At 39.3% G+C, this 121,896-nt stretch overlaps 2 protein-coding genes and 1 pseudogene across 2 annotated transcripts; all 3 read left to right on the top strand.

The window, feature by feature from the left end:
* Positions 1–612: 612 nt before the first annotated feature.
* On the top strand, positions 613–65,734 carry MOB1B (MOB kinase activator 1B). Its single transcript, XM_036763117.1, has 6 exons — positions 613–871; positions 43,752–43,918; positions 45,838–45,931; positions 54,709–54,842; positions 58,498–58,661; positions 60,027–65,734. The coding sequence occupies exons 1-6, from the start codon at positions 858–860 to the stop codon at positions 60,102–60,104; spliced, it is 651 nt and encodes a 216-aa protein (XP_036619012.1). The 5' UTR covers positions 613–857; the 3' UTR covers positions 60,105–65,734.
* Positions 65,735–69,943: 4,209 nt separating this feature from the next.
* LOC118855430 lies at positions 69,944–70,420 on the top strand (annotated as a pseudogene).
* A 6,859-nt stretch (positions 70,421–77,279) lies between these two features.
* Positions 77,280–111,235, top strand: DCK (deoxycytidine kinase). The gene is made up of 7 exons (XM_036763937.1): positions 77,280–77,370; positions 90,708–90,823; positions 96,810–97,003; positions 97,578–97,725; positions 100,082–100,197; positions 103,903–103,993; positions 107,998–111,235. Exons 1-7 carry the CDS (start codon positions 77,280–77,282, stop codon positions 108,022–108,024), a joined length of 783 nt encoding a protein of 260 aa, XP_036619832.1. The 3' UTR covers positions 108,025–111,235.
* The last annotated feature ends 10,661 nt before the right edge of the window (positions 111,236–121,896 follow it).

The following is a 121,896-nucleotide window of genomic DNA, read 5'->3' as shown; positions in this document are numbered from 1 at the left end:
TGAAATATCTAGGATTTTGAAATGCTCCTGAAAAGGTAGGGACTTTTTACAGAATGAAATCACAAGGAATAGAATGATTAGTAACATTTATATAACACTTTAAGGTTAGTGAAGCACTTTACATCCATCCATCCATAAACATTAACTCCTTTAATTCTCACACCCTGTGAGTAAGGTGTTATTATTTTCATTTTCCAGATTTGGAAACTGAGGCTCAAAAAAAGTCAGTGACTTACTTGCCCCCACCACACAGCTAGTGCTTAAAGCAGGATATTTAAAGGTAGGGATTTCTGAGTCCCAGGCCAATGTTCTGTCCTACCTACTTTCTCCTCTCTAGGTTTTCATGATATTGCCTCCCACCTAGCCTGCATGCATAGGCTAGTTATTTACACGTAGTCTTCTTCAATCTAATTCAGTCAATAAGGAATCACGGGGCGGGTCCTTCCTTTGCCTCTAACCACGCCCTCCTTACCACGGGCCTCTGAGCCTGCGCACTCGGCCGACCTCCAGGCCAAACCCTCTTCTCACCCCGCCCTCCGGGAAGAAGGGGGCGGAACCTCCGGCAGTTCAGGGTGATAGGCGCGCGCGGCCGCTCGCGGGTCTCGCGAGAGCTCCCAAGAAGTAGGGACCCGCTGGCCGGGAAGGAAGCCGGGAAGGACAGAAGGAGGTGGTGGCAGCGGCAATTGGAGCCAACGGCCCCTCCTCCTCCCCGTCCTCGGCCTCCGCCTCCGCCCCCTCCCCTGACGGACCCGGGCCGCGCTCTCCCCGCTCCCCGCCCCGGGAACGAGCCGAGCCCGAGCCCCGGCACGAGCTGCCGCCCCCGCCACTGGTGCCGCCGCGCCCCCTCCACGTCCGACATGAGCTTCTTGTTGTGAGTAGCAGCAGCCGCCTCGCCCGCGCCGCTCCGGACCCTTTGTCCTGAGGCCCCTCAGTCCTGGGCTCCAGCCACCCCTCCTCCCTCCTCCGTTACTGCCCCGCCACCCCTGTGACCCCGCCCCCAGCCCCTCCCGCCTGGGAAAGCCGGGAGAGCGGGAGGGGTCTGTGCTGGGGGGGAGCTGGGAGGGCCCCAGGACCTCGGACGTCATCGCCTAATACACACACACGTGTGTGTGTGTATGTACATGCACACGCGCATCAGTCACTGTGAGCGCTGGGTCATCGTCGGCCGTGTCTATGTGTGTGTAGATGTACATGTTTACATACGTGTACACACAGGTCTGGGTCTGTTTATAGATGTAGGAATGTATGTGTGTATGTGCGCGTGCCTGTGTACAGATATAGACACACATGTGTATGTGTGCATGTACGTGTAGAGACTTAGGAGTAGCTGTATGTATGAGCCACGGGTGCAAAGAAAGGCAAAGACCGTCCCCTGCCCCGGGGACCTCACAACATGCAAACAACGACCTACAAACGAGAATAAACTGGAGGAAATAAATACACCGGCGTGGGGGGTGGGGGTGAGAAAAGCTGCTTGTAAAAGGAGGGATTTTTTTTTTAACATGGTTCATTAATAGAATTAGAGATCTAAGACAGGTCTCTGGACTCAAGAAGCTCGAGTCCAACGGGGGAGACAAGGTGCAGACAGCCATGTACATACACTGAAAGGGACTGGAGAGCATCTGGTAGGGCCCCTCATGAAACGAATGAGTTGTCTGAGGAGCAGAGTGCTGACTTGTCCAAGGTCACTCAGCTAGGACTGGAAGCCATTTCTGTTTTCATTTGGAAACACCCAGAGAATTTGCTCAGCCCACCAAACTTTTGTATGCTATTTGCACGGGTCTGTATCATTAAGGCCGCCTTCATATTTTGGTTGTTGCTGCTGATTACTTCTTGCTTATTTTTTTTCTTTTACTAGAATTGGTTAAAAGTATTTATACTGTAAGTATAGGGAAGGGAATATGCTTTTTGTTTAGAGTGCAGAGTGGGCAGTTGTTACTCAGTTGTGTCCAGCTCTTTGTGACCCCATGGACTGTAGCATGCCAGTTCTGTCCTACTCACTCTCAAAAAAAAAAAAAGAAAAACCAAACAAAAACTGTTCTGGGATTGAGGCAAGGACCATTAGAAAATTTTTCAGAGTCCCAGTTTCAAAACCTTTGCTTTGATGAATAAATTCCAGTTTGCCCGTGGTTAGTTTGTGGTTTCGAAGTGCTCATAAAAAATAAAAGGTTGAAACCCATCCTCTTCTCCCCAAGTGCTCAGAGGAGGACTTGTTGGGAGAGTAGCTGAGAAGAGTGGTTTCTGTTACAGTCTCTTCCTTTTCCCAGTTTTCAGTAAATTGGCATCATATAATCCAAAGATAGTTTCACTTCTCTTTTAGCCTACAGTGTTCATATCTAGGGTATAATTTGGGGGGGCATCCAGATAAAATTTTAAGTAAGTGTGAACCCTTGCTACTACCTAGTATTGTGAATCAGATATAAAAGTGATAAACATTTCTGGTGAGTGCAACTTCACTAGCCTCTCTGGGTTTCCCTCAGTTTTTTTCAGCTGTCGAATGAGTGTTGTTGGACCCAGTGACCTCTGAGGTCATATAATCATCTGAGCATGGCTCTGCTTCCTTAATTATAAGAAGATGTGTTTGGTATCCTCGAGCTTATAAAACCTTTCTCTAAGTGTATTTGCTATTCAGCCTTCTTAAGTACAAACTGTGCTCTATCACAGAACAGCACCTCGATTTTAACTGTCTTTCTAAAAAAGTTTTCCAACTCCAGAGGTAATCAATGCAGCAGTGCCTCTTAGCTTAGGGGCTGCTTGCTAAAGTACAAATTTGGAGTGCTGATTGCTTTAGGAACTAGAAGGCTGTAAAGCTGGGCCCCTGATGTGACAGTGGCCATTATAGATTGTAAAAGCTTAGTAGGCTGAAGCAGTAAACAGTCTTTTGGCAGAAAGTAACAGTGAAAATGATCTTGTTGCCATTTTCCAAATGCAGATAGTCAAGTAAGCAAGCATTGATTATGTGCTGGGGATACAAAGATAGGCCGTGCTCTCAGGGGGCTCACATTCTAAAGGGGGAGACAAAGTTCAAAGAAGCTTATAAAGAAGCTCCAGACATGGTGAATTGGTGATCCCCTGAGGGGGAAGGTACAAACGTTGAGGGGGATTGGGAAAGGCTGCTTACAGAAGGTCGGATTTTAGCTGGGATCTAAAGGAAAGAGGGAAGCCAGTACAATCTCATTTTTAATGTGCCTCATTTATTCATAGGACTATGGAGCTAGGAGAGACTTGGGGGGAAAATTTCCTAGTCTTAATTTAACAAAAGCCCCTCAAAATGATCACTTCCACATATAAAGTAGAACACAAACAGAAGATTGCATGAGAAACATTTCTGTGAAAGAACACACCAGATTCCACCCATGACTTTTCAAACTTCCCTACTAGTCTCTACTTCCTTCTGATTTGCCTCTTCAGATATTTCAGTGACCTTCCTCTAGTTTTTCTTTTCTTTTTTTAGTATTACTATTGCCATAGAAAGAAAACACTTTATGAACAAATAATCATAGTCAAGTAAAACATCCACAAAGTAACCATGTCCAAAAATGTGTATCTCCAGAGGGTAACATGCCGGGATGTGGTTGGCCTTTGCTTTGGTCTTAAATCTTTCAAAGTGGTTTTTCTTTACAGTGTTGTCATTGTGTAAATTATTCTCTGGGATTTGTTCCTTTCACTCTGTATTAGTTCTTGCTTTCCAGGATTTTCCGAAATCATCCCTTTCTTCATTTCTCACAGTATTATTTAATTACATGTGCATACTGCAGTTTATTTGGTTAATACCCAATTGAGTGGACACCCCTTTAGTAGAAAAGAATTTAGAGATCTCCGTCTTTCTCACTTATAGATGAAGAAACAGAGGACTTGGGAAAGGTCATGACTCTCCCAAGGTCACACGGTTAGTGCCTGAGCCGGGAATAGAATTCTCTTGACTCCTAGTCCAGTGGTCCTTCTACTCCGCTTTAGTCCTTAAAATGCCAGGTATCCAATCCGGGCCTCAGAACCCCTCCCAACTACCCCAATAAATAGCATTATAGGACATATTTGGTTTCTAACATAGTATTAGTCCTGGATCCTATGCCAGCATTGTAGTCAGTCAGCTACAGTTTTGCTTGGCTCTTCGTATTTATAGCTGGGTAAAAGGAAATATATGAAAGCAAATCCCCAATAATTGCTTTTGTTTGTTCTTAGCTTCCTAATGCTTTATAAGACAACACAGAGACCCCTTAAGTGTGTTAGCACCTTTGAAATCCTGTAGGTAAAAACTCTATTCATGGCACTATTCTTTCTACTCTCAGTGACTTGCCTATAGGTCACACAGCTAATGAATGGCTGAGGAGTACCAGACCTGGGGTCTTGCCTCTTGGGTCTGTGCTCATTCCATTCTTCTTGATACTTGATAGAGGTGATCTCAGTTTGGAGTGGTGGGGGTGGGGGTGGGGGTAGGGGTGGTGGTTGGAAGAGGAAAGGTTTTACAGATTTTTGTTGGCCGGAGTTTTCTAAGTACCATTTCTTACATATTACTACTTTTGGCCTAAGAACTGGGCAGAAAGGAAGCGTTTTCATTGAGGTTTTTGACTGTTTAGTACTAAGCAAGATGTTCTTCAGTCTTTTAAGTATTCTACAACAAAAATGAAAAATTTCTTCATTCACCACCAAAGCTTCTAACTATGTCACTCCTCTGCTTATAAATTCTAGTGGCTCCTTCTTTATTGCCTTTAAAATCTAATATAAACTCCTCTTTTGGGCTTTTCAAACCCTTCGCAGCCTGGCCCCAACCTACCTTTCCAGCCTTATTGCATATTTCTCCTCTTTCTTCACTAGGTGATTGTCAGATTGTCTTGATGATCCTCAGATGTCTCCTACCACCCTTTGCACTGGCTGTTTCCCATGGTGGATTGTCCTCATCCCTGCTTCTGAGAATCTCTTATTTTGGTCAAAATCAGGAAGCCTTTCCTGGTCCCTTCCCCTAAACTGCTAGTCCTTTCTCACAGCCCCCATTACCTTGTATTTATTGTGTAAATGTTTTGTATACATTTCTATATATTCACATTGTGTTGTATTCCCTCTACCCCTAGTAGCTCTCCACGAGTGCTGAAGTTGTTTCATTTTAGTCTTTCATTTTGTCTTGTGCCTAGAACAGGGCCTGGAACATAGTAGGTGCTCAATAAATGCTTGCTAATTGAATAAGAGCACATTCTGACCCCTGGGAGTGTGTAATAACAGGCTGTCCTGAAAGTTTTAGTGCAATTTAAAGCTTTAACAGCTTTAAAATTTGTTCACTAATTCATGTAGAGATGTGAACTCATGTGAAAATGGCTGAGAGGGTCTAAGAGTGCTCCGGGGAGTCACAGAGGGAGGGCTCTTCACTAATAAATCTCCCTTTTTTAGTTCTTAAAAGTGTGCCCTGTTGCCTGAGGAGGATTCCTGCAAGTTGGTTGACTAGAGGAGTATGAGGGCCACGAGGAGGAAGGAAGGAGTTTCTGAAGCAGCTGATTCCTCACTAGTTGAGAGGCTTCCAGGCCCAGGGCAGTACTTAGGTCTTGAGTCAGAATCCTGTGGAGATCGGGCATTAGGAGCTAGGGGAGATAAGATTTAAGTGATTTGGGGGAAGGCGGGGTGGGGGTGGGGGGGACACGGGGACCCAATCTCACAGGGCTGGGTCTGCATCATTTCTCATATCATTGGGAGGAAACAAGCAGAAGAAATAAGTGCTGAATGTTCAGGTAGCAGGTGCAAGGATTTTAGGAAAATTTTATTTTTTGAGCCTGTGCCAGGTAGGTCTTGTGCTTTTTATATGTCTCTGCAGAGACTTTGTAAGGGTCTAAAATGTTTTGTAAAGAATTGGTGGTGGCAGAAAAACTTGACTTCAAAAAGATTTGTTGTTTATGCCACAAGAAGGAAATATCTGGTGCCATCTAAGACCAAACAGAAACTGATCTGGTGACCCTCCTGTTTGCCAAGATAGAATAGGGATGAGCTTAAAACTCAGGTACTTCTTTCACCTATAACTGGCAGAATGGGGCATTATATCAGGAAACCAAGGTTTCATAAGAATTACATTTAGAAGTGACCTAGACCAACCTCCCCTTTTATAGTTATTTAGTAATTTATTAGTTAAAATGATTCATCCAAAGTTACATAGGTACATATGTAGCAGTTGAGATTTTAACTCAAAGCCTCTCAAGCCAAATTCAGTGTTTTTTTCCATAGCACCGTGTGTGAGTGTGTGTGTGTGTCTGTGTGTCTGTCTGTGTGTGTCTGTCTGTCCACGTGTCCTGGCTTGGAGGGTGAGTGTGGGAGTGGCTAGGGTATGAAAGTTTGAGAAGGCTGATGAAAGATAAAGCTATGAGTCTGATATGTTCTTACTGGGCAGTGTGGGTTAGTGGAATAAGCTTGAGGATACAAGGTGGGGTGGCAGGAGGGCAGCGTTTTCCTTTTCTGCAGTTTCTGAACTGGGCCTGTGCCTTTGGGCAAGTGACAGCTCTGGCTGTAGGTCTGTAAAGGTGAGGTGGGAAATCTGTTGTGAGAACAGAAGAAAATGGCAACCATCTGAGGCACTCAGAGCCAAGGGCGCCCTCCGAGATCCAGCCTCCTGGGGCTGTAGAACCACAATGTGCCTTCTAGGCCGTCTTCATCTGAGATGTTTGGGCAGCCTTGGCATTGGCTTGGGCCTTCAAGGTGGCTTTTTGACATTGTCTCCTAAACAGAGACTGCCTGGGATGTTGGTAATTGTGAATAAAGGCTCATACTAAAAGGTTGTGAGTTTCCTGGAATTTGTGTGACTTTTTCCCTCTCTTTACCATCTCAGCAGTGGTAGGGGGGGTCTTCCTTGCAAGTTCCTTGTTGTGACTTAAGCATTTATTGAGTGCCTGCTATGTGCCAGGTGCTGTGCCATTTGTTGGGGATATAAAGACAGGAGTAAAATTAGCACCTGCCTTCAGGGAGCTCACATTCTTTTTTTTTTTTTTTTAATTTTTTTGGGAGCTCACATGCTACTGGCAGAAACAACAAGCCTGCAGGTAATTATATCTGAGGCACATGCTTTGTGAGTGGGGAAGAGGAATAATGTGTAATAGGGTGGGAAAGAACAGTAGGACCTGGTTATGAAGAGACTTTAAAAGCTAAATAGGGTTTATATTTGATCCTAGAAGCAACAGAGAGCCACTGGAGTTTTTGAGGAGGGGAGTGACATGGTCACTTCTCTTTGCTTTGGCAGCCCTGTGGAGGTTGGATTGGAGTGGGGAGAGACTTGAAGCAGGGAGACCATTTAGGAAACTATTATAATAAGCCAGGCAAGAGGTGGTAAGAGCCCCAAAGCGGGCGCCATCTGTGTGGGTGCAGAGGAGGGGGCCCAAAGAGAGGAGGTGACAGTGAATTGAATGTATGAAATGAATGAGGAGCCAAGGATGAGACCAAGGTTTCCAACTTGGGTGACTGGAAAGATGGAGAAAGATAGTAAGTTCTCTTTTGGCTGTGTCAGGCTGAGATGTGTTTGGGACGTGAACTTCAGAACAGGTGGAGCAGGAGAGGTCAGGGCTGGCTGTAGAGATCTGGGAGTCATCTTCCAGGAGATGAGAATCAGACTCGTGGCAATTGATGAGATCACCAAGTAAGACACTTGTCTGGGGTTTCATAGGCCCTTAATAAATAACTACTTGTTGAGTGGACCATATTGATAACTGTTTTAACAGTTGACAATCTCTTGAGTTTGAACCCAGTTGTCCTTGATAGACACATGGGTCTATCTGTAACAGGCTTAATAGGAAGCCATACTTCCCCCCTCTTCCACATGTGGCAGCTGGGAATCTGACCCCGATCTGTAACAGGTTGTGGGGGCCTAGAGTCTGACCACGCTCACTTGTAGGGTGTCACTCAACCTCAGCCTGGGGTTTGACTTGTTGCTATGTATTTAATTTATGAATCCCCACCTTTAGAACAAACTAGGGCTATGTTTGGATAATTTATTTCATAGGTAATTAATTAGCTTGAACTTTTACCCCATTCATTAAATACTATTTAATGAAATGGAGAGCCCTCCTTTCCCAATAATAATTGCTTTGTCTATTATTAAATATTAAAATTATTGAATATATAATTTTATTTGACAGAATCAATAAATATAAAGACATGCAAATACCATGTGTATGCACAGTCACTTCAAACAATTAAAATATCAATGGTTGCATTCACTTGTCTAGTCACTATTATCCCATTTAGTGTATCTTAAGATATTAAATGAAATCTCTTCCACATCCTCTTTGAGAGATAAAATTGAAAAATCTTCCCCAGCAAAGATCCTCCATCCCCTTCCTCTTTGTCCCACCTTCAGCTACTTTGTATAATCTCTCTCCACAATTCATTAACGAAATCTGAGATAAAAAGTCAAAAAAGCAGGCCCGAGCACCAGAGGGAGAGATGGTCCCCATCAGGCCACTGATCACTGGGTACCTTGACACTGTTGGCTTCTGGGACACTGTTGTTACCACTCCCAGCATTCCATCTCTGTTTTTAAAGCTATGAGAAAATCTTTCATATGTGACACTTGAAGAGAGAGTAGTAATCTCTTAGTCTCTGTAACTTAGATTGGAGGGAGGTCTCTGTCTCTCTCTGTCTCTCTCTCTCTCTTTGTCTCTCATACAAGAGAGGGCCAAAGTGCTAGGAGAGATTCAAGGAAAGATCACTTTTATCCTGGAGGATCAGAAAAGGTTTCATGGAATGGATAACATCTGAATTAGACCTTGTGTTTATTTTGTATATATTTGTCTATATACATGTTCTCTCCTCCAATAAAAGGTGGTAAGCTCCTTGAGGTCAGAAACTTTCACTTATGTTTTTGTCTCCCTAGTATTGAATGAGGGGTTTGGGGTTGGGATGATTAGTGATTTGGTTACACTTGTGTCTTAAATCTTTTTGTCAGCTGCAATTACTTTTGACACTAAACACAGACTCTGCTTGAGTGGATCTGCCTGAATGGGCCTCTTTGGAGTGACACTTGGCCTTCTCATTGAAAAAACGTACCTTAACCTCTCCTCCAATCCTAATCATGGAATCCTATAACATCAGAGGTGGTGTGTTTTAACTTGTACCTGAGGAGGATTGTCCTCCATAGCATCTCTAAGTGTTCTTCTAGTCTCTGTTTGAAGACCTTCAGTGATGGAGAACTCATTATTATTTGAGGTAGTACATTTCTGTTTTAGTGGAAAGAGCATCACTGGAGTCAGAGAACCCCTTTACTTGCTGGCTTGGTGGGTGGCCTTGGGCTTTATGAGGTGTTGGACTGGGTCTGTCCCTTATGTGAAAAATCAATTATCTTATTACGTATTAGGAAATATTTTCTTCTGTGGAGCTCTGACTTTTGTTCATTGTTCTACTTCTGTGTTCCACTTTTTATGTTAAAGAATTCATTGTAGGTAACTTGAAATAGTGAGTGTGTCTGGAATACCTTAATACATCTTAGTTGTGACCCTTGTAGAGGAGATAGCCTTCTGGAGAGTTAGCTTTTTGGCTCAAACCCTGGCCTAGAAATATCTAGATTGTACTAGATCCGTCCCCCCCCTTCCTGCTAGCAAACTTTCCAAAGAAGTCATTAAGGAAACTGAGGCAGAAGGAATTAGTAAACGAAGACATTTGAACTCAGAGTATGGCATCTCAAAAGGTACCAACTATGAGAAATAATATATACTAGTCTGTTTTTTTATTTGATTTTAGAATTTACTCTTTTTTTTCTTCTAAATTTAAATTAGAAAGCTAAGCTTAGCTTTTTTTCATAACTCCCATTTTAACTTCTGGGAGTCATTAGTAGCTGCTTGGTTTCTCCAGTGTTGATTTATAGGCCAGTCCCTTCTTAGAACCTTATGTAATTGTGTGGAGAATGTTCGACATGTGATTAGTCTTCTACTGACCAGCACAAAAGTTTGCAAGTATGGTCGAAAAGTTTTTCTGTCTTCAGGGTCTTAGCAACCTCTTGTTTAAGTGCTGTTCCTGGCTTTATTGTTCTGCCTCCAGATCGATGTTGGGGAGAAATGCTCTTTTGTTATGTCACAGGAAACTTAGTGCCTTCCAGATGTCCCACTGGGCTGTAGTGAGTGCCTCCCACCTGTCACGCAGGAGTGGGGATCCCGATGTAGTCCAGTGCCTGGCCTGACTCACAGCTCTGGAGTCCAGATGCTCATACCACTGGCCTCTTCTGCCACAGCTGCCCTCCAGGAAGCTCCTCTGGCCCGTGCTTTGCAGGGCCTCACTGTTTTCCAACTGGACAGATCCTTTTCTGTTCCTTAACTAAAGAAGCATTTCAAAGCTCTTTCAATTTGGAATCACCCTGAAAACACATTGTAAATTCAACATTATTTAATTATCATAAAATAGTTATATGCAAATTAGCTGAGGGACCATAATGCCTTGCAGCTCCAGCCCGTAAAATGGTCCTCCAGCACATTCTGTGTTCTTGAAAACTGTTGTTTTTAACAGTTTTTAATAAGTAAAAAGTTCTTTCTCTACCTCCTTTAAATCATCAAACTGTTCACGTATGGTTGAAGCATCTCCCTCAATCTTTTACAAACTAACCATGTTTAGACATTTTTCTGACGCAAATGGTTTTGGTCAAACCAAAGTTCTCTTCTACTCTTCTCATGAATTGAAATGTTCATCTCTTAAAGATACAGTATTTGTATCCTTTACCAGTTAATGGAATTTTTTCCTTTTTCTCAAAAGTGTTTTTTCTGCCCTTTTTAGCACGAAATTGTTCCCTGTGAAAATGAAGTACATGAGAGAGACAGCACCTACTTACACAGAAATATCAAAATACCTTGATGGTTCTCCTTTTTTCCTTTTTTGGGGGGAGGGGTTAGTAATTGTACCTGTGTGCCTTCCACAGTTTTCCTCTATTTCCTGATGTTTTACATAGCCCTCTTTCAAGAACAGATTTAATTAAGAGTACTAAAATTTCTTTGGTACGGCACATGGCAGTGAGTGTTCAGATGCCTGTCTCCGAAGAGAGAACTTGATTATGTCTTGGGTAATTTAACAGTAATCTGACATATTATCAAACACAGAGTCAAGGAAGTGGCAGTTTTAGGTTGGGGCTATATTGATGAAGAGGTATATCTGAACAAAGGCAGCTGTGTATATATAACTCTCAGATTTGAGTATCAAAGGGGAAATTACCCTCTCTGATAATGAGAATAGCTGATAATTATATAATGCTTTAAAGTTGAAAAAGCCCTTAACACGACATTATCTTATTTGGGCCTCATGACACTGTTAGGCTGATTTTTCTCACATGATACTGTGAATCATAATATTTCTATTTTATAGATGAAGGAACTGAAGCTTCACAGGATTAGGTGGCATAGTCACCCTCACAGGGCTAGTAAACATTGGGAGCCACAGCTGGTTTATGTAGATAATAACGGGAAGCCTCCTGTCAATGCCCTGTTAATTTGCTAAGGCCAGAAGCAAAACTTGTGATGGCCTTGAAAGTAACTAGAAGTGTCTGAGAATCAGCGTGATGATCCCTGGGTTTTAGCCAGATCTCAGCTGCTTGAGAAGTGTAACGATACAGTCAGCTGACTGACTTACACAAATGCTGAAAGATCAGCTGGGCAACGTTTTTAGGGGTCATAAAGTGAAATAGTTGAATTTTCTTTCCATCTGACCCTTTGTAATGCTCTCCATGGAATTTGATGAAAGGTAAGCAGGTAGGTCTTTCGCAGATAAGTGGAGACTTGGGATTGAAAGAAGTTGGGGGTGGAGGGGAACAGGAACAAGCATCTTACTTTCCTATTTCTTCTTAAGCATTTGTTTCTTTCTAGAGTAGCTATTCTCAAACTTTTTGGTCTCAGGCCCCCTTTACACTCTTAAAAGTGATTGAGAACCACATATCCCTTCATGCCCCAAAGAGCTTTTGTTTATATTGGTTACATGTATTTGTATTTAATGTATTAGAAATTAAAACATTTTAGTATTATGAAAATCATTTTGACCTTGGGGACCCTGGCTTTGAGAAGCAAACAAGGAGTATCATGGACCCCTTTGGCCATTGTCTGGTGAAGATTATGGACCCTATCTCAGAAGAATGTTTTTAAGTACATAAAATAGCTAGAAACCATTCATAGTGAAATGCAGTTATCAAAAATTTTTTTTAAAAAAGTTCACGTACTCAGGGTTACCCCTAGGTACCCCTAAGAATCTCTGTTCCTAGAAGGTGTTTAAAATAGAGCCCAGTAATAGAAGTTCAGAGGAAAAAGGTTTCATGGCAGTGAGTTGAGTCTCTTCCTATATTCCAGACAAATGAACTTTATAGTCACACTCCTCTTCTTCTAAGGAGTCTTTGATTAGTCCTCTGTAGTATTGTCTTTAACTTTCGCGGTAGCTGAAAAGATGCACCTTATGGCTATAATTTTTATGTATACTGCCTTCCTTGCTATTCCCCAATCCCTTCTTTTTTTTCTTGGCAAATTTGACTAGCTCTCTCTTTATCTCTTGGATATCACACTTTTGCTTATGGATCACAGCAAAGTAATTGGTCAAAGCTGATTTGTGTAGTCTAAGCATCGTGTTGTGTTGAGATAATTCTGCGTGTCAAGGAGTCCTCAGTCAGACTTGAAGTCTAGGAGAGACTGTTTTCAGAGCTGAATTTTAGATTGGGAAAAGGCAAGCTTTCAGGGCTAGAAGCTGCAAAGCAAGGTACTTGTGGGTGGGATAAGACCCCAAACTGACAGGAAGTAGTCTGTGTGACCCAAGGAGTGCTTTTTGAATCTGATCCCTGCCTTAGTTGAAGTCAATTTAGTAGATGATCCCTGGCCTTGTACTCTTCCAGCTGTGAGGTGGTGTGGAAGTTTGTGTTGAAGTATACTTCTGGCCTGTCACCAATTAGCTGGTATATTTCTTCAGACAACAGGAAGTAAATGAATAGCCTTTTCACTTGAATTCCATTTTTTTTTAAATAAAGGAAAAGGAAGAGTGAGCTTTATCACACTTTTTTTACATACTTGTTTACATCGTCTCCTTCATTAGATTATGAACTTCTTGAGGTCTCTTTTTGTGTCCTTAGTACAGCACTTGGCACATAGTAGGTGCTTAATAAATGCTTTTTGACTGATGGATTGGACTATTTTCTGTACTTCATTATTTTGTATCAGATTTCTCAAATAAGGGTTTGGTATTCAAGATATATAGACCACACACACACACAGGCTGCTAGACTGTGATGATGCAGTTCACCAATTATTCTGAAGAAAGCTGCCCGTTCTGTGATTTAAAAAAAATGGTGTCTGATATTAACCATTGCAGATAGTATTCCTAAGCTCATTCTTGACAAAGTCAGATGTCAGTGAGATGTGTTTTGTGAATTGTTTTTGAGCACATTCCGCATTCCCACTGGTACATTGTACATCTGTACATCTGTATCCATATTGATATCTATAGATATGTCTCTTCTGGTTCTGAGCTTCCATCTCCACCCACACTGCCATTCTCATGGTACAGGAAAGTCACCAAAGTCGAACTTGTTATGCTAGACCTATGAATAATTGTTGATGAAGCCATGCTGCTTTGGGGGTCTGGGATGATCTCCATCTCTGAATCTGTTTCCTTTTTTCTTCTGGATCCTTTGGGATTTTAGCTTCTTCCATGAGGAGTACTCCTCTCGGGAGACCCTTAGAACTGCCATGTCCTTCTGCACCACAGCTGTCACAGAATGTAATCCTGCTTCCTTACCTGTACTGGGCCAGAGGTGTTCTTGTATCTTGATGTAACATAGTGGGGATCATTCTAGACAGCTCATTTGCCTCGCAGGCTGCCTTCCCTGGTTGACCCTGGCCAAGTCTCAGCCTTAGTTTCCACACTTTAAAATGGTAATGAGAAGAGCACGCACTGCCCATGGTGGTCATGAGGATCCTATCCAATAAGGTATGGGAAGCACTCAGCTGAGCTTAAAGCCACCTATAAATGCCACCTGATTGTTCCGACCTTGGCTTTTTGTTAGCCTTCATCCTCATAAACTGGACTGTTCTGTCTGTCTTTCCATCTCCAGATACTCCGTGGTCTTTGGGCCTCAGATCTGTGCCCACATGTATAGGCAGGGCTTCCCAGTAAGAATCCTTAGCAGTTTTATGGTTGTTTTCATTTACTTGTAAGAATTCTGCTAACTCTAAAACCTGCTAGCTTTTGAAGGAGCTCTCAGTTGCCCCACTGAAAACATAGACCAGCCTGCCAGTGTTCTCTTCGTCAGGTCTTACTGGACCTTCTCTCAGGCTTTAAGATATGAACTTCACACATATTATAAAGGTAGAAGATTTTCCCCTTTATTTTTTATCTAATTTTGATTTAAGGAATAAAACAAGCATTTCCATAACATAGTATGATAAAAAAGATAATTGTACATAAAACCGCAAATCTATTATGTACAACTTGCAATTCTTTTTAAATAAATTATAAAGTTGTGTAAATTTCTTTTTTTCTTTTTCTTTTCCTCTTTCTTCTCCCCCCACTCTCTAGAGATGGCTTCCGTTATACACAAATATAAATTATTGTATGTAAAATTATTCTATATAAACTACTCTTTACCAGTTCTTTCTCTGGATGCAGATAGCATCTTTCTTAATATGTCCTTTTTAGTTAATTTGGGTATTTGTAATAGTCAAAATGACTTATTTGCTCAAAGTTGTTCTGAAAACAACATTGCTGTTACTGTATACAGTGTTCTTTTGGTTCTACTCATTTCACTCTTCATTATTTTGTGCAGGAAAAACATGGAATTTTCCCCTTTATGCTGTGATGTAGATTCAGTGCACATAGCACATGCTTGGTGTGCTGTTTCCTCACTGCCATTTGCTGTTCAAGGTTTTGCAATGTTTGTGATGCCAGGCTTGGCAGACCTCAGACTCCCTGCAAGCCCCTAAGCTGATTCTGTGAGGCTATCTATGAATATATAGGTTACACGTATGTCATTCTAGAATGCTGACACATTCATCTAAGTTACCTTTTTTGTTTTGCTACTACAAAACACGTTGTTGTGACTATTTTGGTTTATATGGAACCTTTTTGTTACTGACCTTCTTAGGATAATATGCCAGATAGTAGGATCATATACCCTGGAATCAAAGGATATGAACTGTTTAAAGATTTTTCTCACATAATTCCAAATTATTTTCTGAAATAGTTGGGCAACTTCATAGCCCTAATAAAAATTTACAAGGTCCCTGTCTTCCCATAGCCTCTCCAACACTATTTTCATGCTTTTATCATTTTTGCCATTTTGATGGGTGTGTGGTGAAACCTCAGAATTGTTGTAATTTTCTCCTTTTAATATTATGGAGCATAAAATTATTATATTATGGAGAAAAAATTCTTATGGTCTATTTAGCACTTTTAAAAAAAACTTTTCCTATCCTTTGACCTCTTATCTTTTGGTAAATAAATATTTATTTATATCTTATATATTTTGGTAAATTACAGCTGTCTATCAGATATATCTGATGCCCTGTTTCTTCTCCCTAACCCCCACCCCCACCCTTGACAGTTTCCCTTATACTAAGTTACATTAATTTTGTTTGTGCAGAACGTTTTAAATTTTATGTAATTGAAATTGTTTTATCTTTTATGATAATCTTTGTTCCTTTACTTAGTTAAGAATTATCCCCCGACCATAGTTTTGTAAAGGAATACTTCCCTTCTTTTTTTTCCTTAATGAGTCCATATTTAAATCATGTCCATTTGAAGCTTATTGTGGTATGTGTTGTAAATTGCTCATTTAAACCTAGTTTCTGCCACACTGCTTTCTAGTTTTTCTAGTAATTCTGATTAATAAGTCTAAGGTAGCTTGTGTTCTTGACGTTATTGAACACTAAGCTTTTCTATTCAATTTCAGCTGCTTAAGTTTAAAACATGTCAGTTTTTTCCAGTGAGAGTCAGATGCAAGTTTGACTGTGCTGATACAGTTTTTGCAGCTCTTATTTGTTTTATAATTTATTTTTATATTTATTTTAAATAAATAAATTCAATGATTATTTATTTATAACTTGTGGTAAAAATTGTTTTAGAAATTATAAAACTATTTGATGTGTTATAAATTTGGTTTTTCTGGGGGCCCTCATGTACCCTCTTCCCTTTTCCTCTTTAGATCGATGCTCTCTGTTTGATAGGTCTGGTACGGTATAGGGTAAGTCCAGGGATAGCAAATTGATGAAAAGATTTCAAGAAGAGCAAAATTTCGAAAATCTGGGTCCTCTAGAGAATGCTGCTAATTTTGAAATTCCGTTAAATTTGGCTGAGCCCTGTTCACTTTATGTACTCGTGTGTAAACGATGTAGACGTGACTATGGCCCAATTACTTCAAACCCTTAAATATTCTGTTTTTGAAGACAGTTAATTTAATGTCTCATATGTAAATCTTGGACCCTATTCTTCATTCTCCATTTCCTTTTGGGAAAAAAAAAACAACACTTTTTTTTTTGTCCAGAAAACAAAGATGTGGTTATTAGATGATGGGGAAAAGTGTGTCATATTGGTTGGTGAAATATGGCCTTTGTTGTAGTTTCAGGGGTTGGGGTGGAGGAAATGGACAGTAGATGACTATGCTAAATAGTGAGAAGGTCAGAATGCCTCTGCCCACATCCATATTAACACCTATCACTTTTTTAGACAAAAATGTTGATAGGGTGTATATAATTTAGCAGCAGTGATGCCAAATTAAGAAACTAGAGATGTAGAGATTTAAATCCAAATGGAACCATATAGTCAGTGCTTATGAGGCTGTATGGTATATTGGTTTGAGGGTTGGATTTGGTGTCATTCTGACCTGGGTTCAAATCCTATCTTGGACACTTTCATGACCAAATCACTGAACCTCTCAGGGACTCAGTTTCCTTATCTGGAAGATGGGAATAGCAATAATGCCCTTAGTGCTCGTCTGTGATATGTCTTCCTGGCCATCTTCATTTCCACTGCTTTGCCTGCCCCAAGGACCAGCGCTAACCCTCCTTGGGGCTCCAGCTGTCCTGACTGGTGAGCACCTCACATGGCCCACTTTCTCAGCTGGCTCCAGCCATGCTTCACTAGACTCTCTGGCCATCTTTTCCTGAATCAGGGCGCTAGGGCCCCCTCCGCCCGGCTTCTGGTCTGGATCGTCCACGCCGCTCAGGCTGGGCTCTGCTCCACTCCATTCCCAGCTCCCAGCTCCGTGTGGAATAGACCTCACCCAGAGACCATCCAGGCTGTCCTGGGCTGGAGCCCTGCTTCCCTCTGCTGTTCTGTGGGTTCTGCCGTTCTAGAATTGGTTCAGAGCCATTTTTATAGGTTTTTGGAGGGACTCGGTACGGAGCTCACTCTAGTCCGTGCTTACCAGCCGCCATCTTGGCTCCGCCCCCCCTCTGGCCATCTTTTCCACTGAGTGCACACACTGCCTTCCCTTCCCTCTCTCTCTGGTTCTGGAAGCTTCAATTTTGTGGCTCCTCTCACCATCCTTATAACTTTCAAACCAAGTTTACCCTCCTCTGGCTACCATTCCCTGGTTTGTATCACCGCTCTCCCTCTTAGAATGTAAGCTCCTTGACAGCAAGGACTTTCTTCAGCTTTTTGAAATGATGTGACCTTTTAGATTTAGGTTGTGTTATTCATTTGTGATTGTTGTGAATGCAGGGTATTAGATGTTGAACTAAATCTAGTTTTTTGTCAAGCTGCTTTCCAGTTTTCTCAGGAATTCTTGTATGACAGAACTTCTCATATCCTAAGAGGGAATGCTGCTCCTGAAATTGCTTCTGGAACTTAAAAAAAGTTCTGATAGAAGATTTGAAAAAAAATCGAGTGTTAATGACTTATTCAAAAAAGTCTGCCCCAAGCTAAACATCCCCAATTCCATTCTATCAGTTTTTGTATGATGTGGTCTTGAATCTCCGTGGCTATTCTGGTTACCCTCCAGGACCTGCTCCAGGTGGTCAATGTCTATTCTAAAATGTAGTTCTCAGAATGTACTTAATGCTTCAAGTGTGGTCTGAACAAAGTAGAATAGAGCAGGGTTGCTGGCCCCTTGCTGTGGACACTGTAATTATATGAGGGAAGCCAAAGATTGTCTTGGGTTTTCTGGCTGCCACATCATGCTCCCACCTCCCATTGGGTTCACTGTAACCCCTCAGGGCCTTTTCACTTGACTGCTTTCTTGACACATCTCATTCTCTTCCCTTTTCCCTGCCCTCATCCTGTACTAATGCAGGTGATATTTGAAAAATCCAGATGTAGGATTTTACATTTAGTCCTATTACGTTTCACCTTGTTAGCTTCATCCTTTACTCTGTCAGGATCTTTTTACATTTTGATTCACTCTCCCTACCAGGTTAAAAATCTGTGCAGATAAATGAGATGACCTATGTGAGTATGTTATTAGCTTTTTAGAGGTAAAGTAATATAACTATAAATCCACAGAATAAGTATTTCATACCTTGTGTCCTGGTACCTCTCTTACTTTGGGCTTTGCAAATCCTGTCCCTTGGAGAAATGGCTGTACTTCGCTTCCTGCAAACAGAGCGTTTATCATTTATCTTACTGTAATTCCCAGACCACTCTGCACATGCAGAAGTCCTGTTTCAAGCCACGTCATAATATTTATTATTGTTTTCACATGAGGGTCTGGAAGAACAAAAAAAACCCAAAGAAAATCATTGCATGACCTGCCATTTTGATGATGAAATGACATTTAAGACCCTGGGCAACTCAACAGGACTTTATACCTTTTTCTTATTTGCCATCCAGTATTGATTAGATTGTAGTATAACAAAATATCTATCTGTATTGAAGGATCTGTGATTTTCTGAGTGTGGAAAGTCCCATCACCAGTGCAGATCATGGCTGTTCCTAACTTAGCAGGCACACCTCTCCTTTATTTAACAGAATCCTAGGGAACTGCTTGAGTTTCAGAGAGGTTCCATGACATGTGGTAACAGGCATCAGAGGCAGGCTTTGAATCCAGTGTCCTCACTCCAGGTCCTGCTGGCTGGCCTCCTATGCCAGACTGCCTCTCTTAAATGAGATTGTTTTCAACTGGTATATCACTTTTCATTCTGAGTCCCTAAGTTCTCTCCTCATTGGGAATTGACTCAGGTTAGCCTCAAAGAGCATTATGGTTACACCCTTTAGCAAAAATATATAAAAAGCGTTACCTTTTCTGCCCACGTTGAATTTATATGCCAATCTCTTAGGGTAATGAATTTCTGTTGCAAATGTTGCCCAAAGAGCCAAAAAGAATGAAATGCTGTGTTTATGAGCTACCTATGAATGAAATTCACAACCTCAATAAAGAGTATAGGTAGCTAGAGGAGTTTGATTCTGATTTTCTTAAAAATTTCTTTCAGGCTCAGCTGACTTCCCTCTAAACTATTGAAGTCATAGAATGGCTGTGTGCTTGATTGCAGTATGTGCTTACTCTGTGTCTCTGCATGTTTACCAGCCACACAAGCAGGCTAGAGGATGTGTGGGCAGTTCTTTTTCGTAGTGTTTGGAAATTTGAGATTTGTAGCTGATTGCAGAGTGCTCATCATTGTGCAGGTCTGGTAAAGAAGAGAACACCGATTTATCTCGGGCTGTGCTGTTCCTAATGGGCTCTGGGTTGGGATTGAATGCCAATCATGAGCCTGTTCTCTTGGCTTTTTAAAGACATAAGTAATCAGTGCATTTTTAACTGCAAGGAAGTATGGTTAAATTACTTTAATTTGTGAGAGGAAATTGAGTCTTAGTTATGAAGGAAAAACAGCCGCCTCTCATTTTCAGTAGGACAGAATATAAGCATGTATTAGAATTGAGCTTTTGACTTGTAGCTTGTAGCTGATTGGTTTGCTCTCAGTTGAGAAACATAACAGTTCCTATCTCCAAACAGTCAAAAATTTAAAATTGTATGATGTATTTAGGGAGAAAAAGTTAGGGAAATACCGTTGCTGATCTACTACTTAATCTCTTGGCTTCCTTTTCCTCCTTCCCCTGCCTAATAACCCCAACTCCCTCAAGTGCCGTTAAACCATGTAACATCAAACTGTAGCTCTGGAGCTAGAGGGGACCAAAGAGGGACATCTAATACAACCACTTATTTTTACAGATGAGAACAGTAAGGCCCAAGGTGGTAAGAGCTCTGTCTCTGAATTTGAGTAACTTCCATGTGGGATCAGGTAGCCTCAGCATCCTTTAAGAATAGGACTAATATCAAATTATTTCTATTTTATGGAGGAAGAAGTCAATGAAAAATTCCAGTCCTCTGAAAGGCCTAGTCAGGTTGTGTTTATCATCAAAGCCTTTAAAAAATAAGTAGACGATCACTAAAATGCTAAATTATAGTAGAGAAGGGCCCTCTCACCCCTGAGATCCCAGGGTTTCCAAGCTTTGACAAAGGAAAAGATTTCTAGTCTCTTCCTATGATCTTGTATTGGTTTTCAGTTTTTCATGTAGTAACAAAGCTCTAAGTTTCTTGAGGGCAGGGATCCTATTTCCTGCTTCTCCAAGCATTCAGTAGTGCTGGGCAAACAGTAACTCTATAAATAATTGTTGTCTTGATTTTATGGCCCTCTGCATCTCTATGTCCATGGTCTTGTTTTACTTGCATTTAATAGAATGCTTTGGGTGGGAAGTTAGGGATGTCATTTTCCTGTAGCATTTGTTATTAGATGATAAGACTTTTTGTGTCAGTGACTCTATTTCCTACGGGTAACTCTTGGGAAGTTTCTCCCTACTGGTTTTTCCTTCTCACCCAAACAGGTTAATGAAACTATCCTCATATACTAGAGCTGCTTGAGGTTGTCCTTTGCTCCCCGATCTCTTTCGTCCCCCAGCCTATCCCCCTCTTATCTATGGGCTCTTTATCTCCCAGAGGAAGCTCCCTGGTGGCAGAGACTGCTTCATTTTTGTCTATGTCGCTCTAGCATAGTAGTTACTGCTTAAGCTTTGTGGTTGAATTTTTGAATTTTCTTGGCACAGCCTGCTTATAGAAGTGGTGATGAGTTTGAAAGTTAACATTGAAATGCATAGGTCAGGTGGTAGCATGACTGGCTTAGTATCAACATTTAAATGGTTCCAGACACCAACATGAAGATGTCCAGGATTCTTTCAGGGTTTTCAACTTGATGTAGGGAATATTGGAAACTAGGATTTGGACTTGTTGTCTTAGTGAAAGTAACACTGATTATGTGGTGGCTACTCTGCAGCGTTAGAACTGTTGTCTCTGTTGGAAGTGGTAGTGAATAATTTCCAGCCCACCAGACTATATTGGTACTATACCTTTTACTAATGTTGGTTATATATTTCATTCAGAGTTAATAAATAGCTCGCAGATACTTGACTTGTTGGGCATCATGGCCAGAAGAGATCCGTAGGGGCTTAAGAGTTAATATTAGGCCCACTATTAATGATCTGTCCTTAAGGAAGTCTATCTGTCCGTTGTGCCCTTCTTGTCTGTACACATTCGCCAGGGCAGTTCTGGGTTATTCTCCTATTTCAGAATAGCAGTTTTCTGTGCTTTAGACGTTCCCTAGTATTTAAGTAGCTTCTACATGAAGACAGGCAACCCTAGCCCAAATGGGACTCCATTCCTGAGGTGGTGCAGACATTTAACCTCCTATCTCACCACATTTTGTTAATGTACATATACGGATATTATAGTTATCTATTGATGTCTTATCCTTCTACCAGACTATAAGCTCCATGAGGGAAGGGATTAACTTTCACCTAAATTAAACAACTGTCTCAGTTCCTAACAGTGCTGGGTGTTTAGGCATTGATATTTGTTGGTTGAATGAATGAATGAATTCAACGGCTGCTCACTAGATAATTATCTCTCTCTCTCAAAAAAAGAAAAAGCCAGGAGGGAGTTTAGAGCAAATTAATTAGTTTCTGTATTTGTAGGAATTTATGAGGCGATATTAGACCATATCACTTGATACCTTTGAATACATTGTGACAGAATTAATGATACAATGAATCAAGTAGTGGACTGAAGGGTGGAGGTTTGATGTGTTTGCCCGTAGAACATCTGGGTGGTATTCCCTTGTGCCCCGTATTTCATTCCTGCACAGAGATTACTGCAAGTTGGTTAGCAAAGGCTCTGTTATTTATAGAGTGTGGTATGGAGCTTGCTATATACATTTGTATCAAGTGCCTATGTATCTTGGATATCAGACTTTTATCAGATGAATTTGTTGCAAGTATTTTCCCCTAGTCAGCTCTTTCCTTTTTAATTATAATTTGACTTTTCTTGTACAAAAGCTTTTCAGTTTTATGTATTTGAAGTTGTCCATTTTATTTTTTATGATTGTCTCTATTTCATGTTTAGTTAAAATTTCTTACCCTATTAAGGCAGCTAGGTGGCTCAATGGATAGAGTGTTGTACTTGGAGTCAGGAGGCCCTGAGTTCAAATAATACCTCAGATATTTCCTAGCTTTGTGACTCTGAGCAAGTCATAACCTCTGCCTCAGTCTCCTCATCTGTAAAATGGGCATAATAATAGCGTACCTCTTGCTGTTAGAATAAAATGAGACGATGCTTGTAAAGCACTTTGCAAAGCTTAAAGGGCTGTATAAGTGTTTTTATTGTTATTCTTAGTGGTGAAAGGTATCACTTTCCTATGCTATCTGTAGGACCTTTTATAATGAGTTTACATGTCCATTTGGACCTTATTGTGGCATATGTAAGATGTAAGTCTAAGCCTAATTTCTTCTAAATGACTGATTCTTAATTTTTCCATCAGTTTTTGTCAGATACGGTTTCCTTAACCCAATAGTTGGTGACCTTGGGCGTATCAGACGCCGTTACTATGGACACTGCTATGGGGCTTATTTAATCTGTTCCACTTGCTTAACTAGTCTGCTTTTCACCACTACTAAACTGAAGCACAGTTCCCATTGCTCACAAACTTGGTCCCTGGGGGCAGCTGTGGAGTGTACCTACCTGGCTGGTTGCTTCTCAAAGCAGGTATACATGAAGTTGCTCAAAGCTGGACATTAGTTAGGGCATTTGAGGTTGGCGGTGCTGAAATGTGCTAAGAGACATAGAGGCCTGAAAGTTACTTGTGAAACTGGATGGGAATTCTGCTTCTTACTATTAAGGTTAGAGTCAGAGCTTACAGCCTTGTGAGGTCTTGCTTTGTCTCATTGTTGTTATTGTGGCTGAGTATTGATAAAGATAGTAACCTTTGTTGTTGTTGTTGTTGTTGTTGTTAAAGTGTAAACAGAACCCATCCTGGTAGCCACTGTGTGAGAACAAAAGGTGTCCCTGTTCAGTTCTCTGAACGGGCACAGATGCTGGCCTGGGCTGTTCTTCTTAATGGCAGCAATTAGAGGAGCTGCTTCCCTTCTCTCAGAGGACTAAACCGCTGATGAATTATTTAAAAAATACATATGGCGCCTAGACTGACGAGTACTTTTAACCTTTAGGTGCTGATCCATCCTGTAGGTAGGGAGTGATTGAGTTGGTGTTCATGAATCAGAGAAGAAAGAGGAGGATAAGCTCCAGGGGAGCCCATGGAAATTCTCCCCTTCCTGCCTGGTTTTGTTCCTAGGGTCTCACAAGTCTCTATACTTACTAGTTTTAAAATGACTTTGGTCTGTATGAAAAAGCCATGTGATCTGTTTAAAGTATCTACAGTGTACATACTCCCCAGACATAATGGTCTCGCTCCCATTTTCTGTGGCATTGAGCCCTTACTCATCTTGCCTAGAAACTCAATTTTACTTAGTTCAGAACGTGTACCTATAGATGGATAAGTGCATATACTCATGTGCAATTCTCCCTTCCACGTTAGAGGGGGTAGGATTGCAACACCCTGCAATCTGCAGAGTCTGTGTAAAATTTGTTGGCCTCCCTTCATACCAGAAAAGGAGTCTGAATTATTATAGTAATAAAAGATAAAATGCATTGATATTATATAATACTATACATACATTTTATGCATTTCTGAGTTTCTAAACTTTTCTCTGTCATCCACTGGCCTTCACATCTGTTGCTTCCCCAAACTCCCCCCAAATTCCCCTTTAATTTCTTATGTCTACCCATAACATTTCGAAACCACAATGGGGAAAGTCATGATGTAGAAGGGGTAATTGTATACACTTTTTGTGTCTGTGCCAGGTATAATGGGTTATAAAGATGAGTGAAGAGGTCCCTGTCCTCAAGGAGAAAAACAGAACATATGCATATATAACAAAAATCAATCTTTTATAATACAAGGCATACATACACAGGTACATAAAAAGGATCAGGAAAATATAAAGCCTCCAATTAAGTCAATCTACCAATCCAGGAATAAATAAAAATGTCCTTTTACAAAATGGCTAAAAAAGGGAAAAGGAGAAGAGAGATGTAGAGATCCATGTTTTTTTTCTTGCTTCAAGATATATTATTGTATAGCTATCATTAAAACTTTTTGTAGGTTCAGAACTAACTTCATCTGCTGTTGGGTGGCTTTGTTGCACCCCACAAAATAGCTGATAACATGATAGGTGTGAGCAGGAGCTTATGACTTCATCTTCTGAGTAAGACAGATATTGAGAAATCTTGAACAAGCCTTGTTCATCTAGGACCTGGTTATCCAGTGTATAATTTAACTAGGTCCTTCACTGCATTTTCTTTGGGTGTTTAGGGGCAAAAAGGGTAAGGTCTAATTAGTTCATTTGACTACATATTAGCCATAATAGTTGTTTATATTTTGCCAGAGAACATGAGAGTACAAGCCCAGGCTAATAGTGTCACAAAATCTGATTTAGGGGCCTCAGATGACATCTGCTTAAACCACATCTGAACAAGAATCCACCATACCAGACAGATGGTCATCCCACTTTTTATAAGGAAGGCCCAACCAAGGCAGCCCACTTTTGGATAGCCCTGATTGTTAGGACACTTTTCCTTACCTCAAATCTAAATTTACCTCTTTGCAATTTCTGCCCATTATTCTTAATTCTTCCTTCAAGTATATGAAAACAGCTGTCATGTCTCCCTTCAGTCTAACCTTCACCAAGCTAAATCCTAATTCATTCAGCCTATTCTCTTATGTGGATGAGTTTAAAGCCCGTTACCGTCTGAGTTGCCATCCTCTGGATACTCTCTGGAGTACAGTGAGTGACATCAGCGTCTCCTGTGTCCTAGACATCACACTTCTGTTGAGTTTCCCTGAGGTTACACTAGCTTTCTTGTCTGCTGTAGCACTCTCTTAACAGACTTAAACCCCACAGATCTGGGTTTTCTTTGAGAGAGGGGTGGGGACGATGTCTGTCTAACCATACCTTCCTCATTTGTATTTGCAGAGTGGATTTTTAAAAACTTAGTTATAAGGCTTTCCATTTATGCTTTTCCAATTTCCATCTTCTAGGATTTGGCCCAGTGGTCTCAGCGGTCAGGGTTGAATCTTTACCCTGGCTTCCGTTGTGTCAGCTATCCCTCCTTAGTTCAGGAGGAAAAGCCAGCAACCTGAACTTCAGAGCAAGTACAAACAAATTACAAACATACAAAATATAAACAGACCAAATCACAATTCATAATTGCCAGGAAAGCATCAACATCTGGGTCGACAAGCCAGGGGCTCTTAAAATGGCTGCCCAGAGTGTGAGCCACTCTTCCAGTGACTGAAAGCCCCAGACAGACCGACAACCTTTGAGCTTTTATACTCTGTTCAGAGGATTCACACCTAATTACCAAAAGGTCATGAGCCTGGACCTAGTACCTAGTAAGACTCAATCGAAGACATTTAATTAATTTAGCATTCTAAAACAGTAAAAAAGTCCCACCTTAATTACCAATACAGACACTTAATAGCTGTGTGACCCTGGGAGAGTCACTGTCTCCTCATCTGTAAGATGAGGACAGTAATAGTGCCTGCCTCTCCAGACTGTTGTGAGAATCAGTGAAATATCTGTGAAGTGCTTTGCACAGTGCCAGGCACCTAGAAGATGCTGTATTATAATGCCTGTTTCCTTCCGTCTTACCTAGCTAGCATTTCTGTAGCACTTTCTATGTGCCAGGCCCTGTGCTAAGTATTTTACAAGCACTGTCTCATTGATTCTCACAACCCTGGCAAATAGATGCTTTTATTATCCTTTTTTTATAGTTGAGGAAAAACATTTATGTTGGTATAACCTCTTCTTGATAAAGCGGTACTGGCTTTTTGTGGTTATTGCTTCCTTTTAAGCGGCCCTTTAATAATGTCTCACAAAGGGCAGTCCATTTCATTGGTCCGTAGCTTTCTGACTCCCTTCTCTTTCTTTTTAAAAATCAATACCGTGTTGTTTTGTAATCTCTGTCATTCTCCATGAACTCAAAGATGATACGATGATACAATATGATACAATACAATAAACATTAAGTACCTCTCGTGTGCTAGGTGCTGTGCTAAGCGCTAGGGATATAAGTTAGAAAAAAAAAAGACAGTTCCTGCCCTCAAAAAGCTTAAGTTCTCATGAGGGAAGATGATACTTTACAGGAAAGGGAGAGAATTCCAGAAGGGGCATGATGAAGATGCCGGTGCAGTTGAAACCCAGCAAGGCAGCTGGTAGCAGATGGCATTTTGAGCTCTTTTTGAAGGGAGGCTTGGGGAAGAGTTTTTGGTTCTACCCTCTGGACTTCCAGTCAGAGAGGCAGAAGCAACTTGAAGGGACCCATGACATGTGAGCCACAAAGCTGAAGCTGTCTCCATGGTGATGAGTTGGGTGGGGAGGGGATGATGAAGGTGATGTTGGAGTTGAAGCCAAGCAGAGCAGCTGGTGGCAGATGTGTAGATCTGCAGGCAAGGTGATTTGACCTCTCCAAGGTTAGCTTGCAGTTAGCCATCCTGCTTTCCCCATTCTAAATCTTATTAACTTTTGCAGAGAAAACAGAAGAAAAATGTGTTAAACAGCTTTGTCTTTTCTCCGTGAAATGGTGTTGCCCCATCTGCCCAAAGCAACAGTCCTTTTCCTTCTCTGTCCTTCTTTGCACCTCTTCTTTCCCTCCTTTTTAGTTTCAAAATCCTGCAAATCCAACCCTTTTGTTGTCATTGACAAACCATCCACTAACCACAGTTTATTTTGAACTTGAATGGGTATAATGATCTTCTTACAGAACCGCGTCATACTTCTGTATTTATCCTCTTACCTGCCCCCTTTTAGGCATTGAACTCTGCGTACTGTACATGGCAATCTCTTTGGAAGACTCCTTTCTTTTCTTCATCAAAATTGCTTCTCATTGGATCCTTAGAAGTTCACCAAAGCTTTCCATTTCTCCTAGGTTGATTTTTCCCCCTGGAAGCTTAGTCCCCAGGGATTCTGCCTATCCTTTCTCTGAATCCTTGGGTGTGGGGGAAAGAGTGCTGTATTTTGGAGGTAGAGAAGCTGGCTCCTAGAATCCCTGCTTATCTATAACTTATTAGCTGCATAGCCTTGAACAGGTCACTTTGGAAGAAAGGCAACAAGCATTTATATTCCTGGGTTGGGGAACCTGTGGCCTTGAGGCCACATGTAGCCCTCTAGGTCCTTGGGTGTGGCCTTTTGACTGAGCCTAAGTTTTACAGAACTTTTGATTAAGGGGATTGTTCTGTGAAATATAGATTCAGTCATAGGGCAGCCCTTGAGGACCTAGAGGGCCACCAGTTCCCTACCCCTGATATAGCGCCTTTATATAGTGCCAGCACTGTGCTAAGGGTTTTACAAGTATCTAATTTAGCTCTCACTGCAACGCTGAGAGATAGGTGCTATCATTATTCCCATTTTACAGGTGAGGAAACTAAGCCTGACACAGGTTAAGCAGCCTGCCCGGGGTCCCAGTTGTCTGAGGCTGGATTTCAACCTCCAGATTTCCTGACTTCATATTCAGAGTTCTATCTACTGGGCCACTTTTGGGGGCCTCAGTTTTCAAATGAGAAGATTCCCTGAGGTTCCTCCCAGTTCTAAATCTATTGCCCTATATGAAATTGTAGGGCACATGTCAGACTCTGCCTGACTTTCCTATCCTTGTTTGTTTCAAAGTCTAAGATAGATTGGTCACTTCCCCCCCATGGCCAAAGTTCCTGGTATTTCTAACCCAGCAACCATTTCCTCTTTGGTGAGAATCTGATCCAGAATAGCAGTTTCTTTTGTTGGTTCTCCCACTTTTTGAATGATGAAATGCTCTTTAAGGCATGTCAAGAAATATTGTAGTTGCTCTGCTTTTGGCAGAGAGATTTCCAGAGACAGATTTTCATAATATGTAATAGCACTTATTTAAAACATATTTTAACTTACTTGTACCTTGGTTTCACATCACCAGGATTTCTCTATTTGTTGTGTCCCCCCCTCCCCTCCAGCTATCCATTATGGGAAGAAGTAAAATGGTTCGAGGAAAAAAAAAAACATCAAAAAGGGCGGATAGCATATGGAGGGTTTCGCATCTGTAGTCCAGTTCTGCCAAGAAGTAGGGGAAACATTGTCTCATATCTTGTATTTGGGGTCAAATATAATCATTATCATTTTCACAGTATTCTGTTTCGATTTGTTGTTGTTTCTCCCATTTGTATTGTTGGTAGGCATCTTATAAACTGACTGCATCAGTTCACGTGTCTTCCCCTGCTTCTCAATGTTGCCCATATTCATTCTTAGTATATTCCTAATATTTATGTGATACAACTTGCCTAGCCATTCCCCAATTGATGAACATTTATTTTGTTTCTAGTTCTTGCTGCTCCAAAAAGTGCTGCTGGTGTGTGTGTGTGTGTGTGTGTGTGTGTGTGTGTGTGTGTGTCCATTCTTATTATCGTTCACCTCTTTGGCTTATATCAAGCAGTACATTCTTGCCAACACTTGTTAAGCACATTCCATCCTGGGCCAGGAGCCTGTTGTTTCCAAAGCTGTGGCCCTGATTTTCAAGTCCTCTTCTCAGACACCATCTTTTTCACCAGCTGATCATTTATTATGTGTTCGCTTTCAGGATAAGCAGGAGATATGTTGGGAAATCTAGGTCATGTAAGAAAGGTGTTGGTTTCCTGCCTGGTATTTCATGCAGGGTCTTTATCAGGGCTTTCTAGATTCTTTCTGACTGTGTCATTTGTGCCCGTGTGAATCATCATAAACAATAGTCATCCAGTTTGTCAAGTCTTTGGAGGTTACCTGTCATGACTCGTGTGTATTCTCCACCCAGGAGGAAAGCAGGCCTCTCTGTGGGTAGCTGCTGCAGAGATAGCTCCATAGTAGTAATTCATCAAATGCTCCTGGCCCTTACTGGAGGCCTTGTTACCCGAGGGCTGCTATGGAGTTCTTGGTGTTCCTGCCTTGCAGGGGCAGAATACAGATGCAGAATCTCCACCCATTTTGATGCGTTGGCTGGTTTTTTTCTGAACCTTGTTTTATTTTTCCTTTTTCCGAAAAGGGATGGGGGGGTGGGGAGGATACAACACATTGAGAAATCTTGGTGATGTGAAACCAAGATATCAGCAAAAATGTCTTAAAAATAAACCGCCTATGAGGTTGACATATCAATGCCTTTGCATGTTATGCAGATATTTCTCTCTGGAAACTCTCTGCCAAAAGCAGAGTAACTACAGTATTCCTTGACTTGCTGTGATGAATAGATGCCCCCTTTTCAGAGTGTACAGCTCATTTCGGTGCCAAATGTTTAGTGAGCTTCTTCCCCTTTTTTACTGTGTGACATTTTTTTTATCTTCTAGTTTCCCTAACATAGGTCGGGATTCCCCTCTGCCACTTCAGAGCCATTTTCTTCATTAGTTTTCATAATGAAATCCCTTTTCCATTTTCTTTTTAAAAAATCATTTTTTCCCAGTTACATGTAAAAACAATTTTTAACATTCATTTTTAAAAATTTTGAGTTCCAAATTCTCTCCTTCTCTTCCTCCTGTCTTCCCTCTCTGAGACAGTAAGCAATTTGACACAGGTTATGTGTGAGCAGTTATGCAAAACATTTTCATATTAGTCATGTTGTGAACAAAAACACAGACCAAAAAAACACCCCAAACCCCAAACCAAACACACCAAGAAAAAAATAAGTGAAAAATAATATGCGTCAGTCTGCATTTACACACCATCAGTTCTTTCTCTGGAGGTGGATAGCATTTTTCATTGTGAGTCCTTTGGAATTGTCTTAGATTATCGTATGGCTGAGAATGGCTAAGTCATTCACAGTTGATTCTCGTACAGTATTGGTGTTACTGTATAAAATGTTCTCCTGGTTCTGCTCATTTCACTCAGCATCAGTTCATGTAAGTCTTTCCAGGTTTTCCAGAAATCATCCTGCTAATCATTTCTTATAGCACAGTAGTATTCCATCACATCATATACCACAACTTGTTCAGCCATTCCCCAATTGATGGGCATCTCCTCAATTTCCAGTTCTTTCCCACCATAAAAATAGATACCATAAATATTTTTGCACAGATAGGTCCTTTTCCCTTTATAAAAAAATCTCTTTGGGATATAGAGCTAGTAGTGGTATTTGCTGGATCAAAAGTTATGTATGCACTGTTCTGTAGCTCTTTGGGCATAGTTCCACAGTTGCTCTCCAGAATGGTTGGCTCAATTCTCAATTCCACCAGTAGTGCTTTACTGTCCCAATTTTCCTATATCCCCTCCAACATTTATCTTTTTGTGTGTGTGTCATATTAGCCACTCTGATAGGTGTGAGGTGGTACCTTAGAGTTGTTTTCATTTACATTTCTCTATCAGTAGTGACATGGAACATTTTTTGTATGACTATAGATAACTTTGATTTCTTCATCTGAAAACTGCTTGTTCACATCCTTTGACCATTTATCAATTGGGAAATGACTTGGATTCTTATAAATATAAACCAGTACCTTATATATTTGAAGAAAGATATTTATTAGAGGTGGCATAAAAATTGTTTCTTAGTTTTCTACTTTGCTTCTTTCTAATCTTGGTTGCATCGGTTTTGTTTGTGCAAAAACGTTTTGGTTTAATATAATCAAAATTGTCCACTTTATATCTAGTAATGCTGTCTGTCTCTTGTTTGGTCATAAATTCTTCCTTTCTCCATAGATCCGACGTATACTATTCCTAGCTCTCCTAATTTGCTCCTGGTGTCATCTTTTATATTTAAATCATGTACCCATTTTGATCTTATCTTGGTGTAGAGTGTAAGGTGATGGCCTATACTAGTTTTTGCCATACTGTTTTCCAGTTCCCAACAATTTTTGTCAAATAGTGAGTTCTTGTCCCAAAAGCTGGGGTCTTTCAGATACTAGATTACTATGGTCATTTACTACTGAATCTTGTGCACCTAATCTAGTCTGCTGATCCACCACTCTATTTCTTAGCCAGTACCAGATAGTTTTGATGATTACTAGTGTATAATACAGTTTGAGATCTGGTACAGCAAGGCCACCTTCCTTCACATTTGTTTTCATTAATTTTCCTGATATTCTTGACCATTTGTTCTTCCAGATAAGTGTTGTTATGAATTTTTTCTAGCTCTATAAAATAATTTTTTGTTAGTTTGATTGGTATGTTACTGAATAAATTAATTTAGACTTATCATCTTTATCATATTGACTCAGCCTACCCATGAGCAATTAATGTTTTTTCCATTTGTTTAGATCTGACTTTATTTATATGAAGTGTTTTGTAATTGTGTTCATATAGTTCCTAGGTTGGCCTTAGCAGTAACTCCCAAGTATTTTATATTGTCTACAATTATTTTAAAAGGTTGGTAAAATCTAGAAATTCTGATGATTTATGTGGGTTTATTTTATGTCCTGAAACTTTTTAAAGTTGTTAATTATTTCAACTAGTTTTTTTAGTTGATTCTCTAGGATTTTCTAAGTATATTATTATTATTTTATCTGCAAAGAAGGATAGTTTCATTTCCTCATTGCATATGGTCTAATTCCTTCAATTCCTCTTTATTCTTTTGTTGTTATATAACATTTCTACTACAGCATTGAATAATAGTGAGATAATGGGTATTTTTGCTTCACCCCTGATCTTATTGGGGAGAATTTTAGCTTGTGCCCATTGGAGGTTTTTGATGCTGGTAATTTGGTTTTCTTCTTTCTTTTTTTAAAATCAAATTACCCAGTGGTATATTTTATTGACTTTTTTATAAAATCATCTCTTAGTTTTATTTATTAGTTCAATGGTTTTCTTTCAATTTTACTAATCTCTTAATTTTCAGGATTTCTAATTTGGTGTTTAACTGGGGATTTTTAATTTGTTCTTTCTCTAGTTTTTTTTAGTTGCATGCCCAACTCATTGATTTGCTCTTTCTCTGCTTTATTGCTGTAAGCATTTAGAGATATAAAAATCTACTCAAACCTGTGATATGGTTTTTTTTGGAGGGGTGTCCTTTTATTAAATGAAAAAAACTTTCACATTAAGTGAATTGGAGCACAGAGTAACTGCTATACACACATATAATTTTTTCTTTAAAAAAATATGAACCTTAGGAAAGGAAACCAAGTTTATTTAATTGCTTTTAAATTTGAGTTATCTGTTACCCGGATAGAACAATGAGAGTGTGCCTAGTGAGTTGTGATTGATGACAGTGTAGAGAATGGGGGAGGGATGTCCTGGGAATTCCCTTAGATTCATTTTGGGCCTTAACTAATATTTTTGGGCTCTGAAGAGGAAAAACATCAATCTCATTGAATTAACAAAAACATGTAAAAAATTGAATTGCATTATGAGAAAATATAGGTCAGTCAGTTGTTTATTCAGTGCCTGTCTTCTGGGTGCTATGAAGAGGCACATATTGGAAGGAAATCGGTTTACTTTCAAATGGAAATAATCAATTGGAGGCAAATTGATCTAAGCCATTTTTTCTTTAGACGTTGAGAAAACCTTTCAAGTAATATTGGGTATTCCCTAAATAATTACTCACATGCCTGTCATTCATTGATGGATCACAAACCAGCAGTCCATCCTGAGCTTACATTCTAAAATAAACCATTTGGATGTACACATCAGCACTGATCCATTTGATTATACATAATTAGGTAGACAGGTTTGGCAGAAGCACACATTAGCCATAAAGTCAAAGAATGTTAGGACTGGTAAGACTGATAAGGACCTTTGGTGCATCTTGCTTAGTTGCCTTGTTTTGTAGATCAGGAAAGAGGTGTAGAAATTTAGGAGTAGCTCAAGTCCAGACATAGAACCAGGCTAAAACCCAGGTCTCCTCCCCCAATAAATGCATTATGTGCACAAGTCTTACAATTTATGGTGTTAGTTTTCTGAAACATATGAGTTAGTCTTTAGACCTGCCTATATGTGGGTGTATGTGGGATCTTGTGTGTGTGGCCCCCCCGCCCCATCTTCAGTCTCTCTCTTTTTTTCTTTTTCTTTTGTTGAAGGTGGAATTACAGGAGGGTGAGGAGGGAACATGTAGGAGGAAGCATAGTTAGTCTAAGAAAAGTTACTGAGTCAGAAAGCCTTGTGTGGTTCTTATATTCTTGGATAAATGAGAAAGGTCAGATAGAAGAAAAAGGAAGTTTAAAGAGAGGGTCTTGAAGTCGATAAATATGTGTGTATGTGTGTATACACACACATATATACACAGATACACATACATACACACATATGTAATTATCTACTTGGCTTCCTTAAGAATCTAGGGAGACATGTCAGAAAATATTTGAGAAAGGGTTGCTTAATTCGTTGCTTTAATAGAGGGTTGTAGAGCCTGGGCAAAGTCTCCTGACTAACCTTAGTCCAAGCCATTTTGGCTTCTCTGTTTGAAAACTCGTCCCACTGGTTCTTCCCAGAGCCTCCTGTTGAAGTTGTGGGGTTTGTATCCCTCAGACCCATGGAGCCCAGTGTCAGGACAGATAAAGGGGTTACAAGATGTCTGCCTGAAGGGAAGACACATTACTCTTCAGGGACATCATACAAGTCGTTTGTTGTTGTTTAAGGCTTCTTTAAGAAGTTGGCAAATGATATGTTTTAAAACAAAGTTTTGATAGAATATGAGACAAGTAGTTCTGAAATGAGAGAAGGTGTGACAGCTGCCAATTTTTAAAAAGTGTTTATGTTTTGGCTAGCTTGGGAGAGTTTTTGTTTTGACTGCTTCCTAAGAAGGTGGAAGAAGGTTGCTGGCTCTTATAGAATACTAAAAGGAGATGTGTGCATCTGGAACCCTCTGTGACTGGCATTTTGACCTTTGCACAGCCCACTTCATATACGTACAGGTCTTTTTTCCTTAGTTAAGAAATTATTAAATTAAAAACTCCAGGCATCCAGAGTTGAGGGTTTTGCTCCAGAGCTGAGCACCTTCTGCATACTACCTGTCCCCAGGCTCTCTCTCCCTCCCCAAACCTGAGAGTCTGAGTTTGGATATTGGCTCACGGAAATGGCTTCCCTTCTAACTTTTTTTTGAGGTGCTTCTTAGGTAATTCACTTTCAACTAACTGTCTTTGTTTTCAGGGATATAAATACTCCTGCTTTCCATGGAAATATATCCCCTTGGGTTTCCCTCACCCACAGCATTATGCCAGTATTCTCTTAAGGTGCCTTAGCCTACCCAAGAAAAACTTGAGGTGAGGATAGGGCAGAGGAGGGATTGAGGCACCTCCAGCCTGAAATAGCCTAATGACTCAGTAGAGATTGATGTCCTTTATTTCCTGTACTCACTTTGTGGTGCAGGTGCAAATGGGCTTCATTGAAATGACCAGGCAGGCTGTAACTAAGAGAAGGATCATCTCCCCCTGAAGGAATACAAAGCTGGGCCAGTTATTTCTTTCAAATTACCCTGTGCATGATTTCTGAAGCTTAATTTACAGACTAGTTAGTGTTTGAGAAACAACTAATTGCTAAGCTACAATTTTAGGTCACTTTTGTATCTTCACTGACTTCAGGTGTGGTTGCTAAGCCCTTCTTTCCCGAATTCCTTTCATGTTCACAGTCTGTCCTTCTCTCTTTATTAAATTTGGAAAGGCATCCTACTCATGACTTAGAAAATACATTTTTTAACAGGTAACTGACTTCATTTCTTTTTTTTGTTTGAAAGAAAAAGGAATGGATTTCTTACAGTGGTTTACTGTTTTCCTTTCCCCATTGTTTGTGCTCTGAGCCTGTATACTATTATTCAAATAAACCAAGTCATGCTTTTTCTGTGAAGTTCCTCTCTTCTCTCTCACTCCTTTGTACCATTTCCTTAAAATACTCATCATCTACGAGTATAGGCTGACGGTTTAGCTGCCATTTCCTTTGATAATGTACAGGATTTGTTCTTCTCAGTCCCTGTACCTCTTGTCATGGTTCTTAAAGTTCTGGTAGGTAGTATCAGGTTGGAAAGGCTTTGAATATTAACCTGAAGACAAAATTGTTTTTGACATCTGAAGACTATCCTAATAAAATTTGGAAAGGTTTATGGTCAGAAGATAGGCTACCATGTATGGCCTCAGGTGTTAGATGGAGTTGAGGTTTGACTTGGTGAAAGGAGTACATCAGTGAAAGTAAAAATCCTGAATGCTCATCTTCCTTTAAGTAAGTTTAATCATTGGCAGGAAGATCTGAATTCAAGTCCAGCCTCAGATGCTAGTTGTATGGCTCTGGGCAAGTTACTTAACCTCTGTTTGCCTTAGTTTCTTCAGCTGTAAAATGAAGATAATAGTACCTACCTGTAGCATTGTTGCAAGGATCAAGTGAGATATTTGTAAAGCGCTTAACAGTGCCTGGAACATAGGCACTATATAAATGTTTATTATCGCTCCTTCCCCCCTTGATATTTAGTAAGGGTATCTCAAAACAAAGAAGAGATGAGAATGCTCTGCACCAAAATTATCAGACTGAGGGTATTTATGAATATAACTGATAAAAGAGAGGAAGAATGGTTCTGTTCCTTTTTTTTCCCTTGTGAGTTAATTTACCTACATGTCTACAGCAGTAGCATACAGAAATCTGTCACTTTCCCTTCCACTCCTGTTCAGTTTAACAAACATTTATTGAGCATCTATGTACTTTGTATAAGGCACTGTGCTAAGATAAGTAGACTCAGGCCCCCACTGACTCTAATCAGGTGGCAAGAGCAGTTCTAGAAATAACTTTTGTTACATGGGAAAACAAGATGAACGTAAAAGAGTTCAGTCACTGTGCTGTGACAAGTCTGAAGATAGACTTCTGACCAAGATGGCCACCTGAACAGGGGTTAAAATGAAGAAACAGCAGCAATGACTAATGATGGAGAAATCCAGTGACATGATGTCAGTTCTGCTCCAGAGCTGCACAAAGTCAGCCAGAAGCCCACTGTGAGCAGAGCCAGCGTAGGCAAACAGACTGGCAGTCTCCCTGTGTGCGACCAGCCAGGCCAGAGTAACATGTAACTGGAGGAGAGGGGAGCCCACAAAAAAAGCCCTAGGAAGCCCCCAGAAGTGGCAGAGACCTAGAAATCACAACCCAATCCTGTTCATGACAGAGTGGAGGCCTAGTACAGTTATGTGACCTGTCTAGCATTACACATTGAAGTACATCCATCACCATATATGTCGTGTTCAATAGACTTTGTGCATACAGGAGTTCAGCTCTGAAAACTTAGTAGTGTTTAGGAGGTTCATTTCCCTTTATGGTTTTCCAGGTTCAGAAAATTTTATCATTGCTCCAAGGCTGCTAGCCTCTCAGTGTGCTCAGTTGGGAGTAAGAAGCTAAGGGAGGATTGGGGAGGCGCTGGCAGATGTAGAAGTATAAAAATAGCTAGTTCCTGCTCTTCAGTGGCCTGCGATCCAAGAGAAGAGATATACAGACAGTGGGTAGACAGTATACACAAGAGACAATACAGAGAGCTACAAATATATGTGTGCAACATCTAAGAGTGTTACGTTTGTATCTGAGACAAAAGCTTCTCTATACATAGCCGTGTAAAAGTTCTTATTCAAGAAGAGCAATAATAAAGAATTATTTAAACATCTTCAGACACCACAGTGTAGTTGAAATCATTTAGACTGTTGTTTCTCTTATGGGCCATCCCCTACTAAAAGAGTATGGCTACACAGTAAACTTTTCAGAGAGCCCTTGATGTGGGGAGTGGGAATCCTGAAAATAGAAACGTTCGGTGATAAAAGGGTAAAAAAAGAAATTGGAAAATAATCCCATGCTTTCCTGTGTGGCTTATTGACATGCAAGCAGCTGTGAAGCTATAAGATTAAATAGTGATACCAAAAAGGAAGACTGAAACATTTTAAAAACACACAGAAGATCAGAAAGAAGTTACAGGGACCAGGTTAAGGAGGGCAGTTTTCATACTACTGTATTAAATTTAATATACACTTAAAAACTATATAATAGTTCATTTTCAATCTTCTAGTCTTTGTATACTGAAACGATCATATTTGATGTTCAAGTTCATAATAAAAGTTTAAAAATGTGAAATAAATGCAGCTCCTGCTTTCCAGCAGCTTTTAATGTAATAGAAGAGATGGTATGTTCCTGAGTAGCAGTGATATAACTTGGACTATGTTAAGTGACAAAGAGAGGTCCAAACAAAGTGCTCCGAGCATTTTGAGGGAGCATTTGAGTAGGGCATTGAAGTGGGGGAGGGGAGGAAGAGGAGGAGAAGTGCATTCTAGGAATAGGGGATGGCATGAGTACAGGAAAGGAGAGAGTTGGCATCAGGGTCTAAGAGGCTAAGATAGAAAGCTAATTCGGAACCAGTTTTTGGATGAGGGCTTCAGCCATGGATGGAATCCCGGCTGCACAGATCTGATCATAGACATAGGGGCGGTGGTGGTTGTTATTTGTCCTTTGTTTTTGACGGGGACCATGACATCAGGGAGGTGATGCCATGACATGCAAGTGAAATGTATTTAAGTGAGGGAGGACTGTGCAAAGTCACCAGCCTCACTTTCTCCTTCAGAGCCATCTGGGCCCAGCGACAAGATATAGATCAGGACAACTGGAGATGGCCCCCTCCTAGACACGGACGAGACTAAGGAAAAGAGGAGAGAGAGGTGACGTAGAGCGTTAGGGGATCTGGCCGTTGTTGAAATGACAGGAGGATGAAGGCAAAGCTAACCGGAGCTGAGTTGGTGAGGGAGGGAGAACTAATGATCAAAGAAGTCAAGTGGACTTTGACAGAAAAAGAGATTTAGTAAGATGGAGCTGAAGGTTAGCAGTGTCACATGTTTCAGAAATCAAAGAAGGTGAGGACTCAAAATGGTTTCTTAGTTTTTTGACAGAGGCGGGGCCTGTTAGTGACTTTGGAGAGGGGAAGTCATGTCACTCCTCAGCCTCATTTTCTACAGTTCTTGAAATGAGGACATTGGGTCAGATAATCTCCCAGGTCATAGAGCTGTAAGATTTTTTTGGATCTGTCATGAGGAGCGATGCTTAGATGTAGTACAAGTGTTTAAATGTTAAGTATGTAGTGTGCCTAAATAAAGTCCACATGTTTAAGTTTTTTTTAAGGTTTTTTTAAGTTTTTTAAAAAAGTTGTTTCTAAATGCCTTTTTCTGAAATTGTACTTAGGTCCTTCCTTGTAATGGAAGAAAACAGGTAAGTCTACCAAGTGCCACATCTGACAGCACAAGCAACGCCCTGTACCTGTAGGACCCCACCTCTTGTGTATTTCTTCATCTGCTCTTTAGGACCAAGCTTGGCCATTACAACTAGCCTTCATTTGGCTGCTTTTTCATTGATATTTTTCTTTATGTTGTTATAATCTTGCATGTTCTTTATTTGCTCTGGATGAATACATGCAAGTCTTTCCAGTATATCTATAGACCACAACTTGTATAACCATTTCCTAGTGGTTTGGGCACACATTTTGGTTTTTGTGGTTGGTTTTTTGCTATCACAAAAAGTGGTGTCAGAACTATTTTGTTATCTACATGCAGCACAGGGACTGGCATGGTGCCAACCCCCCAACTCTCTTAAAGCTCCATCTCTTCCTGAGCTAGAATTGGCTCAGTCATTCTGCCTACAGCCATGCTATCTGTCAGGTTAGGTGGTTCCCCAGGGAAGGTGGCCATTCTGCTACAACTCACTCCTGGGATCCTAGAGGTAGTCTTGATGTGGGAGAAATTTACATCTACACTTAAAATTATAGCTCCTGAGCCCCAGTCACAGTTCATTTACACAAATCATGATCAGTGATATCATTAATTTTATACGTGAAATATTTAGTACATGAGAAAGCAAAAGGAAAAGTAATACAAATGTAGCTTTCAACTAATAAACTTGGGAAACACTCTCACTAATGATGGGGAGGAAGAGAGGACATAACTTAACAGAAACCTAGCAGTGAGGCACATTAAGTAGGGAAACTATTGTGCCCAGAGCAACTCTCCACTCTTGACTTCTGTCCTTTTATGTCTTTGTTCTTTTTAGGGAATAGTCTCCATCATGAATTACCGGCTACTCTCAGGCCATGAAACAGTATTATACTTTTTTATGTAAAAACAACCTTAAGCCTGGTGTCTGCACAACATCCTAGGTCTCCTCTCTTGTCCAGGCTCTGAGGCATTGATTAAATGCCTGTTGAGTTTAACTGGGTATTGTGTTAAAGCCTGATGTAATTGGATATTGGACTTTTATCAAAGACAGTTGATGCAAATATTTTTTCAACTTGACAGTTTCTATCACTTTTTTTCTAGGTGCATTTATTTTGTTCTTTCAAAAACTTCAAAATTTTATATAATTTACAAATCAATCCCTTGGTGCTTTGATATAACATGAAATCTCCAAATAAATTCAGGTATAGAGTCATATTGGTATAGCACCATCAAGAACAATAGCCATCATTAATTTGTCGTTTAACCTTGGTTTGCTTTAATTTATTCAGCTATAAAATGAGGACAATAATAGAACTTCCTCCCAAGAATGTTGGTGAGGATCAAAGGTTCTAATGTTTGTAAAACACTTAGCACAGTACCTGGCACATAGTAGATGCTTAATAAATACTTCTTTCCTTCTTTTCTGCCTTTGTCTGTACAATTTCATTTTATTTCATTAGAATACCATGGATTAAATGATCATTTTAAAAAGTTTTTTAACCTTTTTATTTAAAGTTTTGAGTTCCAAATTCTATCCCTTTCTCCCTCTCACCCTCCTTTCCCCTCCCTGAGACAGTGAGCAATCAGATGTAGATTATATATGTGTAATTATATAAAACATTTCCATATTAGTCATTTTGTACAGACTCAAAAGAAAGTGAAAAATAACATGCTTCAGTCTGTATTCAATCAATATCAGTTCTTTCTTTGGAGGTGGATGGTATGCTTCATCATTAGTCCTTTGGGATTGTCTCAATCATTGTATTGCTGAGAATAGTTGAGTCATCCACAGTTTTTCATCAAACAATACTGCTGTTACTGTGTACGACATTCTCCTGGTTCTGTTCACTAGGCATCAGTTCATGTAAGTCCAGATTTTTCTGAAATCATCCTGCTTGTCATTTCTTACAATACAGTAGTATTCCATTACAATCATATGCTACAGCTTGTTTAGCCATTCTCCAGTTGATGGGAATCCCTTTGATTTCCAATTCTTTGACACAACAGAAAGAGCTGCTATAAATATTTTTGTACAAATAGGTCCTTTTCCCCTTTTTTTGGATGTGTTTGGATATAGACCTAGCAGTGATATTGCTGGATCATAGGGCATAGTTCCAAACTGCTCTCCAGAATGGTTGGATCATTTCACAACTCTACCAGCAGTATATTAGTGTCCAAGTTTTCCCACATCCCCTCTAACATCCACCATTTTCCTTTTTTTTTTGTCATATTAGCCAGTCTTATAGATGTGAGGTGGTAGGTACCTCAGAGTTATTTCAATCTGTATTTCCCTGATCAGTAGTGATTTAGATAATTTTTTTCATGTGACTATAGATAGCTTTGATTTCTTTGTCTGAAAACTGCCTGTTCATATCCTTTGATGACTTATCCATTGGGGAATGACTTGTATTTTTATAAATTTGACTCAGTTCTCTATGTAGTTGAGAAATGAGGCCTTTATCAGAGATTCTTGTTGCAAATTTTCCCCTCGCTTTTCTGCTTTCCTTATAATTTTGGTTGCATTGGTTTTGTTTGTGCAAAACCTTTTTAATTTGTATAATGAAGATTATCTATTTTATATTTTGTAATACCCTCTATATCTTCTTTGGTCCAAAATTCTTTCCTTATCCATATATCTGACAGATAAACTATTCCATGCTCTCTTAATTTGTGTATGGTATCACCCTTTCTGTGTAAATCATGTACCCATTTTGACCTTATCATGGTATACAATGTGAGATGTTGGTCTATACCTAGTTTCTGCCACACCGTTTTCCAGTTTTCCCATTAGTTTTTGTCAAATAGTGAGTTTTTGTTCTGAAAACTTAGATCTTTGGGTTTATCATATACTAGATTATTATGGTCATTTGCTATAATGTAATTTGTACCTAATCTATTCCACTGATCCACCACTCAGTTTCTTAGCCAGTGCCAGATTGTTTTGATAATTACTGCTTTATAATATAGTTCTAGATCTGGTACAGCTAGACCACTGTCTTTGGCATTTTTTTCATTGATTCCCTTGATATCCTTGAGCTTTTGTTCTTCCAGGTGAATTTTGTTATTATTTTTCATAGCTTTATAAAATAATTTTGATAGTTTGATTGGTATTGAATAAATAGATTAATTTAGATAGAATTGTCATTTTTATTATATTGTCTTGGCCTGCCCATGAGTAATAGTTTTCCAGTTGTTTAGATCTGACTTCATTTGTGTGAAAAATGTTTTATAGCTGTGTTCACGTAGTTCTTGAGTTTATCTTGGCAGATACACTCCCGAGTATTTTGTATTGGCTAGATTTATTTTAAATAGAATTTCTCTATCTTGCTGCTGGTCAGTGATCATTTCTAAGCAGATGACTCTCACATCTTTTTATCCAGCTCAAACTTCTTATACCTCCAGTGGCTGGAACATTCTGAACTAGATATCTAGTAGACATCTTAAACTCAACATGCCCCAAAGTAAATTCATTATTTTCTCCCCAGACTCCCCCTCTTTCTAAATTTTCTATGACTGTAGTATACCACCGTCCTCCAAAGTCCCCATACTCTTAACCTAGGTGTTATTTTCAACTTTTTCCCTCCTCCCCCAACATGCATTCAACTGCCAAGTCTCATCTGTTCTCTTTGTAATATCTGTCATATACAACCCTTTCTCTCCTCTGACACTGCCACTTCTCAGGTACAGCCCTCACACCTGGACTATGACAGGAGCCTGCTGGTTGGTCTCTCAGCTTCAAGTATCTTGTCCACTTGGCTAACAAAGTGATTCTTCCTAAAGCTCCAGTCTGGCTGCGACACACACACACACACACACACACACACACACACACACAAACTCTTCTCCCAATGGCTTCTTTTTACATCCATGATCAAATATAAAATCATTTGTTTAGCTTTAATAACCCTTCCTACCTTTCCAGTCTTCCTACACGTTTGTCACTTCCATATACTCTTCCATCCAGCGATAACTGGCCTTCTTGCTATTCTTTGGATAGGGCATGCCATCTCCTGCCTCCAGGCGTTTTCATTGGCTGTTCCCCATGCCTGGGACATCAGCATCTCCTGGTTTCCCTTATTTCTTAGCCAAATTCCTGCCTTCTGCAAGGAATCTTTCCCAGTCCTCTTTAATGCGCACCTTCCCTCCAGTTTATCTTGTATGTAACTTGTTTGTACATATGTTTTTGTATATTGTCTCCCCCATTAGACTGTGAGCCCCTTAAAGGTAGGGACTTTTTTTTTTGGCTTTTTTTTGTGTTCCCAGCACTTGGCACAGAGCCTGGCATGTAGTAGGTTTGCTCGCTGACGAATTTCTTTGAATAGTTTTGTATTGAACTGTATTTATATCCAGTTGCTTTTGATGTATAGTCTAATTTGACAAAGATCCTGCTCACATGAAGGAAACCAACCATCTTTTAAAAGATACCAAGACAATTTCTAAGGCTGCTTTCAGCTGATACATTCTTAAATACATTGATTTATGGGCAGTCAGCAGCACGTGGTCATTATAACACATCAAACCTACTGAAACCCTCTATTGCCTAGAAGCAGTTAGAGCCATGACCCAGATCCCTTTATGCTTTTAGAATAGGTGCCATAACTGGTAGATTACGTTGTCCTTAGCTATCATGTGTGATGTTCTGCATCTTGTTTGTATATTTCTAACTCTTTACAAAAGGAGGTGTGATTGAGAAGCCAGTGCTTTTAACACTAGAAGAGAAAATGAAAGAAATTGACCTAAGGCCATTTTGTTTTGTTTTGTATTATAGTCTGATTATAACTTTACAGTTTGTTTTCAGTGTTCACGAGGCAGTTAGATTTATTAATGGTTTCCTAAAAATTCCCCCTAGTGGAAAGCTGCAAAAGGAAATAAGACATAGCTTGAAGCCTACTGTAGTTATGAATACATGTTCAATAGGGAATGCTATATTTATCATTAGTTTTGGTTCTAGATAGTCTGCAGCACTGAAGGCCAAATGTATGGCCACTGTGTGCTAGGGAAATCTGTAATGTGGGCAACTTATTTTTAGTTTTAACATCTGGGCAAACAATCAACAAGCATTTGTTAAGCATTTGTCTTTGCCAGCCCTGGTGCATGCTAGGCCCTTGGAATACACGGATACAAATGAAATTGACTTGGCCTTCAAGGAGCCTCCCTGAGGGGGGATCCCCTGTACAGGTATAAATTAATACAGAGTTACCAAAGTGGTAGCCTGACACTACCTTTGCCCTTCTGACTTGCTCGAGTATTTATTTTGCCAGACAAAACATATCAAAAAGGTTTTGAAAAGCTGTGTCTAAAATACTGACAGTAACTTTTTTGTTTTCCTACTCATAGTGGTAGTCGCTCTTCCAAAACCTTCAAGCCAAAGAAGAACATTCCAGAAGGTTCTCACCAGTACGAGCTCCTGAAACACGCTGAAGCCACCCTCGGGAGCGGCAACCTGCGGACGGCTGTTATGCTTCCTGAGGGGGAGGACTTAAATGAGTGGGTGGCAGTGAACAGTAAGTGGATGTTCTCATCTCTCATTCTTGCGTTCGCTGCTGTGAACATGTGGTTTTGCACTTGCCTTTAATAGGATTTCGTCCTTATGAAGTGTTTAGGATTTATGAAGTCCTTATGAAGATGCCTTTAGTTTCTTACTTGCTGCAAAATAGTGGCCTTTGTTGTCTAAAAGTGTGCTTCAGATTTGAAATTAGATCGCCATGTTACAAAGATGGATTACGTGCATCTGTAGGTGTTTTTAATTCCTTGTGGGGAAATGACTTTTTCATGTACAGAGTGATGATGTTTTTGGTGGATGGTGATGAAATGATGTGAAGAAAGGGTAGAGATGTAAGAGAGTTAAGTATAGAGATTTCTTAAGTATTCATGAATGAATTGATTTTCTTTTTACCTCATAGAAATTGATGTGAGCCTGGTCACAATAAAGTACAGTCCAATTAAAGGAGTAACCTGAATTATCTAATCTCTAAATTAGGAAAAGCACTACAATAAAATAATGTTTTAATTATTGCCGATTATGATTTGAATGAGACTAGTGAGTCTGTTGACAGTGTTGTCGTCCACTGAGAGTTTGTGGGAACTGCAAAGATTGTCAGGCAATGGACAGGTAGACAGAGTGGAATTTGGAACTAAATTCCCTTGATTGGAATTATCAAATCTGTAGGTAACTCTGAAGAAGTTCATTGATTTGCCTAATGCTAGGGAAGTGGTCCCACAGCATGGACACCCAGATCAGTCAGAGCAAGGTACAGATCTCCTATGATGCTGTTCTTGGGTGATTGATAGGCTTCCTTGAGAGGATGCCTAGCCCTCACACTTCTCATAGCCTTCTTCTTTACCTGACCTTCTTCTCTCCCTTGTAACAGAAATGTTTATGTTTATGACCTCTTCTCTTAGATGGAAAGTTCCTTTAAAATGGAGCTTGTGTATGAGTTGAACTGTCTGGCTACTGTAGTCTCTTCCAGCATGACTCTGGGTTGGATTTGTGATCTTGTTCATTTGGAAGCTGCCTCCCCCAATAACACAGTGGATAGAGCACCAGCCCTGAAGTCAGGAGGACCCGATTTCAAATCCGATCTCAGATACTAACTGCGTGACCCTCGGCAAGTCACTTAACCCTGTTTGCCTTAGTTTCTCATCTGTAAAAAAGTGAACTGGAGAGGGAGATGGAGAACGACTTCAGTATCATTGCCAAGAAAACTCCTGATGGGGTCATGAAGACTTAGACACAGATAAAACATCTGAACGACAATTCTTCTGACATAGCCCCCAGTGCACCTAGGCCTTCCAGGGCCACTCTTGTTTCTGTCTTCTACCAAGTTCGCCATGGACAGTGTGATGGAGGCCTTTGTTTCTTCTCACCTGGGGAATATAGTTTTTGAAAGACTTCTTATTCCCTCCTAGTGTCATTTCAATAGATAAAAGTAGCAAGCTCATTTTAAAAAATGATTGTAGTGTTTTCTGTTGTTGAGCTTCTTAAAATCGAGATATTTGGGGTGGAGTGTGTCTGAAAAGGATCACACATTGGGAAAACTACTTGGAGTTTTTGAAAGTGTTGCCATTTTATTGAGGAAAACCTTATTGGTGACAGTAGTCACATGAGCCCACAAAAATAATAAGAGTTTTCTAACTTTATCTCAAAGGGCTATAAACTATAAACAATGTGAAATCATTAACTGTCTCTCTGTAGACCTGACAATAGCAGACATTGTAGAATTTAAATAAGATGGGGTGCCACTCATTGCTTTATTTCAGACTATAATGACTGTGTCATCTGGGTTACTATATCCATCTTCATTTAGTTCATAAAGCCGAGGGGGGAGGAAAACAAAAGGTATTGGGGTGAATGTGATTAAAATTTAATTGAACTTTTCTGTGCATTCCATTTCCATGAACTAACTCTTGAAATGCTTTTCAGCTGTGGATTTCTTCAACCAGATCAATATGCTTTATGGGACCATCACTGACTTCTGCACTGAGGAGAGCTGCCCCGTGATGTCAGCTGGCCCAAAGTAAGCTATGTGGGACTATTACTCAGTGTATGTCTTCTCTGTTTCATTACCCTTGGGAGAGAGAGAAACAACTTAAACATCCAGGCAGAAAAGAAATACTTAAGTCTGTGTGACTATTCCTGGTCATGTTAGTCTCTTGCTCCAAATCTTGCTGTGACTTTTCATTGCTAAATGCTTTAAACTTAAACTCCTTAGTCTGCATTCAGGGACCTCCATGCCTTGTCCCTGGCCTGAACCTGCCTTTCCAACTTTGTCTCCTGCCATGTGGTGGAAAGAGTGTTAGCCCTGAGGCTTCACTCTGCCAGGCAGCACCTTTGGGTGCCCCTGCTCCCTCATCTGTGAAATGATGGCTGTTGGACAAGGTGACTTGGGAGCTGAGCTCGGTTTCAATGACCCTGCACTCCCTCCCTGCTGTGGGCTCCTGGGTTCTCTGCCTCAGGCTTTTAGCTTCGTGTGAAGGAGAAGGGCTTTCTCTTTGTCAGAGACTGGGGTGGGGGGATTGGAAGATGGTGTCGGGGTTTTGAGATGAAGAGAGTGGCAGAAGCAACTCAAGTCAAATGCCCTCGGTTCTCTCAGTAAAGTAAGAAGCAAAATCTTCAGCTTGGGAGAGAAAGTTCAGGAAGGAGGGAGAAGTTTGGATTAGATTAGATTAGATTCTTTAGGGAGGAATGAAAGGACTGCCTGCCTGGCTGCAGTGAGGGCCCAGCTGAGTGTGGGTGGCAGGCGTTGGTGGCATCCCCAGGCAGCACAGATGGGAGACTTCGGCACCAGATTTGACTTTAAGTGATTTTTGCATATTTCCAGAAAGACCTCTTGGGAAATCTCTGCATGGAGCATCACAAGAAGGTACCATAAGTTCTGAGGGTAGTTCTCACAATATCCCTGTTGGTTTAAGGTGATCTTGGGCCTAAGTCTCTTCACCTCCTGGGGCTTAGCTTCCTCATTCATAAAACAGTAGGGTTGGATCTAGTTGTGAAGGTCCCTCTCTGCAGACCTGCACGTCGGCTTCTCCACCATTGCTCATCTTGGAGAGATCCCAGAGTTGCTTAGAGGTGAAGAGAAAGGAACAATTGACTTTTGTCCATGGTTGAGTGGCTAGAATATGGGAGAGATCACAATTGAAATAGCCCTTCCTGACTCTCCAGCTACCTCCTGGACCACACTGCCTATCAAATAGTCAGATATATTGACTGAAGAAGTTAAAAAACCTTGCATGAAGTCATAGCATTAAAGAATCAAAGACATTTAATAGACAGCAGTGGGTTTGTTTTCTGTCCCTTTCCGGTGCTTTCTCATTTTGATATCTTTGTTTTGCTTTTCGATAGAGTAGTTCATTACTTTGTAGTTATGCCTCCTATATCTACTCTTTCTTGCTGCATCTAAATTAAGAAACATAGTCAGTAACATTCCATTTAACCCGAAGAAACCAGCTATCCATTTTATTGTAGTGACTAAAAGAGATTTGCTGGTTAATTATTATTGTTTCTGAGGCATTTATGTATCTGTAAGCCAAAATATTGTCATCTTTGCCTTCCTTATCCTCCCCAGCCGAGCTGCCCTTATGAAGAAGTTGACCACAGAATGTCTGTTTGGGAGTAGAAAAGACAGATGTGTGTTTTCAGCAGTCGACTATCCACTAGTTATTTTTCCTTACTACTCCTTTGTCGTTACAAATGCAGAGGCAGGTATTTGTATAATGTAAAAGGAAAACCCTTACTTTAGATGTTGAACTTAACGAGGGCCATAATTCTTACTGCAAAAACATGTCTCCTACATAAGCTGATTGATGTGCATAGTAAATCAAGTGAATACTTTTGCAGTGTGTTGGATAGTTCATTACTTTTGTCAATTATTATTTTGTTGTGAAGTAACTGATTTTGGCCAGATTTCTAATCTCCAGGCAAAACTGAGTACCACCCTTGCCCTTTTGACAGCTATGAGCTTGGGAAGAGCTGGGGATGTCCAAGCTCCAAGGCCAGAAGTGTTAAATTAGCCCTCTGTATGTGATCTGGAAGGGCTGTGGGTCCTGGTGGCTGTTAAACCATTGGAATCCCATTTTGGTTTTGTACGATTCTCCAAGCATTGGTTCAGTAGAATAGAAGAGGATAATTGAATGCAGTCTTCATGGGGTTTGCTGGGGTGGGGACCTCAAGCTCTGGTCTTTGGTAGGAAGTAGCCTTTTGCTGCCTCAGTTTGGAGGGTAGGTCAGTGATTGCTTTGTAGCACTTTTCTTCTTGATTTTTAATATCAAACTTTAGGACTTAGGGAAAGGCTGCATAAGTAGGCCACTGTTGGGCCAGAGAAACATTTCATAGGATTAGAACAACATTTTTCAGACTAACTAAGCCATGGAACAGTTTGCAAGTTGAAATATATGAACAGGATTCTTAAATTTTTCTCTGGGAGATTTGCAGGAATAGTTGGGACAACTGGGAAAATCATAGAGCAAAATAGAACCCCTTTAAGGTTATTTTTATATCCTCTCAATGGAATGTACTCCTGGAGGGTGCAAGGGCTGTTTCATTTTTATCTTTGTTCTGTGGGCCTCTTGAAGTGCTTTGCAGAGTGCTTAAGAAATGTTGAATTCAGTCCAGTGCTCCACTTCCTGCAAATACAGGAACCATGCTAATCTTCAGAGAAGAACTTTGAGCATAAACTAATAAATCATAGAAAAAAGTACTAATTTTTCCTAGAGTTCTTACTTCCTGGTAATTGCGTATTTTTCTCCAAGAAAACTAAGTTCACTCTACCTTTGAAAGCACTGTCAATGAAAGAAGTCAATGAAATATTCCTTAGGAGTCAGATTTCCTTGCTGCTTCATCTTTTCATTGCTCCTTTTAGTATGTTTCTTCTGTAGCTTCTCTGAAGTATACAGGTGTAGAAGGGAAGATATGGGGGTTGGTAATGGTAGTAGGGGTGATATCTGTACCTGGCCACCAGACACAGATGGCTCCAGAGGAGAGAGTGAGGCTGGTGACTTTACATAGCCTTCCCTCACTTAAATCCCATTCACTTGCAAGTCCTGATGTAATGGTCCTCTTCAAAGAATAAATGACAAGGATGAATAACAATAACAAGGGAGAGAGACAGGAAAGGGGAGGGGGAGGGCCTGAGTTCAAATGTGTGTCATCTTGGGCAAGTTGTTTAAACTCTCTATACCCCAGTTTCATCGTCTGCAAAACGAGGCATGACTCCTAAGTTGTCTCCAGCTCTGCATCTTTGGTCCTTACTGAATACGTAAAAATATCTTGGCTAGCTTTCAGACTTGCCCGGTCTCCTGATAGTATAAAGATTAACTATAATTGTCACTTGCTTTTCACTCGCTGTTTTGCTTCAGAGTGCCATAGAACTACTTGACGAAGATGAGATATGATTTATTTGTCATTTGTTTTTACTTTGTAGAGTCAGAATGTTTTGCCTCGCCGTTTAAACATTTTTTAGGACAGGTGCCTGGAAGGACACTGGAACCTCAATTTTAGCACATCTAAAGGCCATTCATTGCCTTCTGTGACTACTTGAACAGTTTAGGTCATTTTTGTCAGCCTCTTTAAATAGTTTTGCCTTCTCAGCAGGATAGCTAAGCTATTTCCCTTTCTTTGTCTTTTCTTTGGTCTCATGCTCTGTGACTTTGAGAAAGCAGAATCAACTCTTGTCTTGATAAAGAGCAAAAATGTGGGCTTGTGCAATGATTTGTTCTAATCCTATATTGTTTTAATAACTTGAAAATTTAATCTTTGTTGTCTAAGGAGATTGTAGGCTTGGGCAGTTTTCCATTTAGGTGTGGCCTTTTGAAGGGTAATAGGCCCTTTCAATAGCAGATTGCCTACAGAGGGTATTTGGCAATCATCTCTTATCTTGAGAACAGGACCATTGGGTATGAGATATTTAGGTGGGTCAGCTTTCTAATATTAGACCTTCAGTACTGCTATATGTGGGTGTTTTGAGTCGTCTTCAATTTATCTCTGAAAACAGATGTTTCTCTTCCTGCTATTTAAATATTGTATTAGGGTTTTTTTGGTCATACATTTCCATGTTTCTGTGCCTTGGAACTGTATGTGCACATGAACATATGTATAGGTTATGTTTATCTTGTTGCTTTCCCCCTCCTCCTGGCATTGGTGTCTCTTCTAAAGTATTTTCAAAACAGGGCTGCTTTTTCTTTTATTAGATTGGCCTTAAATGTTAGAAGAGACTTGGTTTTGGCTTATCTATCTGGCTTGTTGGTATAATTTACTGTTAAGTCACAAATAACATTAATGATCAAAACCAGTGGATGGATATCAGTTACTTAGCATTTGAATAGTGGTGATAGTCTTGGGACTTTCTTAGGACTATTGCTTTAAACTATTATTAATTCAACTATTATTATTTAACATATCATCAGATAAAGAAGAGCATGCTTTTTATGAAGTATCACTTCTCTGGCCTCTGAGATGAATAGAATACCAGTAGTTTATTGATAGTAGGATAATGCAGATGTTCCTCAAGATGAGGGGAAGCAAAAGAACCCAGCACAATACTTCCATGAGGATTTTTTTTTTTAAGGCACCAGGCCAAGAATCAAGAAATCCAAGGAGGAAACCTACAGTAAGTGGATTTTGCCAGCCCAGGTCCACATAAAGAAACAGTCAGAAGCCTATGGACACTAAGGGATGGGCACAGCCAGAGAAGCCTAGAGCCTGAAGCTGTGTGATGGGGGCAGGAGCAGGGGGTCCTGAATCAGGAAGCATGGAGCCTACAACTATGTCAACCTGACTTGAAGCCAAGGCTCAGAAACCTGTTTTGGTTTTGACCAGAAGGGTCAAAGTTAAGTCATGGAGGGATTAAAAAGAGGACCTGGGAGCAGTTGTATAACGCGTTGATGATCTTAAAAGAAAAAAGAAAAGGGAAGGGAAAAGGAATACACCAGAGAAGAAAGAGTGAAGAAGGGGATGGAATTTACTGTCTTGCATAATCATGAGTTTGGTGTAGAAATACATGAAACCCAGAGAATCAAGTGGAAATGAAGAAGAGAACGGAGGACTAAGAGGCAGGACAGATTCAAAAATGGTTAATCTTAAGTCAGAGAAACTCTAGCTTTGGCAGGTGGAGCATGAAGGAAAAAGAGAGAGAGAGAGAGAGAGAGAGAGAGAGAGAGAGAGAGCGCGAGCCAGCCAGACACACACAAACCTGCGATCAGGGACTGGGCAAGAGGAAGAGAAGAAAAATCCAAGCAAATTGCCTCAGATATAGATCACCATTGCTCAGTCATATCTTGTGTCTCAGCACCTTTTTCTTCTTTCTAACAGAGGGTAAAAATTAGGAGAATAGAAAAAAATATAAAGAGATAGGATAGAAAGACACACAGTAATAATAGCTAGTATTATAAAACATTTAAAAGTTTCAAAGCAGTTACAAATATTGTACCATTTTATCCTCACAGTAACCTCTGGAGGTAGATATTATCCTTGTTTTTTAGATAACCTTTAAGTGTTAAGGCAGGATTTGAACTTGGCTCTCCCTGCCTTCATGCCCAGCACTGCATTTACACTCCAATGACCTCACCAGAAAAAGGAGGGCAGCAGAATGTATTAACAAATACAATTCAACACAATATTATCACACTTAAAATACGCACTTAAAACAAAATTCAACTCGAAATTGAGAATAAAATCTGTTATACTTCAGGCAGACTCAGAAAAGTAGGTATAGCAATCACGAACTCAAAGTAACGATAAAAATATACTTGAGTGAAAGAGCCATACAGGAAAACAGCATTATGCTTTAAGGCACTACAGACAATAGCAATTGTTTAATATAGATTTACGAAATGGCATGCATCATTTAAGGGAAAAACTAATTGATTTACAGGAAGAAGTAGATATTAAAACAATAATCAAGGTACTCTCAGACCTACAGTACCAAAAACGCAAACTAAGTTAAAGATCTGAATAGAATTTTACAAAAGTTAAGTATGCTCAACCTCTGGCAGTTACTGAACGGGAACATAATGGAGTAAACATGGGTTATAAAAATTGATCACAAAGTAGGTCATAAGAACCCCAAAGATAAATGTAAAATAGAAATATTAGACATAGGACGATAAAAAATTGTTCACAAGAGGCATTTGAAGAAAGGGTTAAAAATTAATTGAAGACTAAATGATCCTAAAGAATTTGTAGATTAAAGAACGTATCCGAGAAACAATAGAACATTTCCTAAAAATGACAGCGCACTCAAACTTTGGCAGAGAAGCCAGAGCAGTCTGGAGGAGATTTTAATCAACACAAGAGAAAGAAAAGATTCATGAATTGGGCGTGCAGTAGTCCAGGCATAAGGTGATGAGAGCTTTCATCTGATGATGGCATTGTCAGGGTAGAGGAGATAGAATCAACAGGCCTTGGCAAACAAAACAAAAACAATCAAAATCACATTATTATGTAAGTTAATGCAGAAAAAAGATTTTGACAAAATAGAACACTCATTTCTGTTAAAAAAAAAAAAACCTAAATACTATAAAACATAGAAATCCATGGTCTTTTTACTTAATATGGTAACTAGTATCCTTCTCAAACCAAGAGCCAGCATAAGATGTAATGGAGATAAACCAGAAGACTTCACAGTTAGACCAGGGGTATATCAAGGATGCCCATTAGCACCACTGTTATTTATCAGAAATGGCAATATGATGAGAAAAAATGGAGGCAATAGGCACCGTCTTAAAGGTTATTTTACATAGGAACAGATATAGAACAAAGTGCGAATCAGGGAACAGTTTATAAAACAGCATTGTAAAGAGTTGTAAAGACTTGATGACTCTGAAGGATTGATGAAGAAGTGCTGCCGGGGGCGGCCCCCTCAAGGTGGAGGATGAAGCGACGTTGGGGACATGGCTAGTGTGCTGATTTGTTTTTCTTAACTTTAAGTTACTACTTAGCATATGGAATTTGGGAGGTGTTAAATCAAAAATTAAAAATAAATGTTTAGAAAATAAGATAATAATTAGGAGGAACAAAAGATCATATAAAAAAAAGTGAGTCTGATCAGGCATAACTAACTACAGCAGAAAAAGACCTGGATGTCATAGTGAATTGTAAAATACATACAGAAAGAGCAACAACAGCAAGAATGATAGCAGCTAACACACACACACACACACACACACACACACACACACACACACACCCCTTTAAAGTTTGTAAAGTGCTTTGCAGATATTATCTTAATTTAACCCAGCAACAACTGCGGGAGGCACGTCCTATTATTTCTCTCATTTTACAGATGAGGAAACTGAGGCAGGTAGTGGTTAAGTTACTTGCCCAGGGTCACACAAGCTAGTGTCTGAGGCTGGATTTGAACTTGGGCCTTCTTGACTCCAGGCCTAGTTCCCTGTGCACTGTGGTGCCATCTCATCAATATAATATTATTTAAAGAAAAAAAAAACCAACACTTGGAGTAAGGTGTACACAGGCTATCCCTTTTGCTGTTGTTGTCTTTGATCCCATTCTTTTAAAAGGGACGTAGAAAAATGGAGAGGCCCAGGTCATTTCACATGAAAAGGAGGAGGCAGAGATGTGTTGGTTCTGAAAGAAAGGATTAATTTTAAGTATATGGGGCAAACTAGGTGCTCTTGTGCCTCAGAGGAACAAAGCACTCTTCCCTCACCTGGAGTTGGGGATAGGTAATTTGGGGTTGGGCGGTCCTTTAGAGGGCATCTCATTGTACAGATGAGGAAACTATTAACTAAGTAATCTTCTGGTGAGCTTTGTCTTTTCTCTATTATGTACTTCGCTCCTGTTAAGTCATTAGACATGTCATTTTAATCAGGCAGTACATGTCTCAATTCTTCCTCCTCAAATTTACTTCAGACATTGCTTTTATACTTTGGATTCAAAACAAGGGGTGAAGAATTCAAAACAAACTCGATAGCTCTTCAGGTTGTAATTTACCAACAATACTTGTGTTATTCACCTCAATTTTATGAAAATGCAATGGTGTATTTGTTGAAGGCAGCAAGAATCTCATTTGGGAGAGTAAGAAGGATATCTGGATTAATTCCCCAACCAATTCATCTTAAATTAGAAGTAGACAGTAGAACTATTGTCTTGGGAAAATGACATCTTATCAGTGTAGAATTGGAGCTTTCATTTATTCCTTAGTGAAACATCTGAATTCTCATATGCCATATTTCAAAATGACAACTTTTTCTTTTTTTTTTTTAACAGTAACTCTTAAAGTTAGTAAATTCTTTGCAGGTTTCTGTTTTGCCAGCAGTGATTTTGACTTGTATGACTTTAAATCAAAGGTTTTCAGAAAAGTTTGTTGAAACACATCCTTCATCTATACTTTACCACTTCCCTGCAAAAGTCCTAAACCCAGCAAACAATGCCTCAAAACAGACACCTTAAAACCAATTGAAAAGATCTAACTTATGTGGGAGGAATTCTTTTCAACTCAATAAAACAAACTACTGAACTTAGAAAGTAGCATGAAACAGAGGAGTAAACAGTTCATTCTACTCTGACATTTATATAATTGTCTGACCTAAGGGTTATGAATGAAAGGGAGTCATATGGAAATAACAAGTAGGGGGTGGGGAGGCCTGGCCTGGAAATGGGAAGATTGACATGACAGCAGCTGCCCAATAATAGCAGTTGGTCATAAAACCCAAAACTAAATATAATATGAAGATGATGATGCCTGTCGTGATAATTTTTTTAGATTATTTAGGTAAGAAAAATGGGTTCCTTTTAAAGCAAGTATGTGTATTTTGACATTTTATGTCTTTTCTAATTCAGATATGAGTATCATTGGGCAGATGGAACCAACATAAAGAAGCCTATTAAGTGCTCTGCGCCAAAGTATATTGATTACCTGATGACTTGGGTACAGGACCAGTTGGATGATGAGACATTATTTCCATCCAAAATAGGTAAAATCACTGGTAGAGTTTGGATACAGCGATGTCATTTAGAATTCTTTATGGTTATGGGAACACTACCTCTCTCCTCACTCTTTTGTTTCTGGTTCCTGCTTTGTTTTTCTCCTGCCCCATGGTGGGGTGGTTTGCTTGCATTGATGTGAGTAGAGTAACTCCGAAGGAAATAATACCTATACCCTAATCTGAAAGGTAAAGTTTATGAAACTATTGGGTTTTTAAGAAAAAGTTGGTTGTTAGTTGTTTTGGTTGGGACCTGTGATTTCATTGGTGTATAGCATCCCCAGTACAGAAATTCCATTTCCTGATGAAGACAGGAAATCATCTGTAATTTGGTTTTATATTGTCGTTTAGAGCACCAGTAAGGTAGGTACCATTATTTACAGTGGGGAAACAGTGACAGACTGAAGTATGACACAGGTATTTGTCATAATTCTGTGTAAATGTGCATAGCGTCAATAAGACGAGAGAGACAGTAATGGCATAAAACACAGGTAAATAGGAGATTAAAATATTCCTGTGAGCTGATTAAATGATGGTTTCCTTAGAAAACCCAGAGAAATTGGTAAAGAAACAAGTAAAGCATCTGGATACAAAGTAAAAATAAACCCACAAAAAATCATCACTATTTCTGTATGTAACAGTAACAATAGAAAGGGAAGTCGCACTCTAGAGGCAACTTGGTAACGCAGTAGATGAAGCAAGTACTTGCATCTATTTAATTAAAGCTCAAAGCATTATGATTTCCAGTGATTGAGACAGTGATTCTAAAAATTTGTGTACGTCAATGAAAAGAACAATGTGATAAGTTTGGCTAAGTCGTCAGAAAGGTGTTGCCTGTTGACTAACCTGCTACATTTAAATTTATGGATTTTTATGTTAGGAGAACAGATTGATTTAACTTTTAATTTCTGGGTATTTAAAAGAACCTAGAGCCAGGAAGACCTGAGTTGAAATTCTGCCTCAGACACTTACTAGCTGTGTGACCCTGGGCAAGTCTGTCTTAACTTCTGCCTGCCTCAGTTTCCTCATCTGTAGTTCCTACTTCCTGGTTATTATGAAGATAAAATGAGATATTTGTAAAGCACTTAGCATAGTGCTTGGCACATAGTGGGTATCGAATAAATGCTTCTTTCCTTCCTTTCTGTTTCATTCAAAAGAACCATAAAATTATTTGAGAATTGGTCTACCAGTCCATATTTAAGGCTTATACAGGGTGTCCCTAAAGTCTGGACACATAGGGCAAAAATGCATATTTTGAAATATTTGGAATATTAACAGACCTTAGTCCTCTTGACTTCTTTTTCTGGGGTATGCTAAAGGAGAAGGTGTACTCAGTGAAAATCACAGATGCAACACGATTGAACACATAAAGAGTGAATGTGCTAAAATTGACAGCAATATGGAGTTAATTGCGTCGAGTTCACGTTCAAGCACATCAACCTTTACATCACAAATGATGGAAATCATATTGAAGATGTTATTTGTTAATATTGTAGTTAAATTGAAATAATAAATACTCAAAGAAATAAAAAAAATAAGTAATTGGTTGGAATCTTCAGTGCCCATGATTGGACCCCACTGACACAAAAAAAGTCATGATCCTACTTAAAATTAACTTATAGATATAATCTTAAACTAATAAACTACTAAGAGGAACTTGGCAGAGCTAGACAACATTAGAATAACAAAATTGGAGGAGCAAAACTTTGAAATCTCAAGGGAAATATGGGTAGTAATGAATGGAGAGTGGCATTTTTAGACCTCAAGTTATATTATAAAGCAGTAATGATCAAAACCATAGAATCATAGAGTTAGAACTGGAAAGAGCTTTAGGGGCCACTGAGTCAACCCCCTCATTTTATAGATGAGAGAAGTGAGGCACAGAGAGGTGAAGTGACAGCCAGTGAGTATCTGAGGCAAGATTGGAACTGGGGTCTTCCTGACTCCAAATCCAGCATTCTTTCCATTATGTCACCTAGTTGCCCCCAGCTATTTCATATTGGTGAGAGAGATCGTTGGAACTGACTAGATACAGAAGAGTCAAAAATAAATGACAATAGGTCAGTGTTCAGCAAACTTGAGAATATAAATTACTTTGAGGAAGAACTCCCACTTTAACAAGAACTGCCTGGAAAAGGGAAAGCAGCTTGGCAGCAAATGGTGTTAGGCCAGCATTTTGCATCATGTACCACATACCACAGTAAGCTCAAAATGGACACATTTCCTGAATATTAAAACTCATACCATATAATAAGTGAGAAGAGAAGCAGAGGAGGTAACTCTTATAGCTGTGGCTCTGGGGAGGATTCTTAACCAAATAAGCATATAGACAATCATGTAACTTTAGTTACTTGAAATTAAAAATTTTTGTGTACACAAAAATAATTGATGAGGATAAGAAGTGAAACACTCATTTGGGAAAATAAATTGTATTTAACATCTCTGATAAAGGTCTAGTATCCAAGGTAATAAGTGTCCATAGGGAACCGACACAATTATGTAGGAACAAAGCCAATTCTCCAGTGGATGAGTGGTTCAGAGGATATGAGTAGATCATAAAAGAAGAATAGGAAACTGTGAACTGAAAATGAAAGTCTGCAGCTTTGAAAACTACGTGAACTCCTCCTTAGGGGCCGGTGAGTCTATGGAAAAGTTAGTGTTTGGTTCCAATCTGAGTGGGCCACTTCCTCTTTCAAATCTAGATTGTTGGAGCCTTCCTGGGATGCTCCTCATGACTTTATTCAGCAACCCTGAGCACCAGGCTCACATTGTCGTGGCATGAGATCACTAACATAAAGAAAGGCGGGCAGACGAATACCACCTGAGGTTTCACCTGCACCCAGTAAGTTGGCCAAGATGACAAAAGATGGGTGAATGGTGGAAGAGCTCTGTTGGTAGTATCATAAATTGGTGCAGCTACTGTGGAAAACAGTTTGGAATGATGAGAAGAGAGTGACACAGATATCCACACCTTTGACCCAAGGATCCCTACCAGCAGGCAGATTCCCCAAGGAGATGAAATGAGAAAAAGAAAAGTTCCCTCCTACGTTGAAATGTCAGCATTTTTTGTAGTAACCAAGAACTGGAAGTGCTGAGCAAATGGGGTAAATGACTAGAATAGAAGATTAATTTATTCTAAGAAAATGAATGTGAAGAGTAAGCTGAATCTGGGAAGATTTGTATGAACTCACATAGACATCAGAAAAGCAAAATATATAATGGCTATGATAGTCTAAAAATCCCAAATGAGCACCATGTACAATGATTGTAATGACCAACCTGAAATCTGAAGGAAAGGTAAGAAGAGGCACCTTCCTCCTTCCCGTGGGCCCAGCAGGTCCTTGGTGCAGATGTTACATGGACCGGCCAGCTTGGGATGTGCCCATTAGTTTTGTTAAAAGTATTTTTATTTTTATTTGCTTTGGAAAAGATTCCTTGTTACAGGGGATGGCTCTCAGTAGAGATGAGTGGAAAGATGTATTTGGAAATAAAGATAATATTAAAAAAACACCAAAACGATATCAGTAAAGTAAAAGAAAAAAAGATTGCCTCTCAGCTGCTCCCAGTGTGATTTTTATATTTATGCATGTCACCCTCCCCCGTTAGACATTGGGTTCTTCTTTAGTGCTGTGCTTTCATTTCCCAGGTGTCCCCTTCCCGAAGAACTTTATGTCGGTGGCAAAAACTATCCTGAAGCGTCTGTTTAGAGTGTATGCACATATTTACCACCAGCACTTTGACCCAGTGATCCAGCTGCAGGAAGAAGCCCATCTTAACACATCCTTCAAGCACTTCATTTTCTTTGTGCAGGTGAGTTGAATTGGGAAGCTTTTTGCTCTTAGACCTGACATACAGAGGAAGGCTTCTTAAACTTTTTCCCCTTGCAGCCTCTTCAGAACTTTTTAAACTGTTGCAACCCACACTTTAAGAAGTGCTGAATGACTTAGAAATGCCACGTGCTGATGTGCTGTCATACCCCCTTCCCTCCTCTCCCCTCCCCACCCCATACTACATCTCCATGGCCATCAGTATCTGGAGCCCTTCTATTCTGGATCACTTTCCTGTAAAGACCTCAGCTAGCTGCTAAATTTATCTTGGCAACACCAACCCATAGCCTGCTTCCTGGCACATAGTAGGCATTTAATAAATGCTTACTTGATTGTTTCTTGGCCTAAATAAGCTTTTAGCACACAACATGGCAGTCCAAAACAGTTGTAGAAGGTCCCATCTTATATGTGCCAAGGTCAGAGTGTGTGCGAATCCTCTTGGAAAGGTGAGAGTGGTGTGCTTATTGGTTAACTGACTCTTCTGATAATCTTTCAGCATCTTCTGACATCAGCCTGCTCTCCTGAATTGGGCCTCTGATGCAGAAAAAACTAGCCATTACAGCAACCACATCTGACAGCAAATGCAACATTCTACATTTTGGGGATTTTTTTTTCCATAAGGGGGGTTGATTGCGCAATTTTATGTCTGCAGTGTGTCTGTTATAGTACCCCATTCTAGAAAAACCTTCAAATATGTCATTTAGGAATCAGGTGGATATTGTTAAAATAATCTGGCTTCTGACTTCATTGCTCAACTGAAGCTACTTTCTTCAAAAGTTACCATGATTTCTTAATTATCGAATCTCATGGTCTTTTTGATCCTCATCCTTCCTTACCTCTCCATAGCACGTAATACTGTTGACTATTCTCTTTCTGCATAGTCTCCTCTCTGGGTTTTTGTGATACTGTTCTATCTTGGTTCTCCTACCTGGCTTAGTCTCCATTCCTGGCTCATCATCCATATCATGTCCCCCAACCACAAGTGTTTCTCAAGACTGTGTTGGGCCCTAATCTCTTCCTTCTCTCTACTCTCACTTGATGACCTCGTCAGTTTCCATTTGTTTAGTTATGTCTGTGCATATGAGACTCCTGAGCTCCAGCCATGCACTTCTATGTAACTTGAGAATTTCAAACTGAATGTCCTTTCCCCCACAATAACCACTGCCTTTTTTTTGAACTTCCTGGTTCATTAGTGGTACCATCATCCTCTTAGTCACTGGTGTTTGCAGTCTTGATATTATCCTTGTTTCCTCCATGTCCCTTACCCCACATATCTAAAAAATTTATGTAGGATAAAAACATGTATAAAATGTTAACCTTGTCTTTTTTCTGTCTTCATGTCATTTAGGAGTTCAACTTAATTGACAGAAGAGAACTTGCTCCACTCCAAGAACTGATCGAAAAACTGACTTCAAAGGACAGATGAGAGCATGGAGGCCTGTTCCAATCATGTCTTGCTTAAATCCTGCTCTTAGGAATAGAATTGGGATTATTATTTGGTTGGGTGGTTTGGGGATTCATTTGAGTTTATTTTCCTTTATTTTTTTTCTCCTAAATAAATTAAAACCTTTTCTGTTATTTTAGAGGCAACCAAGATCCATTCTCTATGCTTTTGGTGGAACACAGTCTTTTCTCTTGGTGACGTACAGTGGTGTGGACATTTTTGGTTTTTGTTTGGGATTTGGGGAAGTGTTGGAGATGGGGTCTACCTCCTTGTAGGCCTTTAGCTGATGCTATGTGCTTGACCCTACTGGTGGATGGGTTTTACATGGTGTAAATTGTGGCCCATTCCTAACATAAAAGACTTACCTTCTTAAGTGCCTTGGCAGAAGGCTCACTTCTGAGGTGCAAAGTGCAGATGTAGTAGACTGAGAATTGCTAAACACAATGGACTGATCACTACCCACAACACTTGAAGATGATGATGGTGATGATGATGATGATGATGTTTCTGTTAGATTATCTAATTTTTAAAAAGCCATAGTTTGCCTAAATTGGTGATCTCCAGCTTTTAATACATGAAGAAACAGAATTCTTGAAGATGTGAATGTAGATCTTTAAAAAAACAACAACCAGAAATAACATTTGTCAATCATTTATGTTAGTAATGGTGGTATTGATGTATGTTACTCTGTTCACCAAATGATGAAAGTTCTGTTACGAGCAGGTCTTTTTCCACCCCTTAATGTCTGTGATGGTGAAACTGGAGGAGATTAAAATGTGTTCCCATACAGGCATGGCTCTTCCATACAGACACGTGCCTGCACACTAGGTCGTAAAGTATTTATTGCCACCTCCTGAGGTGATACAGCCAGCCCCATCTGGGAGGTTTTTCACCAGTTGCCAAATGAGCCATAAACCTCCTTCCACTGTGAACGTAATTAAAAATATTTCCACTGAAATAATATTTAAGAAAGGCCTATCTTAAAAACTCATGAAATCAGTAACAAGGGTGAATCTCCTTGTAAGCCCGGTCTCTGAAAACCCCTCCTTCTTGTACTTAGAGCCAACTCCCATTAGTAGAGAATTAAATACATCTTTACTTTCTCAGCATAGATGTTAAAAATGGAGTTGAGGGAGAGTTTTTAGGAGTACGAGTTATTTTTCAACGCTTTCATTTAGTGGATGGAGCTGTCGTGTCACTAAAGAGTGACTAACACATTTAACAACACATTCTTGCTGCTGGCCTTTTGTGAAGGTTGGCTTTTTTTTTTTTTAACTCCAGCTAGTTTCTAATGGGAAGGAAAGTCTCTATTATGTGGTATAATTAAGTATTCAAAACAGTGACTAACTTTAAAATTAACACCAGTTTTCAGTGAGTTCCATCCTTTTATAACACTTTAGTAAACTGAATGTTTTGTACATTGTGCCAACAGCTTTCACTTAGGTATAGCTGTTCTTATGAAAACTCCCAGATTTCCGTGATCTCTTCTCTGATACCAGTGTCTGCCTCCTGGAGCTGGCCAAGTCCAGTCCTCCCCTTATTCTTTCTTGCACAGTAATTCAGATTAAGAGCACTTTGGGTAGCTTTCCCAATGAACAGATCAGTGACATGATGAATGTCCCCAGTGTCACTACTCCTCAGAACTGCCTTTGCTCCATTCCTCAAGACAGTAATGCCTTGGCAGAGATGCATCCATCTGAGACTGGTAATATTTACATGGCACAGCAATAAAGTGCTTCTCCTTTAAGGGAAAAAACGTATCTTATAGTTAGCCAAATAGATATTAACTGAATTAGTTCAGGAACAACTGGGTGTCAAGTAGTTTAGGGATCCACAAAGGATCTCATCTGCACAGAGAAGTAAAGCACAAGGTCACCCAAGTGGTCTTCCATATCACATCTCACCTTATGTAAAGCCTCTAACAGCAGCAGGCTTGCAGTCAGCCAAGTGAAGAGAGAATGAGGAATTGCACCTGATAACGTTCATGTAGCGCTGTTGTGCTGGGTAGGATGATTCTCTAAGTCTAAGCTCATGTTTCTGAGTATATGTTGATTTCCCAGTGTTTGTAGATAAGCTTTTGTTCTCACTGTGCCAGAACCTTAGGTACCTGCCTCTGGGTACTCCTTTCATCAAAGACTTTGGGATTGGAGGATGCTGCTACTGTTTCTATGTGTTTTATGTAGAGAGGCCCTCGTTAAGGAGGGGTCTGGCTTACACTCCTTGGTTTTAAATATGGCTAGAAAGTAGAAATTCCCATAACATAAAATCAATTACTTTAAGATAAATTGTTTAATATTGATTTTTTTTCCACGAGAGGTTGTAAAATCCATTTTGGCATCAGATTTTACTTTTGCATCAGAACTTAATTTGAGGTCTCTGTTTTTCAGGCTTTTTTCTTCTCTTGACCTAAGTTCAGAAACATTTTTACTGTTCTCAGATACATGCATCCTTAAATTCCAATCAAAAGGTTAAGAGAAAACTACCAGTGGTGTTTCTTTAAAAACAAAACAAAACATAGGCTAGATACCCTTGGTTAAGTTTTAACAGGATAGAAAATTTTAATGATTAAAAATTGAAGGAATATGGATAAACTTTTAGTTAGCCATAGATGCTGCTGCTGGCTCTGACTTTTTAAGCTCTTTCTTTCCTTTCATTTACATGTAAGCCAAGCTGTTGAGTCATGGCATAAGCCTGAAGTCTGAAAAGTAGGAGCGACTGTTTAGATGAGTGAATGTATTTAATCACACAATGGGTAAGCAATTGCCTGGTTTACCCAAAGAAACGAAACACTACAGCCCCACACTTATTCTACTGGAAACATAGATGGCATGGACATTTTGAAATTCATAAGATTCTATTTTAGTTGTTAGTTTTAAGCTCCCCGTGCCTCCTCCACTTGCTAGAAGGCTGTACCAGTGGAAGAGAGGTACTTAGTGCTTTTCTGCTCAGTGATAATTGTTGAGGTGAGAACCTAATATGTAGAATCTAATAAACCCCAGACATCTCAACTATTATATGCAATAACATATTCATCCAAATAAGTGTTTCCTCATTTTGGGAGGCTATCACCATCACTCAAAATATCTTTGGAATTCCTCCTTTCAAATTGCCTTCTGAACCAGTTTATTAGCCACACAAGAAAATCTGTATCATCACCTTACATTAATTACATTACAGCCACACCTTCATTTGAACTAAAAATAGTATTATTCAACTTAATTATCATACTTATTCAGCCTGCTTGCCTCTGGATGACTTCTGGCTGCTCCCCTAAAATGACATCCATCCTTAAATTAAGACAAAGATATGTGAACATGGTTGATGCTCAAAAAACTGTGTTACAGGCTCTGACGGCAACTTGAGGAGTTCCCAAGATGATTTTCAGCAATGTCAGGACCATTTGAATCATTGTATAGCTTCCCAAGTGCACTTAACCTTGTTTGACAATAGAAATTCTGCTATTTGTTTTTCTTTTAAAAAAAAAAGTCATTCTTTTACCTTCTAGCCCTGCATCATAAAAGCGTCCCTAAGGACTTTGGCATTCAGGGACTTTGGCCACAAAGATTGTAGATCCTATTTGACACTGTGGGACAGTTTAAAATAGGAAGTAGCGTGGCCAAATATCTTCATGGTTAAGGCAAAGGAGTCCAGAAGAAATGTACTTGCTGGCCCTCATCAGTTCTAGCCATGTCCTCATTCACACAAAACAGTAATAAGAGACTGGAGATCACTGTATGTGATCTTTTAGTTGAGCTGGAAGATTGAATCCACATAGCGTTCCTGCTTTTACCATACTGCAGCTTTAACTTCTAGATGTCTCTTAGGAAAGACGTGGACCACACCTGTGGTTTTTGAAAAACCTGGGCACAAAAAAATCCAACTTGTTTTGAGACTAAACTGGATCCGTAAACAAAATGATCCCTTGAAACATTTCTAGATTTCTGTATATTACAAGGTGATTCTCAGTGTTTTTTAACATTAAGTACTAGAGTTTTGTGTGGTAATCTTAAAATACAGGACAGGAATCACTGTCTTTTAGCTATTGATAAGTTTGTCCATGAGTTTTGGATGGCAATTTTTCGAGGTGAACCTACCTCATGATTGAAGAGGAAGTTTATGTTGTAGAGATGGAACAGAAATTCTGAACACAGATCATTCTATGTTTTTTAAGACCCTCAAGTCAGGGATGTGAATTCACTTGGGAAATACAGAACTACATAAAGCTGTTGCTGGTAGCTGAAGTAATGTTTAGTAGCTTGGGGGGAGAAAAAGATAATACTGGTTGGAACGTCAAATAGTCCATGTCTTCCATATGGCACAAAGGAGAACTTGGAAAATTTCACTTCCTTAAGACAGAAACTAGAGGCACTGATTGACCTTAATGCATTCTTCCACTTTGTCTCTTTTTCTCCTTCCTTCTCCAGGTAAGTTGTCTTTGTGCTGCTATTAATTTTCTGTACCTTTCTTCCCTTACTCTCTTCCAATTAGATATCTGGGTAGTCTTGATAGCCAACATTCTTGGTGGTTCTGAAGTGTTATCGATACAAAGGTTTTGGGTGTTGTGTCAGAAGAGGTAATTAATATCCTTACTGATTTTCCTAAAGATGACTTGTTTGGGTTTTATTTAGAGCTCTTAAAAATCTGCATCACTGAAGTACCAACCACTGATGATAAGATTGTTAGTGATGCAATGGCATTTTGCTTTGTTTTGTTGTTGTTATTCTTTAAGACAATATTTATTTCCCTTAATGGAAAACTAACATTGAACTCTTCAGCTGGGTGATTCTTGGTTTGCACATGTTTTCTCCTATGGCTGAAATGCAGTTCTTCTGAGTGTTTCAAAATAAATTTCAGGAAGTGCATTTTCATTTTAAGAACACTTTTCTCTCTTAAGATTGTTCTTCATAGATTATTGTATTTTTAGGAAATTGTTTTAAACATCCACTAACTGTAGTTTGTTATTTTTGTACATGTCCAACTAGGATTCAGCAGCACTGTTTGTCCAGGGAATGCTTCTGTTTGAATTCTTCCTGTACTTTGAGGGTGTGTTTACTCTGTTACCACTAGCTCTCAAAATCGGGGACAAGAGAAGAATGTAGTAAATGCATATGGCAGTTTCTGAATGAATGAAAATTTCTTTAGTTAAAAGTAGCAAGAATACTACAAATGCAAGATCTTTCTTATTTGAACATACATGCGATGTTTACAGTATGTTAGACAATTATAAAACCTATAAGGACATGGTCCCTGTTGTCATGGAGTCATATCCACTTTATATTAAAGCAGCTTGAAAAAAATAGATGTAAAATATGAAATGCATTTGAGAACTTGTAAGCTAACTGTGCCAATCTGACTTCAATTTGTAGTTGTTAATGATTATTATCTTAGATTATGCCACTACATCATTTTGATTTTAAAAGAGAGGGAAAAAATGAATGTCAGAAAAATTCATAACATGTTTATTTGAGAGATGTAAATAATATATACAGATTGTGGTATGTAATGATCTGAGGAGGTATTTAAATTCTAGGATTTTTTTTTCCCAGTAAGAAACTGAATGCTGTTTATAAGAGAAAAAAAAATGAATAAATAGCTATGTTTGGCCATGATTATTGTGCCTGGCTTTTGAATGATTGTACCTGTTTTGATACACATACACAAATTCATGGGCTGTTTGTGTTTAGTGGGGTCCTCATGGGAACATGGTCTAGTCCTCCTGTTGGTTCACAGGTGTTCAGAGGTGATCAGGCTGGCTCTGGAGAACTGATTCAGACAACCAAACTCACTAGAAATGATTTTATAAAACAGTGTGAATTTACGATAGCGCATATGCCAGAAAAGACTACTAGCACTGGTATTTTCACAAGATAACTTCTGACAAGTTCACTCTGCCAAATTAAAAGAAAAAAATACAAAGTTGATTAATTGTCAAGTAGGAAATCAGAGAACTGGAAAATCATATGGGAAGTTAACCCATTAAGCCTTGATAAAATTTCTACTCTAGGGATGTTTCTGCCTAAAGAATCAGGATCCCCAAGACTTAGGTACCAGTATCTCTGTGGTTCAGATACAAACTAATGGCTATTGGGGGTGGGGGTAGGGGAACTGCTCTATTGAGAACTGCCATCTTTGTGTTACAGCATCTTTACCTTAGATAAGGTCTGGTACAATTGTTGGACTTCCCTCAATTTGTTACAGTGGGTTAAGCATTTTTTGAGGGACAGCTATGCTCCAAACATTACTAGGTACAGGAAATACCAAGACAAGAATTATCCAGTTCTTAACCGGCTCCCCCCCTTCCTGAAATTTACATTAGGAAGAAATAGGGCAACTAGGTGGCTCATTGGATAGAGCACTAGGCTTGGAATCAAGAAGACTCTTCTTCTTGAGTTAAAATCCAGCCTCATACACGTAATAGCTGTGTGATCCTGGGCAAGTCACTTAACCTTGTTTGCGTCAGTTCTTCCTCTGTAAAATGAGCTGGAGAAGGAAATGGCAAACCATTCCAGTATCTTTGCCAATTATACCAAAAGTCACAAAAAGTTGGACATCACTAAAATGACCAAAGAAGAGAGAAATAATGTATACATATAAAGGCACACAAAAATTCGTACAAAGCATGTGCAAATTTGCTGGAGCAGAGAAGGGTCAGGAAAGGCCCCATGTAGGAGGTGGCACTTGGGCTGAGCTTTAAAGGAAGTCAGAAATTCTAAGAGTGAGATGGGGAATTGGGTGGGGGTGGGGGGGGGTTGGAATTGCAGGCATGGAGGACAGACTGCAAAGATAACAAGATGGAATCTGCATGACAAACAGTAAAAAGAATCACTTAGCTAGAGCACAAAGTTTGTGAAGGGGGGAGTAATGGGTAATAAATTTTGAAAGGTAGGTTGATCACAGGTTGGGGAGGGCTTTATATGACAAACAAAAAAGTCTGTATTTGGTTCTAGTGGCAATAGGGAGTCAACTGGAAATTTTGGGGCAAGGAAGTGATATGGATGCTTTGCAGAGCCCTTCAAGAAAATCCTGGTGGTGGATGGTGGTGGATGAATTGGAGAGAGGAAACACTGGAGATAAGGAGGCCAATTTGGAGGCTATTGCAATAGTCCAGGTGAGAGATGAAGAGGGTCTGGACTTGGTGGGTATGCAAGTGAAAGGGTGAGATTTGAAAGGGGTCATGGATGTAAAAATAGCAAGATTGGGCAACTGATCAGTTATATGGAGGGACTGAAATTGTGAACTGCTATCTTTCCAGTCTTCTTACACCTTACTGATGAATACTCTTAATTCAGTGATTCTGGCTGTTCCATGAACAAGACATTCCCATCTCTCTCGCTTTGGGCATTTTCTCTGGCTATCCCCCAAGCTTTCTTTAAGTTCTGTTCAAAATCCCATCTTTTACAGGAAGCCTTTCCCAACCCCTCTTATTTCTAGTGCCTTCCCTGTTAATTATTTCCTATTTATCCTGTATATAGCTTGTTTTGTGTATATTTTTTTGCATCCTGGGCCATCTCCAGTTGTCCCGATCTGTATCGGGCCACTGGACCCAGATGGCTCTGGAGAAGCCCTCACTCAAATCCAATTCACTTATAAGTCATGTCATCTTCCTGATGTCATGGTCCTCTTTGAGAAGGAAGGACAGACCACAACCACAATTTGTTTGCATGTTACTTCCCTTATTAGATTATAAACCTTAGGGTAGGGATTATCTTTTGCCTTTTTGTATCCCCAACTCTTAGCATGGTGCTTGACTCCTAATAGGTTCTTGATATTGAATGATGGGGATAAAAGGCAGATAACAAAGGGTGAAGGAGTATGAAAGGAAAGTAGAGACATAAATTGTAAACAATTTTTTCAAGGAGTTCGAATAAGAAAAAGAGATATAGGAATATAGTTTGAGGGTCTAGTGAGGATTATTTAAGAATAAGAAGATTTGGACAAGTTTGTAGGTAGCAGAGGAGTCCATAGATTATAGAAGTCATTGAAGATTAGAAGAAGGGAGAATGATGTGGGTCCAATCTGCTGCGGAAGACAGGAGCATATGGGATCAAGGGTACGAGAAGATGTCTTGACCTTTGCAGGGATAAGGGCCACTTCTGTCTGAGATTGGAATAAATGAGGAGAGAATGGAGAGTCATGTCAAGGGCTTCTGAAGTGTAAAGAAGGGGAGGAGAGTTCATGGCAAGCTGCCTCTTTTTTCAATAAAGATGAAAAGATATCTTTAACTGTGAGAGGAAGGGGAAAGAAGAAAGGGTTTGGGAGTGGGAGAATTGAGACAAGAAAGTTTGGAATTGGCTCTGAAGAATGGGATACTCAGGGAGCAATAAAGGCTGGCCTAGGTGCAGTGAGGTAAAGTTATGAATTCATAATAGGGAGCATGCCTTTCTCCAGCTCCATTCAGGGCACATAAGCAGGAGCAGAGGAGATGGATGAAGAAGTAACTCAGGGTTGAAGTTTAAACAGAAATAGGAGAAAGGAGCAAGGGTTTTGAGAGTATATGATATTGTAGCCTTTAACTGGTTAACTAAAGGGTTGAATTGAGAATGGAGGAAAGTGAAGCCAGAGCAGGCATGATAGGATGAATACTGAGGAATGGATGGATTAGAGGTCACACTGAGGATGGAGAATGGATTTGGAGTGAGGTATGGGAAGAGTTTGAATAATGGGAAGTCATTATCAAAGGAATTTCAGAATTCTTGACCAAAGAAATGAAATGCTGATGGGTAATGGTGAGATGAAGGGTACAATCTTGTCTGTGTATGGGAAGAATTCATGAAAAACCTACTAAGGCATGAAAGGGTTATGACACATAGTTGTAGGGGACACTATTGAAATCATGGTTCTGTTTATTTAAAGGTAATAAGAATGGATTTAGGAGGATGAGGGCACAAGGAGAGAGAAGGAAAGGAGGTTATGATCAGATACAGGAATTTCAGAGTTCTTGATCATGGAAGGAGGACAGTTCTAGGGGAATGGCAAGATCAGTGATATGTCTATCCCTTACCATAACTGAGGTAGGGTGGGGGAATAAGTCATGGGAGTTGAATAGATTGAGGAACTGGGAATTTAGGATGTTTGAGGGAATAAAGAACAGAGTTATTCCAGCAAGCTAATTCTTTTAGGCTTGAAAGAAAAGGCTTTCAAGGCCTCTTCTTAAGGGCTTAATTCTTTGAGTCAAATCTCTCATTCTAGCTTATGGTGACTGTCCAATTAACTTGTCAAATTTTCATCCCTTAATATAGATATATACATATATATACACACATGCATATATATATATTATATAATATATAAACCAGATACTGGTTGTTTGTTTAAAAATGATCAAACATGGGTTGATGTGAGGAAAAAGAAACCAGTATCAAGTAGTTAGTCTGCTGATCAAAAACAGATCTATACTATTGCTGGTTCCATACTCTACTGGTGTCCTTTCTTAGGGAGAAATACTAGAAGAAATAAAACCTTTGCTCCATAGGATGTCGATAGGGATTTAAGAGGAGTGAATCATACCCCTGCCTCAATAATCACAGAGAGCTTGGACTTTTGTATTGAATCAACCAAGCAAAGGCATATTAACCAGGTGTGAAAAAATCCTTGATTAATTTGGGAAAAGTGAAGGCTACCGGATGATGTATAATGACACCTCACAGGAAGTGTTTTGGAATTGCCTAGTTATTTAAAATTTAAAAAAAAAAAACAGAGGATTCTCACTCACTGAAAATGTCCTGTGACTTGAAGAGACTCTGGGCAGCCGTTAAGAGCCCTCCTGGTTTGTCAACCCGGATGTTGGGACTTTGTTAAACCCTGGTGCACGGAAGAGGAACATGGCTCAAGAAGCTAACCATACCCTAGGGCCTATGCTTTGTTCCACTGGCTGTGGATTTTATGGAAATCCTTGTACAAATGGCATGTGTTCAGTATGCTATAAAGAACATCTTCAAAGACAACAGACTCTGTAGCATCTACCCAAGTAGAAAGTACATCCGTGGACAAAGCAGTACCTGAAACAGACGATCTGCAAGCTTCAGTATCGGATGCTGCACAGCAGCCCTCTGAACAGCAAAACAAGTCACCGGACAAACCAAACCAAAACAAACAAACAAAAAAAAAAGAATCGCTGTTTCATGTGCAGGAAGAAAGTGGGACTGACTGGGTTTGAATGCCAGTGTGAAAATGTTTACTGTGGTGTGCACCGTTATTCAGATGTACACAATTGCTCTTACAATTACAAAGCTGATGCTGCTGAGAAATTCAGAAAAGAAAATCCAGTAGTTGCTGGGGAAAACATCCAGAAGATTTGAACTCCTGCTGGAACAAAAATCATCCTGACCATCTGCAAACTAAATTGACTTGAGCTTTTTTTCCCTAATCATTGGGAATGTAGAGCAATGTGTCTTGCATAGACCTTTTAATCCTGCATGTCATCAGAAGAATAGATTTTTGTTTTTGTTTTGAAAATGACTGAACATTTATTTCCATTGCAGTTTCTGTGGCTGAAAAGACTTAAGTAAACTTTACAAGTATTATCCTTTTAAGATCATTTTAATTTTAGTTGAGTGCAGAGGACAACATGGAGAAATATTGGAGGTCTGTGCTTTTCCAGTATTAAACATGCATGCATTAACCTTGCAGCAGTTTATTTTCTCATTGTGTGTGTATCTATAGCTTTTCTCTGCAGCATGATTTTTCTTTGAATAATGCCCCTTATGGCACAACTAGTTATCAGTAACTGAATGTATTTTAATCATTATGGCTGCTTCTGTTTTTCATTAACAAAGGTTATCCATATGTTAGCATATTAGCTTCTTTGCACCCATGACCTATTTATGTATGAATCATTTGTAATGAGAGAGTGTGTGCCAATGAGATTAGAAGTTTGTGTGGTTTTTTAAAAATTCTTTTTGAGTGAGGGGAAGAAAGGCTGTATGCACTTTATTGCTGACTGCAGGTTTCTCTGGGATTAAGTTCATCAGTCTGTATGTACACAAATATGAAGAATGATCTGAAGTAACTGTGCTGTACTTATGTTTACCCACCGGTCTTAACTTTGATTAAATAAAAAAAAGGCAAAGCAAAAAAAAATTAAAAAATAACTAGCAGACCAGTTCAGAAGCCAGAAATTCCAGCCTAGAGCCAGGAGAGAGTAGTAGGTCCAGCCAAGCCCCTGAGAGGGAATTAGTTGGGGGGTGGGAGGGAGGGTGATGAAGATGACCCTCAATCCCCCCACCTTGACTGGAGGATGACCTTCAGAAACTTGAAGGGGTGAAAAATTTTTCTCATTAGCATCCCAGCAGCATCCCCAGGACAGCAGTAGTTGGTGGTAGTGAGTACATTGGGAGCCAAAACCAAAATAGACCCGCTGAGGAAAAGCAGCTTATAAAAAAAAGTTAGTAGAAAGTTACAACATACCTAAGGGGAGCTCCATGAGTATCCCAGGAAGGACTTTCAGCAACTAGGAACTGTTGAATTACCCCTTTGCAACATAGGATCTCCAAGCTTGAGCCCACTGTCCCCTAGACTCTGTATTTACTGGCAGGAGAGTGGGTTGATTTTTTTTTTTTTGCAGAGGGAAGGAGATGTTTTATATCAATTGTTTTTACTATATCAATCTTAGTAAATACCCATTTTTCCAAGCTAATTAAGTCTGGCTAAGTGATATCAAATGACAATCAATGGGGGGAAGCACACTGTTAGGGACTCGTGAGAGATAGCATTAAGATACCTCCAACCCTTCAGGGTCTACCCTAGAACTCTGAGGGTGGAAGTAGCTATTCACTGGGACCTCAGCTGAAAGTGCAAGTAGAGTATGGGAGAATGAGCCTAGAGTCCAGGCAGAAGGCAAAACTTCTCATTTCTTGCCTTATTTCTTCTTTGTTCTGCAAAGAGAATGAACTTTACACTAAAATTGATAGAATGAAAATCTCTAGTAGAGTTGATACCTAAGAGAAATAAGGCCAGAATAAGAGAATGCCTACCTACTCGTGATGTAAATCAAGCCACCTGGCCCTGGTGACCTACATACTCAAGAACTAAAAGAACTGGCCCATATGATTACTGAGCTACTGTCAGTAACATCTGAAAGATCACGGAAAATTGAGAGCTATCATAAGACTGGAGCAGGTGTAATGTCTTTCCTTTCTAAAAAGGAAAGAGAACAGTCTATAAATTATAGACTATTCAGCTAAAATGGATCATTAAGAGGATGCTTGGCAAACGTGGCTTCGTAAAGAACAAGTCATGTGGATGAACCTCATTTGCTTTTCTGACAGGATTGCCAAACAGTCATTGAGTCATGTTCAACTCTCCATGACCCCATTTGAGGTTTTCTTGACAAAGATTCTGGAGTGGTTTGCCATTTCCTTCTCCAGCTCATTACACAGATGAGGAAACTGAGGCAAATAGAGTTAGGTGACTTGCCCAGGGTCACACAGCTAGGAAGTGTCTGAGGCAGGATTTGAACTCAGGAAGATGAGTTTCTCTGACTTCAGGTCTGGAACTCTATCCACTGTGTCGTCTAGCTACCTACAAAAGTAGAAGAGGGGAATATTGTCAATATAGTTTACTTGGATTTTAGCAAAGCTTTTGATAAATTGTACTATTCTTGTAGAAAAAATGGAGAGATAAATATTGGTATATAGGTAAATATTGTATATAAATTAAAGAGAAAACACTGGCTTCTTACTGTATTGATCTCAAGAGTACATTTTGTGTGTTGCCTAATACGGTACGTATCCATGTCACTGCTTCATCTGATGAAGTCTTCATCAGGTCAGCATATCGCAGACTGATCTTTAATTTAGATAACACAACATCATTACCCAGATCGCCTCTTCCTAGTGCCCCTACTATCGGCAGGTTGCAGTATGTAGCCTTCCTGAGTCAGATTCTGATGAGTTCAGAATTCAGTCTCTTATTTCTCAAGTTTGCTTGCCCGGATGATTAGAAGACAAGATATCTATTTTCAAAGGGTATAAAAGTGCCAATATATTTCTTACTGTGCAAGTAAATCTGACTCCAGGTCTGGTGCTTTATCCACTGTGCCACCTAGCTATCCCTACTATCCCAGTAAAATCTTTCTATAACACTAACTGGCCTCCCTGTGCAAACTGGCCCATTTTAATGCTCACTATATTGTCTTGCATGGCACTCTGCCACATGTATTGATTACGTCAAGTCGGGCCACCCCACACGTTTTCCTTTTATATTGGGCTTTATCTAAGATGAACTGCAATAAGAAATGCATGTTTGAGGCAGCCATTAGTAGGCATACAACCTTTCTCATTCCTGCTGATGCATACATTTCTCATAATCTAATTGATGAATCTTTTAACCAAGACACAGGCATAAACCTTACCCATGGTGTTGCCCAGGACAGAGTTCTATCATCCTTTTTTATAAATTAAAGTAGTTGTAGTTTGGGAAACAATTGTATTTGTGTGATATATTAAAAACAGTGGTTAAAATATGTCCCTTTGGGTACAATCAGATTCAAAATAGGTTAGATGGCCATCCTCAAGGAGTTGTTCTTAATGGTTCAATTTCAACATTGCAGTAGTTCTCCAGTGGAGGACCCCAGGAAGCTTAGTCTTGCCTTATTTAACACTGTTAGCAAGGGCTTGGATAAAGGTATAATGGGCAAGTTTATCAAATTTACAGCTGACACCAACTTGGGAAGGACAATTAACATGGTGATCCAAAGGAACTCTGACAGGCTACAAAGTATTGGGCTGAATCTGATAAGAGAAAACTCCATATGGATATTTGCATATAGGCAAAAAAAAAAGGTCAATTCCATAAGTATGAGAAGAGAGTAATATAGAACTTATTCTGAAAAATCTGATGCATTTTGCAGACTGCAAGTTCATTATAAATCATGAGTGAGGCATAGTGGCCAAAAAAATGTAGCATCAGATACTTCCTAGCTGTGTGACCCTAAGCAAGTCACTTAACCCTGTTTGCCTCAGTTTCCTCAGCTGGAGAAGAAAATGGCAAACCATTCCAGTATTTTTGTCAAGAAAACCCCAAATGGGGCTAGGAAGAGTCAGACATGACTGAACAATAAACAAAGCAATCAAAAAAACAAATGTAATTCTTTGCTGAAGTAGGAGGGGCAGAGCTTCCAGAGTAGGAAATGATAATCCTACTGAATTGTAGGCAGCTAGGTGGTGCAGTGAATAGAATACTGGACCTGGAGTTAGGAAGACCTGAGTTCACATCCTGCCTCAGACATTAGTTGTGTGCCCCAGGCAAGTCACTTCTGTTTGTCTCGGTTTCCTCATCTGTAAAATGGGAATACCATTCTACCTTTCGGGTTGTCATGAGGATAATAATTATAAAGCAGGGTGTATGGGGTGTTCAGGGAGGACTAGTACTTCTGGTATGAGGGCTTGCTGAGCCCTTTTCAGGGTTGCTCAGGTGTCCGCCAATTCACCAACTATCACCTGTGGCTCCAAGAAGCTGTAACATGCACAGGCCACACCCAGGCAAAATCATCTCAGCAGAAGGGCTAAACCAGGTTGAGGGTAACCAACAGGCCTCAGATCCCTCGGTGAATTAGGGGGATGTCTATCCCAAGCATGAACGGGCAGATGAGAATAATTTGTTCCAATGGCCATGAAGGTGGCTCAAGCAGGCACCGTGGAGAGCTTGGAGCTTGGTCAGATGCTGAAGACACCAAGGTCATCCTCTGCATCCTGGACCAAGCCAGACTTTTGTCTTGCCCCTGGACTCAGGACTTCTATGATTCTAGAAGAGAGAGTGAGGCTGATGGCCGTTGAACCCTGCCTCACTTACATTCAATTCACATGATGTCACTGGTCCTCTTTGAAAGTGAAGGACAAACAACAATTGTAAAGGGCATAGCACTAAGCCTGGCACATAGTAAAAGTTAGCTATCATTATCATCATTACTGTTACTATCATTACTCTTCCCTTGCCAGCTCTCATCTCTGCTATTGTGTTCAGTTGGGAGCATCTGTTACCTGGGCTTATTTCCATCTTCTGTATATTTCTCCTATTATTAGAGTGTAATATTTAAATTGGTTGCTAACTTCCCTTTGTATCCACATTGATCCCTTCACACAAATCTCATTTTTCTTTCTTATTGGGATGTATCTTCAGAACTTCATTCTGAAATTCTTTTTCTTCCACGGGTTCCTCCTTGGAACCCTTTGAAATCTGCTTTCCAAAAATCTAGAATGGCTGTCAGACTATGCCCAGACTTACCTTCTTTATTAAGACTCTAGAATGGAGTGGTCATTTCCTCCCAGGGTTTCCCTCATTTCAATTCCAGATATCAATTTCTCTGAGTTAGAATCAGTTCCAGAATAGAATTTCCCGTTGTTGATTTCCCCACCTTTGGAAAGATAAAATTAAAACAAGGCAAGTCAAGAAATTATTAGTGGTTCAGCAAATGTGTGGACAATTGAAGGTCTTCATCACTACTATGACACTCCTCAGTGCCAGTCTTAGGTCTGTTTCCCCAAATCCTTATCTATTTCTTCTTTCTGTACAGGTGTATATATATTCCACTGACAAAATCAGGCTCCTAATCTATGGGGTCTGGGGTAGGGAGGAAGGAGAATATTTTATAGTTATTTATGTGTGTGTTACTATCCCATCTTAGTAAATTCATTGGCTAAGAGCTAATTATATCTAATAGCTGATTGTTGACAGAGAGTCCACTGGTGGGCACTCATTTAGATCCCCAGTGTTGCCCCTAAAACCTGAGGTAGTAGCCCCTGTGGGGGCAACTCTCCAGTTCTAATGCATTTTGGGAAAAGGGAGATGTCCTACATGTAGAAGATCCGCTTGAGAATTCTGTGTCTACTGCAGGCTAAAAAGCCTTTGTCCACCAGATGCAAAAACTCAAAACTGCTGAAACTCAGCTCTTGTTATCCGTCCTTCTGGGAGGCTATTCACTGGACACTGGAGGTTCCTTACTCCTAGGAGGCTTTTTGCTGGTCAGTTTTGGGGGTTCCTTTCTGGGAGTCTATTCACTGGACAGTTTTGGGGTTCCTTCCTCCTGGGAGGCTATTCACTGGTCAGTTTTTGGGGTTCCTTTCTGGGAGGCTATGCACTGGACAATTTTGGGGGTTTCTTCTTTCTGAGAGGTTATTCACTGGACAGTTTTAGGGTTTCTTACTCCTGGGAGGCTATAACTGGACAGTTTTGGGGTTCCTTCCTTCTGGGAGGCTATCCACTGGACAGTTTTGGGGGTTCGTTCTTTCTGGGAGGCTATTCACTGGACACTGGGGGTTCCTTACTCCTGGTAGGCTATTAACTGGACAGTTTTTGGGGTTCCTTTCTGGGAGGCTATTCACTGGACAGTTTTGGAGCGCCTTCTTTCTGGGAGACTTCGCTGGACGCTGTCTTGGGTGCTCAGCTGTCCACCAGCAAGCGGTGGAGACCGTAGAGTGGATAGAATCAGGGTTCAGTGATCACGTGGGATCAAATCCTGCCTCAGGTTGTGTGACCCTGAGCCACTCATTTCACCGTTCAGCGTCTCAGTTTCCCCATCGGTCCAGCGAGGGTGGGGGGGTTCGAGGACCAACTTTGGGGCTACCCCTCCTTTAATAGTTCCTTTTTATGTCTTGTCTTCAAGGAGTGTAAGCTCCTCGAGGGCAGGGGCTGTTCTTTGGCTCTACTTAACGTCCTTAACTCCAAGAGCCTCGGGAGGGGACGCCCCTCCCCCACCCCAGCCTCTCTCCAAGGGCGCAGGCGCAGCTACCAAGGAGAGCGCCTCACCGTTCGAGTCTATCGATCTATCGGAAATCGGCCGCTTTCAGCTAGCCTTTTTCGGTGCTTCGGAAGACTTCGTAAGCTAGGGAGGAGGAGGGACCGCGGCGGAGGCGGTGGCGGGAGACCGCTTAGCCCCACCCCCAGCCTCTTCTCCTGACGCAACTCGGGGCTCGGACTGCGCACGCGCGGCTTAGGCCGCAGGAAGTCCGGGAGGTCGGGGGAGGTCGAGGGAAGCTTCCGTGGGGGGGCGGGGCAAGAGGAGGTGACACTGACGTCATCGTCCCGCCCCTCCCCTCCCCCGCGCGCCAAAATCAAACGCGGCTGGCGACGCGGCGCGAGCGCGGTGCCGTCTTCCGCGTTTCCCGCGTCTCCCTGTCGCTCGCGCCCTGTCAGAGCTGCGGCTGCCGCGGAGGAGACGAGATGGCCACCCCGCCCAAGAGGAGCTGCCCGTCCCCCGCAGGCGGCGCCGGGCGGGCCCGCATCAAGAAGATCGCCGTCGAAGGCAACATCGGTGAGGCGCCTCCGACCCCCACGGAGCCCCGCGATCTCCCTGATCTGACAGGGGGGGAAACTGAGGCCCGGGCGGGGGAGGTCCGGAAGGAGGCTCAAGTGCCCTTCAGGCCCGTGCCCCATCTGACAGGCGGGGAAACTGAGGCCAGGGTGGGAGAGTGTCGGAAGAAGGCTCAGGGGCCCCCAGACCCGCGCCCCTATCTGACAGGCGGGGAAACTGAGGCTGGAGGAGGCTGGGGTCCTGAGGGACGGATTAGAGCGGTCCCTGGAGCCCCCCAGGTACGAAGGGCCCCTATCGGCCCTTTCCTCCTCAACCGCCTCCCGCGGGGGTCGGGGAGGAGAGCGGAGGGGGAGGAGAAGGGTTCTTATTCCCGGAGAAGCCGAGGTTGCGGTCCGGCCCAGATTGTCTGGGCCCCCAGCCCGGGCAGCCCCGAGAGCAGCACCTTTCAGTGGAAGCTGCTTCAGCTTGACTCAGTTTCCTGTTCGAGCTCATTGGCCGCGTCACTCCGGGTCAGTTGCTTAATTTACTTGAGCCTCGGTTTCCTCATCTGTAAAATGGGGATAACGCAATCTTCATTTCTCAGGGTTGGCATGAAGGAAATGTTTGCAAACCTTTAGCGTGTTAATATCAACCGAAGTGAGAGATTATCACAGGCTTATATCACTTACCACTTGGACTCTTGGAATGGTTTTTTTTTGTTTGTTTTTAATTTTTATCGCTAACTTTTGTTTTTTGCATCACCTCTGTTGCTGAACACATCCCCTCTCCTTCACTGCCTATAAAGTAGCAAAGAATAAGAAAAAAGGGAGAACCAGCCTTCTGCAAAACCAGCTATCCATAATGGAACGGGACAGCACATGCGTTCTGGAAGGCATCTGACTAAGGCATCTTCCTGCCTTCTGTCTCTGCTGCCTCCAACCTGACCTTAATAAGACTTTTACACTAATCTTCCCTTTGTAATTATTTTTTCACTCTCCTCAAAAAATCTTAATTGTCTACAAAGTCCTGCTGTGACTCCTTTGCTTGGGCACTCAAGGCCTTTACAGTTTAGCACCACCCATCTCTCCTGTTGGATTCCCATCCCCATTCCACATGGATTCCCATCCCCATTCCATGTCTCTGGGGGTTAGGGGTGAGGTGCCTCTGAGATCTGGAAAATCCAAGTAAATTTTTTTGGCCCTCCCTTCCTACTGGAGAAGTCTGAGTATTTTCTTTTCCTTTTATAGGGTGTTTACAAGTACCTTGTTGTAAAATCTGGATTGATATTATACAGTACTATGCATATATTTTATGCATCTCTGGGTTTCTAAACTTTTTCTTTGTCATTTGTTGGCCTTTGAGTGTCAAATGTAGCTTCTACAAAACTACCCCAAATTCCCATTTTAATTTTTTATGCCCACCTGTGATATGTCAATATCAAGATGCGGAAATGGTAACTTGCTCCTGGCTTTCCCATCTCCAGTGAGTGAATAAGAGCACTTGGTTTGGATGTCAGCAAACTTAGATTCAAATCTCATCTCTGCTACTCTGTATGTGTGACCCAATCTCTGGGTCACAGTTTCCTCATCTGAAAAATGAGGAGGCTGGACCAGTTGACCTCCAAGGTCTCTTCTAATTCTAGATGCTAGGACCATAATCTATTTCTTTTTTCTTTTGACTTGAGTTTCTTACCCATCTCTTAATGACCAATAAAGATTGAAAAAATAAATACAGTAAAATTTTATTTCTGCCTGCTAAGGCGCACATTTTTAAGGAATTTATTCAAGGAATAATTATTGATCTCTTCCTAGTGTCCATTCTTTCAATAACAAAACTAGCTTAAGGCTTCATTTTTATGTGCTAAAAAAAAGGTCAGTTTGTTCTCCAAGAGGCCCAGCCCTGTTTCTTTCATTGACAGAATATTCATTCTACAGATTCCTCTCTCCACCCCCCATCTTCTGTCCTGTGGCTAGAACTAGGATTGTAGGGGTCATAGATTTATAGCAGGAAATAGAGGTCATTTAGTCAAATCTCTTAATTTTACAGTTTAGGAAACTGAGAGCAAGGGAGGTAACATGACTTCCCTAATTGTGATCAGAAAGGTAGGGAGTAGCAGAACTGGGATTTGACCCCAGGTCTTCTGACTCTAAAAACAGCAAACTTTTCACTACATTCTAGGTTAGGGAATGGCTTAAAAGCAACAGCTTTCCCCATTGAAATCCTTAGACTATTAAACAGGGCTAGAATTAGAAAAATGAACTGTTTGTCAAAGATAAAGTTAGAATGCACTGTGATGGGTGGGTTCATGATGAAGAATTAAAGAATGTCTCAAAATCTTGTGAATTCGGTGCAAAATTGTATAAAACAAGTGAATGCAGCAAAAGGAGACAATCTTGTATATTAAAAAGTTTTTGAAGATATAAAAGTTGTAAGGTTTATTATAGAAATTAATTTTGTTATTGTTCAGTCATTTTTCAGTTGTGTCTGACTCTTCGTGACCCCATTGGGGTTTTCTTGAAGAGATACTGGAGTGGTTTGTCATTTCTTTCTCCAGCTCATTTTACAGATGAGGAAATTGAGGCAAACAGGGTAAAGTGACTTGCCCAGGGTCATACAGCTACTCGATGTCTGAGGCCACATTTGAACTCATCTTCCTGACTCCAGGGCCATCAATCTATCTACTTCACCACCTAGCTGTGTACTAATTTATTTTGTACTTACTAATTCACACACTACTGTGTTATGTATTCATCAGAGGCTTGTGTTCACATTCCCCCATGCTATAGCCTTTCTTCAGAATGATCCCTTCTCCTTCAGCTCAAATTCTCCTTTATCTTATTCTTAAGTTCTCCCACAGTTCTCTTCTCTCAAATTCAATCTTTGCCCTTCTTCATCGATATGAACATCTTGAAATCACCTTGTTTACTCATTTTCTTTCAAATTTAGTCTGGCTTTAATTACAAATCCATTCTCCTTCAGTCCAGGCCTCTCTTTTCCTATTCTTTTCAATCAAATATATGATACTGTATTAAAAGTACTTTGCAATTTTTAAATTATTAATTTGGTATGGGTATTTCCTCCTCCAACACAGATTACAATCTCTATAATTTAGTATAGTGTCTTTTAAAGTTTCTTTGGAAATTTTGTTATTCTTATAGCTAGGCTAGTCCTTGAAGAACAATAATCTATCATAAACCAGTAATAATGGATTTGCCGAATATGATTTATAAATATATTTGAGAGGCTTCTTCTCTTATACTGACCTTTGAAAAGCATTTTCATTTTTCATGTCTCTTCCCAGAGTGCTTTTTAGGCTTGGTAAAGTCCTAGTAAAAAGTATTAAATTATGTGAGTTCCAGTTATTAATTGCTGTGGAGCCATTGGAGAAAGCAGACAGGGCCTTTCATACTTAATGTTAATTTTGACTGTAGAACAAACCATGTTTTTGACTTATTCAGGTGAGTTATAGCTTGCATTAATACAGCAATTTTTATGGTTTTGAAAGTTTCCAGAGACATTTTTCAGTTGATTCTCATTCACACTCAAGAGGTCATTGTTTTTCTCATCTTGTCACTTTAACATATGAGGAAACTGAGGCCTTGTGAAGTTGTGAAATGGCTAGTTCCCACGGTAAATTGTCAGTGACCTAGAAGTCCTCCCACTGCAGGCTAGAAAGAACTATGTAACCTCAAATCCTACTGTCTTTCTTTGCAGACCTTGTTTTTAAATTGGTCACTGTAGCTCTGTACTCTCACAACCCCTCACCTCATGCTCCCCTTTAGTGGAATGCTCGATTATGTTTTGTTTATGGTGGGTTCACCTCCTGCCTCTGATCTTAGTATTCTGTGCAGAATGACTTTTGGCCAATGATCTCAGTATAAAACACTATCAGTAGGAACTTCTTAGTTCCCATGACTTTTTTCCCCAATCTTTTTTTGCCTGAGTATCCTTGGCTGTATTCCTTTTTGCCTCCATAAAGAATATTAATGTATTAGCTTGTTCCAAAAAAAGGTTGAAAAGATGGACTTTTGCCCAAGCTGGAAAATAAGAGTAAGTATTGTTCTTCTGCTACAAATCTGTTGTGAGGGTAGCATTTCTTCCACTTTTTAGGATGTGACCAGCATGAACATTCCTTTCTCTTTGGCAGCATCGAGAGAAGGCAGAATAGTCCAGTGTTATAAGTTAGGGGAATGATTTTAGAATCCAGTTGATGGCCTGACCTTTTTTTTAAAGTATATTTTTTGGTGGTTTCTTGTGAACACCTTCTATTCTTTTCACTCCTCTGATTAGCATTATGGTTGTTTACTTTTTCAGTGTTTTCTTTCCTTGCTTCTTTTAAGTAACATCCATTTGTTTTCTACACAGAGTCACCCATGATCACTTTTGGTCTTCCCCTCATCAATTACACTTGCCTATAGGTCATACAGATGAGGAAATAGAGGCCGGGGGAATTATGTGACTTGCCCAAAGTTATAGAGGTCATATGGAGCAAGGCTAGGATCTAAACTCAGGTCTTTGAACTCTAAGTACAGTCTTCTTTTTTTTTTTTTTTGTGGAGAAGAATTATGACCAATGGAATGAATCATGAGAAAGAAGAAACAGAACCAAAAAAAACCCCAAAAACAAAAACAAAAGAGAAGAAAAAAATGCGAGCATGAAGTGTGCCTCAATCTGCATTCAAACTTCATAGTTTTTTCTCTGGATGTAGATAGCATTCTCCATCGTGAGTCCTTTGGAGTTGTCTTTGCACCTTGTGTTGCTGAGAAGAGCGAAGTTTGTCAGGGTTGGTCCTCATGGAATCCATACATCTGTGGTTGTGTACAATGTTCTGGCTCTGCTCCGCTCACTCAGCATTATGTCGTGTAGGTTTTTCCAGGTTGTTACGGAGTCCGTATCATCCCCATTTCTTATGGCACAATAGTATTCCATTACCTTCATATACCACAGCTTGTTCAGCCATTCCCCAATTGATGGGCATCCCTTTGATTTCCAATTCTTGGCTACCACAAAAAGAGCTGCTATAAATATTTTTGTGCATATGGGTCCTTTTCCTGTTTGTGTGATTTCTTGGGGATACAACCCTAGAAGTGGTATTGCTGGGTCAAAGGGTATGAACATTTTTATGGCCCTTTGGGCGTAGTTCCAAATTACTCTCCAAAATGGCTGGATCATCTCACAACTCCACCAGCAATGTAACAATGTTCCAATTTTCCCACATCCTCTCCAGCATTTATCATTTTCCTGTTTTCTTATTTTAGCCAATCTGACAGGAGAGATGTGGTATCTAAGAGTTGTTTTGATTTGCATTTCTCTAATCAGTAGTGATTTAGAGCATTTTTTCATATGCCTATAGATAGCTTTAATTTCTTCCTCTGAAAACTGCCTGTTCATATCCTTTGACCATTTCTCAATTGGGGAATGGCTTGTATTCCTATATATTTGGCTCAGTTCCCTGTATATTTTAGAGATGAGGCCTTTATCAGAAATACTAGTTGTAAAGATTTTCTCCCAGTTTTCTGCTTCCTTCCTAATTTTTGTTGCATTGGCTTTTTTTGTACAAAAACCTTTCAATTTAACATAATCAAAATTATCCATTTTGCATTTTGTAATGCTCTCTAATTCTTGTTGGGTCATGAAATTCTTTTCTTTTCCATAAATCTGATAAGTAAACTATTCCTTACTCTCCCAAATTACTTATAGTATCAGCCTTTACTCCTAAATCATGAACCCATTTTGACTTTATTATGGTATATGGTGTAAGGTATTGGTCTATGCCCAGTTTCTGCCCTACCATTTTCCAATTTTCCCAACAGTTTTTGTGAAATAGTGAATTATTAGCCCAGAAGCTGGCCTCTTTGGGTTTATCAAAGAGTAAATTGCTATAGTTGTTGACTTCTCCATCTTGTATTCCTATCCTATTCCACTGATCCACACCTCTGTTTCTTAGCCAGTACCAGGTAGTTTTGATGACTGCTGCTCTGTAGTACAGTTTAATATCTGGTATGGCTAGGCCACCTTTCTTTTCATTAATACCCTAGATATTCTAGACCTCTTGTTTTTCCAGATGAATTTTGTTATTATTTTGTCCAGCTCAGTAAAATAATTTTTTGGTAGTTCGATTGGTATGGCACTGAATAGATAGATTAATTTAGGTAAAATTGTCATTTTTATTATATTAGCTCGGCCTAACCATGAGCAGCTGATATTTTTCCATTTATTTAGATCTGACTTTATTCGCACGAAAAGTGTTTCATAGTTATGTTCATATAGGCCCTGGGTTTGTCTTGGCAAATAGACTCCCAAATATTTTATAGTGTCTACAGTAACTTTGAATGGAATTTCTCTTTCTATCTCTTGCTGTTGGGCTTTGTCAGTAATGTATAGGAATGCTGAGGATTTATGTGGGTTTATTTTATATCCTGCAACTTTGCTAAAGTTGTTTATTATTTCAAGTAGTTTTTTACTTGATTCTCTAGGATTCTCTAAATAAATCATCATATCATCTGCAAAAAGTGATAATTTAGTTTCTTCTTTTCCTATTCTAATTCCTTCAATTTCTTTTTCTTCTCTTATTGCTACAGCTAACGTTTCTAGTACCAAATTGAATAGTAGGGATGATAATGGACATCCTTGTTTCACCCCTGATCTTATTGGGAATGCATCTAGCTTATCCCCATTACAAATAATGCTTGTTGATGGTTTTAGGTAGATGCTATTTATAATTTTAAGGAAGGTTCCATTTATTCCTATGCTTTCTAGTGTTTTTAATAGGAATGGGTTAAGTACAGTCTTCTTTTCACTGTACAGGTACCCTAGAAAATAACAGAAGTCTGGCTTCCCCTTCCAGACTGTGTCTTGTTCCACTTTTTGGGCAATTGTCTAAGTTTCTTTTTTCTTACTCAACCCTTCCTTCTTTGCCACCTTCATTTTTATAGATCTTTTTTCTTTGAGACTTTCCCTTTGGAGGAGGAAAAAGGAAGGAGCTCTTTTCTTATTTATCCAGTGACATGCAAAAGGACTGATTATCAGCTCTCTCTTAATCCCTTCCCCTTCTATCTTTCTAGTAACCTTTTCTTCTTTGCTCTTTATGCACTTAATAATGTTATTTTTATATGATGGTTATTTGTGTCAATATCCTCTCTCACTGATAGACTGTAAGTTCCAGGAGGGCAGATACTGTCTCATCCTAACTTTGTATCTTCCCTAGACTCTAGTACTATGTGTTACATACAGAAACTTAATATAATATTTGTTAAATTGAATTGACTGGAGAAAAACTCCTTTAAACTTCCTTTCTTCTACTTTGTGCAGAAAAGGAAGACTGGAATGACAGAAAAGCTTTTGGGATGGAAGGGCAGGAGGCAGACCAGGGAGGTGCTGGAGCCTATAGAAACTAGCTCAGGATTGTTAAATTTTCAGTATGAGCCATTTACACCACGGAAATCAGCAAAAGCTACAAATCTGGATTGGATTTCTTGTTTTCTTAATTTTCTAGACTTAAGAAAGTCATGGAGAAAATGTTAATAATGCAGATTAAAATTAAAAGTATGTTTTTACATGTTTTCTCCTCCTGGAGAGCTGGTTGTTAAACATTGATGCTCATGCCACTGAGGCAGACCCACCATAATATAAAGGGAAGCATGTGATGGGTTGGAAGTGTATAGCGACTTGGAACAAGCTCAGTGTACAAGAACAAGGTTCTAGCCTTCAGAGGGAGGCTCTCTCAGGTGGAATGATTCATTGGGAACTGGCCATGGATGTCACTTGCCAAGGCTTTAGCTTTCTCAGTGATGATAATAACTAGGTAGCATTTACTTAGTCTTTTCTCTATTTTGCAAGGTGCTTTACGGATATTACCTCATCCTCATAGTAGCCATGGGAGGTAGATGCTATTATTATCCCCATTTTAGAGATGAGGAAAGAGAGGTGAAATATTTTGCCCAGAGTCACACCCTTAAGAGATATTTGAGGCTGAATTTGAACTCAGATCTTCCCAATTCCGGATCCATTGCTGGGCTTTTTATAAAGATATATAATTTATAATTTGTAGATGTTTAGAATATTTATGTTTGTTTAGATCATTTTGACATATAGCAAATTTATGTTAAATTGCTTACTGTCTTAGGGAGGGAGAAAATTTAGAACTCAGAATTTTAAAAAGGAATGCTAAAATCCATCTGTACGTGTATTGGAAAAAAATACAATTTAAAAAAAGTCTTTAAAAAGATATTTATCTTAAATGTCTTTAGCTTAAGATAAAGCTGGTTTGGTTGTTATTAGTAGCATTGTTATTGGTACATACAGTTCACATTTTAGATAATATCTTGCTCTACAGTTTGCCAAGTACTTTCACATTCTTTACCTTGTTAGATCCTCATAAAAGTTTGGTGATGTAGGTAAAGTGAGAATTACTTTTACTGTTTTACAGATGAGGAAACCAGGATTCATAGAAGTGATTTGCCTAAATTCATACAATAAGTATATTCAGGAACTAAAACCCAAATTTCAAGGAAGGAACACTTAGACCAAGTATACACAAAGACAGCATCTTTGCTCTAAGTGACATAATTTTAGGGGCATTATCTCAAAGAGGGGAAGATACCAAATGGTGCCGCCCTTCCTCCTTCCCCCAAATATCTCTGGGTGCTGACTAGGTCCTCTACAAATTTGTTATGTAATCTCCATGTGACTCTCTGCTTCAGGACAATCCTTTTATTATTCTTGGTGACTTTTCCCACAGCAGTTCCAAACTTTCCCTTTTCTTGGCAAGCCTCCTTTACCATCCTCCCTCAACCCCAAATTTCTCACTGGAGAACTTTGCCTCCTGCTTTACTGAGAAAATAAGATTCCATCCTTCTCCCTTTCAATGCCCATTCTTTCTTCTTTGTTCTAAGTCCCGAGTAAGAAGTGGCCCTTTGCCTTATGAAGCCCAATCCCCTCTCCTTGTGCCCTCTATCCCATACCTCTTTCTTCTTCTAGAGCTCTTGCCCTTTTTACCTTCTCTTTTTTTGTCATGGTCTCTCATCTTCAAACTCCCTATCTCCTGGCTCCCTAAAAACGTTCCTAGTTCTCATCCATTCTTAGTCTTTAACTGGACCCTGTCAACTCAGAGACTGAGAAAAGGCCATTGGATTTAGGAATTAAGAGATTGCTGGCAGGGATGAAAAAACTAGTTTAAGTTGACCCATGTGGTAGAAAGTCAGATTGCTGGGTTTGAAGAGTGAGTTGGAGGTGAGGAACACTTCACATTCCTTCACACTCGTCACCCCTTTGCAATCTGGAATTAGCAGCAGGAAATCATTGATTATATTGGAGAGAGCAGAGAAAGTGAGGAGGTGGTGAGAAAGTGGAGGCAGTAAGTGTAGAAACCTCTAAAGGAGGTGCTTTGTTTTAGGAAGAAACTGAAAGCACTGTGCAGTATCTAGTGGCTATTTAGCCCACACTTCTCCAGGTCTGGGCCCACCCAGCTCATTGTCTAGCCATACTGTTTTGTCTACTGATGGACCAGTTCTTTGGGTTGTCTAATAATATATCATAACCTGGACAATTAAAGTTCTTTATTCACTTGGTTTCTCTACCAGGGAGGGTGTGTCTACCCTCTTTTGAATGATTTGAGATCTCCAGGAGGCTCTGGTGTGGAGCATCTAAAGAACCTTGCTATCTATCTATCTATGACAGTGGCAGATACATTTTGGCAAGTACACACTTTACTGTTTTATGCCTTACTTGGTATTAATAATCAGAATCTTCAAACAGTTTTCTATGTTGATTGTATCTTTTAAGGACTCTTCTTCTGAAGGCACAGAGTAAATATGTTTGGAAGACATGACCTCTTATTGGAGGAGAGTCTTAAAGTCCCTTTTTGCTCAGCCAGACCAAATTGTTTTTTATGGTCATCAGCCAATAAACAATTGGAATCTTAGTCTCTGCTTGTTTCAGCCTGCTGTAGGATTAATGTCATTTGCAAACACCTGCCTGGTCCTTTCTCAAGGATTATACAATCAGAGATCTAGAGGTAGAACGGTCATCTAATCTAGAGGTGTCAAACTCAAATAGAAATGGGAGCAAAGCCATAAGTAAAGATCCCTGTAGGTTGTATGCTGACTTGGAAAACCGTAATTTACCATTATCCATGTTTTATTGAGCTTTATTTCATCAAGTATTTATTTCTCAATTACATTTGAACTTGGTTCAAGAGGCACTGGGGAACACAGCAGGCCCTTTTCCATGTTAGATACCTCCATTCTAGTCCATCCTTCTTATTTTTACAAATGAGGAAGTGGGTCCTGGCAGGTGAGCTGACTTGTGACCTGGGTCACAAAGGGAGTAAGTAGTAGATTTGTGATTAGAACTCATTTCTTCTCGCTCTGAATCCAGAGCTCTTTCCAGTTTTCCATGCTGCCTCTGAGTATTTTATGGGTACTCCGTGGTGTTTTAAGTGAACATGTAGATTATTCACATAAAAATTTGTTTTGGAGATGGGAAAGTAAATACCTGGGGAGTATTTCCTTGATTATCTTTTTTTGGTAATAGGGTCTGTGGTTTTTTTCCCCCCACAAACATTTAGCATCCTTTCCCTCTTTGAGATATTTTGAGAATTAATTAATAAGTTTTCTTAAAAATTATTTTGTCTTTAGCATTCACCTCCTCTGTATCTGTGGATCTAGTCTAGTTTCTATTCCCATCTTTGCTTTCTTTCACACCATTTTTACTTCCTCCTGTAGAGCACATCAGGCGCTGTGTCTAAATTTAGTTTAAATGTGGTGGCCCCACTGTTGTTGATGGAGTCAGTCAGTCAATAAGCATTTATTAAGCCCTTACTATCAATCAATCAAACATTTATTAAGTGCCCCCCATATGGCAGACACTGTGCTTAGCTCTGGGGATACAAAGAAAGGCAAAAAGACAGTTCTAGCTCTCAAGGAGCTCACATCTCCTGAGAAAGACCTCAAGCAAACAACTGTGTACAAACAAGATTTGTCCTGGATAAATTGACATAATCCCAGAGGGAAGTCAATAGCAATAGGGATTAGGAAAGGCTTGTTGTAGAAGATGGCATTTTAGGTAGGACTTAAAGGAAGCCAGGAGGCTAAGGTGAGGAGAAGGATTATTCTAGGTGGGGGGATCAATGCCCAGAATCCAGAGATGGGATTTCTCGTTTGAGGAAGAGCTAGTGTCACTATGGAAGCATCCTTTTGAGGGACAGGTGGAGCAGAATAAATCAGGTGTAAGAAGGCTGGAAAGGGAGGAGGGAGCCAGTTTGTGGAAGACCTTTGAATGAATGCCAAACAGAGATTTTACATTTGATCCTGGAGGTATTAGGGAGTTTATTGAGTGGAGAGGGATGTGACATGGTCAGATCTGTACTTTGGGAAGATTAATTTATCAGCTGAGAAGAGGGTGGACTGCAGTGGAGAGGCTTGAGGCACGGAGATAAGCCATCAGGTTACTGTAGGTTACAGTGTGAGGCGAGGAGGGCCTTCAGCAGGGTGGTGGCAGTGCCAGAGGAGAGGAGGGAGCACATGCAGGAGGTGTCAGGACCAACAGGTCTTGGCAATAGATTGGCTCTGGGGGCCTTGTGAGAGAGGGCTATAGTGAGGAGATGCTGGTGGCACTGAGGTAGGGAGCCTGGGTGACTGACTGGGATGATGGGGGGAACGCATGGAGGGGGAAGGGCAACAAGCAACATTTTGGATGTGTTGAGTTTCCAATGATTATGGGACATCAATGAAGAGATGTGCAATAGGAAGTCGGAGATGTAAGGCTGGAGGTAAACAGAGAGGTGACGACTGGAAAAGCAGAACTGAGAATCTTCAGCATGGGAATGATAATTGACTCCATGGGAGTAGATGAGGTCCATAACTGAAATTGCAGAGAGGGGGAAGAGAAGAGGGCCCAGGACAGAGCCTTGAAGGACACCTGCCTTTAGTGGGCTCAGTGTGGCCCAGGAGCCAGCAAGGGAGCCGGAGGAGTAGTCAGAGATGTGGGAGCAGAACCAGGATAAAGAAGAATCACAGAGAAAAGAGAACAGAGGAGCAGGAGGAGAGGGCGATCTATAGGCTGTGGAGAGGTTAGGAAGGAGGAGGAGAGGCTGTTAAAGAAAATTACAGATCTTGTACGTTTTTACGTTTCTTCCAGTTTTCTCCTTAAATGTTCTTGGGATGATTTTGCCTAATTGGGCATTTCATGGAGCTTTCCCTTCCGACACTTTCCTCCAATGTTCATACTGTTTTATTAGGCAGTATTCTCTACTTTAAGATTTGACAAACAAGCTTATTTATATACTAAACTCTGCTTGCCCTTGGCTGTTCAACCTCTCTGCTTCCAGTGGTAGCTTTTAAGCTTATTTAGTCTCTTTGTGGCAATTGATTTTACATTGTTTCAGTTTCCCCAGGCAGCTCTTTAAAACTTGTGAAACAGTTGCATGTCTGCATTGCAGGAAGTTTTTTCACCTGGAGTTACCTACATGGAAGAAATTTTCTTAGGGACTAATACTAGTCTTTGTCATTGTTTCTTCTTTTATCTATTTCTTATCTTTTTAAAAGAGTCAACACAGTTGTCTAAATAGAATAGATAAGAACAGTTTCAATTGTACATCTCATGTATTGTTTTACTTTGCTGTTGATCTTGGTCTTTGCTCTTAAAAGACAGTGATCTGCCAGTATGCAGTCTGCAGTACACAGTCACTGATTCAGAAGTGACTGCCATGTCACAAACAGGTTGTTCCCATTTCAAGTCACTTTTCTTGCTGGTCACATCCTGGTCCTATCTCCTACCTCATGTCCTGCTTGCTCCATCTGTCTCAACTCTTTTCTAACTCATCAAAGGTAGGTCCCTGGGGAGAGGGAAAAGATATATTTGCAAATCTGTGATATAAAAAGGCAGCAATAAAATATTTTTAAAAATGTAAGTGATTTTGGAGTTAGCAAAATCTCCCTTTTTAGAAATTACTATAGTACTAGTCTGGAGAAGTGAACTTGGCCAGTTGGCCAAATAGCTATGTGTGAATCACAGTTAAAAATGTAAATAAATGCACAAATGTAAATTGTTAAGACTTAGAAGGTAAGTCTATGACTGACTAACACCCTCTTTCAGTCACAAATACCTATATATTTATTTTCCTTATTCTTTTGTTCTTTTCCATTTAAAATCAAAATTAGAAATCCACAAAAAGTTGCATCATCTTATTACAGATTAATCTTACATTTTTAAAAACAGAAAATTCCAAAGAAAATTCTGCAAATTGGCTTGCAAAAATGTGTGCTATAATATGCCTTATTTTAAGAATAAGTTTATAAAGGTTAGTGAATGCTCTTAGCACTTCTTTCTGATTGTTGTATTCTTTTGCCTTTTGACAGCTGCAGGGAAGTCAACATTTGTAAATATCCTTAAGCAAGTCTCTGGTGATTGGGAAGTGGTTCCTGAACCTATTGCCAGGTGGTGCAACGTTCAGAGCACTCAAGGAGAATTTGAGGTATGAAAGTGGCACATTGCTTATTCAGTGGTGGATATAGCAATTCACTTGTTTCTTTAGTTTGCATTCAAATGAAGCTGTAACCTTATAGTTCAAAGTTACAGCAGTGTTTTGTCATTCTTTGTTTCTGATATTTTTCCACAGTAAAACAGAATTTAACTTCAAATAAAGTCAGTTAACTAACATTTTTTAAAGGATTTTCTGTCTGCTAGGCACCATGCTAAATGCTAAGAGTGTTCTGCGAGACTTTTTATATTTGTTGAGTTTTGTTTTTAAACAACAGTCAAACCTCTTACCTAATTTTTCAACCTGTTTTAATGATAAATAACATGCTATTTTTCATCATTGTCAGAAGGTCTTTCCCCTTGAACTCAAGTTGAAATTCCATCTTTCCGTGTGAGTAATTTTTCCCATATGATGTTACAGAGGGGAAAGTGAGGGAAAAATCATGAAATTTTGTTTTTTCCAACATAGTCTTTTGAAGATTTCTTCATTATAAATTTCTCTTTTGTCATAAATACTGTATTTCTGGAAGATGAAGGAAACTTTAATTAATAATTTTTATGTAATTATATACTACAGTTAAAAATAGAAATGTGTGGCAGAAACATAGAAGATAGTTATTTTTAAATCTTAACGGCTGGTATGAGGGAAGGGCAGGAATAATTGTGTGTTTAAAATGCAAACAGAAAATTGAATGAGTACACCCTACAATGTGAGCATCCAGAGGAGAGTAGCAAAGATGATGAAGGGTTGTGATGTCATATGAAGATTGATTGAAGGAGCTGAAGATCTTTATCCTGGAGAAGAGAAGGGTAGGGGGTGGCAATGATAGCTATCTTCAAGTTTTTGAAGGGCTGACAGGTGGAAGAAGGATTACACTTGTTCTGTTTGACTCCAAATGGCAAAGTCAGGAGTAAAGGGGACGCAAATTTAGGCTTGTAGTCAGGAAAGATTTCCTATCAAAGAAACTATCAAAAAAACGAAATGGAAGAGAGCTGGGTTTAGGGGGAAAGACAATTCTGTTAAAAATGACTCCATCAGCGGTTGGTACTTGCTGTTTGTCCTTCCTTCTTGAAGAAGGCCGTGATATCAGGGAGGTGATGCCATGACGTGCAAGTGAGTTGGATTTAAGTGAGGCAGGACTGTGCAAAGTCACCAGCCTCACTTTCTCCTCCAGAGCCCTCAATAGCAGTTGGTTATGTGGGAGAGAGGATCTAGAGATTGTGAACATAGTAATGTAGTATATGTGGGAGTCATGTGCTATTCATTTATTTATTTATTTGGGATCTTAAATTTTTTTTTTTATCTTTAGTTTACAACACTCAGTTCCACAAGTTTTTGAGTTCCCAATTTTCTCTCCTTCCCTCTCCCCACCCAAGACAGCATGTAATCTGATATAGGGTCTACATATACCTTCGCATTAAATTTATTTACATAATAGTCAAGTTGTAAGCTATTCTTCATTTATCTGTGTGTATTGTATTTCTAGCAGAATGGAAGCTCCTTGAGAACAGGGATTTTTTTTTTCATTCTTGTATAATTGGCATTTAGCATAATGCCTTGCTTAATAAATGCTTGTTGAATGACTGGAAACAGCGGTAGCATTGCTTTTTATTAAGAAGAGCCTTAGTTTATAGCTGCTGACTCAAAACTTTTCTCATTCTTTTTAGGGGTATCTTGATTTTCTTTGTTCTTTTGCCTGCCCCCTGGTGGCAGGAATATTGTGAGGTGCTCAGTATAGCTCCTAATTTTGATAGAGAATGGGAAGGTCAGACAGTCTGTTTGCACTGTCTTTACTGTCTCTGGGCAGGACCAGTAGCTAAACCTTACAGCATTGTCCATGTTTATGTGAAAAGTTTACTTTTTTCCTCATATTTAATGATATATGTTGCTGTTCAGGACCAGAGCACAAATCAGTGAGGACCTTTTTGTGTATCCTGTTCTCGGTATACAAATTGCTGGATGCTTTGCCTTTGTTTATTTCTACTGCACTGAATGTCTTGGTTGAAAGAAAACTGATCTTGAGTTTCTCCTTCCAACTCCTTTAGACACCTATATTCACTCCTGAAGCTGCAGCAGTGTAAAGAGGGAGGCTGAGCTCTTTCTGGGCTGCTAATAAGCCCACTATCCTATGAAAATGAACTCTGGGAACTTAGCTAAGTAGTGGTTGGCAGAGCACTCCTCCTCAAGGGGCCTTTGAAGCCACTCATTAATCTTTTCTTAGTTACTGACAGGCAGATATGTGGTCTCTTTACAAGGTTTCATCTGGAGCTCCAAGAGTCTATAGCAAAGGTGGAGATCATGTATTATCCACATTTTAAAACAGTACAATTACATTTCTATGCTATTGGTCAGCTCTCAGTTACTTTCAGAGGGGAAGTAGCATATAGAGAGCCTAAAAAGCTATATATTTGATGATTTTGTAACTAACCAATTGAGGGTTGCAGGATATGAAGCTATCCATATAGAGATGATTGAATTTCTCCTAAGTACTCTTCCTGTACTTCCAGTAGTGAATGAATAGTGAGGACTCTAGATGGTAGTTTGTGTCAAATAGGTTCTTTTCAGACTTAGATAATAGAAGCAGGCATATCACATGAACCACGATCTATTAGAATGTAGGCTCTTTGACTTGACGGCAAGTACTGTTACATTTTTATCTTTGTATGCCTAGTGCCTAGCACCATGCTTGGTTGAAGTGGGCATATTATGCTTATTGATTGACCTACAAAAATAGAATTCTTTATTAAGAAAACAATCCATTTATTGATTTAATTCTAATTTCCACTTATGCAGTGTTACTAACTTAGAGTGAGGACTGAAATAAATTCAAAACTCTGAATTCAGATTGAATACTTTTGTTACTGACTTCCTTCCTAGGAGCTCTGTTTGGCTAAACTTTTACTTTCTCTTATACGCAAAAAAGCCCCTTATCCTTCCACCTCTGAAGTTGTGCCTTAGGATCTGTTCTGGATTTCTAGTTCTGACTATTCTAGGCTGCTATTCAAAATAAAGGTGTTAATTTTCTCCTCTCTATCACTTGGCACTTTTTTTTCCCTCCCAGACTATTCTTAGTCTTCATCTGGAGTACTGAGCCCTTATGTGTTATCTCTGCTGTGGTCTCAGAAATTGCTTTGTAAAAATGGAGCCATATAAGGTTTCATGGATCTCCTTTCCAACTGTCTTAGAGTCTCTTTTGTCTTGTGGATGTGTCCTCTATTTTATAACCTGGAAACCTAAAGTTATCATGTCCTTTTCCTTATGAATACTTTCAAATTATGATTTAAAAAAATCCTAAGCCTGTTTTATAAAAGGTTATAGACTTTTTTCATGTCAGTTTTTTGTTTTTCACAAGTAGATTTTCTCATATTGAAGTTTCTGAAGAAAGTCATACTTTTATTTTAATTTTTTTTTGGAGGGGTAAGGCAAGGCAATTGGGGTTAAGTGACTTGCCCAAGGTCATATAGCTAGTGTCAAGTGTCTGAGGGTAGATTTAAACTCAGGTCGTCCTGACTCCAGGGCCCAATGCTCTATTCACTGGACCACCTAGCTGCCGCAGAGTCATACTTTTATGTTTGAAGATTGTCACCCATTCTTTATTTGATAGACTACCACAGTCTCTGAAAAAAAAATTGTGATTCATCCAATGGGCAGTGGAGAGACACATGTCATTACCTGTATGGTGGGTGTAGAGCCTCCCTACCAGCAACTGGGCAAAAAGTATCATGAAAGAAATCATAAGAAGCATAACAAGAACAAAGTACATGCTGCGTTGGTATCTCCTTAATGTAAGAGACCTAAGAAGGCCCCCAATGGAGGATTTCCAGGAGGACGTGGACTAGGGGGAGATGAGAACAGTATCCGTATTTATGATATTAAACTTCATAGAAAATTGAATTTAATGGGCATTTAAAAAGTTCCTTGTACAGAAAGAACAGAAAAAGGAGATCGTGTGTGAAGCTGCAAATCTCTTTTATGTGCAACTTGTTTTTTATTTATAGTATTTAATAAATTCCTAGTGTACCTTTCAAAGATGTTGTTCTGGGCTAGTTCCACCCCCTCATTGTATATCCAAGAAAACTGAGATCCAGGGAGGGCTAATAACTAGCCCCCAGGTTACTTGTGGCTCAGGCCCAGGGCTTTTGATTCCAAATCCAACATCTTCAGACCTAGAGTGAGCAGAACTTTGGAGAAAGTGCTTAATAAAAGTCGTTTCGATTTGATTAAGGTCGACAGATAACAGAGAGAAAGCTGAACTGTTCAATTTGTTTTGACTTTGAGAAAGTTTTGATTATGATCAGTGAGCTTAATGTTGAGCACTACTAGTTGTACTTTGTTCATATTCCTTTAGGATCTCCTGGATTTCGGTCATATTCCCTTTCAATACCCCTCTTTCCATATTGAAGGACTTCACTCATTTTGGCCTATACTCGTATGCCAATTTCCCCAACTTCCTGGCCATTTTAGTTGTCCTCCTGACCTTTTCTAGTTATATCTTTAGCGTTATACACTGACAAGGTATGTTTGTTTAATTTTTATCAAAACTATGTAATACTTTTAATGAGGGGGAACTTGACAATATGAATCTTTTTGTTTTGATCGACAGTAATTTTATTTTTGAAATCTATCAATTGCTGTATTTTTTCCTGTGCAAATTTCTCCTCTTCCCTTCACAGGGGGCAGCTAGGTGGTTGAGTGCACAGAGTGCTGGGCCTGGAGTCAGGAGTACCTGAGTTCAAATATGGCCTCAGATACTGCCTAGCTGGTGACCTTGGATAAGTCATTTAACCTCTGTCTCAGTTTCCTCATCTGTAGAATGGGGCTAATAATAGCACCTATCTTCCAGGGGTGTTGTGAGGATCAAATGAGATTAAATTTGTAAAGCACTTACCACAGTGTGTGGCATGTAGTAGATGCTTAATAAATGCTTATTTCCTTCCTTCCTTGGACACCTGGTACAAGTTTCAGCATAAATGCTGGATAAAGTCTAAAGGACTGCAAAAGGTGTAGTGATGTCTTACAGCTGTTGTGATAACATGAAGCGCCAGGTGGCCTAAGTGAATGCAATGCTGCCCTCTTCCTCCAGAAATCCAGGACACTCAGTCACTACATTAAGCTTCCCTAGACAGATTACAGGGATTATGGGTGGCGGTTGTAATGTAGTTGTTCCTGTGTTCAGTGCCTTCCATAACGTTCCTAAATATCTGACCTGTGAAATGTGTGCCTTCATCACTGTCTAAATTAAATGGTAATGCAAAACTGGGAATGAATTCCTTAAGGAATTTCCAAGTGACAGTGATGAAGTGTGCATGAACACAGGGTAGGTTTCCACTTCCCTAGAATAAATGCCAATAAAAAGAATATATTCATAGGCGCATCACATGAGCAACTGACATTGATCTGCAAGTTTACCAAGAGTCCCCCTTCATGGGGGATAGGCAACAAGGAGTGGTCTTTGGTCCCTGTCAGACATTGTGGGCTCAACTGCTTGGGCGGAATCTGCAGTTCATCTGTTCCTGGCATGTTTAATTCTCTTTTACCTCTTAGAGTACCGTTTCTTTCAAGGCCTACTGTGTCCTCCTGCTCCCAACATTGCTTCGTGTATACTTTATGTATTTTGTATTTGCTGGGCAGGATACTTGCTATTTTTCCCCAGTAGAATGTAAGTCCTTTGAGGGCAGGGCCTGTTGTCTTTGTATCTCCAGTGCTTAACTGAGTGTCTGTTACAGAGCAAGTGCTTATTCAGTTTTTACTGAAAGAATGAATGATTAAACATTTTTGTTGGTGGGGAGGAATGGATTTTTATTTACCTTGTATGCTTTAGTCTCAGGAATTAGTAGCATTTGCTTAGGGAACTGTAAAGGACAAGATTACAGAGTGAGAATTTAACTACTTTAGTATTGAAAACAAAAAACAATTTTGTTTTTTGAGAAAATTTTAATTTTAAAAAGCCAGCTCAATTTAGTTTCTTGTTTTAAAATAGGAACTGACAACTTCTCAGAAAAGTGGCGGCAATGTGCTTCAGATGATGTATGAGAAACCAGAACGGTGGTCTTTTACCTTCCAAACCTACGCCTGCCTGAGCAGGATCCGAGCTCAGCTCTCTGCTCTCGATGGGAAGCTCAAAGAGGCCGAGAAGCCTGTGTTGTTCTTTGAGCGCTCTGTGTACAGTGACAGGTACACTGCTTGCTTCATTAGCCTTGGATAAAAGCCAATTTCTTTGTGCAACTTCTTTGAGATACAAGCTGTATAAGCAGTTGGGGTAAATTGGGCACTCAGAGCTAATGAATGATGAGAATACCTGCTGCAGCCTGGTGCTCATAAGAATCCATGGTGGGTAGCAAGACCCCCCTCCAATTCCAAGATAATTTTGGGCAGGACCCCTTACCCTTGTGTAGGTTGTTTTTTGGAGTGAGTTCTGCATTGCCCTCCCTCCATCTCAGAATTCCTATCTGCTTTTGTTTATTTTGAACCAAGATTATCTTATGGTGTCCCTTGTGCACATCAGAACCGTCCCCTCCTTCAAGGATTCTAGAACTCACAGATTCTCTGGCTCTCCAAGTCTTTCTTAAATAGATTTCCTAGGTTGTAGTAAGCCTGCCTTTCCTATTCTTGATCATTTGAATAGTCCCAGCTACTCTCTGAATTTAAGGTTTGAACCAGGCATATTAAGTTTTATCATAGCCTAAAAAAGTGATTGGCACTGACTTATCACAGAGAAATACGTTTGCGTATCCATATTGTCTTTCAGGTACATTTTTGCATCTAATTTATATGAATCTGATTGCATGAATGAAACAGAGTGGACAATTTATCAAGACTGGCATGACTGGATGAACAACCAGTTTGGTCAGAGCCTTGAACTGGATGGAATAATTTATCTTCGAGCCATTCCAGAGGTGAGATAGAGAAAAGCCTTTCTATATGTTACACAGTTTTTGAATTTCATTGTGTTTTACTGGGGCAATTAGGTGGTGTAGTGGATGGAGCACCAGGCCTGGAGTCAAGAAGGCAAATCTGGCTTCAGACAGTTACTAGCTATGTGACCCTGGACAAGTCACTTAACTTTGCCTTAGTTTCCTTATCTGTAAAATGAGCTGGAGAAGGAAATGGCAAACCACTGCAGTATCTTTGCCAAGAAAAATAGTGACCCCAAATGGGGTCGTAGAGAGTCAGACTAAACAGACACTAAATAGCCTCAGCGTTTTATCAGTTATTATTCAGTTTAGTGGCATAGAGTAAGAATTGTCTATCCTAATTTTCCAGTCTTTACAGAAAACAGATGGAATTCTTTGAGTTATACAGTGTCATTTTCTCTGACAAAACTAAAATCCCAGGTTTGACACGTCTTCTGACCAGGTTGTTGAACCTTCCATTTTTTTGTACACATTGCCAGCTCTTTCTTCCTCTCAGGTCCTTGTCTCTTTCCCCTCCCCTCATTCTATTTCCATCTCCCAACTTTGCCTAAGCTTTTCAGGCTTCCAAACCCATTGGTGCTGATGCTGAGGAGTTTGTTCCAGGGAAATCCCATGGCCAGCTCTTCAGCCCTGGAGTCCCTAAATGGCTCCCAGGCCTTAGAAATGATAAAGATAGAGGGACCTTTCCAAAAGAGCTTGGGTGGAGAGCCTGGGCTTCTAGTAAATGGGACTGTCTGGGGTATGGGAGAGAGTACAAAGTGGCTGCTGAAGAAAGGAGGGAAGCCAGGAAATGACTTCATAATCATGGGGGGGGAGCCGCTTTTAAAATGTGACTTTGGTAACACAGCTGTTACCCTTCCCCGCTCCCCCCTTGTTATATGTGTAACTATAAATAGGATGCTAGAAGAACTCTAACCTCAGTAATTGGCTGCTTTCTATTTAAGGAAAAAGATTATGGTTTTGTTGTCTTCCTTCCTACCCCTACTAACTGTCTATCCCTAAAACAAGCAGAAATATTACACCGTAAAGGGAACTCACTGGCTCTTTCAGTATCGTATGAATGTAATAATTTTGTTAAAGGTAATAAGACTGCCATTTCTAGTAGGTTTAGAACTGGAAGAGAGATTTTACAGACTATCTAGTCCAACCCTCTTATTTTACAGATGAAGAAACTGAGGCTAAGAGAGGTTAAAGTCATTTGTGTATGTGATACTCAAGTTTTGAGCTCTGGTCCTCTGGCTCCTAAACTGTTATCTTCTATGAATTTTTCTTTTTAAAAATATGCATTATTGATGCCTTTTATCTTTAGAGCACGGTCATTTCCCTTCTTTCCCGATTTCCCAGCCTTGTGAAAATGAAAACAATTAAGCAGAAACTTTCAGTAGACCATATCTAACAATATATGATAGTCTGTCCCATGAATCCTTTTCCTTTGTGCCATGAGGGAGAAGGTATGTTTCTCATCTGTTCTCTGGGACCTTTACTGGTTTTTCAATGCTTATCTTCCATGACTTTAAAGGCACCTTTTGTTATATACTACTATAAGTGCTAATGTCTTAACTCATACCCATTAGGTACTTTTATCGAATTCTGATGCACACTTCGCCATATTAGATTTAGATAACATAGAAGTGGGTTTTGCATGGACATATGAGTATACCATTGAGCATTAAACAGTTTTAAATTTGATGTAATTTATAGGACTATTTTGGTAATAACTTGGTATAACACATTCTGAGTACAGAACGGTTATAGACTTAGGTCAGGTTTTGACCCATAAAATCCATGCTTGATTTTGAGCCATTATATGTCTGAGGAAAATTATAAGAGAAATAGGATAATATGCTACAACTGAATCTGTTCTTTAATGGTCACTTTATTGTTATGAATAAAGAAAAAGAACAAGTTAGGCCATAACTCATTTGACTGTGATCTTTTAGGGCTTGCGGTATTTTTAATGTAAAAACCACAAATGATTTGAAATCAAGTATGTTGTCCAGGCCTCATGATAAATGGCAGAATTGCAGTTACATCACTATTTTTTTTCCTTTTGTGAAATTCAGGGGAAAAGCCAAACTTTGGTGTTCACCAGAGTACAAAAAACAAAAACAAACCCCACCCCCCCCAAAAAAACAAAACAGCTAGGAATTAAAAACTGTAAATGATAAAAATGATTCTTTTTGACTGATTCATAAGCTTTTGAAAAGTAAATATACAGGAATTTTGCTTAAGATGGAACCTAAAACCACCAGAAAGATGTTTGCTTGATCTTTATATTTTAAAATTAGCCGGTAGTGAAAAGTAATAAATTTTTTCCTTATTTTTTTTGTTTCTTTAGAAATGTTTAAGTAGAATATACTTGAGGGGAAGAGAAGAAGAACAAGAAATTCCTCTTGAATACCTAGAAAAGCTCCACTATAAACATGAAAGCTGGCTCCAGAATAGAACACTGAAGTAAGACTTTGAAAAATTATGTTACACGTATATCTTCAAATAGTTTGTTTTCTAGATTTTAATGTGAAACCTGGCAGGTGATAGTGGCAACATGTAGAATCAGGACTTTTTTTTTTTTTGGCACTGGTGAGTTATTGAGAGTACCTGGGATGATAGCAGGATGTTTTAACAGATAGCTATTTCCTTATCATTCCCATTCACAAGAACAACAAATATAAGTATCTCCATGAACAAATAAGGGAATGACATTAGTGTGAATTACCTAAGATACCTCCTTTTTAGGAGAATTTTAGGGTAACAAATGACAGATTTATTCTATTATAGCGACAAGATTTCAGGCACTGTATCATACCAGAGGCTGGCAGGTTCTCAAAAGTGATGTAGCAGGATTCCAAGGCCAAATTTTTTGTTCATAAAGTGTGGAGAGGTGTGAAAAGAGGTTGACATCCTGAGGGAGTGGAGAATGGCTTGTTGTTTGAAGAGGTCACTGACTCATAAATAGAGGATTGCAGATTTTCATTAGTGACATGAAGATGAATGAAAATCTACTTGCCATTTTTGTTATGTATGTTATAGGTTGCTGACAATCAAAGTCTATGGACAGCAGAATACTACCCACTTTTTACCTCCTGGACAAGGTTCCTATGCACCTAGCTGCCCAACCCTACCAATATGGACTAGATAAGCCTGGATTTAGAGCTAAAAAGGACATTATATCTCAATTGAACTGCCACTCCCCTGCCCTCCAATTTTATTTATTTTTATTTTTAAAGTGTCTTCAATAAATTGTGGCATAGTAGATAAAGAGCTGGGCTCAGAGTCAGGAAGACCTGTTTTCCAGTCTCCCTTTCCAAGTCTCCTACTGGCTAGGTGACTTTGGCCAAGTTACTTAACTCCTCAGGGTTCCAGGCAACTGTTTTAGTAGCATAGATTTAAAACTGAAAGGTACCTTAGGAACCATCAAGTCCAATCTCCTCATTTTACAGATGAGGCAATGGAAGCCCATCAGTTTTAGGACAGTTGTCTATTGTCTTTGCTAGTGAAGTTTCTTCACTGGGCGTTTCCATCACTGATAAAATCATAGGATGGTACCTAAAAAAGTCTTATTGATGCCTTTTGTTTTTGCATTATAGTCGTTTACTACTTCTTCCTTCCATTCCACCCAAAACACACAGTGAACCCTTTCTCTTAACCAAGAAAAACACTTAAGCAAACTCAAGCAACTGTGTCTGATAACTGTACCATTCTGTATCCAAAGGCCCCAACTCTCCAGTGAAAGGAAGAAAGTGCATCTCCTTTTTACTCTTCTAGGGCCAAGACTATAATTACAGAGCATTTGGTTTCATTGCAGTGTTCTTTTCATTTGCAATATTGTAGTCATCAATAACTTATTTTCCTTGCCCTGTTTACTTCTTTCTATGATAGTTCCTACAGGTCTTACCATACTTCTATGAATTCCTCATATTTTTATTTCTACCACCACAGTAATATGTCATTATATAACGGTTTGTTCAGTGGGTACCCATTTTATCTCCATTTTTTTTCCTACTACAGAAAGTGTCACTATGAATAATTTGGTATGTATGAGTCTTTCTGTTTTTATTCTGCATAGAGTATATGTCCAAAATTCAGTGCTCTCATTTTACAAAGGAAAACACTAACCTCCAAAGACATTAACCTGGCCAATACCATGCAGATTGTTATACATAGAACTGGGATTTAAAAGCACGTTCCTTGATGCCAAATCCAGGGTGCTTTCCCAGTATACCACACTGCCTTATGGGCAAAGTGTTGTGCTAGCTACTGAAGATATAAATACAGTGATTCAGAGTAGGGCATGGTCCTAACTAGTTTAATTTGTGAAGTAACAAGGATGCCTTGGGGTCTACCTTGTTTCATAAGAAAGGAAGATTTATTATGTAAAGTTAATTTAATCAAGATAAGGAATTTCTCTGTATGTATGTTTTTCAGGAATATTTTGTGTGTCAAGGTATATTTCCAGGGTACCTTTCGCACTTCTCCAATCCCCATCTATCCTGTGGAATGGCAAACCTTTGAAATAAAGTATGTGTAAATTGTAGAATGACAGAAATAATTTAAGAGAGCTAAAGTGGAACTGGTACTTTATACTAAAAAGAATGCTTTTGTTTACCTTTTTTGAAGTTTTTCTCAATGTATCCCATTCTATCCTTGCAATATAAGGTAGTGGGGATATGGTTAGCTCCTTTTTTACAAAGGAGGTGAATAACTGATTTTGGTGACTTTCCCATAGTTAGTTGTAGAGCTGTGACTAGAATTGAAGATTCATGACTCCCAGCCCAGTGTTCTTTCTGGTAGAGTGAGAAAAAGCTTCCCTTGAAAACCTTTTTTTCCTCCCAAAATACTCATGACTTATTTATTTTTAGCATTATTTAAAAAAAAAAATTGAGTTCCAAGTTCCCTCCCTTCCTCTTGCCCCTCTACTACCCAGTGAGAAGGCAAACAATACGATATCAATTATACATGAAAAATCATGCAAACATATTTCCTTATTGGTTGTATCACTAAAAAAAGGTAAGAAAGAGAAAGAATGTGAGAAAATTATGCTCCAATTTATACTCAAAGTTCTTCTGTTCTCTCTTTGGAGATGGATAGCATTTTTCATCATGAGTTCTTTGAAATTGTTTTGGATCATTGTATTGACTAGAATAGCTAGGTCTTTCACAGTTGATCATTATAGTGTTGCTGTTACTGTGCACAGTGATCTCCTGGTTCTGCTGAGTTCACTTTTCATCAGTTCATACAGATCTTCCCATATTAAACCATCCCCCTAGTCATTTCTTTTTTTTTTTTTCCTTTGGAGAGGGGAAGGCAGGGCAATTGGGGTTAAGTGACTTGCCCAAGGTCACACAGCTAATAAGTGTGCCAAGTGTCTGAGACCGGATTTGAACTCAGGTCCTCCTGACTCCTGGGCCGGCACTCTACTCACTGTGCCCCACCCTGGTCATTTCTTAATAGCCCAGTCATACTCTATCATAGTCATGTGCCACAACTTGTTCAGCCACTCCCCCGCTGATGGGCATCCCCTCAATTTCCAATTTGTCACCACAAAAAAATGAACTAGATGAGTTCTAAGGTCATTTCTCATCCTAAAATCTATGATAAATTTTCACAAGAACTCAAAATAAAAATCTTAGTCTTTTTCAATTCTCCCATCTCTCAAGCTTCCCCCTGTTTAATTAACCAAGTCCAATACTTTCAGATCATCTTGTGTAGCATCTCCTTCCCCAGGCACACTACCACCACCTTTCCCAGGCCCACCGCACCTCTTGCCTGAACTCTTTTATCATGAAGGCTTTCTGCCTTCAGTGTCTCTCTCTTAATTTGTCCTGCGTACTGCTGCCTGATTAATCTGCCTGAAGTATGGTTCTGGGCTTGTCATGTCTACTCCTGTTGATCAGAAGTCTTTCCTGGCTCAGTTTTACCTGCCAGACTAAGTCCAGATTCCTTTGCGTGGAATTTAATGCTATGTGCAATTTGGCTTCAGCATTCTTTTTATGTGCCCTGACCCAGCCAAATCAAACTACTCGATGTTCCCTGAACACACCCCGACATCTTTCAAGCTCCTCATTTTGCTCATGAATATTAGACATACAGACTTCTCATCTTGAATAGTTTTTGATTTTCTAATTCCTTTTTAAAAATACATTTTCTTTTAAAAAACAGAACCAACTTTGATTATCTACAAGAGATACCCATCTTAACACTGGATGTTAATGAAGATTTTAAGGACAAACATGAAAATCTCATTGAAAAGGTAAATTATGACAAGGAATATCACCTTTTAAGCTCATTTTCATGCCAACTAGAAATCATATTTATTTTTCATTGTGGTTTAAAGAAGAAATTATTCAAGATTAAGTTGACTTAATGTTAATAATAACAGAAAATGTTAAGAATATGACTTCTGCAGTAAATTAAATATGAGATTAGAGGTACTCATGAGTATTCATTAGGACATTATCAGATTTACAGATTACCTGGTTAAAAATCAATTTGCATTGTATTTTATATAGTATTGAAGTTTTTGTTCTTTGTTCGACTTCTACCACTCCCATTTCTGTGCTGCCATTCCCTATATCGAAGAAGGAGGGGCAGAATTTTGGCAGGCTTGAGTGTAGTGCTGGCATCTCATGGCATGGATTCCCTTCTTCACTTCTGGGCCTCAGGGGGACTGTAATTGCAGAAGAGGAGATCCTAGAAACAGGGAAGCTTACTTAGCAAAGGAAGAATGCTCTGTTAGTGGGCCGCTAGTTTGGTTTGTTTCTCTATTCTCTGCCAGAAAAATTTAGTTCAGTCTGTTAGGGGAGATGCAGTTTTAAAATGGAAATCAGTGGGAAAATAGAATTTTCTTAATTAAATTCATCCTATGACTGTTTGACTCTGGTCCATTCACTTAACTTCTTAGTGTTGCAGGCAACTGTTCAGGGCTATAAATTGCTGAACAGTTTTAGATTTGCATTGCTCAAGGGATTTTCTTCACCAGGAGCTCCAGCAATGAAATTACAGTTCAGGACCCCAAAAAATCATTGTCATAAAGAAATTATACTAGTATATCACTCCAGTAAAATGTAAGTTCCTTCAAGGGCATTATTGTCTTTCTCTCTCTGGCCCCTTTTACAATGCCTTACTTATAGATGCTTAATAGATTTCTTTGAATTGAGGGGATGGGGTGGGCAAGGCTCTTCTAATGGTCAATGGTTATTCGGATTCAACCTACACAGTAATAATTGAGAGAGACTGCTAAAGGACTTTCTCTTTTTCCTCTGGATTGGTTCTGTAGGTCAGTCTGTTAGACAGTAAGCATTTATTAAGCACCTAGTATGTGTCGGGTACATGAGACAGTTAGGTGGCTTAGTGGGTAGAATGCTGAGCCTCGAGTCTGAAAGACTTGAGTTCAGATTTGGTCTCAGACCCTTACTAGCTCTGTAACCTTTGCTTGCCTTAATCCACTGGACAAGGAAATAGCAAATCACTCCAGTATCTTTGCCAAGAAAACCCCATGGACGGTATTGGCGTGCTATAGTCTGAACAACGACCTGTGTCAGTCACTGATCTAAGCGCTGAACATACAAAGAAAGACTCTTCAGGATCTCAGTCAAATAGGGGAGATGCAAGCAACTATGTACAGGTGAACCATGACAGAACAGGAAATGATTCGTGGAGGCACAGCACTCACAGTAAGAGGGATTGAGATAGGCTTCCTGTGGAAGACAGGGTGTTAGCTGGGACCCGAAGGGAGCCAGGGAAGCCAGCAGAGAGAGAGAAGAGGCCATATGTTTCTTTTTGAAGAGGCCACATTCTTTTCCTAGTCACAAAGCACTTGATTCACTTAATATTGAAATAAATATTGAAATTAAGTTAAATATCCTTTTGAAACAGGATTGTAAGATGTTTGGGAACAGGTTTACAGATCCTATGAATGCCCTTCTAAGTATGTCAGCATTCAGTACTAAAGTTTGATTAATATCCCTGAGGAAGTAATTGCTGTGGTTATATGGTAGTTACTTTGCAGACACTGGGTTCTCAACCAATTATATATTCTTAAAAGCTAAAATTAAATTTACTATGTGTGCAAATAAAACCATAATTCAAAATTGAATATTTTTATATCACTTTAGCAGAAGGACAAGCATCTTTTTAAAAGATGTTATTTAAGTAAGGCAAACCTATTTTTGGGTTTTAGCACCATTCTTATGAAAATTTTAGCTTTTGGAAACCTGGCACACTATGTCATCATTTTTTCTTTTAAATCTTGCAACAGCCTTGTTTAATATTTGAAATAGATTTTCACAACTGGAGAGAAGTAAATAAAGCTAATCAATAGTATAATTTCCTATTTGTATTCTTGCTAACATAAGGGATAGTAAAGGAAAATGTTAATGTACCTGGAGTACGTAAAAACTTTATGTAATGCATATTTCTTGTTATATACTGTTAATTTGATTCATTGACATAATTGTATCAATTCTATTTTTTATAAGAATTGCCAGCACAAAAATGCGAGTTTACTTTGTGAGTATAGGGAAAGGGGTTTTTTGTTTTGCTTTGTTTTAAAGTGAATATGACTAGGAAAGATTTTAATTTGTCTCATGGTAATCTAAAAATTGGCCAGCACTCAGCTAGGGGCAGGACCATGTAGTGGATGAAATACGGAGAGAGTGTCTCTCCAATGCCCTGGCCATCCAAGTTTCCCCGTTCTATGAGCTCCATTCTGTGTATAGCCCTTGATCTCCTTTCCTGTTTCATCTTGTCCCTCCCTTGATTGTCAGTTCTCTTAATCTGAGTAGTCTCAGCTTCCTTCCTGTCCCCAAACCTTGACAGGTGGCATGACCAAGTGAATAAAGGGCTAGCTTGGGAGTGGGAGAGACCTGGGTTTAAGTCTTGCTTCAGTCACGTAGTAGCAATATGACGCTGGGCCAGTTACTGCACCTTTCAGAGTCCTGGGCAACTGGCAAAACCAACAAAGAGGAGCTGGAGCTAGAGCTGTGTACTATGGGAGGTGAGAATACCCAAACGATGAAAGAAAGCCCTGATCCAGAACAAATTCTTTTTTTTTTTTTTCGGAGGGGGGGAAGGCAGGGCAATTGGGGTTAAGTGACTTGCCCAAGGTCACACAGCTAGTAGGTATGTCAAATGTCTGAGGCTGGATTTGAATTCAGGTCCTCCTGACTCCAGGGCATGTGCTCTATTCACTGCACCACCTAGCTGCCCCAAGAACAGACCAGTTCTTGACCTGAATTTCAGAAAACCAGGAAAAAAGAAATTCACTGTGATTTCCTACCAGAAGAGCATTTTCTGGTGAAAGCAGAGTAGATATATTTGAGGAGAGATTAATTTCAATGGAAAATAAACTGCTTCACATTTAACAGTTATTTCTAGTGAAATACTTTTTTTCTTTAATTCTAATAATTGCTTTTCATGCTTAATGTGATGTTTCTGGTCAATTCTTGATATACATATCTGTAAGACTAAATTGGTTTTACAAAGAACTTGAGTAATGCCACATAAATGCAACACATAGAAGACAATATAAGATACTTAGTTAAAACAAGATGCTCTTGGTCTTCATAGGAGAGAGATCGTTTTCCTCTGTCTCCAGGTTCTCTAGCTCTTTTCTTTCCTCTGTAGGGCTGAAGGCTTTTGACTTGAGTAAGGAAGTGCTAAGCTGAGATCCATAGCAGCCCATTGTGACGTGAAGGAGAAAGACAGAAGATAGGAGTGTCAGTCTGTTGCTTTCTTTACTTTATGAAAAATCCAAGGCCTTGGTGATTGTTATAGCCCTTGTTATTAAATTATACTGTTATCAGTCTGCCATAGTTTCTACATTCTTAACTTTTGGAGTTTGTCACTAGGATTGACAGCAAATCCTCACAACTCCGAGCTTAAGCCCCAAGCTTTGTGGGGCTTTGTGATCTTGTTAAGATATTGAGGAACAAATGTGATAAAATTCTCCTGGTAAGTAGGAGCTAGTTTTGCTTATCCTTTTCTAGCCTTAATTATCTTATTACCTCTGTTTCTCACAATGTTTCTTATTTTTATAAGCCATGACAGTCTCTCAGACTGAAGGGTATATTTGGCTTCTAATAAGTTTTAAATTAAAATGATAATACAGTAACTCAAAATTTTCAAGATCTCACAATGAATCAAGCAATATGCCTATTTTAAGGTCCATTTAGGAAGTAGGTTTATGGAAATGTAAATGGAAGACTTTGAGAGAATCTAACATTTTATGAACATGCTTCTTTTTTTTCTCCCTAGGTCAAGGAATTTTTGAGCACTTTGTAATATTACAGAAGACAGTTGGCAGCCAATTGATTCTGAATACTTCAGTTTTGTGCATTTTCATCTTTGCTGTAACTACAACAAAAAATATGAGCCATAAATGATCTCTGCAATATTTTTTCTTTAGAAAATATGTGTAAAAGATGATGACCACGTTTTTGGCATCTTGTAACTATGGAAACCTTTATGAAATTACATCACAAAAACACTGACCTCAGTGTGAACCAAGGCAGCTTTAAACTATGTCAGGAATCCGTAATAGGAGGGTCTCCATTTTTAAAATTGCAGTGTCTCTTCTCTGTCCCCTAATTTATATTATAAGTAAGGCAAAATAAGGTGCATTAACTCATCACATCATTGGTATTTATTGTTGTGTTGTCTATGAAGCTGTTGCTAAACAAGCAGATGGCTCTGCTCCCAAGTTTGGCCACTGACAGATGGAAAGTCATTTTGTATAGTTTACTTGATCTTTTCTGCAATTTAGTTTCTTCATCTGTAGCATGGGGGAGATTTCTTCCCATCTTTCATGTTAATAGGAATATTGAGGATTTAAGACATAACGTTTTAAGAACTAGTTGTTTGATGAGTATAAGCTGTTCATATGGAACCCATGTTTAGGTGCCTCCTAATTTCCATCTCATCTGCCCTTTTAGAAGAGGAGACGATTATTATAGATATTGAATTATTTAAAATATGATGACCCTTAAATAATTCAGGGGATTTACTAGCCGTAGATGATTTTCCATTTCATATAGGTTAGGTTTAATCCCATACATTTAGTCATAGGTGTTGAGGGGAAGATGTCTGACTCCAAGACAGATGATGGTCTTTCTAGCTTGAAGATACTTGGAATGACTGGGTAGTCGGTTAGACTTTAATGAATGACAGAAAAGACTTTGCATCTGCACATTTCTATTTACTTCGAGGGCACTAAGTTCTCACTTTAATTTGCTTTGCTCTAAAGTATTGTTTTCCTTTGCAAGAAATTACCCATGAAACCGATCAGTTTTCTCTGCAACCATTGTTTCTCTTTGATGATCTGGGTGATGAACTAAGCATGAAAGCTCCTTTAAGAAAACGTTTCGTTAATTTATATTTTGTTCTCTGCAAGACTGAGATTTAAAAAATCTGCACACATTCATGTTAGGTCTATGTATAATTAAAATGTTTTCCTGTCATCTTGGGAAGTAAAATGTTTGCTAAGCATATGTAGCATTCTCCTTTAGTGGGTTTCAAGAATATCTTATTAAGATATCATTTTAAAAAATTCATTGCTTTGTAGTTTTGGTGTTACTTGTTGTCTTGAAATTTTTTATCTTGTAATCTTGCTATTCACTTTGGTATTAAGTATTCATTTAGTATTTAGTATTAATGGATTTCAAATGCACTGATTTTCATAAAAGGGGCTTGGTTTCAAGCACCAAAAATATTATTAAAATATCTATATGTTGTGTGAGTTGTTTTTATTTTTCCACAAATTGTTTTGTCTCCTTAGGTTAGATATTCGCATTGAGGTTATAAATTCATCGTGAGATAAAGTTGGATTTAAAACTTTATTTTTAAAAACCTTTTGGGGAAAGACTTTTTTTTTTTGGTAAAAAGGCGGCAGTCTTCTGTATGAATTGTTTGTTTATTAATGAGCTGTCTACTGTTTCATTGAACATACTGGAAATCTTCAGTCTTAATGAGTATGTATTTTCCCATTTGAAGAAGAGACTGGAGAGGGATTCTTAAAGAATCCTGTGCATGCTTTGACTCAGATGAGAGAGAGAAGAGTTTCCCAAGCAGTGTGGGAATAACAAGATGAAGCCCAGCTGTGAAATCCATTCCATCTTTCCCTGGGTCTCTTTACTAACTCTCAAGTAACTAACCATGTGTAGATAATTCGGAATATGAACGAACCTCCTCGTAGATTAAATTAATTTCCTGCTGCTTAGTGATGTCTCAGGTAGCTGCTGACTGACTAAACGTGGCTTCTATGGATTCTGGGGCCAGTTCTCCAAGCTACAGCAGACTTTAGCTTCCATGTGCACATGAACTTTAGGAGGATCATTCTGTGTCCGTCCGTGCGTAGGTACTTTAGAGTTCACCTTTCCTAGTTTTCTCCTAAGCACCAAATTGTCCAAAATATCCTGTGTGCAGTTGCTATGCATTCTAGTCTTCCCATTTAATATATATAGGATAGGAATATGGACTACACCTTTGGCTCCTATAGGGAATTTCTGGTTGATGAAACTCCTTACAATGCATCTTCTCTGCAATTTATAACTCGAAAAATTGTTTAGATCACCGAATGAATGAATAAAAAAGCATTTATTAAGAGCCTACTATGTGTTAGGTACTATATTAAGTGCTAAGGGTGCAAATATAAAAAGCTAATTGGTCCCTGTTTTCAAGGAACTTATAGTCTAATTAGAGGAGACAACAAATGGAATATTAACTGCAGGGTGGATGGAAAACCCCAGAAGGCCTAAGGGTTCAGTGGCATGGCAGATGAAAGATTCAAGGTCCCTTAAGTTATGTCAGTAAGGGGGTCTGTAGGAGGTAGAGGCAGGACAGATGGTGATGCCTAGTGGTCTTCCAGCTTGCCAGAAGGAATGGAGTTGGTAACTCCCATGTCACTAACCCTGGATGGGTTCTGGCGGACTGGGCAAGGGAGCAGGGGGGAGTTAGGAAGGATGCCACTGATGGTAGTGTTGTTTTCTGCTGTCCTGATGGGTCAGCCTGGATTCCAAGGGGAAGGGAAAGTGATGGCAGATTGCTGCCTCCATTGCCATGCTAAGGGTTACACAGTCAATATGTTTCTGTATTTATAGTTAATAAAGTGCTTCAAAGTTTTCCTTTAGAGCATACTATTTAAACCTTAAACCACAGAATGCTTTAATAGTTTTGGGGTTTTCAAATGACCAGGCAGATTCTTCTACACATACACCTTTTTTTTTTCTTAGAAAAGAATTTATAATCTTTAAGTTTGTGCTTTGTTTTCAGGTTAGGATATCAATTTAAGATTTAATTAAAGTAACCAAATTAGTCTTTTCTCGATAGTTTATATGCTGCCCTAGAATATTTTTTTTCATTTTTAAACTCTGAACTTAAAAGCGTTTTCATAGACTTTGTGGAATTGTAGAGGATTGTACATGAAACTTAAAATATCCATTGTATAGAGCTTGCTTTTCTTTTAAATATATAATAAATTTTAACATGTAATGCTCAAAGTTGTCCTACTTCTTTGTGGTTCCTTCTGACCTTCCTCTTGTTCACTTTTTGGGACGTCGGAAAAACAATCCTTAGAGTTCCCTCTCTCAGTAGGGTAGATCTCTTCCCATCTCTCCACTGGGGGAAAAACCAGAAAAAAATCCAACAAACCCTTGTAACAAAATTGAAGTGTCAAGACAAATTACCACATTGGCTATGTCAGAAAATGCGTCTCTTTCTGGACTTTGAGTCCATGGTTGCTCTCAGTATATGGGCAGCATGCTTCTTCATCTCTCCTCTGGAATCATGGTTGGTTTAGAGTTCTTACATCTTTCAAAGTTTGTTTTTAAAATGTGTTATTATATAACTTTAAGTTTTGCTTGCTTCCTTGCATCATTTCATATGTGACTTCCAAGTTTTCTTTGAAACTGTCCATTTCATAATTTCTTAAGTTGCATATTCTGTTACATCCAAATACCACAATTTGTTCAGCCATTCCCTAATTAATGGGTACTTCCTTAGAATTCTTTGCTACAACAGAAAGAGCTACTTTGCATATTTTTATACATACGTGTATTTCTCTTGATCTGGGTATGGGCCTCATAGTGATATTGCTGGGTCAAAGGAAACAGACAAGTTAGAGATTTTGGGGTGTAGTTCTAAATTGCTTTCCAGAACAGCTAAACACATACATTAACGTGCCCATTTTCCTAAATTCCCTTCAACAATTGCTATTTTTCTACTTTCTATTTGCCAGTTTGATGCATGTGAAATAGATTCTTATAGCTGATTTGATGTGTATTTCTCTAATTATTAGTGATTTGGAGCATTTCCCCCCCCCATATTGTTGTTGATAGGTTAGATTTCTTTGAAAATTTCATATCCTTTGACCATTTATCAGTTGAGGAATGACTCTTATAAATTAGAATCAGCTCTTTATATATCTTAGATACGAGGTCTTTATTAGAGAAACAATGCAAATTTTTTTTCCCATTTAACTCTCTCTTCTAATTTGAACTTCATAGGTTTCATTTATACAAAAATTAAAATTTTATGTAAGCAAAACTGTCCCCTTTATCTTCTCTGATCCTTTTTTTCTCCTTTCGTTGTAAGCTCTTTCTCATCCATAGTTCTGAAAAAGTAGTTTAACTTATTGCTTCTCTACATCATTTGTAATATGACCTTTTATGTCTAAATCATGTATGTATTCGGAACTCATCTTTATATATGGTGTGAGATGTTGGTCTATACCTAGTATTTCCTAGACTGTCTTCAAAGTTTTCCCAGCAGTTTTTGTCTTTTACTCAATAATTATGGTCTTTGGGTTTGTAGAATATGATGTTACTATTTTCATTTTCATCTGTATGTTTGGGTACCTGAAGTTCCACTGTTTAATCTCTTTTTGTTGTTGCTGTTAAGTCATTTCAGTCATGCCTGACTCTTTTTGACCCCATTTGGAGTTTTCTTGGCAAAGATACTGGAGTGGTTTGCCATTTCTTTCTCCAGCTCATTTTACAGATGAGGAAACTGAGGCAAACTGGGTGAAGTGACTTGCCCAGGGCCATACAGCCAGTAAGTGTCTGAGGCCAGATTTGAACTCAGAAAGATGAGCCTTCCTGATTCCAAGCCCAGTGCTCTATCCGCTGTGCCACCAGTACCAAATAGTTTTGATGATTACTGCTTTGTAGTATAGTTTGAGATCTGGTACTACCTTCCTACCTCTTTTTCCCCACCATTTTTCATGATTTCCCTTGAGATTTTTCTCATTTTGTTCCTCAGGATGAATTTTGTTGTTATTTTTGTAGGGCTCTAAAGTAATACTTTGGTAGTTTTATTGGCATGACACTGAATAAATTAATTTGAGTAGTGTTATTATTTTTATTACATTGGCATTGCCTACCCCTGAATAAGGCATATTTCTCCAGTTATTGAGATCTGACTTTCTAGAAAGAGTGTTTTATAATTGCTTTCATGTAATTCTTGAGTGTTTCTTGGTAGATAACAGTAGTAATAATGATAGCTAACATTTGTGTAGCGTTTTAAGGTTTGCAAAGCACTCTACAAATATCCCATTTTATCCTCAACAATCCTGGGAGGCAGGTGCTGTTGTTACTCCCACTTTACGATGAGGAAACTGGGGCAGACCCAGGTTAAGGCATTTGCCCAGGGTAATACCACTATTAAATGTCTTAAAATCAGATTCAAATTCATCTCTTCCTTACCACATGTCCAATGCTCTATCCACTGTACTACTTAATTACCTTCAGATAGATTTCCAAGCATTTTATGTATTTCTATATTTATTTTGAATGGAATTTCTTTTTCTGCTTCTAGTTTGTTTTTTTTTTTTGGTGGGGGGGAGGTAATACATAGAAATGCTGATAATTTACGTGAATTTATTTTACGTATTGCAACTTTGCCAAAGTTATTGTTTCAATCAAAATTTTAGTTGACTCAGTACATATGACAGTTAATCACTGTTAACAATTTTCAGTTCCTACCTTTGATTTCCTCAGTTTGGGGAATTTTCAGTGTGGAAATACCCCCACAGGCCCATGGCAGCAATCCATCTGTAAATTATAGCCTCAGAGTTGCATGGTTAATAGCCTAACATGGACACACACACTAAGCATGTTCTCTCAGAAGTGGGACTTCAACTCAGGACTTCCTAATTCCAATACTAGCTCTCTGTCCTTTATGCCAAGTTTCTTCACCTGTTAACAGGAATATTTGAAAAGTAGAAATTGCAGCAAAAATTAATACTAAAGTTCATGATTATTTTACAGTTAAAGTAGCAATTTTAGGTGTTTACCACTTGAGGTCATCACATACTTATTTGTTTTCTTTTCCTGCTGAACTGGCTGTAATCCAAGCATTAACATTTGGTGGTGAAAAGGCCTGGGGAGGGGAGACGTTGCCAGAGTAAAAGCATTAACTGATTAATAAATGCCTCACTGAGTGAATATTTCGTTGTATATATCAGCAGCATTATCAAAAAAATAACCATTAGAATATCTATATGTATCTCTATCTGGAATAGAATTTCTCTTTCTACATCTTCCCTCTAGATAGAAATATAGCAGAGAAATGCTGATGATTTATGTGGATTTATTTTGTCTTAGAACTGCCAGAGCTATTGTTTCCATTAAAATTTTAGTTGATTCTCTAAACCATTATACGAAAGTTTTTCTAATTAAATATTTAGGGAGACTATTCAGGGAATGCCTTCCAATTGTGATTGTATATATCTATACATTGCAAAGTTGTAAGACATAAATATGACATTTAATACTACATACATATGGTACCGTTATATATCTATATATATGGTGCTATCATCATATATAAATATATGTATGTGTATACTTCCTTTAAAAAGGACTTTTAACATGAGAAGACCTTCCAATTCGCACTTTATTTCTCAATTCCCACTTTATTTCTCATGTGCTATTAAAACTTGTATAAAACGAATTCTTGGGTATCGGTGGTAACTCTATGGAGCTAGATAATGCCTGACATAAAGCAGCTAATGTTTTAATTCTGTTTGTAGTTAGGTACCAAGCAAGCCACTCAGAGATTTAATTTCCATGTGTAGGACTTAGTGTTGATGACAATATGATGACATTATTTTTATTCAGCATTTGCGTAGCCATTCTGCATATGTGAAGGACTTTTTAGCTATTCTTATTAATCAACATTTATTTATTAAGTATACCTACTGTGTGCTAGGTACCAAGCTAGGCACTGTGTATGTAAAGAAGATACAGCCACTGCTGTCAAGGAGCTTGCATTCTGCAATCATATATAAGTATAAGCAGATTAAATGTGAGGTAATTAAATACAATTAGAGAAGGGAGGCTGGAGGAGGGAATTAGGAAAGGCATCATGCAGAAGGTGGTGCTTGCATTGAGTCTTGAAGGAAGAGGATTCTGTAAGACAGAGTGAGGAGGGAATACATTTCAGGCATAGGGGACAGCAGTACAAAGGTGGGAGACAATGTTGAGTGAGGCCAGTCTGGCTACTTTGTAGAGATTGAGAAGGGGAGTAATATATAAAGAGGCTTGAAAGATATATTAGTACCAAGTTACCAAGGGTTTTAAAAGCCAAATAAAGGAGTCCGTATTTTATCCTAGAAGCAGTAGGGAGCCAATGTAGCCTGTGGAATAAGGGAATGCCAGAGTCTGAATTGTGCTTAAAAGAAATCACTTTGGTGCCTGTGTGGAGGATGTACTGAAGTGGGGAGAAACTTAGGGCAGGAAGGCCAGTTTAAAGGCCATTGCAATTGACCAAGCAAAAGGTGGTGAGAGCCTGGAGCAGAAGAGAGAAATTGTGAGAAACATTGTGGAGGTAGAAACAAAATTTGGCAATTGCCAGGATATGTGAGGTGAGGGAGTGGGAGGAGTGGAGGATGATATTATGGCTAAAGATATGGGAGACTGGAAGAATGTTGGTATTCTCATCAGGAACAGGGAAATTCAGTAGAGGGGAGGGGTGGGGATGTGGTAGGAGGAAAATCTACTATGCCTCCCAAGCTGGGCTAGTTTTCCACTAAAAGGCAGGGACTTGATTGGTCTAGTGGACTGGGGTTTGAGCTGTTGATTTGGCTTCTTGGTCATCTAAAGCGGAGGTGTCAAACATGTGGTCTGCAGACCACAAGCAGCCCGCAACATGCCTGAGTGTGGCCTGAACCAGATTAAAATGTAATTGTGAAATGCTTAACAAAATCAATAAAAATATAATGAAACATAGATAAAATTTCATCTTAAAACTACCTACATTTACCTGAATTAGTGCTGTAGCCTTGTTGAATATTCTTTCCATGTTATTAAATGGGCTTTTTTGCTAAGTGTTTTGTTAAGTGTTTCATTTTGTTCCAGGACCAAGCCTGAACCACTGGACTGGCCTGAGTCAGGCCTAGTCCAGAACACTGGGAAATAAAATGAGTTCTGTTTTGGTACTGTTGAGTTGAATATATCTCTGGAAAATACAGTTTGAAATGTTTAATAAGAAGTTGATGATGTGAGACTGAAGTTCAGGAGAGAGTTGGATGGGATATATAGCTCTGCAAATGATGGAGGAATGAAATTAAATCCACGGGAAATGATGAGATCACCAAGACAAGAGTCTATATGTAGAGAGAGAAGAGAGGAGAGAGAGAGAAGAGAGAAGAGGGAAGAGAGGAGAGAGGGAGGGAGGGAGGGAGAGAGAGAGAGAGAGAGAGAGAGAGAGAGAGAGAGAGAGAGAGAGAGCCTTACTATTAATGACAAGAAGGAATGTCCTTTAGTTCCCAAGGAACAGAAAGTAAGACCAGGTTAAATACTTACGCAGTGATAGACTTGTGTGAGATAAAATCTATCGATTAATCTTTTTATTGAGTCAAAAATTGTATGTTTCATTAAAAGAAAGGATAATGGTCATAACTGTCTAATAAGAGAAGATACAAACAATGAACATACAGTGACCATACAAACAGTGTTATAAGCCAGTCCTGATTTGGGCTGGGTTGGTTTCTGGTTTAGAATTGGAATGAAATTATGCACTTACAGGCCATCTCACAGTGAACAAAAGGAATTTTAAACAGCATGGAAAGGATACTCAACAAAGATACAACTTTGACTGAGTATGGCTTCTTTGCTTCTCTATTGGCCATGCCTATGTTAAGCCATAGGGAAAGTCATTCCTACCACTTCATGGGCTGGCTTCTGTACCTTGACCACCAGGAAACCTTGTTAATGGTTTGAGCCTTAGTTTCCTGAACTAATTAAATTTCAAGGGTAATTTCACTATCTTTTAAGGAAAAATCAGCCTGGTCTATTTGGAAGATAGTGCTCTTAAGACAAAATCTTATGTAAGTTTCTTGTTTTATCCATCTCTCTCTCTCTCTGTGTTTGTAGATATCTATATACTTTGCTTTAAAAAAAGTACTTAAAATTCTGAAATTGAGAAATTCATGATTAACCAAATCTAACTACCATTTAAATTATAGAATGCTCTCTTGTCTTGTCATCTTGTCTTGACTACTTCTGCCAGCTAGAGTACATTACATATTAATTAATGAAGTTTGAAACTAACTAATATTATAAAACAGTTTGTAATTTGCCAAACACCATTTTAGTATGCTAAGAGCCAGGAGGGCACACCAAATGTAGATTAAGTGAGCAAGTCATTAGGTGAGAAGACTGGTCAAAACAGAAATCATATACTGACTAATGATATTACATAAATTCTACAAAAGTATATTAGGTTAAGTAATGAAATTAATTTTAAAAATATTTCGTTTATAGGTCTAAGCAGCTGGCATACCCTTCATAGCAATCAGGAGGTTTTATATATATATATATATATATATATATATATATGTTAGAATGATACTCTTGAAAGGTTGTCTGTCCCTATCAGGTCCCTTTTATCTGTAACACTTTAGTGATGAAAAGGGCAAAAAAGGTATTTTTGTGTCAAGGAAAAGTTTTATGTTAATTGCCAAAAAGATGTAAGATATTGCTGTCATCAGAGATGAACATTTTTATTCCTAAAAGGCATAAGAAAAATTTATGTTTTAATATACACTGCTAATGTATGTATGTGAAGAAACAGCTTTCATATAAGCTTTTGACAGTTTATGACAAAAAATTTCTGGGTTATACACGTAAGGATTCTTTGTGAATGATGTAGAGTGATGCCTTGCTTATGTGGTAAGAGTTTAATATTATAAAGAGTCAGGAAAGGTCTTTTGTAAATTGAAAACTGGGCAAATCTGAATACAAAGAAACACAATTAAAAGGCACCAAAAAGATGGAGGACCATGTAGAAGCCTTTAGAGCTGCAAGGAATTAGATTCCTTTAGCTTATTTGCATATATAATGCTTTATGACTTAAAGGAGATAAAATGAAAAAAAAATGAGAACTCACAAAAATTGGGAGATTAAAGTATGGTTTTAAAACGACAATCAATCTGATGGGGTTTTTCAGCTGCTTTGGTATCCTGGTGACCTGGCATTAATAAAGATCATTTTTAGGTTATGTTCAAGTAGAGAAAAGAAAAGGTTCCCCAATAGTGAGGAGCACCAGTCAGCAGTGAGCAGATAAGTAGCTTTATGTGGTGCTGATGTTCCTGAATATGTCAATACCATTAGTGCTTGCAATCCAGAGTTAGGAGTTACCCAAGTGCATGAGTTTCCCTCCCCTCGTGTGCATTCCCTACCAGTTTCTTTAAGTGTGTGCCCACTCTTCTCCATGGATATTGGATACACTGGTGTGAGAGTGTGACCCAGGTTTATATGTGTACTGTATATCATTTATGAATTGGGCTTAACATAATAGTAGCCAAAATATTATTACTAATTTTGCAATATTGTTAAGTAGATGGTTATGTTTCAGATATAAAATTGTCCTCATTATGAGTGGCTAGTTGTGTAGATAGAAAGTATATTGGGTAGGGGCTCCAGAATTAGAGTAGTGAGTAAGTGTACTTCTGCTCCACAGGGCTACTCTTGGGCCCCTGAGAACATTTGCCTATAACCACATGGGGATGGTATTCCTCTGGGAACCTGAATTTTTGGTGTAAGAGCAGGTTAAGGGAATGAGCTTGAAAACAAGTAGGATATTATCACATCTTGTAAATAGGGTCAGATAGATAAATGTTCTGTAATATTGTAGTGGTCATGTCAAGGGTCATCCCATGCTCCAAAGAGTTGTTGTGTTACACTGCCATTATGTGAAAGATATTTGGAATTCCTCTTGTAATTGCCTTTCGAAGCCTGCGTGTCATTTTTTAAAATATAAGAATGGCTTTTATCTTTCATGAATGGATTTTAGTTTTGGAAAAAGCCAAAAATCCGTTAGAGCCAAGTTAATTTTATTTAGAAAATAAAACATACTAAACTTTTAAAATGTCCTTTTTAAAAAACCTACTAATTGGAGCTCTTTTTGCTTTTAAACAAATAAGACTTTGGACATCCCAATGAGTGTTGCTTTCAGGATAGTAGATTGGTATAAGACTCACTCTAAAGAGGTTTCCCATTGCTTAAAATAGTTTTGGAACTTCCCTTTCGAAATTGACTTTAGAAAGCAGTTTACAAGACTGAGAAGAAAATCAGTTGCATTCCAGTCTGTTGTCGAATCTTGTTGCTTTTAACTATATTCACAAAACCTCTCCTATACATTTCTTTCTCTACACTTACATAGCTGTCACCTTACTTCAAGTCTGCATCACCTAACACCTGGACAATTGCAATATCCTTTCAATTATTGTCCCTACCTCATGTTTCTCACAGGTCCAATCCATCCTCCACTCGGCTTGCCAAAGTGATTTTCCTAAAGTATAGATTTGATCATCATTGTCCTGCTTAGTAAATTCTAGTGAATTCCTGTTACTTCCAGGTTCAAATAGAAATTCTTGTTTGGCACTTTTAAGTACTCTTCACCCTGGTCCCTTTCTACGTCCTCAAACATCTCTTCATCTTCCCACCCCCTACATGCATTTTAAACTTCTTTGACTGCCGCCTGCTGCTCTGGGTGCCTCCCCTGACCCTTCCCATATTTTTTAGCTTTCTTTTGTGTGTTGTCTTCCCCTGTTAGTTCCTCGAGGACAGGGACTATCTGTTTTTTGTATTTGTATCCCCAGTGCTTAGTACAGTGCCTGGCACATAGTAAGTCTTAACAAATGTTCATTGACTGTTGACTACCATTTCTAGTCTTTCTCCCATACTCTAAGTTCTAGTCATACAAACATACTTGCCATTCCTGTAATATGACACTATTTCCTTTTGCAGTGGCAGTCCCTAATACTTGGAATGCTCTCTCTTAATTTTCAGTGCCTTGTTTCCTTGCCTTCTGTCACGAATCAGCTCAATGATGGGACCAACAAATGAAGGACTAGATATTTTCCTCCAGTCCTCAATAACTCTCAAAAAATCCCCCAAAGAGGAATCATGCATTAGAACTCGAGAAATTACAGCTGTCTTCACTGGCCAAGACACCAAGAAGCCTAAAAAAGGTAAACATTTTATGAATTAACATCAGAGAACACCAATCCCTAATGTACTCAGCCCTACCCTTCCTCCTGCCAGCCCTCAATCTTTGGCCTAGCATAAGCAAATAAATCAACAGGTAAGATAATAAAACAAGGAAAGGCAGCTGTCAAAACATCTAAATAACTCCAAACATCTCTAAATAAATGTTATAAGACAGGAAATAGGAGCAAGATCTAATGAACAGAGAACCCTGTGGATTCCCAAGAAAGCATGGAAAAAAATGTTCCTGAATGGTTCAAGAGAGAAATCAGAATCTTGAAGGAAGAAGTTAAAAGGGAACAAATGGCACAATTTATCACCTGAACAGCAGAAATAACTAGCAGAATTAAAAAAAAAACCCTGTGAATCCAAGGTTGTGAATCTCTTCAAAGAAGTGAGAGGACAACAGAATGGGAATACAAAGATAATAAAATTAAGGACAATCTGGAAGAAGAGAATCAAAAAGCAATAATGTTAAAAGAACATATGATTGCTCTAAAAGCAAAATATATTGAACTCAAAATCAAAATGCATAAGAGACAAAGTAAGGCTCATAGCCCTCCAGAAGAACATGACAAGTGTAAAAAAAAAAACAAACAAAAACCTGCAAGAAATCATAGCAAAAAACTGTCAGCACCAACCGAGTGAATCCACAAATCACCTCCAGGAAAAACCCTATGCTGAGAACTCCCAGAATTATAATGGTTAAATTTAACAATTCTAATAAAGAAAAATTCTTCAAGCAACGAAGAGAAAGACCTTCAAATATAATGGAAAAGAAATTAAAATAAAACACAAGACTATTCTTTACCCCCCTGAAACCACAGTAAGGAATGGAATAATATATTCTGAAAAACAAAGGAGCTGAAGACACAACCCCAAATGACAGCCTGCATTAAGAGTAATCATCAGTGAAAAAAGATTATTGTTCAGTAAAAGAGAAGCTTTTGAAACATTCTTAAAACAAAATACACAAAAAACCCCAAACAGATTTGAGTACAATATTAGATTTGTAAACACTACAAATAACAGAAACAGAAGAAAGGCAAATAAATATAACTGTGAAGGAAAGCACAAGTGACAAAAGAAATCATCCCATTTCTAGAGAGTATTAAAAGGGAGAAAAACCGAAAAAGAAAGACAATTATAGAGCTAGAGAAAAAATGATAACAAAGGGATCATTAAGAGATTTCTCATGGAAGATACTTAGGAAGATAAAAATGAAAACAAAACTAAAAGAAATAGGATAAGTGATGGTATAGGAATAGCTCTAAAATATTACAGATTAACCTTCCTTCCTTCTCTACGCCTCCCCCCCCCCCCCAAGTGAGTCAATGTATTTTGTGAGACTAAACTGCAGAATTGATGGGTGCATAAAAGGTTAGAGGGGAGTGTGTTGGCAACCAAAAATGGGCTCCTTAGCACTTAGTCAACAAGTGCCCTTGACTAGTTTGGCTTTTTCCCCTGAACTGAATGCTGTTTGTATGTTGGACTGGAGTACGCTTGTCGGCCCCTTCACCTTGCTTCCCTTGCTTAAGCTGATGGAAAGAACCTGTGCTTTCCCGGTCAACCCCTTCACCTTGCTTAAGCAGACTGAAAGAACCTGTGCTTTCCCCGGCGTACCTTACACCCCCGCAGAAGCCGGATGGTTAAAAGCAGCTCCCTTTGG

The sequence above is a fragment of the Trichosurus vulpecula genome, chromosome 6 (assembly GCF_011100635.1).
Source record: "Trichosurus vulpecula isolate mTriVul1 chromosome 6, mTriVul1.pri, whole genome shotgun sequence".
NCBI lineage: Eukaryota > Metazoa > Chordata > Mammalia > Diprotodontia > Phalangeridae > Trichosurus > Trichosurus vulpecula.
Note: the sequence above shows the minus strand (reverse complement) of the source record. Positions and strands in the feature narration are given on the sequence as shown.

Excerpts from the sequence above, each read along its gene's own strand:
- MOB1B (XM_036763117.1), top strand. Across the intron at positions 43,919-45,837 it reads TGAGTGGGTGGCAGTGAACA|CTGTGGATTTCTTCAACCAG; the intron begins GTAAGTGGATGT and ends AATGCTTTTCAG. Across the intron at positions 54,843-58,497 it reads ATTATTTCCATCCAAAATAG|GTGTCCCCTTCCCGAAGAAC; the intron begins GTAAAATCACTG and ends TTCATTTCCCAG.
- DCK (XM_036763937.1), top strand. The coding sequence starts at position 77,280 with ATGGCCACCCCGCCCAAGAGGAGCTGCCCGTCCCCCGCAGGCGGCGCC. Across the intron at positions 90,824-96,809 it reads GCACTCAAGGAGAATTTGAG|GAACTGACAACTTCTCAGAA; the intron begins GTATGAAAGTGG and ends GTTTTAAAATAG. Across the intron at positions 97,726-100,081 it reads ATCTTCGAGCCATTCCAGAG|AAATGTTTAAGTAGAATATA; the intron begins GTGAGATAGAGA and ends TTGTTTCTTTAG.